General features: G+C 36.7%; 2 protein-coding genes and 1 pseudogene across 5 annotated transcripts; all 3 read right to left on the bottom strand.

Moving 5' to 3' along the window:
- Positions 1-14,263: 14,263 nt before the first annotated feature.
- On the bottom strand, positions 14,264-128,502 carry LOC101404812 (cytochrome P450 2C19-like). 4 transcript variants are annotated; one of them, XM_087432306.1, is made up of 10 exons: positions 128,344-128,502; positions 76,640-76,781; positions 43,488-43,650; positions 43,170-43,319; positions 37,019-37,179; positions 35,649-35,825; positions 25,005-25,146; positions 22,254-22,441; positions 16,464-16,605; positions 14,264-14,764 (listed from the first exon to the last, which is right to left on the bottom strand). In XM_087432306.1, exons 2-10 carry the CDS (start codon positions 76,742-76,744, stop codon positions 14,583-14,585), a joined length of 1,410 nt encoding a protein of 469 aa, XP_087288432.1. In that variant the 5' UTR covers positions 76,745-76,781; positions 128,344-128,502; the 3' UTR covers positions 14,264-14,582. The 4 variants fall into 4 exon arrangements, with proteins under 4 accessions (XP_087288432.1, XP_087288431.1, XP_087288433.1 ...); XM_087432305.1 differs by lacking the exon at positions 128,344-128,502 and adding an exon at positions 82,059-82,186; XM_087432307.1 differs by lacking the exon at positions 128,344-128,502 and adding an exon at positions 49,808-49,864 and having other exon boundaries at positions 76,640-76,700.
- On the bottom strand, positions 101,382-116,134 carry LOC101404450 (cytochrome P450 2C21-like). The gene is given in 7 exon segments (XM_087433006.1): positions 101,382-102,260; positions 102,263-102,364; positions 104,511-104,650; positions 105,673-105,675; positions 112,870-113,056; positions 115,565-115,706; positions 116,114-116,134. Coding segments are annotated over 7 exon segments (723 nt in total). The 3' UTR covers positions 101,382-102,132.
- LOC147916871 (cytochrome P450 2C21-like) lies at positions 118,098-127,005 on the bottom strand (annotated as a pseudogene).
- Positions 128,503-133,461: the final 4,959 nt, after the last annotated feature.

The following is a 133,461-nucleotide window of genomic DNA, read 5'->3' as shown; positions in this document are numbered from 1 at the left end:
AAAATTATAAGGAGTGATATCAGTAAGATGATGGAATAAGAGGTCCCCTGTTTGTATCCACCCTCGGCAACAATAATTTAGCAGCCATCCACAAATAAAAGTGCGTTTCTGTGAAGTTTGGGATCCAGGTAGGAGATTGTGAAACAATGGTGGAAACCAAGATTGAGGAGAACCATTTTGAGAAGGCAATTCCACATTCAGGAGGCCAACTCCCTGACTATGGTCACAGCTCCAGACCCAGAAACAGCTCCATACCTCAAGAACATGGCTCCAGCCCTATTTTGCCTAGATCCTGTCACCAGCACCCTATGCCAAAGGACTTGGCAACAGTCATGCCTACCCATGCCTTAAGTGATAGGCACACATCCCTGGCCCTGGCTGTCAACACTGAAGTGGCCCATGAAGAAACTTTAGCCCACCTTTGCTCCAAAGAGGAAGACCCTGGAGTTAAGCCCATCAAACTCTGTATGACTGTAGATTATGAAAAGGCCTCATAAATGGGCTCTGACCCCTCCCAGACTAGTCCTTCCACCAAAGGGGTCCACCAGAAAAAACTTACCTGTGCCCACAGAGATCTTGAAAGGGCCTTACACTCAGCTCCAGTACCACCAGGTAAGGTAAGAGAGCAGTCCAACCTGCCCAGGGACCCAGCAGGAGATACTCCCATTTGCTACCCCCCCCACCCTGAGTTCCTAAAAGGGCTCTATAGTAGCCTTCAGTGGCTCCAGTCATGGTGAAGGAGTAGTCCAACTTAGCCAGGGAGCTGGAGGGAGACATGCTCCTCTATAACTCCAGAACCACATCTGCACACCTTGTTCTTGTCTGTAGACACTAGAGCAGCCCTGAGACTCAGTTCCAGCCTCTCTCAGCCACATTCCAAGGCTAGTCCTCCCCACCCAGGAACAACCCAGTGACCCTCCCAGGGACTTAGCGGAACCCTTCCCAGTGACTTGGCAGGACCCACACCCAACCATCCACTTGGCAAGAAGCCTGCTGTCATAGGACTTGATTGTGGACCCTGAAACAGACCGTTGTTCCATTACCACAATACTGAACAATGTCCTGGACGTGGTCCCATCCACCTGGGGACCAGACAGATTCCATGCCTGCCTGAGCCCCTGGTAATAGCCCACCAACCACAGAACTCACTACAGACCCAGAAACACCCCAGACAACTGTGATTCCAGAGGTAATCCCATAAGCCCAAGGAACAAATAGCAGAAGGTAATTACCTGCTGACACCAGACTGTAAAGACTGGCATTGAAAAATTCAATACAGAGCTTCAACAGCAGACTCAATCACGCAGAAGAAAGAATCAATGAACATGAAGACAAGTTATTTGAAGTTAGAGAATTAGAGAAGCAGAAAGAAAACTGAATGAAAAAGAGTGTAAAAATCCTAGAGGAATCACAGGACAACATTAAAGGAACTAATATAAGTACAACGGGAGTCTCAGAAAGAGAAGAGAGACAAAGAGGCAGAAAGTTTATTTAAAGAAATAATGCCTGTAAACTTCCCAAATCATGGGAGAAATATGGACATCCAGGGATGGAAGTTCAAAGCACGCCAGGCAAGATCATCCCAAGGAAGATTACCCTGAGATGCATTATAATCAAAATGCTAAAAGTCAGATATGGAGAAAGTATTTTGAAAGAAGCAGGAGAAAAATGACTTACCACATACAAAGTGCTATCAGTGGATTTCTCTGCAGAAACATATGGGCCAGGAGGGAGTAGGATGATATATTCAATGTGCTTAGAGAAAGAAAAACTGCCAACCAAGAATACTATGCTCAGCAAAACTATCCTGCACAATGAAGGAGAGATAAAGATATTCCCACACAAACAAAAGCTAAGGGATTTAATCAGAACTAGACCTGCCTTACAAGAAATGCTAAAGGGAATTCTTCAAGTGGAAGTGAAACCATGCTATGAAACAACATGAAAACATATAAAAGTATGAATCTCACTGGTAAAGGTAAATATATAGTTAAATTCAAAATACCCTAATACTGTTGGTGATGTGTAAATCATTTTTATCTCTAATATAAAATTTTAAAGACATTAATATTAAAAATAACTATAGCTACAATATTTTACAAATGAATGCACAATATAAAAAGATGTACAGTGTGACATCAGTAGCATAAAGTGTGGGGAGAGAAGAAGTAAACATGTAACGCTTTTGTATTCCACTGAAGGTAAGTTCTTATCAGCTTAAAATAGACTATTATAACAAAGAGATGTTTTATGTAAGCCTCATGGTAACCACAAAGAATAAAAAAACTATGGTACATACACAAAAGAGAAAGAGAAAGGAATGACAGCATTGAAAACATATCAAGTATTTCCCATGACCACAATGCTATGAAATTAGAAATCAGTAACCAGAAAGAAGCAGGAAAATTCTCAAACTGTGGAAATTAAACAACACTTTCATGAACAACTAGTAGGTTAAGGAAGAAATCAAAAGAGAAATCATAAAATTTCTCAAGAAATTGAAAACAAAAATACAACATAGCAAAACTTGTGGGATGTAGCAGATGCACTCCTAACAGAGAAGTTTACGACAATAAATGCCTACATTAAGAAAAAAGAGGGGAGAGAAGTCAAGATGGTGGCATAGGTGGACTCTGAACTCACCTTCACCCACAGACATAGCAGACTTACAACTAATCTTGGAACAATTATCCCTGAGAGAGAACTGAAAACTGGATAAGAGGAATCCTTGTAACAAATGACAATCCTGACAGAGGTGGAAGAGGCATAAATTCCCTTCTGGAGAGAAAAAATGCCACCTTCACAACCCATAGCGCTTCACAGCCACCCAGGAGCAATCCAAAGGTACACAGCTTTCCCTGGAGGAGTGGGGGACCTGAGCCAGGGAGCATTGTCGCTATAAGAATTTTTTGCAGCCAGCACAACCGAGATGAGTGTCATAATAGCTGGCTTTGCTGGCTACTAAGAACAATGGGGAATAACCTAGAAAAGCTGGGGCATAAATTAAATCCAGCTTTTTAAAGGGCACACACAAATTTGCCCATTTCAGAAAGCTACTTAAAATCACCAGAAAGAAAGTTGCACAGTCCTTTGGTGAAAAGAGACTCACTTGACAGGCTCTGGGTGCATCTTGGTGAGAGGTGAGACCTCTCCAGGGACTGAGACATTGGCAGCAGCCATTGTTGTGACCTGGTGTGGACGTGCAGACACAGATGCTGGCAGATTCCATTGGAGTTCTCCCCGTGGCCTGCTAGCCCAGGGTCTGCCCCACCCACTAGAGCACTGATTTAATCCAGCTCAGCCAGGGCAGGCAGCCCACCATAGAGACTGGCCACACCCAACAAAAAGGCCTCTGGCAACTTGTGTGCCTGCATAGGTTATGTGCCTTGACTCTCCGCAATGTGGCGAGTGGGTCCAGCTCTGTGTGGCAGGGCATACATGAGAAGCAGGTGGATTGTGTGGGGCATTGGTGTAGTGCATGTGGCCTCTGCCATGGGGTGACTGGGTCCACCTCAGAGGGTCAGGGCATGTGCACTGGGCAGGACTGTGTTGACTGTGTGTGTGGCTTTGTGGGTGGTGGGTCTTGTCAACTGCAGAAGACTTGTGCTTCTCAAACAGCCACAGAGGGGTTAGGCCCCACCTTCCAAAGCCTGAAACAACTGTGTGCTCCTGTGTTTGGGACCAGCCCCACCCAGCTGCAATCCTCAGAGGGAGGAGAAGAGACTTATAGGCCAGCAACTGTAAGCCCCTGAACCTAACAATCAGCCATGCTAGGGGCCTACTCACCTAGTAGAAAAGCTGCAACAGGAAGGTGCTATTAGACCTTGAAGCCAACTGTGCTGGGGCTCCCCACACCTGATAAAGAGACTGAAGGGTCCACAACAATGACACACAGCTTACCATTACAACCAGCGAGCCAGAGGGACAGCTCAGACTCCCTGGGCACCTATGGCAAGAGCAACTCTGCCACAACAGAAGGGCATATGTAGCCCACAAGGGGGTCACTCCTGGAATGTTTGGAGCTGGGGGCGAGAGGGAAGCACACTGCTGGGCCTCATAAGACATCACTTACATAAGGCCACCTCTCCAAGATCAGGGGACATAGCTAACCTACCTAATACATACATACAAGCACAGAGAAAGAGGTAAAATGAGGAGGCAAAGGAATATGTTCCTAGTAAGGGAACAGGACAAAACCTCAGAAAAGGAACTAAATGAAACAGAAATGAGCAATCTACCTGACAGAGAGTTCAAACAATGAGTCATAAAGATGCTTACTGATCTTGGGAGAAGAATAGATGAACTCAGTGAGAATGTCAACAAAGAAATGGAAGATATAAATAAGAACCAATCAGAAATGAAGAATACAATACTAGAAATGAAGAATACAATGTTAGAAATGAAAAATTCACTAGAGGGACTCAAAAGCAGAGTAGAGGAAACAGAATAATGGATCAATGAGCTGGACAAAGGACTAGAGGAAATCATCAAGCTAAACAGATAAAAGAAAAAAGAATTAAAAAGAGTGAGGGCAATCAAAGGGACCTCTGGGAGAACATCAAGCACACCAACATCCATGTTATAGGTGTCCCAGAAGGAGAAGAGAGAGACAAAGGGGCAGAGAATCTATTTGAAGAAATAATTGCTGAAAACTTCTCTAACTTAAGGAAGGAAACAGACATCCAGGTACAGGAAGCACAGAGAGCACCAGAAAATATAAACCCAAAGAGGCACACGCTAAAACACATCATAATCAAAATGTTCAGAATTAAAGATAAAGTGAGAATCCTAAAAGTGGCAAGAGTAAAACAACAAGTTATATACAAAGGCAACCTAATAAGGCTACCAGCTGACTTCTCAGCAGAAACTTTACAGGCTAGAAGAGAGTGGCAAAATATATTTAAAGTGCTAAAAGGAAAACGTACAGCCAAGAATACTCTACCTGACAAGGTTATCATTCAGAATGGAAAGAGAGATAAAGAACTTGCCCAGATAAGCAAAAATTAAAGGAGTTTCTCACCAAGAAGCCACTCCTACAAGAAATGCTAAAGGAACTTATTTAAGGGGGAAAGAGAAGACCTCAAATAGGAAAAAATTAACTATTTCCATGATAAGAGGGTAAAGGATAAAAATGCACAAAAAAGAGGTTAGATATGATATTAAAAACATAAAATGTGGGAGGAGGGGAGTAAAAGAGTAGAGCTTTTAGAAAGAGGTCAAAATAAAGAGACCATCAACTTAATATAGATTGCTATAGACATAGGTTATTATATATGAACCACATGGCAATCACAAACCAGAAACCTATAATAAATGCGCAAAAAAATTAAGAGAAAGAAGCCCAAACATAATACTAAAGAAAGCCATCAAACCACAAAGGAAGAGAGCAAGAGAAGAAGAAAGGAACAGAAAATAACTACTAAAACACCCAGAAAAAAAAGTAAAAACATGGCAGTAAGTAAATAGTTATCAATAGCTACTTTAAATGTCAATGGACTAAATATTCTAATCAAAAACGTAGGGTGGCTGATTGGATAAAACAACAAGACTTATATATATTCTGCATAAAAGAGACACACTTCATACCTAAAGACACTCAAAAACTGAGAGTGAAGGGATGGAAAAAGATGCTCCATGCAAATGGCAATGAAAAGAAAGCTAGGGTAGCAATAGTCATATCAGACAAAATAGACTTTAAAACAAAAACTGTAACAAGAGACAAAGAGGGGCACTACATAATGATCAAAGGGACAATCCAACAAGAGGATATAACACTCTTAAATATATATGCACCCAATGTAGGAGCATCTAAATATATAAAGCAATTGTTAACAGACATAAAAGAGAAATAGACAGTAACACAATAATAGTAGGGGACTTCTTTAACACTCCACTTACACCAGTGGATATATCATCCAAACAGAAGATCAATAAGGAAACAGTGGCCTTAAATGACACAATAGACCAGATGGACTTAGTAGATATATACAGAACATTCCATCCAAAAACCAAAGAACACTCATTTTTTTCAAATGCTCATGGAACATTCTCCAGAATTGATCACATATTAGGCCACAAAATAAGTCTCCATAAATTTAAGAAGATTGAAATAATACCAAGCATCTCTTCTGATCACAATGGCATGAAAATAGAAATCAACTATAGGAAGAAAGTCAGAAAAGCCACAAATATGTGGAGATTAAACAAAATTCTACTGAACAACAATTGGGCAAACGAAGAAATCAAAGGAGAAATCAAAAAATACCTGGAGACAAAGGAAAATGAAAAAACGACATGTCAGAATTTATGGGATACAGCAAAAGCAGTTCTAAGAGGGAAGTTTATAGCAATACAGGCCTATCTCAACAAACAAGAAAAATCTCAAATAAACAATCTAACAGTGCACCTAAAGGAATGGGAAAAAGAAGAACAAACAAAACCCAAAATCAGTAAAAGGAGAGAAATAATAAAAATCAGAGCAGAAATAAATGAAACAGAGACTAAAAAAAATCAATGAAACCAAGAGGTGTTTCCTTGAAAAGATAAACAAAATTGACAAACCTTTAGCTAGACTCACCAAGAAAACTAAAGAGAAGGCTCAAATAAGTAAAATCAGAAAGGAAAGAGGATAAATTACAATGGACACCTCAGAAATAAAAAAGTTTATAGGAGAATATTATGAAAAGCTATATACCAACAAATTGGATAATCTAGAGGAAATGGATAACTTCTTAGAAGCATATGACCTTCTAAAACTGAATCAAGAAGAAATAGAGAGTTTGAACAGGCGAATCACCAGTAAGGAGATTGAAACAGTAATCAAGAACATCCCAAAAAATAAAAGTTGAGGACCAAAAGGCTTACCTGGTGAATTCTACCAAACATTCAAAGAAGACCTAATACCTATACCTCTTCCAAAAAACTGAAGAGGAAGGGAAGCTTCCCAACTCTTTCTACGAAGCCAACATTAGCCTGATACCAAAACCAAAGACAACACAAGAAAAGAAACTTACAGACCAATATCACTGATGCACATCGATGCAAAAATCCTAAACAAAACACTAGCAAATCGAATACAACAATATATTTAAAAGATCATACACCACGATCAAGTGGGATTTATTCCAGGGATGCAGAGTTGGTTCAACATTCGCAAATCAATCAATGTGATATACCACATCAACAAAATGAAGAATAAAAATCACATGATCCTCTCAATAGATGCAGAGAAAGCATTTGACAAGATACAGCATCCATTCATGATAAAAATTCTGAATAAATTGGGTATAGAAGGAAACTACCTCAACATAATAAAGGCCATATATGAAAAACCCACAGCTAATGTCATCCTCAATGGTGAAAAACTGAAAGCTATCCCTTTAAGAACAGGAACCAGATAAGGGTGCCCACTTTCACCACTCCTATTTAACACAGTATTGGAAGACCTAGCCAGAACAAACAGGCAAGAAAAAGAAAAAAAAAAACGGATCCAATTTTAAAGGAAGAAGTGAAATTGTCACTATTTGCAGATTACATGATTTTATTTATAGAAAACCCTAAAGAATCTTCCAAAAAACTTTTAGAACTGATAAATTAGTATGGTAAAGTTGCAGGATACAAAATTAACACACAAAAATCAGTTGCATTTCTATACACTAACAACGAAGTAGCAGAAAGAGAAATTAAGAATACAATCCCATTTACAATTGCAACAAAAGGGACAAAATACCTAGGAATAAACTTAACCAAAGAGGCTAAAAACCTGTACACTAAAAACTATAAAATGTTGAAAGAAATTAAAGAAGACACAAAGAAATGGAAAGTTATTCCGTGCTCTGGGATTGGAAGAACAAACATAGTTAAAATGTCCATACTTCCTAAAGCAATCTATAGATTCAATGCAATCTCTATCAAAGTCCTAATAACGTTTTTCACAGAAATAGAATAAAGAATCCTAAAATTTATATGGAACAACAAAAGACCCTGAATAGCCAAAGGAATCCTGAAAAAAAAGAACAAATCTGGAGGTATCACACTCCCTCATTTCAAAATATACTACAAAGCTGTAGTAACCAAAACAGCATGGTACAGGCACAAAAACAGACACATCAATCAATGGAACAGAATCAAGAGCCCAGAAATAAACCCACACATCTATGGACACCTAATTTTGAACAAGGGAGCCAAGAACATACAATGGAGAAAGGAAATTCTCTTCAATAAACGGTGTTGGAAAACTGGACAGCCACTTGCAAAGAAGTGAAAGTAGACCATTACCTTACACCATACACAAAAATTACCACCAAATGGATTAAAGACTTGAATGTAAGACCTGAAACCATGAAACTTCTAGAAGAATACATAGGCAGTATGCTCTTTGTCATTGGTCTTAGCAACATATTTTCAAGCACCTTGTCCGACCAGGCAAGGGAAACAAGAGAAAAAATAAACAAATGGGACTACATCAAACTAAAAAGCTTCTGCACAGCAAAGGACACCATCAACAAAATGAAAAGACAACTTAACAATTAGCAGAAGATATTTGCAAACCATGTATAGGATAAGGGGTTAATCGCCAAAATATATAAAGAACTCATACATTTCAACAACAACAAAACTAACAAACCAATTAAAAAATGGGCAAAAGATATGAAAAGACATTTCTCCAAACAAGACATACAGATGGCCAACAGGCACATGAAAAGATGTTCAACATCACTAACTATCAGGGAAATGCAAATCAAAACTACAATGAGATATCACCTCAAACCCATCAGAATGGCTATAAGTAACAAGACAGACAACAAAACAAGTTGGAGAGGATGTGGAGAGAAGGGAACTCTCATACAGTGCTGGTGGGAATGCAAACTGGTGCAGCCACAATGAAAAACAACATGGAGATTCCTCAAAAAATTAACAATAGAACTACCATACAATCCAGCTATTCTACTGCTGGGTATTTATCCATAGAACATGAAAACACAAATGCAGGAAGATACCTGCACGCCTGTGTTAACTGTAGCTTTATTCACAATAGCCAAGACTTGGAAGCAACATAAGTGCCCATCAAGGGATGAATGGATAAAGAAGATGTGGTACATATACACAATGGAACACTATTCAGCCATAAGAAACAATGAAATCCAGCTATTTGTGACAACATGGATGAACCTTGATGGTATTATGTTAAGCGAAATAAGTCAGAGGAAGAAAGCCAAACACTGTCTGACCTCACTCACAAGAAGAAGATAAAAACAACAAAAAACAAACACATAGAGACAGAGATTGGATTGGTTGTTACCAGATGGGAAGGGGTGAGGGAGGAGTGTGAAAGGGAAGATTAGGCACATGTGTGTGGTGATGGATTGTAATTAGTCTTTGGGCGGTGAACATGATGTAATGTATGCAGAAATAAAAGTATAATGATGTACACCTGAAATTTATATAACGTTATAAACCAATGTTACTGCAATAAAAAAAGGAAGCAATAAACGTTGACTTTACAATGCCAAAAAAATGAAAAGAAACATCTGAAATAAATACTAAATAATATATGAGGTAATTTTATACCTAAAGGAACTAGAAAAAATAAGAATAAACTGAGCCCAAAGTTGGCAGAAGGATGGTAATAAAACAGTTTGAGCATAAATAAATGGAGACCAGAAAAACAATAGAAAAAAATCAATTAAACTAAAAATTGGTTTTTGGAAAAAATAAGAAAAATTGATAACCTTTTAGATCGACTAACCACGAAAAAAGGAGATAGGACTCAAGCATACCAGACGTAAAGAGAGGCAGTACACTGATACTACAGAAATACAATGGATCGTAAGAGACTAGTCAGAATAACTACGTGCCAACAGAGTGGATAACCTAGGAGAAATGGATAAATTCCTAGTAACACATAACATAGCAAGACTGAATCACGAAGGAATAGAAAATCTGAACAGATCAATAACAACTGAGGAGATTGAAGTAATAAACAAAACTTCCCAACAACAACATAAAAGCCCCAGACCAGATAGTTTCACTTGTGAATTCTAGCAAAACATAAAGAGAGACTTAACACCAATACTTCTCAAAATCTTCCAAATGATTGAAAAGGAAGAAACACTCCCAAACTTGTTTTTCAGTGACAACATTACCCTGGTACCAAAGACAGATAAGGACACCACAAGAAAAGAAAACTACAGGCCATTATCTCTGGTGAATATAGATACAAAAATTCTCAACAAAATATTAGCAAACTGAATTTGACAGCACATTAAAAGGATCATATGCCAACCATGATCAAGTGGGATTTATCCCTGGGCTGCAAGGATAGGCACAAATCAAGAAATGTGATAACACCACATTAACAGAAATAAGGATAAAAATTATATGAGCCTCTTAAAAGATGCAGAAAAAGCATTTGACAAAATTCAACACCCTTTCATGATAAATACTCTCAACAAATCTGATATAGAAGGATTATATCTCAACATAATGAAGACTGTATGTGACAAACACACAGCTAACATCATACTCAATAGTGAAAGATCAGGAACAAGACAAGAGTGCCAACTCTCACCACTCGTCTTCAAAATAATAGTGGAGTCCTAGCCAGAGCAATTTGGCAAGAAAAAGAAATAGAAGGCATCCAAATCAGAAATGAGGAAGTAAAATTTTCTCTGTAGATGACATGATCTTATTTACAGAAAACCCTAAAGACTCCAGAAGGAAACTGTTAGACATAATTGATGAATTCAGTGAAGTTGCAGGATACAAAATCAACATACAGAAATCAATTTCACTTCTAACTACTAACAATGAAACATCTGAAAGAGAAATGAAGAAAACAATCCCATTTACAATAGAATCAAAAACAACGAAATACTTAGGAGTAAATTTAACCAAGGAGGTGAAAGATCTGTATACAGAAAATAATAAGACAGTGATTAAAGAAATTGAAGATGACATGAATAAATGGAAAGATATCCCATGTTCATAGATTGGAAGAATTAATATTGTTAAAATGTCCATACTATCCAAAGTAATCTACAGATTCAATGCAATTCTTATCAACATTCCAATGGCATTTTCACAGAAAAAAAATCATAAATTTGCTGGGAACCACAAAAGACCCTGGATATCAAAGATATCTTGAGAAAGAAGAAGAAAATTGGAGGCCTCACACTTCCTGATTTCAAACTATATTACAAATCTATACTAATCAAAACATTACGGTACTGGCATAAAAACAGATCCAAAGACACATGGAACAGAATTGAAAGCCCAGAAATAAACCCACACATACACAATTATTAGTTGATAAGAGAGTCACGAATACTCAATAGGAAAAGGATAAATCTAAATTTTCAATAAATGATGCTGGAAAAACTAGGTATTCACATACAAAAGAATGAAATTTTATACCACTCACAAAAATTAATTAAAAATGGATTAAAGACTTAAATGTAAGACCTGAAAGCATAAAACTCCTAGAAGAAAACACAGGGGGAAAACTCCTTGACGTTGGTCTTGGCAATGACTTTTGGATATGACACCAAAACGCAAGAAACAAAAGCAAAAATAAACAGGTGAGACTTGTTGGTACACAACCTGCCTAGAAGATTCCTGGATGTATCTGAAAGTGGCCTCTGTACATGGAGGGCAAGGAGAGACCAAAGCAAATAGCAGACCACTCCAGATTGATAGGTGGCAGGTTTAATAAGCAAGGGAATTTACTTATGAGGCTTGTTTTGGGTGGTCACAAGACAAGTAAGTTTCTGCACCCGCCCTCCAAATCTTAAAAGTTTATATAGAGAGGCCTTAACTGAGTTCAGTCATGTACCCAGTCCGGATGGTCTCAACACCACACTACTATCACACTACTCTGTGTCCTTGGGCAGCTGCTAGCGCAGGGAGGGCAAACAAAGGACCCATTCCAAGGACAGGGGAGAGGAGAGGAGCCTCCAATCACCTGGGTCCCACTACTACTCCTGGTAGTCATGTCTGCCTGATGACCTTTCTAACAGTACTAAGTCAAACTAAAAAGATTCTGCACAGCAAAGGAAACTATTCACGAAATGAAAAGGCAACCTATGAAATAGGAGAAAATGTTTGCAAACCATAAATCTGTTAAGAGGTTAATATCCAAAATACATAAAGAAGTCCTACAACTCAATAGCAATGGAACAAATATAGTCCCTCCTCATCCATGGTTTCACTTTTGTGGTTTCAGTTACCTGTGAACAATTGTGCTCCCAAAATATTAAATAGAAAATTCCAGAAATAAATAATGGGTAAATTTTAATTCTGCAGTGTTCTGAATAGCATGATGAAGTCTTGTGCCATCTTGCTCCATCTCGCCTGGCATATAAATCATCACTTTGTCCAGTGTAACCACTCTGTATACACAACCTGTCCATTATTCAATTAATAGCTGTCTTGGTTATCAGATCGATTGCTGTGGTATCGCAGTGCTTGTGATCAAATAAGCCTTATTTTAGTAAATAATGGCCCCAAAGCACAAGATCAGTGATGCTGGCAATTCAAATATGCCAAAGAGAAGTCGTAAAGTGTTTCTTTTAAGTGAAAAGGTAAAAGTTCTTAATTTAAGGAAAGAAAAAAAAATCATACACTGAGGTCGCTAAGACCTATGGTAAGAATGAATCTTCTATCCGTCAAATTTTGAAGCAGGTAAAAGAAATTCATCACAGTTTTGCTGTCACACCTCAAGCTGCAAAAGTTACTGCCACAGTGTGATAAGTGATTAGTTCAGATGAAAAAGGCATTAAATTTGTACAATAAGGTATTTTGAGATGGAGACCATATTCACATAACTTTTATTACAGTATATTGTTATAATTGTTCTATTTTATTATTAGTTACTGTTGTTAACCTCTTACTGTGCCTAATTTATAAATTAAACTTTATCATAGGTATGAATACAAAAAAACGTAGTATATATAGGGTGTGGTACTATATACGGTTTCAAGCACCCACTGAGGGTCTTGGAAAATATCTCTTGTGGATAAGAGGGAACTACTGTAGTCTGATTAAAAATGGGCAAAGGACCTGAATAGACATTTTGCTAATGAGGACATACAAACGGACAACAGGTATATGAAGAGGTGCTCAGTATCACTAATTAACAGGGAAATGCAAGTCAAATTCACAATGAAATATCGCCTCATATCTGTAAGAGTGGCTGTTATCAAAAATTGAAGAGATATCAGGGCCGGCCCCGTGGCTTAGCAGTTAAATGTGCGCCCTCCGCTGCTGGTGGCCTGGGGTTCAGATCCCAGGCGCGCACCGACACACTGCTTCTCCGGCCATGCTGAGGCTGCGTCCCACATACAGCAACTAGAAGGATGTGCAGCTATGACATACAACTATCTACTGGGGCTTTGGGGGAAAAATAAATAAATAAATAAAATATATAAAGAGATATCAAATGTTGGCAAGGTTGTGGAGAAAAAGAACCCTTGTGGACTATTGGTGGGAATGTAAATTGGTACAGCCACCTCAGAAAACAGAATGGAGGGTCCTCAAAAAAATAAAAATAGAACTACTATAAGATCTAGCAATTTCACCTCTGGGAATATATCCAAAGGAAGTTAAATCACTATCTGGAAGAGATATCTGCACTCTAATGTCATTGCTGTATTATTCACAATAGTCAAGATATGGAAGCAACTTAAGAACATCATTCATTGATGTCCATCGATGGATGAATGGATAAAGAAAATGTGGTGTATACATATACATTGGAATACTATTCAGCCATAAAAGAGAAGGAAATCCTGTCATTTGCAACCACATGGATGAACCCTGAGAGCATTATGCTAAGTTAAATAAGTCAGACAGAGAAAGATAAATCCTATATGTTCACACTTAAATGTGGAATCTAAAAAAAGCCAAATTCACAGAAACAGAGAATTGACTGGTGGTTGCCAGGGACTAGAGGTGGCAGAAATGGGGAGATGTTGTTCAAAGAGTGCAAACTTCAAGTTATAAGATGCATAACTTCCAGGGTTCTAATCTATAGCGGAGTAACTATAGTTAACAATATACTTGAAAGTTGTATACTTGTATACTTGTATACTTGAAAGTTGCTGATGGTAGATCTTAAACATTCTCACCACAAAAAAAGTATGTGAGGTGACAGATATGTTAACCAACCTTATTGTGATAAAATATTTGCAATATACACATATATCAAATCATCACATTGTACACCTTAAACTTACACAATGTTATATGTCAAATAAATCTCCACGAAGCTGGCTAAAATTGTTTTGCTGTTTAATATTGATAACATAGTAATAACTCATAAGTATTAATGTATGTGGTGGCCAAGACAAGTATTACACAGTATGAAGAATAGGAGGCATATGTTTATGTTGTGAAAATGAGGAAATTCTCCACAATGGAGGTTGGATGTTCACTGAATGTTGAGGGAATGGAGTAATGGAGAGAGGACAGGATAGAGAAGGCATTCCTGGGAAAGGAATGAAATGGGAAGGAGGTGAACAATATCCCAAAGAAGGGGGAATTGCAGATGACAGCACACCAGCAGCCAGATGGTCTGCGCTTCTTCAGACAGGAATGAAGCAGAGCTGATAAGAAGGTGGCAGAGAAGCAAACCCTCTGACAACTGGAGTGGTGTCGACGTCCTTTGGGTCAACCACAGATTTCAGGGTAAATTTCTGTAAAATGGTGGTCAGGAATAAAAACAGCTCCATGCGGGCCAGGCCTTCTCCCACACAAATCCGTTTTCCTGAAAATAACAAACACATAATGTAGATACTCCTTGCACAGTATGTGTCTGACTGGCACAAAAAGAATAGAGAATACACAGTAACTATTTGAGGAATGATTGATTGGATAGACGGATGGATGGATGGATGGATGCATGGATGGCAGGACGGATACAATGATGGTTAGATAGAGGGAGGGACAAAAGATGGACTGACATATTATCCACCTTAACACCTCTTTTAACAGGCACCCTTCACGCAACAAATTTTTGCTGAGTATCAGCTCTATGCCAAGCATTTCATTAAGTATTCCCACTTTATAACTGTTATTTTGGCATTTCTGGTTTCCACCAATCTTTTCCTAGAAACTCACACATGCTGCTTGTGTTCCCTGTTCCCAGTCTGATGTTCCATGATTCCTTGCATTCTTCTCACTTTTTACTCTCAGTTCTAGCAACGCCTACACTTCATTAATATTCAACATACAATACAGTTTCAAGATGTATCTGATGTTGTTCCTTTTGGCTAAGATGGACTTTACTTATAATTCTCTTAGAAACTAGGTCAAATTTCATTTCCTTCTTACAATCTTTGTGATCTGTTCAGGCAGTAGATTCTCACTCTCTCTGGGTTTCTCAGCATTATATTCCTGCTTCCAAAGAAGCATAGATCACCATGAATCATAATTCGCTATTTTTCTAGCCTGATAAAATATGAGTTCTTGAAAGGAGGTCTCAGTCATTGTCATTTTAGTATTTACAATGCTAGATCCAAAAGCAGGCATAAAAAGCCAAAGAATGAATGAAGATAAGACTACAGCCAGAAACTCAGCACACAGTTCATGTGCAGAGGCCCCAGTATCCAAATGAGAGAGGTTGATTGTAGGAAGATCAAGGTGCTCTGGAATCATTACAGGGTAATCTGTCACACTCTCAAGGTTTCCCTGACCCACAGTTACTGGCAGGAGGCTCTGACATCCTTAAACTAGAACAAATACCCTGTTCTTCTGGTCCACTACCTCTGTCAAAATGTCCTGCCTCTCTTCTCTCCTTTTTACATGCCTTTTATGAGGCAGCTCAAATTTCCTTTCTTCTATTAGAATGTCACTTAATCCATTTTATGCCTCACTTTGTGTGTGGTATGAGAGAGCAGGAAGGAGGCAGCTTCTTCCTCTCCCCACCCTCCCCTGGCAAACAGCTTGTCCTTCCCTCTCTCACAGCACTAGTCATACTGGATTATAATTATCTGTTTATTCATCTGCTTCACAAACTGAGGTGAGAGCCCTTTGGGTGCCCATTCTGTGCTTGCGGATACTTGTATCCCCAGAGCTCAACCTAGGGGTGAGAGGCACCACATAGAAAATACTCAAAGTTGTGGAGTTAGATACCTTCCTTAGGGTGGGTGACAACAGTCTAGATAAGGTTAACATTCTAGAAAGTGTTCTGTGTGGTACAGTGATGTATCATGAGGCAGGACTCAATCAAACCATTCTCTAGCTTTCTTACTTTAGAAGAACTAGGTCATCCCTTCAAATCTCACTAACGTGGGCCAATAATGAGAAGTATCATGAGGTGGGGAAGTGCATGGGCATTGGGAGTGGTGCTCCTGATCGTGTACAAAGAGAAATTCTATGAAGCCATGTGTAGACACTGCAGGTTTAACAGATCCTGTGAAGGTAACCTGTACCCTGAACTACCGAAGGAAATAAATTTTTATTACCTGCTGAGAAAGGCATGAAGTAGTCACTCTTCTTAAAGTTGCCACTCTCGTCCAGGAAGTGGCCAGGGTCAAACACCCCTGGGTTGGGGAATTCTTTATCATCCTGTAGCACAGAACTCAGGGATGTTAATATGGTCGTGCCCTGGAATAAACAGATGAAGATAAACTGAGTTATAAAGAAGTCACGGAGGGGCCGGCCCCGTGGCTTAGTGGTTAAGTGCACGCGCTCCGCTGCTGGCGGCCCGGGTTCGGATCCCGGGCGCACACCGACGCATCGCTTCTCCAGCCATGCTGAGGCCACGTCCCACATACAGCAACTAGAAGGATGTGCAGCTATGACGTACAACTATCGACTGGGGCTTTGGGGGAAAAAAAATGAGGAGGATTGGCAATAGATGTTAGCTCAGAGCCGGTCTTCCTCAGCAAAAAGAGGAGGATTAGCATGGATGTTAGCTCAGGGCTGATCTTCCTCACAAAAAAAAAAAAAAAAAAGACGTCATGGAGCTTGAATAAATGCTGGAAATTACTTAGTCCAATCTTATGATCTATAGATGAGGAGATTCAGGTCCAAAGAAGAGCAATGACATTTCCAGTCAGACATATTATGTAATAAACAGGCATGATTTTAAGGCCAGTGGCAGTGACCTTGCTAAAGTAGACTCCAATTCCATTTGAAGTACTGGGTACTTGGGTACTTGAATGCCAAGCCTTCTGAACCCCACCTCTCTTCCTTACCGTCACATTTGGATATTGGTGTATGTCCCCACCTATTGCTCTATTTCATCATTTCAGTTTTCACACATCTTACATGTGAATTATGGTCTAAAGTGGCTGTTTCTTTAGGCTCTCGAAATGTCCAGAGTATCTCTTCATAGGGAGATTTAAAATAGAGGTCTGATCTAATTAGAAATTCTCTCTTCTGGGATGATAACAACAAGCACAGTAACAACTAGTGAGTGTTTATCATTGATATGATATTTGTTTCTCTTTGTTTAAAATTGTGGAAGAGCTCTTCTTTACAGATGAATCCCAGAAAAAACAAAAAAGAAAGAAAAAAGAAAAGGTAGAAGGGATGATAAATTAGAAAAATTATCATTTTTCAACAATAAAAGTCTTCAATGAATGATAAAACTCTTGGGTGAATGATTTGGGAAGCTGGATATTCACAAGGTCTTAAAATGTTATGCTGTCTAATTTCAATAATTACACATGAAAAACAGAACCTCTGCAATGGAGAGATCTGGCAGATACCATCCTGTTAAGCGAGGAACGTACTGTCAACAATAATGGGGTAAGTGACATTATGCGCCCCTGCCTCCTCAGTGTAATCCAATGGGACATAGACACAAACTATGTAGTTTTCTCGCCAAGATTCTAACTGGAATATAATCTCTAGAAGACAATCACACAGAAGTAGACTGAGGAACATTTTATATGACAACTGGCCTGGACTCTTCAAAAATGTCACTGTATTGAAAGGGAAGCAACAAACAAAGGAAAGAGAACCATTCTTGATCACAGGGAACTATAGAGATAAGAAAATCAAATTATATGCTTCTTTCTTGATTGAAAACTAGATTGCAAAAGAAAAGAAAACTATAAATGGTATTTTTTAAAAACTATGAAAATATAAATATAGGATGTATATTAGATAATACTATTATATCAATGATAATTCCTTGAATGTGAATGCTATTATTGTTATGGGGGAGAAAGTCCTAGTTTTTAGAAGATACATACTGAAGTATTGAGGTGTTAAACTCAATACTTGTTATTGAGATATCAAGTGATATCTCATCTCTGGTCACTCATCAAGTGATAGCTATATATCTAGATATAGAAGTAGATCCATACACACTTACATATATATAATACATCTATATGTATAGATATGTTTTTAAATGTCATTTAGATTTAAAGATTTTTAAATATAAACTTCAGGGAAATTCCATCCTCTGAATTTAGCATATGTAAAGTTTATAATTTTGATTTTAAAAGTTTTCCCTTGTATATGTTTACACAATTAATATGCAAAAATGTTTCTTGAAGATACAAAAGTAGATATATTTTCAACAAATACTGCTGAAACCATTGGACATTTTTTTAAAAAAAGAAATGATTCATGACCATTATCTCACACTATAAATTAACTTGAAATGCATTCATCTAAATGTATAAGCTAAAAGTATAAAATTTCTAGAAAATGATATGAGTAAATTTTGGAGAACTTGTTCTGGTAAATATTTTTTAGATAGGACACAAAAGCAAACCACAGCCCATGCAAATCCAGCCTGCCACTTGTTTTTGTACAGTCCATTAGCTAAGAACTTTTTTTTGCTCTTTCCTACAAATTTATTTGTTTTTTATTGCGGTAACATTGGTTTATAACATTGTATAAATTTCAGATGTACATCATTATACTTCTATTTCTGCATAGATTACGTTATGTTTACCACCCAAATACTAATTACAATCTATCACCACACACATGTGCCTAATCATCCCTTTTGCCCTCATCCCTCCCCACGTCCTCTCTGGTAACCACCAATCTAATCTCTGTCTCTATGTGTTTGTTGTTGTTTTTATCTTCTACTTATGAGTGAGATCATACAGTATTTGAACTTCTCCCTATGACTTTAGCTAAGAATTTTGAAATTGAAAAATATCAAATGAAGAATAATATTTTGTGACAGGTAAAAATTACAAGAAATTTAAGTATCACTGTCCATAAATATTGGAACACACAATCTTATTTCATTTATGTATGGTCTATGACTGATTTTGTCTTGGCAGAGTTACATAGTGGTGACAGAGACCCTACTGCCCCAATATTTACTATCTGGCCCATTACAGAAATGTTTGCCAACTCCTGTCTTAGTCCATTATCTCCACATAGCTTAGACCATTATCTCCACATGGCTCAGTGGCTGCTTCCTGTGGTAGAAGAAATCATTTATCTGATTACTAAAAGGATAGATAGAATCAGCCACTCAGTGTTGCATATTCCTATACTGAGCTGTCCCATGCAAAGGGAATGGGTCACTCCCTTGGCCTCTGGGCTGTCTATACTCAAAAACCACCAGGCACAACGTGATCTGTCATGCAGAGAAATTTATGCGTGTGCCCAACAGATGCAATGCTTCCCTCAAGCATGTCCCTAAATCTGATGTAGTAGATGGGTAGATGGGAAATCCCTATGTGATTCCTCAGTACATGTCCCATTTAGTTAGTAACAGAAAGAGAAACAAGTTTTATTAATACTTCCTTCATGCCCCAATATTAAAAAAGAAAAACCTTTGCCTGGTTGTGTTTTTTGTTGAAAAAACAGTGGACTTGAAGTCTTAACCTTTGCATCAGATCTGTGATCATCAAGGCAAGCCCCATTACTTCTTGGTAAAGTGCTCAATTCCCTCTTCCCCAGAAGACAGCAATAGGAACTGCAACCTTACCAAACTTAAAATTCTTTTTCCTTCATAGAAATAGAATTTTTAGTTATATTGTTTTTTATTGTATTAGTAATAAGTGCTGGCTTCAAATGGAATGGAGTAGCTTGCAGCATAGCAACTATAAAATTCAAAAAAATATAAAAACCATATGTTAGAAGGCATTGGAAAGCTGCTAAGACAAAAACTTTCCTCAAAATTCCAGAGATGAGAGAATCTCAGAGAGGTCAGCTGACACCTACAGTCAATTTTAGACTGTCTTCATTTACAATTCTGAATCAGAGCAGGAAGTGTTACATCATTCTGATTGTCTAGTGAAGGACAGAAGAACTTTCTAGAAGAAGACAAACATCTCTGAAACACTCCATTTTTTCATATATAATATCTTGTATTTACCCAACATTTATTAGGCATTCCAAAGACACAATTAAACGGCCACGAAAAGAAGAGTGGGAGGAGATGGCTATAAAAATAGAGCCATACTGGGTAACATCTCCCACCTCATTTTATGAGGCCAGCATTACCTTGATATCAGAACTCTGAGAGAAAATTTTGAGAAAGAAAAATTGCAGACTAATTTCTCTTATGAATATAAATATAAAAGCCCAGAACAAAATATAGCAAATCAAAATCAGTTGTATGCTTATACTTATAATATGTATATTTAGTGGAGAAAGGGAAGCCAAAACATACGACTGTATCAATAGATAAAGACAATCTATCTGACAGAATTGTTCACACTTTCACTTCAAAATATCATACAAACGGAGCCAGCCCAGTGGCATAGTGGTTAACTGCGCGTGTTCCACCTCGGCGGCCCAGGGTTCGCAGGTTCAGATCCCAGGTGCGGACCTAACGCAAAGCTCATCATGCCATGCTGTGGTGGCATCCCATATACAAAATAGAGGAAGATGGGCACAGATGTTAGCTCAGGGCCAATCTTCCTCAGCAAAAAGAGGAAGATTGGCAACAGATGTTAGCTCATGGCAAATCTTCCTCACCAAACAAAAAATGAATCATACAAAGACAGAGAAGGCAGACTTTCCTAATCTATAATGAATATGTACCAAAACATATATAAAACATCATTTTCAATATTGCAATGTTAAACCTCCACCACCTCCTGGAGATAAAAATTGAAACTAGGAGGACCGCTAGCACCACTTATTTGAACACTATCCTGGAAATCCTAGCCAATGCAATAATGCAATAAAGATAAATTAAAATCACGACCACTAGAAAATAAGAAATAAAACAAATGAAGAAATAAAACTCATACATAGAGAGAACAGATTGGTCCTTGTTAAAGGGGAGGGGTGGGGGTGAAGTGGGTGAAGGGGATCAAGAGGTACAACCTTCCAGTTATAAAATAAATAAGTCATGGGGATATAATGTACAGCATGATACTATAGTCAATAATATTGTATTGCATATTTGAAGGTTGCTAAGAGAGTAAATCTTAAAAGTTCTCATCACAAGAAAAAATATTTCCTTGACTTTGTATGGTGACAGATGGTAACTAGACTTATTGTGGTCATCATTTTACCATGTATACAAATATTGAATCATTATGTTGTATACCTGAAACTAATGTAATATTGTATGTCAATTATAGCTCAATAAAAAAATAAACAAAGCGAAAATTAACCCATTCAGCAGAATTGTGTACACTGAAACTCCAAATGAATCTACACACTAATTATTAGCACTGTTTAGTAAATTGGCAAGGTTGCTACATTAAAGGTCATCAAAATAATAAAATTAATTATATTTCCATATACCATACACAAAGAAATGGAAAAGGCATTTTTTAAATTATACAATTTAGAATAGCATCAAAAATATTAATTCCTAGGAAAAAACTAACCAAAGATGTGCAAGCCATTGTACTGAAAAGAAAACATTATAGAAAAAATAAAGAAAGCTCAAACAAATTGGAAACATATGCCATATTCATGAATTCAAAGATAGACCATGTCGATTCTTTTCAAGATGCCAGTTCTTTTCAAAATGATCTGTAGATTTAATGCTACCCTGATAAAATCCCAGAAGAGTGTTTTGGGAAATTAACAAACCGATACTAAAATTTATTGGGAAATGTAAACAGCTAAGAGTAGCCAAAACAATCTTGAAGAAGCAGAAGAAATTTGGAAGACTTATACTGCCATCAATCAAGGCCTGTTATAAAGCTTTATAGCCCAAATTGGATATAATACAGCATCCATCAAGCTGCCAAACGTATGATTTTTACATTTCTCTCATCTTGTGTTGGGAGAAGAGTGGAACCATATTGTGACCATGGGAATTTCAAGAGTGCTGAGGTCAATATAAGAAAAACAAATCTTACCTTAGGGATGAGGTAGTTTCTGAACTTAGTATCACGTGTCACTGCATGAGGCAGGTTGGTGGGGATGAGGTCAATGTATCTCTGGATCTCATGCACCACGGCATCCATGTAGGGCATGTGGCTCCTGTCCTGCATGCAGGGGCTCCGGTATCTGCCAATCACATGGTCAATCTCTTCCTGAGCTTTAGCTGATAAGATACGAGTAAGACTGATGGAAAAGAAGTAAAATGGCATATTGCCACAGCATTTCAGGGTTACATTAAGAAATATGAAAGTGTCCCAACATCATTATAAACATAAGTTATATGCCCAGAACTTAGAGAATTGCTATAATATAGTTACATGTAACTCTCCTATAAGCTAAGCATTAGATATATCTGTATATACCTATGTATTACCATACCGGATAAATAACACAAAAGAAATGATGAAATTGTTCAAAATATGCACAGTTATCACATAATTAACTCAAGAAATTGTTGTCACTGCAGAAAGTAAAACAGGAATAAAAATTTATATCAAAATAATACATGATATTTTAAAAATTAAATTCTACAAATATACCTACATATATGTAGTCTTTGTGTGTGTTTGTATGTATGTGTGTGCAACTTGCAATGGTACCCCCTTAAACCTCCCACTCCCCAGTTGCAGCCTCTTTAAATCATTCTTGCATTTTCTTCTGAAATGTTTAGTCATATTTCTAAATAATGACTCTATTTCTATTTCTATTTATTCATTTATCCAATTTTAGGCAATATTTAATGAAGTCCTGGTATGAGCAATGAGCATTTACATTGCCATCTCCACTCCATACAAAATACACATGAACAGACCCACAAACACACACACACATGCATTTCCCTTCACTCCACTTTCACCATATATTTTGATCATAATTTTGGTTATATCAATACACATTGTTTACATCTTCATAACCATATAAATATTGTTCACTGCTAAGATAACTATGATTACTTTTCACTTTGCATATTTTAGAACTTATTTTTGAGCAATTGATATCAATTCCTAAATTTCTAGTTGTCTATTTAGAATTATTTCGAAATGTTCCAGCAGATGTTTTAAACTCCTAGTAATAATTTTCCAAATGCCCAAACCTCAGATTTTCAATCATTTTTCTTAACTTTCCTCACATCTGCCTTATCTACTTAGTACAGTCTAAACTGGTTGTTTCCCAGGACTGGGCCCAAGTACCCTCTCTGAAACTTTCATCCTCCTATAGGAAGTCTTCTGATTCCTGGAGCCTATGACCATGTCTGACTTTTTTTCAAATATTTAGATGGACATATCCTCCAGTATCTTTCTGAGAAAATGGAAAGGGGAAGTAAAATTTTTGGTAAACATGCATATCTGAAGATATCCTTTTTCTATTAATACACAAGATGATAATTACTCTTGAGAATTCTGATAACCTTCTGATTCCTAATCTTTTATATACGTGACCTGATTTATCTCTGAAAGTTTTATGATTTTAACTTTACCCTGATGTTCTAAACTTTCATGACCCCGTCTCTTGGGGTGCATGCTTTTATTTCATCTACTCTGCTGGACGCTTGGAGAAAATGTTCCAACCTGATGGTGAAATATGTAGGTCTTTCCTTTGGAAAATCTCTCATTTCTGTGAGAGGAAAAGAGTTACCTGCTCAAGGAAATTGTAGCGAGAACCTGTACAACTGCAGAAACCTGTGCAAATTGTAGAGGAAAGACTCCTGTCTTCTGCCTCATTCTCTCCTAACTTATTAGACACTTAGTACTTCCAAATAATGAAAACTGTGGGGATTTTAGGGACACAAATTCACTTTTCCACGTTGATAAATCTTCTGACATTTAGGTTACAACTTCATGCTCTCTGCTGAGGTAATTATCACCCTCCGTCCTGCTCTCTGTTTTTCAGAAATTTGTTGAAGACTTCTTGGCTGCTTCCTGTACTCTTCTTCAACTTCAAAGGACTAAATAATTCTCATTTGTAATCAGTCTATAATCATTTCCATGAGATCCAGACACAAAAAAAAGATAATGTATGTTTCTAATCTGCTATGCACAACTTGAATTCTTTCAAGGTAAATTTGTAAAATAAAATTGTCCACAAAAGATAAAATTATTTACCCCCTGAAATTCTTATTTTGGCAAACCTAGTTTCCTGGAAACAGACTTCTGGAATAATAAAATTCCGTTAGGCATGTCTTCTGCCTAAATGGCAACACCTTTCTTATGAATCTAACTTTTTAGAATACTTCTCAGACTGTAGGAATTTTTTCAGGGTGCCTCACTAAATTTCTAGAATTTCCACTTAGGCTTCTATAAAGCAAGCTTGCTTCTTCCCTACCTCAGTAGTAGAACACTGTGTTTTCAGAATGAGGAAAGATTTCTGCAAGAATTTACCTATCATTCAAAGTGGTCTCTTCTCAAGAAAATAAATATGCAATCTTAGACCAATTCATCACAGCTGTTGCCTGACAGAAATCACTTCCCAATGGAATCCAGACACTGCACCAGAACTTTCTTTCTTTCCTACTACCCACACTGTCTTTCACATCTCTCAGTCATCAACCCCTGTTGTGCAAAGTTGTCTCATTGTTATCCCTTCACTAAGTTTGGACAAATTACAACTAGTGGCACAAACATTTCAATAATGAAGCTTCTCTAAGAGAATTAAGAAGCAGGACACTAACAGTCTTGCCAGATTTCTATTCTGAAATTCCCTCTTTTCACCATGTGAGGTCATCATACCTGCAACCTCTGGATACTTTATCAGGAGTAAGAGTCCATATCTCAAGGTGGTGCTCGTTGTCGCCGTCCCAGCAGCAAATATATCAAATGCAGCGCTTATCAAATTTTCAATAGTAAATTCAGACTGTTGATTGTGCTTTTCCTAGGAATGATTTAGTGCAATTATTTGACGAATTAGTTTGCCAGCATATTTAAGTATAGTGAACACAAAATGACTTAGATTGTTATAAAGTTAAACCATCACAGAAACTGAATTGTTCAGTATTACAAAAAGCCACTGTATGGTATGGCAGACTGCAGATTAGTTGGTGCAATCTTCGTTTCCTAACCCCTTACTCCTTGCTTGCCTAAAAATTCCATTCACCCTCCTTTTTGCAGTTAGGTGGGTCATGCAACATATTTTTTGTGAATGAGATATAACCAAAAGCCTGTTGGTGCCACTTTGCTTAAATTCTTCTTACTCAAAACACAGATATGAAGGTGGAGGTCAGGCAGACATCATCTTGGGACAGCAGTATTTAAGCATGGAGATGAAGGTCTGTATACTAAGTATGGTGAAGGAAAATGGGAGGTGCTTGGGTCTGTGATGTTTCAGGGCTACTGTACTAATCCTAGACTGGCCCACCAGAAGACTCTTTGTATGTAAGATAAACAAACAAACTATTTATTTAACACATTGTTAATTGTATTTTCTCTTATTTGTAAAGAAACATAATCTTAATTGAGAGAAATGGGTAAATTAGGGTCATATCATGGAAGATGTAATAAGTCTAAATAAAGAGTATGCAATTCTTTTTTCTGTTAAAGAATTTGTTTGGACTCACTCTTACCCACACATTCATTATGAAGTTGAAATTGTGCAACAGCTACTATGGCAGACCATCCTACGATAGACAGTAGAGAAGGACAATGGGTTCACAAAGACAAGATGGGGCTGGCCACTATTGTATTCTAGATGTAAGGCAATAGGAAACGTGGTCTAAGAAACAAGTACAGGAATGAATAGGAATTACAAACACAAGGGACACCACGAACATGAAGACAGAGAGTTTGGGCATTAATTTCTCAGAAGAGATTAAATTGGGGGTAAGGGTAGTGCAGATGTTAAGGATAAGGGACTGATTAACTGGAGCTTTCACAAAGTAATGATTGGGAGAGGAAAGCACTTGATCAGGAAAACTAAGGTTGATTTAGGACTGAGGGGATTATGTGACACAGAATTGACAACAAGGGGTTAATTTTAAATATTGACTAGAGGGACAAAAAAAGTAAGTCTCTCTCTCTATTCTAACCGGTTTCTAGGCCAGCATTAATTTAATGGTGCTCTTATAATCTCCAGGTGACCTACGGCATGTGTAATATTATGTAATCAACAACATTAAGGTAGACTTATCCCTCGGAACCAGTGTACTTCTTAGACACAGACGGTCATCTACCTTATTAACATTGGCTTTCCGCAGTTTTCTAAGCTTGTCAAAGCAAAATTACTTTAAATTCAGTAAGAAGAGCAGTACATTCACAAACCAATATTAATATTTTATCTGTTGATGGGAATTTAGATATTTAGTGGCTACATGCACATATCCAATCAAAATTAAGCTAGACTATGTAAAGCAATGTTGAAAGAATCAAAGAAGACCTAAATAAATAGAAAAAAATTCCATGTCATGAATCAAAACACTTAACATTGTTAAAGTGGCATTACTAGAGTAACACCACAAAGATGGCAGAGTAGGAAGTTCCAGGAATGACCACCTCCACAGAAACAACTATTGACCTAGTATAGACTATCTGAAGCAACTATTTTTGTACTCTGGAGTCTAGTTGCATATGTACAGCATCCAGGGAGTGCTTGATGAGAAAAAAGTTGATAAATTTCAGTGTCTCACATAGCAAATACCATTCTCCACACACCAGCTTCCTACAGGCAGCAATGAGGACAGCGGCGCACATACCTGTGGCAGATTGCTAGTCCTAAGGTGGACAATAGGGACCTTGTCCCACAAAAATGAGGGTTGTGTGATGATTTCTTTCTTTTGATCACTGAAGGTCCAGCACAGAGGCTGGACATTGTATAAATCCCCACAGGTTGAACAAACTTCCTCAATAGCATTGGCTAATGGGATTTAAATTGGCAGAATGATTTTTTTCCTATTCTTATTGGAGACAGGCATTTAAGGAAATCTCTGTTAGGTCACTGATTGACTGTGGGGATCACAGAATAGAGACTTCACTGACCACAGAAGATAAGGAAACTTGTTTGGAAATATCACTAAAGAAATGGATTACTGAAGACTTCATCAAGTAGAAACAGCAATCTCTGGGAACAGACAGAATCTTATTTCCAAAGTTACCACATTGCAACATTTAAAATGCTCAGTTCTCAACTAACATTACAAAGCATTCAAAGAAATAGGAAAGTATGGCCCATTGACTGGAAAAAAATAAACAGAAATCATCCCTAAGGAAGCCTGTACATCAGACTTACTAGACAGAAACTTTAAATTAAATGTCTTAAATATGCTCAAAGAGCTGAAGGAAACTATGGAGAAGGAACTAAAGGAAACTAGGAGAACAATAATGAAAAAGTATAATATATCAGAAGAGAGAAAATATAGAAAATATTATAAATTTTGGAGCTAAAAAATATGACAGCTGAAAAAAATTTTAAAATTTACTAGAATGGTTCAACAGCAGAAGAAACAAAAAACAAATATAAAGACAGTGAAACTGGAATTACCCAGTTGGAATAGCACAAGGAAAAAAGAGTGAAGAAAAATGAACAGAGACTAAGGGACATCATGAGACATACCAGCATACACATTATGGGAGTCACAGAAGGAAGAGAGAGAAATGGGCAGAAAAAATCCTTGAAGAAATAGTGCCTGTAACTTCCCAAACTTGATGACCCACATGAATCTACATATCCAAGAAGCTCAATGAAATCCAAGCAGAATAAACTCAGAGAGACTCATACCATGAGAGAGTTTAATTTAAAAAAAAAAAAAGAGTGTATCTTGAAAGCAGAAAGAGAAATTTACTCATCATGCACAAAGGATCATAAAAAATCTAAGTAAGAACTGATTTCTCATCAGAAACAGTGGAGGCCAGAAGATGGTGGGATAATACATTTAAAATAGCAACAGAAAAATGACTTATCGTGTCAAAAGATCATCAAAAAAATTAATAAGATTGCAGTTTCTGTCCCAGCACATAAGGAGCTTAGATATTGCCACTCCATCCTAACACAAATAAAAAGCTGAACAAACTAAAAACTGAATAACTCTTCTTAGATCTATCAGAGAAGTGAAGTCACAGGGAAAATCACTTCTTTCAAAATTGGAGAGACCAACAAGTAGATACAGAGAATCATGACTTAGCAGAGCAGAAACCTCTGTGGGAACAAGTACCAGGGTAGGAAAACCTAAACTGCAATAAAGAATTGCTGGAGGCTTAGTGTGGACAAGTCTGAGAATTAAAAACTCCAGGGAGACTCAATCATATAGGGGACCCCCGCCTTTGTGAGTTTTACTTTCAGGAGCTCTAACAGGTCCTCATGGTTAATATCAGAGAAAAGTGCCATCTTGCTTCTGGCAAGGAGAAGAGAAAAGGAACTATTTTGAAATATTCCAGAGCATTCAGTTTTTCTTCACAAGGTCGGCCCTCAGCAGAAACTATGTTGCCAGAGCCTAACATACTTGGGGCACGGAGATACTGAACTCCAGCTGGCTCTAGGGTTCCACAAGAGAGAAGAGAAATTTACTACCCCAGTCCCCCTAGCCGTTCTGTTCCACCTAAGGAGAGAAAGGGAAAACTGAGAAGTGCTGATGAAGTTCACAGCCCAGGGGACAGGCTCGAGAAAAAAGAATGAAATGTAAGTATAGGGCATTTAAGTCTTAAATTCATTTTCAGTTTATTTTTGTATATGGTGTAAGGTACTTTTATTCTCTTGCATGTAGCCATCCAGTTTTCCTAACACCATTTATTGGAGATATGTCTTTTCCCCATTGCATATTCTTGCATCCTTTGCAGAAGACTAATTTATCATATATGTGTGGGTTTATTTCTGAGCTCTCTATTCTATGTCATTCATCTCTGTGCCTGTTTTTTTGCCAGTACCAAACTGTTTTGATTACTATAGCTTTGTGGTATAGTTTGAAATCAGGGAGTGTGATATCTCCAGGTTTGTCATTGTTTCTCAAGATTCCTTTTGCTATTCAAGGTCTCCTGTGGTTCTATATAAATTTTAGGATTATTTGTTCTAGTTTTGTGAAAAACGCCACTGGTATTTTGATAGAGATTGCATTGAAACTGTAAATTGCTTTGGGTAGTATGGACATTTTAACAAAATTAATTCTTCCAATCTGTGGACATGGTATATCTTTCTGTTTCTTTGTGTCATCTTTAATTTCTTTCATCAATGTCTTGTAGTTTTCTGAGGATAGTTTTTCAATTCCTTGCTTAAGTTTATTCCTAGGTATTTTATTCTTTTTGTTGCAACTGTAAATGGGATTGTTTCCTTAATTTTTCTTTCTGATAGTTGTTATTAGTGTATAAAAATGCAACAGATTTCTGTATATTAATTTCCTATCCTACAAATTTACTGAATTCATTTATTAGTTCTAATAGTTTTCTTGGTGGACTTTTTAGGGTTTTATATATATATATATATCTATTATATATATAATATATATCTATTACCATGTCATCTGCAAATAGTGACAATATTACTTTTTCCCTTCCAAACTGAATGCCTTTTATTTCTTTTTCTTGCCAAATTGCTCTGGCTAGGACTTCCAATATAATGTTGAATAAAAGTGACATGAGTGGGCATCCTTGTTTTATTCCTAAACTTAGAGGAAAGACTTTCAATTTTTCATACAGTCCCACCTCAACCAACAAGAAAAATCTCAAATAAGTAACCTTAAACTGTGCCTAACAGAACTGGAAAAAGAAAAACGAACAAATACCAAAGTCAGCAGAAGGAGGAAAATAATAAAAATCAGAGTGGAAATAAATGAAATAGACTGAAAAAAACAGTGTAAAGGATTAATGAAACTAAGAGCTGGTTCTTTGAGAAGAAAAACAAAATTGACAAACTCTTAGCCAGACTCACCAAGAAAAAAAGAGAGAAAGCTCAAATAAATAAAATTAGAAAAGAAAGAGGAGAAATTACAACAGATTTGTCAGAAATACAAAGGACTATAAAAGAATACTATGAAAAACTATATGCCAACAAATTGGATAACCTAGAAGAAGTGGATAAATTCTTAGAGTCATACAGCCTTCCAAAACTGAATCAAGGAGAGATAGAGAATATGAATAGACCCATCACAAGTAAAGAGATTGAAACAATAATCAAAAACTTCCCAAAAAACAAGAGTCCAGCATCAGATGGCATGTCTGGAGAATTTTACCAAACGTTCGAAGAAGATTTAATACCTATCCTTCTCAAACTATTCCAAAAAATTGAAGAAGACAGAATGCTCCCTAACTCATTCTATGAGACCAACATTATCCTGATACCAAAACTAGACAAGGACAACACAAAGAAGGAAAATTACAGGCCAATATCACTAATGAACATAGATGCAAAAATCCTCAAAGAAATATTGGCAAACCAAATACAGCAATTCATTAAAAGGACCATACACCATGATCAAATGTGATTTGTACAAGATGTAGAGATGGTTCAACATCTGCAAATCAATGAATGTGATACACAAAATTTAACAAAATGAGGAATAAGAACCACATGATCATCTCAATAGATGCAGAGAAAGCATTTGACAAGATCCAACATCCATTTATGATAAAAACTCTCAATAAAATGGGTATAGAAGGAAGGTACCTCATCATAATAAAGGCCATATATGACAAACTCACAGCCAACATCATACTTAATGGTGAAAAACTGAAAGCCATCCCACTGAGAATAGGAATGAGACAAGGATGCCCACTCTCACCAATCCTATTCAACACAGTAGTGGAGGTTTTGGCCAGAGCAATTAGGCTAGAAAAACAAATAAAAGGAATCCAAACTGGAAAGGAAGAAGTGAAACTCTCACTGCAGATGACATGATCCTATATATAGAAAACCCTAAAGAATCCATCAGAAACCTATTAGAAATAATGAACAACTACAGCAAAGTTGCAGGGTACAATATCAACTGACAAAAATCATGTGCATTTCTATACACTAACAATGAACTAGCAGAAAGAGAAATCAAGAGTACAATCCCATTTACAATCACAACAAAAAGTATAAAGTATCTAGGAATAAACTTAACCAAAGAGGTGAAAGACCTATACACTGAAAACTATATGACATTATTGAAAGAAATTGAAGAAGACACAAAGAAATGGAAAGACATTCCATGCTTATGGGTCAGAAGAATAAACATAGTTAAAATGTCCGTGCTACCTAAAGTAATCTACAGATTCGAAGCAATCCCAATTAGAAACCCAATGACATTTTTCATGAAAATTAAACAAAGAATCCTAAAATGTATATGGAAAAACAAAAGGCCCAGAATAGCCAAAGCAATCATGAGAAAAAAGAATAAAGCTGGAGGCATCACAATCCCTGACTTCAAAATACACTACAAAGCTATATAATCAAAACAGTATGGTACTGGCACAAAAACAGACACACAGATCAACGGAACAGAATTGAAAGCCCAGAAATAAAACCACAAATCTATGGATGGTTAATCTTTGACAAAGAAGCCAAGAACATGCAATGGAGAAAGGAAAATCTCTTCAATAAATGGTGTTGGGAAAACTGGACAGCCACATGCAAAAGAATGAAAGTAGACTATTATCTTGCAGCATGCACAAAAATTAACTCTAAATGGATTAAAGACTTGAATGTAAGACCTGAAACTATATAACTCCCAGAAGAAAATATAGGCAGTACGCTATTTGACATTGACCTTAGCAACATATTTTCAAATACCATGTCTGACCAGGCAAGGGAAACAAAAGAAAAAGTTAACAAATGGAACTACATCAGATTAAAAGGCTTTTGCAAAGAAAGGAAACCATGAACAAAATGAAAAGACAAGCCACCAACTGGGAGAAAATATTTGCAAATCACTTATCTGACAAGGGGTTGATCTCCAAAATATATAAAGAACTCATACAACTCAACAACAAAAAAACAAACAACCCAATCAAAAATGGGCAGAGGATTCAAACAGGCATTTTTCCAAAAAAGATGTACAGATGGCCAACCGACACATGAAACGATGTTCGCCATCACAAATTATTAGGGAAATGCAAATCAAAACAACAATGCGATATCACCTTACACCAATCAGAATGGCTTCAATTACCAAGACAAAAAACAACAAATGTTGGAGAGGACGTAGAGAAAAGGGAACCCTCGTGCACTGCTGATGGGAATGCAAACTGGTGTAGCTACTATGGAAAACACTACGGAGATATCTCAAAACATTAAAAATAGAAATACCATATGATCCAGTTATCCCACTACTGAGCATTTATCCAAACTATCCAAAGAGATGTATGCACCCTTATTTTCACTGCAGCATTATTCACAATAGCCAAGACGTGGAAGCAACCCAAGTGCCCGTCAACTGATGATTGAATAAAAAAGATGTTGTACATATATACAATGGAATACTACTCAACCATATTAAAAGACAAAACCGCCCCATTTTCCACAACATGGAAGGACCTCGAGGGTATGATGTTAAGTGAAATAAGCCAGGAAGAGAAAGACAAATAATGCATGATTTCACTCATATGTGGAATATAACAAATACATGGATAAAGAGAACAGATTAGTGGTTACCAGAGGGTAAGGGGGATAGAGGGTGGGTGAAAGGGGTAAAGGGACACTTATGTACAGTGATGGACAATAAGTAGACTACTTGGGGTGACCACGATGAAGTCTACTCAGAAATTGATAAACAGTAACGTACACTTGAAATTACACAATGTTATAAACCATTATGATCTCAATAAAGTTACTGGAAAAAAATAAAATAAAAAGGGTAAACCCTTAAAAAACAGATTGCTATAATAAAAACTACAGATAATAAGTTTTGATGTGGATATGGAGAAATTGGAACCCTCATACACTGCATATGGGAATATGAAATGGTGCAGCTGCTTTTTGCCTGTGTTTTGTTCTAAGAGTTTTGTAGTTTTAGCTCTTCCATTTAGATTTTTTATGCAGCCACAGTTCCTCAAAAGGTTAAACATAGAGTTACAATATGACCCAGTATTTCCACTCTTAGATATACAGCCAAGAGAAATAAAAACATATGTACACACAAAAACTTGTACACAAATGTTCAAAGAAGCATTATTCATAACAGACAAAAAATGGAAAAACTGAAATGCCCATCAATTGAAGAGTGAATAAATAAAATGTGATATACCCATACAATGGAATATTATTCATCTATAAAAAGGAATGAAGTCCTGATACATGTTAAAATGCTGATAAATCTTGAAAACATACTAAGTGAAAGCTGTGCTTTCAGTTATGCCAAGTGAAAGAAACCAGTCACAAAAGATCACATATTGTAAATTCGATTTATATAAAATATGCAGAATAGGCAGATCTATGGAGACAGAAAGTAGGTTAGTGGTTGCCTAGGGCTGGGATGTTTGGGGAAAAATGGGGAGTGACTGCTAAGGAGTATAGGGTTTCTTTTTAGAGTGATGAAAATGTTTTGAAATTGATTGTGTTGATGGTTTCAGAACTCTGTGAAAATCCTAAACACCATTAAATTGTGCACTTCAAGTGGGCAAGTGGTATGATATGTGAATGATATCGCAACAAAGCTGTTACAAAAAATAAATTAATCTAGACCTTCAATACATTGTGAGGCCAGAGAAACAATATTCTTTTTAAATATGGTATTCAGGAAATAACCACTTGAAATAGAAATACCAGAGATCTTAGAGCTCTCCCTGACCTGAGATTAATGAGGAGGCTTCACAGCATCAAGGAAACCCCAATAATTGTTTACAACATATGGTGCACTCTTGTAGGTGCATTCTTTGGAAAAGAGTCCACACATTGAATCAGATTCTCAAATTAACAGGACCCCAAAAGGAATAAGAGCCATTGCTCTAACGGAAGAGAAGGAAGAAAGTAAAAGTAAGTTGCTTTTTCCCTCTTCCAGTTTCCTCAAATCATTTCATCTTCTCATTTTATTACATCTGGAATACATGATTTAAAGGTCTACTTCAAATTTTATGGGTAATTCTTTGAACATCATCTCCTTCAGAATTTTGACTCACTTCACATCTTGCCCTAATAACTGATTTTTCATATCTTCCCAGTGTTATGAAGTAGTTGAACAAAATAATGATGGCCTCAGGGGAAAGAATTTTCTAAAGTTAGATCTTTTCAAATTATTCTGGAGTCTACCTCACCTCACAGCAATGAGAACCTTGTACCAACACAAGTGTCTTCATGGTATCTATTACCCTTTTTACTCAGTTTTTCAACTTGACCCTACCACTATTTAAATTCACCATTCAAATCTTTCCCACCTTGGTTGAACTTCTCATAGGGGACATTTGGTCTCATCACTGAAATTTCCTATATAAGCCCCTGTAATTTGGCTCCTTCCCTCTCTACTAAAACCACTCTATAGAACTCCTCTGACACAAAGTGGAATCAAATTCAAGGACCTTCTCAGGGACATTATTCTTTATTTCCCAATATTATCTGTTCCATTTCTTCTAAAATGTTGCTTGTGCTTTGACTTCTATAGCATAGCCTAATTCATTCTCTTTTTAGATCTCTAATAATATGATAAGATGGACAACCTTGATTTTATTCTAGATTCCTCTGCACTTCTACGGCCCAGACATCCATCAAGTCTAAGTTTAAAGAAATGAAAAATTTCCATGCTAGTCCTTGAGCTCCATTCTCATCATACAGATCCCACTACAGGACACACAGGATAATTTTTCCTAATAATTATCTGAATTCCATTATGTTTTGGCTCTTATTTTTTCCTGATCAAATCCAAATGTTCCACACCAGCATTCATGCTTATAGATTATTTTACAAACACCAACTTCCAGCTCTTTATCTGTCCAAGTTCATTTTTGGTTACACTCAACTAAGGCTTCTCTTTTCCATCTACCTAATCTTTTTGCCAGCACACACCTCTTAACTACTGCATACATCATCCAACCCATCAGAAATTCCCTACCCTGTCCCTCACTGAAAATATTTCAAGATCTGCTCAAACCTCAGAACATGCAGGAAGCCCACCTTGGACAAGCCTTTCCTTCTCATTCTTCCATATGCTGCTGACTACAAATGATTATTTCCATCTTCATTATATGGCTCAATATTTTCTAACTTTTTTGTAATCGTATCCATTTTACTTCAGTTGTGCATTCTGTCCTTCCTCAAGTATATTATTAGCACCTAAGAACAAGGCCCATGTATTCTAGTCATTTAGTAATTCAATTTTTAAATTTTCCATAATGCTTAGTGCAGATCCATACATATAATAAGTACTTAAAGTGTTTCTCAAGCATTTCTTGCCTGACCATTTAAAAGTGCCTACTAACTATAGAATTAATCAAAGAACCAAGAAATGCACAGGAAATAAAATAATTGAGGTGTTGTTAACATTTTACCTGTTCCATTTTGATCAGGAAACAATCAATGAAGTCCCGAGGATTGTTAATATCTAGAGATTTTTGGTGTTCTTTTATTTTCTCCAAAATATAACTTTTCATATTAGCACCATTTTTAAGTACTTTATTGTGACTCCCTGGGAAATAATCAATGAAAGCAGGGAAATTATTGCAGATCTGAAAGAGAAAAAATTTTATTAAACAAAAAACACGTAATGAAGACATATATATATATCATTCACCAAGTCCTAGCTCGAAATTATTACCATAAAAATGAATAAAATATGGTGTTTACCTTGAGGGGGCAATTTTCACTGCACATATATTGTAATTCTCTATGCTTACAAAGATTTCAGGAAGAGAACTTTGACCAGAAGATAGAGATGATAACCATTTCCTATAGTCATGCATCATTTTTAAAAATAAAAAACATATTTATAATAAATCTTTCATTTTTTATGCCAATTCTTTCCTACAACCTGGAAATATAGGGTAGCCTGAATTGCTATATTCACATTTTGTAGATGAGAATAGAGGTTAAGGGAGTTTGAGTAACCTGATAAAGAATGTAAGCTAGTCTCTGCTGATTCTCATTTGCATCAAGCAGCCTCACAAACAGAATCAGTACTATAGAATGAAGAGGGTCTTGAAAATACCGTGAAATCCAAATGAGATTTTATGGATAAAATAACTGTGTACAAGAGCAGTTAAGTGACTTCTCTGAGATCACACAGTTATCTTTTAGATAGAATACAGGACATGCTAGCTCAGCATAAGGTGAAATTGTGTTTGTTTAGGGTTCATACACCATAAAACTCAATCATTTTGTCATTCCTAACCCAGTTATCTTGTCAGCTAGGATCCAAAATGAAGCATCAGGCATCCTTTCCCTGTTCAGAGTTTCTTGGCAGCATCTGTGCTCCCCAACATTCTCTCTCCTTGATATCCTAAATTAAGATATTTCTTCCAACTAATGTGATGAGGAGGTCTCTAAGTGTTGACTGGAGGGCAACTTTGGAGACAATGGAAGCCTTTCAACAAGGGCTTGGATGTCCATTGAGTGCTGTGGCCATACTTTTCGGATAGTCACCAAAATAATTTATGGAAACTGGGCTTTGAAATTTAGTGGAAAGACCACTGGACAGGAGCAAATGGACTTGAATTCAAGCTCTGTATTTGGGCATTGATTTTCTTGTGTGTAAAGTAAAGAGCTTGGCCGTCTTTCTCAGAAATTTACTCCATGACACTAAGCTCTGGGCAAGACTGTGGTATTCAAACACTCACTTCACAGTTTGGTTTATATAGAATTTCGGACTTGTCAGAGAAAAGAGTATCAAGGGTTACCCAGAAAGAAAGGATCTTGGTCTCACCTGCACCCATTGGGAGCTCAGAATATTGGCATTTTCATTCAATAATTCCAACAAATTAAGAAAATTCTGATCTTTGTAATCAAAACGATTCTGTAAAATAATGGAGCAGATCACATTGCAGGGAGCGCAGCCCAGGATAAAAGTGGGATTGCAAGGCGAGGCTAAAGAATTGGAAACATTTAAAAAATAACATTAAAATATACATATAAAAATGTTTGTCTTTGAGATAACAGAGTAAAGTAATTTTAGAAACTTTAAAGCAATACCTACCTACATATTCCCATAACAGGAAAAATCCATCATGTATAAAATCAACATATCACTTTTACGTTAAATTTGAGTTAACCATTATATCCCAGCTAGTTTAGAGATAATGGTTTTCCCAATACTCTATTCACATCCACCACCTATTTTTACACCATTCTAATCCAAGGTATCTCTTATTTTGAAGGGATATAGGACACATTTAAAGAGGCCATTTTTTAAAATACCCAATAATTCATCAGTTCAGAATCACTTCTATTGTCAAAGCCTGTAAACAATCAAGGACTGATACAGGAAGAAAAAATTGTTAGACTTCAAACTTTTTATATTTAATGAATAGTTGAAATAATTGTTTGTAAAACAGCAGAAGGGAAAACTAAAGAGACAGAGATTATGGGTGAATTTCTGTATTTGAAGGAACAAATGTAATAAAAAGAGAATTCATCAATGATTTCTTGGAAAAAAACTAAGAGGTATGAACAATAATACTCTCAACAAACATGAAAAATCTCAAATAAAGAATCCTACACTATACCTAAGAAAACTAGAAAAAGAAGAGCAAACAAAGCCCGAAGTCAGTAGAAGGAAGGAAATAATAAAAATCAGAGCAGAAATAAATGAGAGAGACTAAAAACAAAAACAAACAATAAAAAAGGATCAATGAAACTAAGAGCTAGTTCTTTGAGAAGAAAAACAAAATTGACAAACCCTCAGGCAGACTCACTAAGAAAAAAACACAGAAGACTCAAATAAAATCAGACACGAAAGCGGACAAATTACAATAGACATCACAGAAATACAAAGGATTATAAGAGAATACTATGAAAAGCTATATGCCAACAAACTGGATAACGTACATGAAGTGGATAAATTCTTAAAATCATACAACCTACCAAAACTGAATCAAGAAGAAACAGGGAATCTGAATAGACTGATCAAAAGCAAAGATTTTAAATAGTAATCAAAAATCTCCCGAAAAACTAAAGTCCAGGGCCAGATGACTTCCCCAGTGAACTCTATCAAACATTCAAAAAAGACTAAATACCTATCTTTCTCAAATGATTCCAAAAAATTTAAGAGTAGGGGAAGCTTCCTAACTCATTCCATAGGGTCAACATTACCCTTATACCAAAACCAGACAAGGACAACACAAAAAAAGAAAATTACAAGCCAATATCACTGATGACCATAGATGCAAAATTCCTCAACAAAATATTAACAAATTAAATACAGCAATACAAGAAAAGGATCATACACCACAATCAAGTGGGATTCATTCCAGGGATGCAGGGATGGCTCAACATCCGACATCAATCAATGTGATATATACCACATTAACAAAATGAAGCATAAAAATCACATGATCATCTCAACAGATGCAGAGAAAACATTTGACAAGACACAACATTCAATTATCATTAAAAAACTCCCAATAAAATGGGTATAGAAGGAACTCACCTCAACATAATAATGGCCATATATGACAAACTCACAGCCAACATCATACTCAACAGTGAAAAACTGAAAGCAATTCCTCTGAGAACAGCAATATGACAAGGATGCCCACTCTATCCACTCATATTCAACATAATACTGGAAGTTTTAGTCAGAGAAATTAGGAAAGAAAAAAACATAAGAGGGATCCAAATTGTAAAAGAAGAAGTAAAACTGTCATTATTTGCAGATGACATGATTCTATATATAGAAAACTCTAAAAAAAATCCACCAAAATACTACTAGAAATAATCAACAACTACAGTAGAGTTGCAGGGTACAAAATCAACATAAAAAAATCAGTTGCACTTCTATATACTAATAACGAACTAGCAGAAAGAGAAATCAAGAATACAGTGCCATTTACAATCACAAAAAGAATGAATAAAATACCTAGGAATAAATTTAACCAAGGACATGAAAGACCGATACACTGAAAACTATAAGATATTATTGAAAGTAATCGAAGACATAAAGAAATGGCAAGATATTCTGTGCTAATGGATTGGAAGAATAAACATAGTTAAAATGTCCATATTACCTAAAGCAATCTACAGATTCAATGCAATCCGAATCAGAATCGCAATGACATTCTTCTTGGAAATAGAACAAAGAATCTTAAAATTTATATAGAACAACAAAAGACCCCAAATAGCCAAAGCAATCCTGGGGAAAAAGAACAAAGTTGGAAGTATCACACTCCCTGAATTAAAACTACACTACAAAGCTGGAGTAATCAAGGCAGCATGGTACTGGCAGAAAAAAAAAGACACACAGATCAATGAAACAGAATTGAAAACCCAGAAATAAACACACACATTTATGCACAGCTAATTTTCAACAAAGTAGCCAAGAACTTACAATGGAGAAAGGAAAGTCTCTTCAATAAATGGCGGTGGGAAAACTGGACAGCCAAGTGCAAAGGAATGAAAGTAGACCATTATCTTACACTATACAAAAAAATTTACTCAAAATGTATTAAAGGCTTGAATGCAAAAGCTGAAACCGCAAAACACCTAGAAGAAAATAGAGGCAGTACACTCTTTGACATCGGTCTTAGCAGTAGCTTTTTGAATGACATATCTATCCAGGCAAGGGAGACAAAATTAAAAATAAACAAATGGAACTATATCAGACTAAAAAGTTTCTGCACAGCAAAGGAATCCATCAACAAAACTGAAAAGACAACCCACCAACTGGGAGAAAATATGTTCAAATCATATATCTGACAAGAGGTTAATTTCCAAAATATATAAAGAACTCATACAATGGAATATTATTCAGCACTAAAAAGAAATGAACTACCAAGTCATGGAAAGACATGGAGGAAATTTAAATGCATATTACAAATTTAAGGAAGCCAATCTGAGAAGGCTACCTACTGTATGATTCCAACAAAACGACATTCTGGAAAAGGCAAAACTATGGATACAAAAAAGATCAGTGTTTGAGGCAGGGGAGAGATGATAGGCAGAGCACAGAGCATTTTTAGGACAGTGAAAATAGTAAAATATTATAATGATAGATACACACCATTATACGTTTGTCCAAACACATTGAATATACAACACCAAGAGTGAATCTTTAGGTAAACTATGGACTTTGGGTGATTACGATGTGTCAATGTAGGTTTGTCCTTGGTAAAAAATGTACCATTCTGGTGAGTGATGTTGATAATGGGGGAGGCTCTGCATGTGTGGGAGCAGAGGGTATATGGGAAATGTCTATACCATCTTCTCAATTTTATTGTAAATAAAATTTCTCTAAAAAATAAAGTCCTTAAAAGAAGAAAAAAAAAAAAAAAAGAACTCATACAACTCAACAACAAAAAAATGAATAACCCAACAAAAAATGGGCAAAGAATATGAACAGACATTTTTCCAAAGAAGATACACAGATGGCCAACAGGCACATGAAAAGAGCTTCAACACCACTAATTATTAGGGAAATGCAAATCAAAACTAAGGTGAGTTATCACCTCACACCCGTCAGAATGGCTATAATTAACAAGACAAGAAATAACAAGTGTTGGAGAAGATGTGGAGAAAAGGGAACCCTCATACACTGCTATTGAGAATGCAAACTGGTGTAGCCACTATGGAAAACAGTATGGAGATTTCTCAAAACATTAAAAATAGAAATACCGTATGATCTAGCTATCACACTACTATTTATCCAAAGAACATGGAATCAAAAATTCAAAGAGATTTATGCATCCATATGTTCATCGCAGCATTATTCACAAGAGCCAAGATTGGGAAGCAACTCAAGTGCCCATCAATGGATGAATGGATAAAGAAAATGTGGTGTACATATATATAAATGGATTACTACCCAGCCATAAATAAGAGACAAAATCTGGCCATTTGCAACAACATGGATGGACCTTGAGGGTGTTATGCTAAACGAAACATGTAGACAGAGAAAGACTCATATGAATAAGAAGTAACATGATTTCACTCATGTGTGGAAGATAAACAAACACATAGATAATGGGAACAGATTAGTGGTTACCAGAGAGGAAGAGAGGGGAGGGAGGGTGAAAGGGGTAAAAGGGTACATATGTGTGGTGACGGATAACAGCTAGACTATTGGTGGTGAATATGTTGCAGTCTATACGGAAACTGAAATATAATAATGTACACCTGAAATTTTCACAATGTTATAAGTCTATAAGACCTCAATAAAATAATTTAAAAAACTCATACTGTACATTTGTTTGTCTAAAATAAAATTAAAATGAGAAATTTTTATTTCAAAGTGAATCCCAGGTAATGCAAACAAAAAAGTTTAAATTGACAAATGTAGTCCTTTATTTCTTCATTTCATATATAGAAAACAAAAATAATTTTCTACATTAGAAAGTAGAGTCCACCATCTCCAATTAGTCCCCAAATTTAATTTATTTGGGCAAAACCTCCCTCTTGTGGCCATCTGGGATATTATTCTGCATAGTCATCAACAGAATAGTATATCTCAATAAATTTTGAAATTAGACGATCATTTTGTCAATTCTATCATTTTATAGGAAAGAAATTAAAGTAGAGGAAAATCTCTACCACTCTTTTTGGTGGTAGAGACTTGTAAAATGAAGTTGTGATCAAACAATCAATAAAATTTTATGTAAAATCTTCCAAATTCACTTCTACAGATTTAAATAAAGGTGACCTGAATCACAAATGATGTGCAGAAACAATAGGGCATTGAATAATAGGAAACTTGTTGAGTTACCCACTTCTATGCCAGGCTCCTTTACACATTCCAGGGTTCTAAACTTTGAAAAAACATTTCATTTTAGCTAAGGAGGTAGAGAGTAATTTGCAACACCTAGAAGATGTGTGTATGTGCGAGAGGGAGAGATTCACAGGTAAAATCTGATTTGTAGTCTTTCCCTTCACTTCATTAGGGAGATAAATTTTAAAATAGGTCAATTTAGAATCCAAGCAGAAAATCAGAGTCATTGTGAAAAGTCATTGTGCAAAGCACTTCATAGGTTACTAGAGCTGGCAGTGGGAGGTAAATAACTACCATTTAATTCTAATCCAAAACCTAATAAAGACTGGGAAAAATAAGCATAACTGAAAATAGATCCGATTATAGTTAGGGAGAGGGATTAATAATAATTGAAGTCTAGTTAAATAAATCACTACACAATTTTGTATTTGTGTACTTTGCAGAATGATGCTCTGGCATATATATTCACGAAATATGTAACTCAGTACAGGAAGTAGCAGGTCATATGAAATAATTCATGCTGATATTTTTAAAATCATGATTTGTTTACATGAAAATTATAATTGGTGAGAATTGCACAAAGATATGTCAAAGTAATTAAAGCCACATTTTAAATTATAAACCATATATAGCATCATTACTGGTGGGAACTGTAGGCAGGGACGTTGGAAAAAGTCCTCAGACTTGTCGGTGAGGATGACAGTACAAATATAGTCCAATTAAGTGAGAGCACATGTCAGCTGGTTCAGCAATATAAGGGCATGAAATATTATTCACACTTGACAAGTGTTCCCTGGTGAGATGTTCTGGAACAGATAACCCATGATTATGCTATGGGAAAAACAATGCTCTTTAACTTTTAAAATGGACTCAAAACCTTCTGCTTTTATAGTGTAATGATTTCAAAATAGACAAATAAAGCTGTATAAATGACCTTGTATACCACACTGTATGCACAATCATAAATATACAGAAACAACAAGCAGACATATACAAAAGCTCCCTTGCCTCTCTGCTTCACACTCTCCCTCTTCCATGTGAGGGCTGGTAGCCACAACCCATATGCAAGATTTGGCCGCCTCTGAAATATTTTCAAGAATGCTATTAGAGAAGACAGCAGTCTGTTAAGGTCAGAGTTACAGAGTACAGAATCACTCACCATTGGTTTTTCTCAACTCCTCCACAAGGCAGCGGGCTTCCTCTTGAACACGATCTTCAATGCTCCTCTTTCCCATCCCGAAATTCCTGAGGGTCATGAGGGAAAAGCGCCGGATCTCCTTCCATCTCTTCCCATTGCTGAACACTATTCCTATCAGAGGGTAAACAGGAACTGGAAGGAAGGTTCTTGGCAAGGGAGAGGAAGATGACACTTGGCAGCCTCATGGATGGGCCAAGCTTTGCTGAGGAGATCCTTGAATTCATTTTTTCCATGCTCTCACTCCCATTACCAATGCTGAACATGCACACCCACACCTACCATGTCCTTTATTAGCTCTTTCAGGCACTGGGAAACTGCCTCTTCCAGAGAACTCCTCTCCCAGATCAATCAGGGCTTCCTTCACTGCTTCATATCCATGCAGCACCACAGTGGGCTTCATGCCGAAATACAGAGTGAACACAGGGCCGTAGACTTTTGACAGCTGGGAAATGGAAAGATAATGCAAATATTAGCAAAATGAGGCACAATTTGGTTTATATTTTGTGCATAATTCAGACTATTATCATCATATATTTTATATTTTTGTTCTGCCATCACAGCTTTAAGTTCTTCTGAATTTTATTCATAAATATGATGATTGGTATAGCTGCCACATCTGGAAGGCCTACGTTGTGCCGTGACCTGGGCAATTGGTACACAGATTACATATAATCCTCACATCAACACATTCAGTGTGTTTATTTGTCCTATTTTCCAACAAAAAAACTGAAGTCAGAGAATTACAAATTCTTTTTCAGTGTACCACGGCTAATAAATAGAAGACTCAAATTTGAACTGATGTGTTGTCAACATCTGATACTTGAGCAATTTATCAGTCCCCCTTGTCTCCCACCTTTGGAACAATACGAGGTTGATTCCTTCATGATCACCTGTGGAACTCTTCCCATGGGAATTCTGATTTAGTAGCCCTGTAACGAATACTAGAAATCTGTTTTTCAAAATGAGCCCAGATGACTCTAAAACCTACTGCAGCGTGAAACCACTAGTATTACTAATATAGGAGACCAAGCATCACAGAGGCAATGCATGAACATGTAGCATCTCATGGAAGAACAATTTCTTCCATCCTGCAGCATTCATAGGGTACAGACAGCAGCTTTGTGCAGAACCTGAAAGGAATCTGTTACCACGCAATGGATTCTGAATGATTATTTCTGTCACTCACTTATGCTGATTATGAGACCATAGCTGTTTCTTGACATTAGACATAATTCGCTTCTTCAGAGAAGTTTAATTTTCATGACTCTTCTGAACAAATGTATAGCTTATAAAGAATGTAACTTCTTGAATGAAATCTCTAATCTTTTTGCCTTAAGGCAAAAAATGACAACAGATGACTATGAAACAAGGGCAGCAGCACTCCAGACTTTTGTCACTTTATTATTTTGATCCTATCTTAGGATAACTGAAATGTTTCTCTTCTCCCAAAATGCATTACTTAATTCCACTATCTGACATTGACAAACTAAAAAAAGCCATGGAAACATTGAAATGCATAGTGAATATTTTCTGTACAATGATCTATTTTAATCATTTTCCACCAGGAATAAATATTATTTAAAAGTAAAGATTAATTTCCTTACCATTTGCAAGCCACTGGAGGAGCATAAAACATACTTACTTTACTCAAGGATTTGCTGATGTCCTTGACACCTAACTGCAGCATATTTCCAATAATAGGGAGAGGAGTGGGGCCAGGCGGGAGCTTCCCTTTCCCGGACCTCTGTTTCCAGAGTGAAAGGAGAAGCAAACAGGAGAGACAGAGCACCAGGACCACAACTGGTTCCATTATCTCTTCTTACTTAGATGGCTGTGAACCTGAAATCCAAGGATTTTATAACACTCCCTGCTGATTCAATATGTGCCTCTTTGATGTATAAAATGACCAATCAATGAGCTAAATCAACTCCAATCCCTTCGTAGTGAACTTTTGGCCCACTGATAAAGATAAAAATAAAGTGTTCTTTAGCCTTACTTTTCTTCTTTCCAATATTTTGTCCTCGAGATTCTGATTTAGTTGGTCTGAGACAGGGCTGGAAGCAGTAATTAAAAAACAAACAAAAATCCTCAGGTGGTTTCAAGAGCAGCCAGGATAAAGAATCCCTGAAGTAAATGATTTCGTCCAAAATATTGCTCAACATTCTGGATTTTCAGACTGATGACCAGTTGGGAATTTACGACTTTAGGGGAAAGCAGTGAATTCTATTTCTTATATATAAAACAATATTTATCTTGTAATGTTTTATCAACCACTAAGATAGTTTCACCTTGAAAATGGAAGCCTTTTAAATATTTTAATGTACTGTACTAACATTATAGCTGCCTAAACATAAAATAGCTAGAATAACTCACATCTTGAATAACCATACATATATCAAGTAAATGGCTGAGTAAACATGCACATCTTTTACATTAAACCCCCTAAAAATCACAGAATAGCCTTTATTATCTTTTATTTCTAAAATAGATAAATGGAGACTCTGGGATCACACAGCTCACAGGTGGCAGGACTGAGATTAGAACTGAGACCTTCTGATGCCCATTGTGGTGCACTATGGCTTATACCACTGCTGCCTCAAGAACCGTTTTAGAAAAGGAGAACAAAACCTCTAAAATATTAATTACTCTGAATTTATACCCCATGGACCCTATTCACAAAATAACAGGCTTCACATTAAATAAGTGGCCCTTATTTGACTCCAAGGGTAAAAGTTCCATAGATTCTCCACTCTATTCCCCTCTCTATCACTGCAGAGGAGAAACTTGCTCAGTGGAACTGAGGGAAGAGTCAATCTCAGAGAATTCAGGGGGGAAATCTTGAAAAACTATGGCTTCCCCTGCCTCCCAGTCACTTCCTGACACAGCCTCTTCTGTGCTTTTTTGGTCTGTCATTGTCAGAAATGTTGAAATGAAGTACAATATGCAGATGGATGTTGTGGACAGAATAACAGGCATGGATTCATTGGAGGATGGGAGGCAGAAACTTCATTAAACACACCCACAGCACAGAATCGCCACCACGTACACACCTGACAGAAGATGACATGTAATGGTCATGAGGATCTAAATATCACTGGAATGACATAAATTAGTAGATAACTAATGGAAATGTTGGTACAAATGCATGTTCTGCAAAGATATCATTGTATTTGTTCCAAATTGATTAGTACAGTTACTTTTAAGCTCTTTTAGGAGGGGAAAAATTAATGTGTTAAGACCACAGTTACAAAATGTTTCAGTTGTCATGTTTACAGGGAGACTGACAATTAGAGAATTTTCACACCCATCATAACCCTTTTGGTTCTCTAAATTATCTTTACCTGAGGTCAAATTATTCCCATCTTAATGATGAGGAAGCTGGCCTTGGGGTTTCAGCACCTTGGCCAAGAACACGCAGACTGCAGGTGGTAGAGCTCAGCCCCCCCCGCCCCCCCCCCCCGAGCCCTGCATGCTGCCTCCAAGCAAAACATTGAGTTCAAGCAAGTTCCCCACATTTACTGAGAGCATACTATGATTCGGTATTCCGTGATTCACTCTAAAAAGTGATGTTAAAAATAAACTTTAATTTAGTTAATAATTACAGGAACTATTGGTTAAAATGAAGTTCAGAAAAGTTTAGTTTTGTAACCTTTAGAGCTTGAGTGAGTCCAGATCTCAGTGAACCTTTAATCTAGGACAAAGAGAAACAGTAATTTACTGTTTGACTCATATAGGTCTAAACTCCAAGAGATATTCACTAGCTTATTTTTGATAAAATAAACCCAGTTGCTCTCTTTAGAGTAATCGATTTATTCCCAGAGAAACAAGTATCTCTGCCCTGCTCATCCTTCCCTCTGCTGAGATAATTCCCTGGCCCTTTCTTTAATAGACTGATAGAGTCATAGAGAATTTAGAGATAGAAGATATCTCTGAGGTCAGCTAGTCTAATCTTTATTTTTAGGAATGAGCAATTTATAACTCAGTGAAGTGAAGTGTCGCCAAAGCATCCGCTCAAGACCTTGTCTTAGAATCCAGGTTTCCCCACTCCCAGTTCAGTGACTTCTCACATTGAAGAGATTTCCCATTACTGACCAAATGGATGGACAGGAGAGCATCAGTGTGAAGCGCTCTACCGTCACAGAGTAATGCAAACTCTGGCTTTGCTTGAGTAGTGGATCAGAGATGTTATTTTTTTTAATCAATCTATTTTATTTTTTAGATCAGTTTTAGTTTCATGGAAAAATTAAGCAGAAAGTACAGAGAGTTCCCATCTACTCTTTCCCACATTCACACTCAAGATCTCCCACCATCAACACCTACACCAAGGTGGAACATTTGTTACAATTGATGAACCATCATCGGCACATCATTATTAACAAAAGATGATAGTTTACATTAGGTTTCATTTTTTGTGTTCTATGTTCTATGGGTTTTGAAAAATGTATACTGATGTGTATCCATACTTATAATACTATATAAAATAATTTCATTGCCTTAAAAATCACATAACCTGTGCTCCACCTAATCATTCCTCCCTCCCTCAAATGCTTGGCAACCACTGATCCTTTTATTATCTCTATAGTTTTGCCTTTTCCTGAATGTCACATAGTTGGAATCCTACAATATATAGTCTTTTCAGATTGGCTTCTTTCACGTAGTAATATGCATTAAATTTTTATGCATGCCTTTTCATGACTAAATAGCTCATTTCTTTTCAGTAGTGTATAAGATTCCATCATATAATTATACCATGGTTTATTTATCCTTTCACCTACTGAGGGATATCTTGGTTGCTTCCAAGCTTTGCCCATTATGGATGAAACCACAATAAAAATGCGTGTGCAGGTTCTTGTGTGACATAAGTTTCCAACTCATTTGGTTAATACCGAGGAGTGTGATTGCTGGACTGTATGGTAAAACTATGTTTAGTTTTTTTTTAAGAAACTGCCAAACTGTTTTTCAAACTGGCTGCACCATTTTCCATTCCCACCACCAATTAATGAGAGTTCTTGTTGTTCCACATCTTGTCAACCTTTAGTGTTGTCAATATTTTAAATTTTAGCCATTCTAGAGTTGTGTATCAATATCTCATTGTTGATTAAATTTGCAATTCCTAATAATATATGACATTGAACATCTTTTCACATGCATATCTTCCATCTGTATGTCTTCTTTGGTAAGGTGTCTGTCAGAAATTTTGCCCACTTTTCAATTAGGTTGTTCATTTTCTTATTGTTGAGTTTTAAGACCGCTTTGTATATTTTGGATAGCAGTTCTTATATAATATGTCTTTTTTAAATATTTTCTCCGTCTGTGGCTTGTCTTCTCATTCTCTTGGCAGTGTCTTTCATAGAGCAGAAATTTTTAATTTTAATGAAGTCCAATTCATCAATCTTTTTTTGTGTGAATTGTGCCTCTTGTGTTGAATTTAAAAAGTTATCACCACGGGCCTGCCCCATGGCTTAGCAGTTAAGTGTGCACGCTCCACTACTGGTGGCCCAGGTTCGGATCCCGGGCACGCACCAATGCAACGCTTGTCCAGCCATGCGGAGGCCACGTCCCACATACAGCAACTAGAAGGATGTGCAACTATAACATACAACTATCTACGGGGGCTTTGGGGAAAAAAAAGGAGGAAGATTGGCAACAGATGTTAGCTCAGAGCTGGTCTTCCTCAGCAAAAAGAGGAGGATTAGCATGGATGTTAGCTCAGGGCTGATCTTCCTCACACAAAAAAAAAGAAGTTATCACCAGACATCAGAAATATGGTAGAATAGAAGACTTTCCTGTCATATTCCCAGACAGAAACAAGAATTTGGCAGCAATTCATGGACAAAACTGCCTTTGTAGGAGCTTTATGATCCAAGGAAGGAGGTTGCAAATCCCCACTGGAACCCAAGACTGAAAAGGGCCATTTTGAGAAGGTAGACCTGCAACCAGGTGGCAGGCTTGCCAACCATTGTCCTAACGACAGATCTGAAAACAACTCCATCCCTCTGTGGACTCAGCTACAGCCCCATTAGCAATGGTCCTGCCTCCAGCACATCCAACAAGCAACCCCAGAGGAACCGCACCCACCTATGCTTTAGGTAACAGGCCATCCAACCCGGGTCCCAGCTGTGGACCCTGAAGTTGGCTATGATGCATCTCCAGCCCTTTTCAGTCATGGTCATGGAGCCATTCTCCCCAACTACAGATCTGGCAAGAGACACACCCATCTGTGCTCCCAGATGTTGGCCCGCCTACCTCAATCCAATGGCAGGTCCTGAAGCGGCCCTGTAACTCATTGCCAGTCCCTCTCAGCTACAGTCTGGGAAATAGTTCTGCCAAGGGATCCACCAGTGACTCAGTAAGAGCCCTCTCATGGACCAACAGGAACCATATCTGTCCTTGCATGCAGCAACAGACATGTCAGCAACAGTGGATCCTGAAGCAGATTTTTGTCCCAACACCAGATCTACTGAGCAAGCTCTTGTAGGTAGTCCCATATGCTTAGGGACCCAACAGGATGCACATCCCCCTAAGTACCTGGTAACAAACCACAGACCCCAGTGCAGACCAAGCAGTAACCACAATAATATAGCTCCAACCCCACTCACCTGAGATCACAGCAGCAATCCCATCAGCCCAGGGACCAAATAGAAGAAGATCTTTACCTGTTGAAACCAATATATAAAGACTAGAATACATGTTTGTCACTCAAATGTTTTACACAAACACAAGACTACACAGATCATGAAGAATCAGGCAAATATAACACCATCAAAGGAAACTAATAAAGCTCCAATAACCAATCAAAACAAATAGAGATCTATGAATTGTCTTAAAATAATTCAAAACAATCCTTTTAAATAATCTCAAAGAAATGAAAGAGAATACACACAGATAACTAAACAAAATCAGGAAAACTGTACACAAACAAAATGGGAATTTAATAAAGAAACAGAAATCATCAAAAAGAACCAAACAGAAATCTTGGAATTGAAGAGTATAATGACTGAACTGAAAACTGCAACAGAGAGTTTCAAGGCAGATTCAATCATTTAGAAAAAAGAATCAGCAAACTGGAAGGTGAGACCCTTGAAATTAGCCAGTTAGAGGAACAAAAAGAAAAAAGAACAATGCAAGCAACATAGGAGCTCCTAAATAAATAAAGCAAATATTAACAGATCTACAGGGAGAAATATACAGCAATACAATCTTAGCAGGGACTTCAATAGCCCACTTTTCTCAATGGATACATCATCTGGACAGAAAATCAATCAAGAAATTTTGGACTTAAATGACACATTAGACCAGAAGGGCTTAACAGACATTTACAGAACATTCCACCAAAAGCAGCAGAATACATATTCTTCTCAAGCACATATGGAACATTCTACAGGCCAGATCATATATTAGGCCACAAAACATATCTCATATAAAGAGGATTGAAATTACATCAACCTAAATGTTATGAAACTAGAAATCAATTACAAGAAGAAAATGGAAAATTCAAAAGTATATGGAGATTAAATAACATGCTACTGAACAACCAATGGGTCAGAGAAGAAGTTAATAAAGAGATTAAAAAATAACTTGAATGCATATCAATTTCATTCTCATTACTGTCTATGTTAGACTATTCTCAATATTGTAGGCCCCAAAGTATATTCATAATCATGGATAAAATTAGAAACATAACATCATTAAAAGGGCCAGGAACAAAAGTCTGATTCTAAAGTATACAGGCTTAAATCAGACACATTAAATAACGAGAATGAGTATAATAAGGGGTAGAAGCCACATACAAGAACACAACTGCTATTTTGCATAAGACGGCTATGTTACTTTGGAGAAAATGAAGTTTGATGAAATCTATTTTCTCATCTTTATAATAATATTCAGACTTGTGTTACTTTATTAATAATGTCTTTTTAATATAGTTCTTTGCTTTCTGTCTGGGGTATAGGTAATTATATATTTCTACTGCACAAAAAACACAACTTTATACACCCTGTAGTATCCAACAACCCTGTGAATACATATGAATCATATCCATTAACACAGAAAATACCCCTCTGTAAAATTTTAATTACTAGCTATCTGCCCTCCCCACATGCAGCCTCTGTTTCATTTTCTATTAACATACATCAGCTTGGGCAATGGCTAAACTACACAAAAATGAAATAAATCACAATTTACATTAGAAAAAAATATCTTGAGACAAATGAAAATGGAAATACAATATACCATCTTTTGTTTTATTTTGCTAATTGTTTATAACCACAACAAATTAGTACAGAGAATGCCCTGTAAAAAACAACACAGTAAAGATTCAAAGATCAAGGTGTTCCCTTAGATAAGGCTGAAGATTTCAGTCTCTGGTATTTTGAATTTAGGCTACAGTTATAGTTATTGGATGTATCATTGGGTATGTGGCATAAAACTTATGAGATGCAGAAAAAGCAATTCTAAAAGGGAAATTCGTAGTAATCAATGCCTAATTTAAGAAATAAGAATATCTGAAATAAACAGTGTAAATTTAAATGTCAAGGAATTAGAAAAAGAAGAAGAAACTAAGCCCAAAGTTAGTAGAAGGAAGGAAATAACAAAGATCAGAGTAGAAATGAATAAAATACAGAATAAATGACAACAGAAAAAATTAATGAATCTAAGAGCTGGCTTTTTGAAAAGATAAACAAAATAGACAAACCCTTTGCTAGACTCCCAGGAAAAAAAAAAGAGGACTCAAATAAACAAAACCAGAAATGAGAGAGGAGATGTTATGACTGATACCACAGAAGAACAAAGGATCATAAGAGACTACTCTGAACAATTATACACCAACAAATTGGACAATCTAGAGGAAATGAATAAATTCCTAGAAACATACAACATACCAGAATGAATCATGAATAAATACAAAATCTGAACAGACCAATTACTAGTAAGGAGATGGAATCAGTAATCAAAAACCTCCCAACAGACAGCATGGTGACTATAGTTAATTATACTATATTGCATATTTGAAATTTGCTAAAAGAGTAGATCTTAAAATTTCTCATCACAAGAAAAAAATTGTAGCTATGTATGGGTGACAATTGTTAACTAGACTTATTGTGGTGATCATTTTGCAATATACATAAACATGGAATCATTATGCTGTAAACCTGAAACTAGTATAACGTTATATGTCAACTATACCTCAATTAAGAAAATAAAAATTTAAAAAGTAAATAAAATAAAGGTGCTTACATAAAATGTTGGTACTGGGTTTTTATAACAATCTTAAAAAAGTAGGAACAACATAACATAAGCATTGAGAAGACTCATTGCATTAATGCAGGTCAGAGTCTAAAGGGGTTTCAGAAAATTAAGCATAAGCAGCCTCCTCCCATCTCCATGGGAAAACATTAAGGATTAAAATCTGCTATAGTGCTGTCCAATAAAATGTCTAAAATCATGTGAGCACCAGGACTTTGCTGCTCCAGTGATCTCTTGAGACAAAAAGACAGCATTTAGGCATGGAAAGCTTTGCCACAGAAAGTAGTTTTTCTAGCAATGGTGGCTTTGCCCTTCCCTAGGCTCTCAAGACAGTGAGTATTCACTAACAGACAATGAGTTTCACTTGCAACTGAGGACTCCAGTAAATTGAAGCAAACATCACTCAATGAATTAATTAGTAAAACCTTTTTCTATGCAACATCCTAAATATATCTTTATGTCAAAATCCTATTCTCATTATCAAGATTATACAGTTTCAGAAGATAAAATGTCAAATAATTCATGCAATGAATCTTGAGTTTTTAATATTTTTCCCTTCTTGTATCTCCTGCTCGGGGATCATTGCTTTCTGTGTATTGTTTCAGCTAAATGGAACTTAAATTCATTTTTTACGACATATTTTCTCATATTTTACCCAAAGATTTAAGATAACATCAACAGATGTATAGATCTGTAAAACAATAACAGACATAATCAACATTGAAAGATTTTTATAGGTGCGTTTCTTAATGACTTAAACCAGATATGTAAATTGTTTATTGATTTTTCTTTAATGTGATGATTCTTTGTTAACAAAGAAGTCTCAGTTATCAGTTACACATGCCAGCCCATACTACTATTTCCATTTTTTTTAATTGAGGTATAGAAAAACATAAAGGACTCAAGTGTATAACTCAATGTGATGTATAATCACTTCCAGATCATTCCCAACATACCAAAAGGATCCATTGTGTCCCTTCACTGTCATAGTGACCAGAGAAAACTGCTGTTTCTGATTTCTATCACTATAGATTAATTTTGCCTCTTCTTTAATTTCTTATAAATGGAATCACACAGATGTAATCTTCCTGTTGGATTTTTTTGTTCATCGTTATGACTGTGAGTTCCATCCACATTTGCATGTGGCAGCAATTGCTCTTTTTGTTGGTGCATAATCAATTATATGAATATACTACAATTTATCTATCCATTTTACTGTAGATGGGAAGTTGGGTTGTTTTCAATCTTTACAATGAGGAATAAAGCTTTTTAAAACATTCTCGCGCATTTCTATCAGCAGACATACACATTGAATTCTCTTGAGTATATAACTAGGAGTGGACTTACTGAGTCATAAAATAAGAACATATTTTTTATAGCCATTGTCAAAAAGTTATCCAAAGTGGTTTTAATTCTTACTATTTTTAAAAATAGGTAGTGGGGCCGGCCCTGTGGCATAACAGTTAAGTGCACATGCTCCGCAGCTGGCGGCCCGGGTTCGGATCCTGGGCACACACTGACCCACCACTTCTCAGGCCATGCTGTGGTAGAGTCCCGCATAAAGTGGAGGAGGATCGGCCGGATGTTAGCTCAAGGCCAGTCTTCCTCAGCAAAAAGAGGAGGATTGGCATGGATGTTAGCTCAGCGCTGATCTTCCTCATGAAAAAATAAAAATGAAAAAATAAAATTAAGTAGTTTTCCAGGATGTTTGCCTCTCAGGCAGAGGAATAAAACTCCAAAAACCTCCCAACAAACAAAAATCCTGGACCACCTGCCTTCACTGGTAAGTTCTACTGAACATTAGTGAAGAACTACCAATCTTTCTAAAACTCTTCCAAAAAATAGAAGAAAACATAATACGTCTAAACTCATTTTGTGAGGCCAGCATTACCCTGATACCAAAACCAAACAAGGACATTATAAGAAAAGAAAAGTACAGACCAGTATCCTCAATGAACCTAAATGCAAAAATCCTCAATAAAATATTATCAAACTGAATTCAGCAACACATTAAAAGAATCATATGCCATGATCAAGTCCAATTTGCTCCAAGGATGTAAGAACGTTTCAACATCTGCAAATCAATTGATGTGATACACCACATTAACAAAATGAAGGAAAAAATCATATGATCATCTCAATAGATGTAGAAAAAGCATTTGACAAAATTCAACATTCATTCATGATAAAAACTCCCAACAAAGTGGGTATAGAGCAAACATATCTCAACGTAATAAAGGGTGTGTATGACAAGCTCACAGCTAACATCATACTTAATGGTAAAAAGCTGAAGGCTTTTCTTCTAAGATCAGAAATAAGGCAAGAATGCACACTCTAGGCACTTTTACCCAACACAGTACTGCAAGTCCTAGTCAGAGCAATTTGGCAAAAAAAAGAAATAAAAGGTATCCAAATAGGGAAGAAGTAAAAGTCTCTATTTGGTGATGACATGACATTACATATAGAACATCCTAAAGGCTCCATCAAAAAACTGTTAGAACAAATAAACAATTCAGTAAAGTTGCAGGATACAAAATCAATGGACAAAAATCAGTTGCATTTCTATAAATTATGAATGAGTTATCGGTAAGAGAAATTAAGAAAACAATCCCACTTACAATTGCATCAAAAAGAATAAAATACCTAGGAATAAATTTAACCAAGGAGATGAAAGATCTGTACACAAAAACTATGAGACATTGATGAAAGAAATTGAAGACACAAATCATTGGAAAGATATTCTGTGCTCATGGACTGGAAGAATTAATATTGTTAAAATGTCCATACCACCCAAAGCAATCTACATTCAATGCAATCGCTATCAAAATTCCAGTGTTATTTTTCACAGAAAAAGCAATACTAAAACATGTATGGAACCACAAAAGACTTCAAATAGCCAAAGCAATCTTGAGAAAGAAGAACAAAGCTGGAGGCATCACACTCCTGATTTTAAGCTATATTACAAAGCCATTTAATCATAACAGTATGGTCTTGGCATAAAATCAAACACACAAATCAATGAAACAGAATAGAGATCCCAGCAATAAACCCACATGTATATGATCAATAATTTATGACAAGGGAGCCAAGAATACACAGTGGTGAAAGTAGAGTCTCTTTAATAAATGGTGCTGGGAAAACTGGATAGCCACATGGAAAAGAATGAAATTGGACCACTATCTTATACCACATCCAAAAAATCAACTCAAAATGAATTAAAATCTTAAACATAAAAGCTAAAAGGGGATAAGCTCCTTGACATTAGTCTTGGCAATAAGTTTTTGGATTTGACATCAAAATAAAAAGCAACAGAAGCCAAAATAAATAAGTGGGACTACATCAAACTAAAAAGCTTCTGTACACCAAAGGAAACCAACAGCCAGTGAAAAGGCAACCTACCAAATGGGAGAAAATATTTGCAATTTTATATCTAAGAGTTTAATATCTGAAATATATAAAGAACTCATATAACTCAATAGAGAACAAGAAAACAATATGATTAAAAAATGGGCAGGGGATCTGAATAGACATTTTTCCAAAGAAGACACCCACATGGCTAACAGGTACATGAAAAGGTGCACAACATCACTAATCACCTGGGAAATGCAAATCAAAACCGCAATTAGATATCACCTCACACCTCTTATGATGGTTGTAACCAAAAAGTCAAAAGGTAAGTGCTGGCAAGAGAGTGGAGAAAAGGGAACTCTGTACATTGTTAGTGGGAATGCAAATTGTTAAGCTATTACAGAATATAGTATTCCTTCCTTAAAAAATTAAAAATAGAACTCCCATGTGATCCAGCAATCCCACTACTGGGTCTATATCTGAAGTAAATGAAGTCAGTTTCTCAAAGAAATATCTGCACTCCCATCTTCCTTGCAGCATTATTCACAATAGCCAAGATATGGAAACAACCTGCCTATCAATGAATAAATGGATAAAGAAAATTTAATATATATTTATATAGGGAATATTATATGAAATATAATGGAATTATATTTTATAATTTATATAATTCATAATCCATATATTAATTTATAATTTTAATTTATATTCCATCATTTAATTTGATTTATAATTTATATTCTGTAAAATGGAATATAATGGAATGTTATTCAGTCACTAAAAAGAAGGAAATCTTGCCATTTGTGACAATGTGGATCAACCTGGAGGGCATTCTACTAAGTGAAATAAGCCAGACAGGAAAGAGAAATACCACGTGGTATCACTTCTATGTGGAATCTAAAAAAAAAAAGATTGAAATCACAGAAACAAAATAGGGTCTGGGGGTGAGGGGAATGAGGAGATATTAGTCAAAGGGCACAAATTTTCAGTTATAAGATGAATAAGTTCTAGAGATCTAGACATACAGCATGGTGGCTATAGTTAATAATACTGTATTGTTACTTGAAATTTCCTAAGAGAGAAGATGTTAAGCGTCACCATGCTAAAAAACAAAAAAAGATAGTTATGAGGTGACAGATGTGTTAATTAACTTGATTGTGGTAATCATTCACAAGGTATACGTATATCAAACCATCACATTGTACCTTAAGTATATATAATTTTTATTTGTCAATTATACCACAATAAAGCTGGAAAAATAAAGTTTCTATTGAATATTTTAAAATATTTTCTTTTTTTATTCTGGCATTCTTCATTTTTACATTTATTTCTATAATGTTTTTATCATATTTGCTATATTGTCACTTTCAGACAATTCTAATACTTCGATTTAACAGGTTTTTCTTTCTATTGTCTACTTTTTATTCTCATACTTGAGTATCTATCATGTTTTTAGGTCAGGTTATTGATTTATCTTTTGCTCTGTTGAAATAGAAAATACATCCAGTAAAGTGCAATAATCTTTAGTATACACTTGGGTGAATTTTTACGTATGTATACACCTTAATAAGCACCATCCACATCAAGAACTAGAACATTTTCCAACACCCCAGGAGGCTCTCTCACAGCCTTTTCCAGTCTATTCACCCCAGAGAATAAACAATTATTTTGACTTCTGTCAACGAAGGTTAGCTTTGCCTACTCTAGAAACGTACAAAAACAAACTCTTACCGAATGTACTTTTTTTTTAATATTTATTTATTTTGTGTGTGTGTGTGTGAGGAAGATCAGCCCTGAGCTAACATCCATGCTAATCCTCCTCTTTTTGCTGAGGAAGACCAGCTCTGAGCTAACATCTATTGCCAATCCTCCTCCTTTTTTTCCCCAAAGCCCCAGTAGATAGTTGTATGTCATAGTTGCACATCCTTCTAGTTGCTGTATGTGGGACGCAGCCTCAGCGTGGCCGGAGAAGTGGTGCATCAGTGCGTGCCTGGGATCCGAACCCAGGCCGCCAGTAGCGGAGCGCGCGCACTTAACCACTAAGCCATGGGGCCAGTACCAGAATGTACTTATTGATGTCTCCTCTTTCATTAAAACTTATATCTATGAGCTTCATCCATGTTTCCACAAGTAGCAGCGGTTTCTTCTTTTTTATTGATATTGTATTCCACTGTATGAATATGACATGATATTTTAATGTAATGTTAATGGACATTGGGTTAGTTCCAATTTGGAGCAACTATGAAGAAAGCGATTGTGAACACTCTTGTTCATGTCTTTTCTTAGGTATATGCACACATTTCTCTAGGGTATACAGCTAAAAGTAGTAGTAAAGTCCCTGGACTCTAGGGGGAGGCACATGCCTAGAATTAGAACGTATGGTCAAACATTTCAATGTTTTACAACAAGTTATCCGTCCACCAGCAATATACGCGAATTCCATTTGTACCACATTCTCATGAATATGGGAGATTTTCAGGCTTTTTTTGTTTGTTTCCATTCTGGTAGGTGTGTATTAGTAATTCATTGCAGCTTTAATTTTTATTTCCCATATAACTAATAAAGTCAAATACATTTTCTCATGTTTATTGACCACGTGGATATCCTCTTCTGTGAAGCGACTGTTCAAACAATTTGTCCATTTAAAAATATTTGGGGCATCTTTGTTTTTTTAGTTCTTTATGTAATCTGGATATAGATCCTTTCATGGATATATTAATTGCAAATATTTCTCTGAGGCTGTAGCTTGCCTTTGACTATCTTAAATACTGTCTTTTGATCAATAGGAGTTTAAATATTAACTTAAATAAAGACCTACTTATTGGTCTCTTATAATTAGTGCTTTTTAGGCCTTATTTTTTAAAATTGTTAAAAAAGTTCAAGGTCGTAAAGGCTTGCTGTTATGTTTTACACTAGAGGCTATATAGTTTTATTTTTCACACTTACGTCTATGATCCATCTCAGATTACTGTTTGCAAACAACTTGTAGGGAATGAGTTGCATTTTCTTCCAACCGAATATCCATTTATCTAACATTAATTATTGAGATTATATTTTTCCTAGTAAATTTGGCACTCTCACGTGATCGTATAGTTGTGATTCTGTATCTAAACTCCATTCTATTCTATTCCCAGTTGCTATCCTTATGCCTACCATAATGTCTTAATCATTATAGCTTTAAAGTAAGTCTTGATATCCAGTAAGTCTTCCATCCTCCTTCTTCTTTTTCTTCAGTATTGTCTTGACTATAATAGTTTCTTCACATTTCTGCACAAGTTGGAATCAATTGGTAAATTCCCACAGAAATTCTGTTAACATTTTGACTGAGAATTCATTGAATCTATAGTGTATGTTGAGAGAACTGACACCTTAACAATACTGCTTTTTTTCTATTTATGAACGTGGTATAACTCTCCATGTATTTGGGTATTCCTTAATTTATCCCAGCAATGTTATGTAGTTCACAATTTTGAGGTGTTGCACATTCTACATTAGTTTATTTCCCTATTTGAGGGGGTTTTCAGGTTAGTTTAAGTGGCTCTTTTAACAATATCATCTAATTATTTGTTGTTAGTGTAAAGGAATAAAATTAATTTTTGTATTAACTTTATATTCAGTTCCAACGGTCATGCTTCTTTACCACCAGCAGTGTACTTCTATTCAGCTACACATTTACACCCTCAAGACTCAAACAGAACTTTATTAGCAGTTTATTTTGTTTATTTTTGTTTAGTGACTGCCCTGAACTAGTTCTGTAAAGTTTCTATCCTTAGTCATGTGCATCCACTAAAGCCTCTGCTCAGTTAGCTTACTTCTCCTCTAATAATTGGACAGATATTTCCTTAGTAGTCTGGAACCAATAAATCTCCTAGTCTTTGCAAGAGGCTCTGTGTGTATGTTGGAGCATGCCTTCAACACTCACCCAGGAAGTTTATAATTCTGCCTTAACCTTCTTCGCTTCCTGCTTACAAAGAGCCTCAAGGTTAGCCAGAAGTTAGAGCTTAGGATCTTCTCAATCTTTCCTAAGCATGTGTGGACTTATAATGTCTCAGGAATATATTAGCATTTTTCAAAGCCTCTTATGAACATCTCATTCTCTAGCTTTTCCCTTTAAGCTTTGCGGTTAGTCTGTTGATTTCCCCAAAGGGGGGTGATCAGGCCTCCACACTCTTCAAAAATGGCCTCTAACTGTTTTCAACAAATGCCCCTGGGAAAAAGGCTGTTCGTACTGGGCAAGCTCATAGTCAGATCAAATAAAGACAACCCCGCATGTGGGGTATTCCAGGGAACCACAAGACAGGTCAGAAAATGACAGTTCTCTGGGAATAGAGCTTTGAAGAAACTTCAGCTCCATTCTGCCACCTCCAGTGGCTGTTAGGCTGCTGCTTTTCACCATGATTATGGGCTGTAGCTTTCTAAGCTTCCTCGGTGTAGGGGAGATAGAGGAATGGAATAAGGTAAATTAAAACACCACAAAGCTTACTGTTCTCACTGAGATTTATCCACTTTTCTTGAATAAACACTCTGCAGATCAATGCAAGCCTTTGGCTAATTTCCAGAGTTCTGAAGAAGTTGATCTGATAATTTTTGTCTATGCTCTCACTGTTTTACATCAGAGAGAATTTTTAGGAGTCATTACTCTACACCACTTTGCTGACATCTTTCAGTCTAATATTGAATAGTAGTAATGAGATTGTGTACCTTTACTTTCTACAAACTTATGGGAAAAAATTCACTATTTCACCATTAATTTAAACATTGTCTAGGATTTTGGAGATGTCCTTTTTCAGAATAACAGAGTCTCATTTTTTTTTCTCAACTGAGTTTTTGCCAAGAGTGTTTATCAAAAACAAGTGTTGAACTTATCAATTTTTGTATATTTATTGAGGTCACCTGTTTTATCAGTTTTTTTTTTTTATTGTGTGCTGCACATTGTACATCAAACAAAGCAATGATAATTTGAGACTCTGGATGACATTACCTTTCTCCAGCCAAAAGTGTGCTTCCAGCAAGCAGAAAATGTTTAGGGGTGGATCAATGTAATGTAATCAGTGATTGAACTTATCTAAAGAAGGACTCTAGTCTCCCAAGGATTCTTCAACTTCAGGCTTATTCTTAATCCTCGGTTGTAGACCTTCATTGTGACCTTGAGGCTTCAACTAAAGTCAGTGTGTTCACTTGCTCTTTCCCATTTGGCAAGCTCTGAATTCCATGTTTTTTCCTTCTAGCCCTGAGAGTCTGCCACAAATTCTTTTCAGGATCTAAAGCTCCTAAATGACAATTTATAATCAGCCTTTCAGCCTTCCAGCTCCTGATTTCAAATCAGTAATCATCTTAAGAGTAAAATCGCAGCAAATATCAGGCTTCCCAATATGGATTTCCCAAACTCTCTGTTATCTTGTCCTCACAAATTGTCACAATTTTTATCACTTTCCCATGCTGATAAACTAATATATGTGTACATATGTGTGTGTATGTGTTTGTGTGACGAGTAAGACAGAGAGATAGTGACACAGACATAAATGTTATTTCTGGAAATTGCTGATCATTGCAGTGAAATATTCTTTGCTGATGATAGAATTTCCTTTTTGAAAAATTTATAGAAGGTAACTAAAAATTACTAACTCTATCAAAAAATTCAATCTTCTCCATATAGAAAGGTTTGATCAAATAGTGTTTCTATTACACTCATGGTGGAAAAGTAAGGAGATACATAATTTTTAGTGGGTTATGCTTAAGTATCTGTGAAAAACAAAAGTGCACATATATGTGCAGCTGCTTCACACCTAGGAAATTAGCCTGAAGGAATAGTACAAAAATAATAGAATATATATGTACTTTGTAGCATTTTTATATTAACAAAATTTTTTAAAAATCCAAATACACTTGAATAGCGAAATAAATTAAAAAATTATTAAAGCCATGCAACAGGGTATTATGAGATGCATTTATTCATACTGCTTGTAAAACTATATATGATACGTTATTATATAAAATGAATGTAACCATCAAGTCATAGCATATTATATATAATATATGTACGTATACATACATACACATAAAACGCACACATATGTTTCTGTATGTGTGTGTTCAACTATAACCATACATACACATTTTCTTCCCCCTCCTTTCCCTTAATATGTCCGTGTGCAGGTACACTTTTGTGTATGTGAGTTTGTGTGTGGGGGGGGGTATGTTTAGCCACTATGAGAAAAGAGGAAGGATATCCTTAGACCAGCAAATTCAAGCTTAATCTCATGTTATTCCCTCTGACTGGAAAATCCTTCCCTGTTTTCTCCCCACATGTATATACATATACATATATACACCTATACAAACATACATATGCAAACAAATACATCACACAATTATATTTTAATAACCATAGGGAAAATACAGAAAGTATACATGTCAAATTGTCAAGAGATGATTTCCTGGAGAGCTAGATAGGAGTAAGAGATGAGTGAATTTCATTTTTTTTTTTTTTGAGGAAGATCAGCCCTGAGCTAACATCTGCCAATCCTCCTCTTTTTGCTGAGGAAGACTGGTCGTGGGTTAACATCCGTGCCCATCTTCCTTCACTTTATATGGGACACCGCCACAGCATGGCTTGCCAAGCGGTGCATTGGTGCAGGCCCGGGATCCGAACCGGTGAACCCCGGGCCACCGCAGCAGAGCGCATGCATTTAACAACTTGTGCCACCAGGCAAGCCCCTGTGTTTTATTTTTTTTAAAAACATTTTGACTCATGGGATAATTTCCAATTTTTAATAAATCAAAATATGACATTTGTAAGGTGCCTTCCATTTTGTATACACTGAAGATGAGAGGTAGCTTAAGATTTAGAAATTGTATTACAGAAGGGAAGTCAAGATGGCGGCATAGGCAGACTCTGAACTCACCTCCTCCCGCGGACACAGCCAATTTACAACTACTCGTGGAAAAATTACTCCTGAGACAGAACTGAAAACTGGATAAGAGGAACTCTTGCAACAACGTACAATCCAAATTGAGGTGGAAGAGGCAGAAACTCCCTTCTGGAGAGGAAAAATGCCGCCTTCACAAGCCACCAGCTTCACGGCCGCCCAGGAGCAGCCCACAGGTATGCAGCCCTTCCTGGAGGCGCGGGGCCCTGAGCCGGAGAGCACCCCCGCTGTGGGCATTTTGTGGACCCAGCACAATCGAGGCGAGTGGCATAATATCTGACTTTGCCTGCTACTAAAACATTGGGGAGTACCCCCAGAAAAGCTGGTTCACAAAGAAATCAAAACCGGCTCTTAAAGGGCCAGCGCGCAAACACACCCATTTCAGAAAGCATCCTAAAATCACCAGAAAGAAAGGTGCACAGTGCTTGGGTGAAAAGAGACTCACCTGATAGGCCCTGAGTGCATCTCCGTGAGAGGTGAGACCTCTCCAGGGACTGGGACATTGGTGGCGGCCATTGTTGTGGCCTGGTGTGGGCATGCTAACACAGACGCCGTTGGAGTTCTCTCTGGGGCCTGCTAGCCCAGGTCTGCCCCACCCACTAGAGCACCGATTTAATCCAGCTCAGCCAGGGCAGGCAGCCCACCCTAGAGACTGGTAATATGCATCAAAAGTTCAAACAATGTTCATTAGCACTCTACTGCAACTTCCAGAAATTTATTCTAAGGAAGAAACGAGAATCATGCAAAAATTTGCAATAAAGACATTTTATATTAATAACAGCAAGAGAAAGAAAAACAACCTATCTGGACAATAACACAATACTGGGTAAAAAACACGACATCAATTTACCATGTAGAATATAATGTTATTAAGTCAATAATGTTCTTGTAAAATACTTAAATTTGAACTTAAAGAACCACATATATCTTATGACCCTGATCTTACTCCTTCCTGCCAAGTCTCTTGCTCACACTTTTCCCCTCTACTCCTTCCCAGCGTGCATGTGCAAACACAAATACACACACTGAGCAGATTTGTGTTACTGTGGCTCTCAAACTATTATAATTAATTACATGAAGAAATACACACCATTGGTTTTTTCAAATGCTGCCAGCAAACACAAGGCTTTCTATTGAATCTGTCTTCAATAGTCTTCTTCCACATCTCCATATTCCAGAAAACCATGAAGGACAAACACTAGATTTGTTTCCATCTTTCTCCTCTCCTCAAAATAATTCCTATCAGTGCAAAAAATTAGAGACGAATAGCTTCCATTGCCATGAATTCTAGCTGAGAGTCTTTACCTTAGAAAATGATAATGACACTAAAGCAGCAATGTAGTTATAGTGGTTCCAGCCTCAGGAATTCCCATTGAGTCCTACTTTACCTGTCTCCATTCTTCACCAAGCCTAGTATCTTATTGTCAAGACTCTTGGTTTTCTCACTAAACTCTTCTTCACCTATTAGCTCCTCTAAACCTCAGAATAACTCTGTAAATGAAATGATTTGTCCCCATTTTACTGATAAGTATGCTGAATATCATGGAGGCAAAATGCTTGCCCTATGATCACACAGCCAGTAAATCATGATGAGTCCAAGTCGTAAGTCAAATTTTCAGGGATGACTTTTGTGCATTGTAAGTGAGTTGTAGGAGAAGCAGCAAAGGGAGTCTATTCTCAAGAGAAGGAGAGACAGCACGAGTGCATTGGAAGGAAGCTCATGAAAATCTATTTCTCAGAGAATGGACACAGCCTTCTCATTTTAACATTTCCCTTCTGTTTGTTAAATCTCTTCCATGAAATGTGGTTTTAACACCAATGAAGTTCAATATCTGACTTCAAGAGCAAGGGCAAGATCAGAGGAAAAAAACAATACTCATAAGAAAATTGTCTAGAAAGATATTAAATAACAATGTAGAGGTGAAAATGACCCCATTCATGCCTTATCTCTTTTTGCAGGAATCCAGTGACCCACTAGAGGATGGGATAGTTTAAGGCTAGCTCCAAAAACAAATGGAAGATAGTTCAGTACTTAATTTAAAAAGCTTTATTCAATATCAATTCCAATCCCATACTCACCATGTGTTTCCACATGATCCTCTTTTCAGAGCATATTTATGCTTTATGTTCTATATTCTATATGATTCAAATATCTTTTATGCTTTTTTAGAAGAATAGAATATTGAAGGCAAGGTTGGAAATATTCTAAACCTATGTTGGTTCCATGCATGCTGTGTATGTAAGCTTCCTAAAATAGTCTCTCGGCCACCATGAGTCAGGCCAGAAAGCAAAATGTTTGGTGAATAGGATAATTTAGTCATTTTTCTCCCTGCTCTTTTCTCTTTGTCCTATTCTCATTATCTTAACTGGACATAATTTAAAATGAATATGTCTTAGTTACAAATTCACAAAACATTAGGGGTTAGGTGGTTTGCTTTCATTGCATTTAATGTTTCATGACGACATTGTATTACCTTTATAATTTTAAATATGGATTAATGATCCTTTATAGAACATGTTGGAATTATGACATTTTCATAAATTTCTCTAAATACTTATAATTTCTCAATTTCTTAGCCTATTTGGAGTCTTTGCAACTTACAAATCCATACCCATTCCCTAAACATAAGCATACCTAATTCCTGGGTGATTTTGTCTAACACTGGGAAACTGCCTCTGCCAGAAAACTCCTCACTCTGATCAATCAGGGCTTCCTGCACTGCTTCATATCCATGCAACACCGTGGTGGGCTTCCTTCCTGTTTCTACTGTATCCCTGTTACATGGTTTATAACCATATACTGATTTGCATGATTGTTTCATAAATATATGTCTTCCTTCTAGAATATAAATTCCATGATGCTAGGGTCTTTTTTTTTCACTCACCATTGAAAATCCCTAGCATTCTAAATAGTGCCTAATACCAAGTAGAGATTCAAGAACTTGTTGAATATATAATAGACTCAAAATAATTATTATTCACATTTTAAAGACATGGAAATTAAAGTTCAGAGAGATTTTAAAACTTGTCCAAGGCTCTGAGTTAACAAGTGGATGAGGTGGTGTGCTGACACAATCTCTTTGAATCCAGAGCCCAAAATGTAACCATCATAGACCAGGTTTGTCTCATATCCCATTGTATCAATAACAAAATATCGGTTATCTCGCAGGGGCAATGAGCAAAAACTGCAAGTCATGTAGCTGGAGCATGCTCAGAAGATGGAAACCTTGTCCTCAGATGACCTCGAGCTGCCTAGGAACAAAAATTTCCCTAACTACGGAACTCAATGTAAAAAGAAAACAGAGTGGGAAACCTAATAAGAAGTAAGTGATCCCTTGATTTGTAGCACACTAGACTTATAAGAGTGTTACACTCTCATCTTCCAATCAGACTCTGCCAAGCTAGTGTTTTGCATGACCACTCCTACTCCCAATGCCTTAAATGTTTGTCCCTGCTTCAGCTCAGGGAGACAGATTTGAACCTTGCCTCCTGTCTCCTTGCTGGTCAACCTTGAAATAAAACTTTCTTCTCTCAAAAATAGGTGCCATAGTATTGGCTTCTATGTGCATTGGACAATGAGCCCTTGCTCAGTAACAAAAACATGGGAAGAAGGAGCTTCCAGAGGTAGTACTTTGGTAACTAGCTGTCTCAGGAAAGACAGATTTCAGATAATTCCTTCAAGATTTAGAAAGCTGTTGAAATATAAATAGCTAGCAGTAAAGCAGTTATTCACTCGTTCATTGACCAAATATAAGGAAACTGAAAATGCCTGAACCTTTAATCATTTCCTCAGCTTCAAATCACTATGTGCTTTTAGAAAATTTTTAGGGTTTTGACTCGTAAATCAGTAGATTTTTTTTTAATTGAAAGCTGTTTCATTTCCATTAGAGTTCAACAAAGAATAACTACTAAACAAGAGACCTAGGTCACAATATGGACAAGGAATTCATACTTTTCACAACTTCAACAATCATATCATGGATCTCATTCCATTCTGGCAACCTCTAGCTGTGTACCATTTAAAATCATATCTGGGTGTCCAGTGGACACTTCTCATTAAAATCACTTCTTTAAAACATGGTGTCTGGGACCATATTATATTTAGATATAATGCTGCCTTGTTTACTTAGTGCAAACAATTGGAATAAAATTTTCTTAGAGATTTACTGATGTTCTTAGTATTTATCCGTAAAATATTTCCAATGATTGAGAAAGAAGTAGGTCCAGGTTGCAGCTTCACTTTTGCATAGCTTCAATTCCATAGAAAAAGGAGAATCACACAAGAAAGACAAATCACCAGGACTACGAAGAGGTCAATTCACGTACTGAGCAAAAATGCAATTGAAAGCTCCGAAACCAAAGTTGTTCTTCTTTTCTTTCTTTCTTTCTTTTTTTTTTTTTTTTTTTTGCCAGGAAGATTAGCCCTGAGCTAACATCTGTGCCAATCTTCCTCTACTTTTTATATGTGGGTCACCACCACAGTGTGGCTAGTGAGTGGTGTAGGTCCACACCCAGGATCAGAACCCAAAAACCCAGGCCTCTGAAGTGGAACATGCCAAACTTAACCACTACACCATGGGGCCAGCCCTTAAGGGTTTTTATAAATACCATGTACAAGCTGATCACCAAACCTTCACTAAGTCTTTGAAATTTTGTATAAATATTGTTTTATCTTCAGTGCACTTTGGCCTACTGGTAAGATTTAAACAAAACAGTCACCTTAGTATTAATAAATATCGAATTTTGCAGTGGAACGCCCAAATGAAAATAACTCTCACTTCAGAGATGGCCATGTTTTAGTAGTGAAATTGAAACCTATCAAATTTTCAAAGGGCTGGAATTCATGATCTTGACAAATGATGAAAGAGAATGTCTATTGTGTAAGAATTCATCATCATATGAGCAGAAGAAAGAAGGATTCTCTTAGTGCCCTTTCCCAGAAGATCCAGGGAAAGGCCAGAATCAGAGACAGAAAGGAGGAGGCAGAGTAAACAGAACGGTGTAGGAAGCTATTCTTATCTTAGAGAAGAGTGGACACATGCCAACTCTCTTGGAAGACCCCTTTTCTGTACTTCAGGAGTCCTGACACCACTTAGTCCCAAAGGGAGCACAGGGTCAACAGACAGTAGATGGAAGACAGGAACTAACCAAGTCAAACACAACAGTGGAAAATCCCTTGGCTGCAGTTACCCATCCCTCTCCTTGAATATCCGTTTCCAATGAGGGTCCTATAACCAGAGCCGACATTATCTGTTCTCACTTGGATGAGGAAAGATGCTCCAGCATTCAATACTCTAAATATTTGACAGTGTCTAGAAACTCACAGACATGAATACAACTTCAAGACTTGAAATATATTTGAGGAAATCCAACAGCATAACTAACACCAAACTTAAAAATCAGAACACTAACCCACCAATCCAATCTCTGTCCCTATGTGTTTGTTTATTGTTGTTATTATCTACTACTTAATGAAGGAAATCATACGGTATTTGACGGGTGAGGATGTGTGCACTGTTGGCAGGAATGTAAATTGGCACAGCCACTATGGAAAGCAGTATGGAGACTCCTCAAAATATTAAAATAGAACTATCATATGATCCAGCAATCCCACTTCTGAGTATATATTGATCCAGCAATCCCACTTCTGCGTACAATGACTACTGTATGGTCCTAATCATTTTGAAATATATACATATATCAAATCATCACGTTGCCCACCACGAACTTTCACAAAGTTATATGTCAATATATCTCAATAAAGCTGGAAAAAAAAAAAAAAGAACACTAACCCATGAAGAAGTTAACTTAGAGAAAACAGAAAAAGTGTTGAAATTAGCATAATACCATCAGATAAATTTAGTAATATAAAAAGAACAAGTTATTGAAAATGAAAAATTCTTTGTAATTAGGGAATGCATTGCAAAATATTTTTAAATAAATAAATATCTGAGTAATATAATAGATTTGGCAGTGGTTTGATTTATTTAGCGACAAGATATTGGGAAAACAAGTTTCCCCAAGAATAGAGTACAAAATACTAATGATAAACACTATAAACAAAGTTAAGTGGTATGGACAATAGTTCTAGAATTTCCAGTGAATTCATAATAGGAGTTTCAAGAAGAGAGAAAAAATAACCAAATGTAAAAATAAGGAAAGGAAATTGAAGAAAATTATCCTAAACTCATACAAAATCTAAAGGACCCACAAAGTTCTAAGCAGGATTAAGGTATGAAGAACCACACTCCCGCAATCTTCTGAAACCTGAGGACATCAAGAAAAGCAAAAACAAGTGTATGGGGATGGATTGTAATTAGTTTTCGGGTGGTGAAAATGATGTAATCTATGCAGAAATAGAAGTATAATTATGTACAACTGAAATTTATATAATGTTATAAACCAACGTTATCACAATAAAAAAATAAATTAAAAGAAACCCTAAGAAGTTCTAGAGAATAAAAGGAATTTATAAAGACTGAGACTCAGTTTAGAATAAAGCTTACCATATGCAATGCTTATAAGTGATAGACGATAGTGGAGTAAAGTCCTCAAACGTTCCACAGGAAATGATTTTTCAAACTATTATTCTATGCCAGATAAACCAGAATTCAAATATAAGGTCAAAATATAGACATTTTTGGACAAGTAAACATTCAGACATTTTATAACTTTGAAACTGTTTCCGAAATAATTATTTGAAAAAAGTCCAACAAAATAAAAATATATCCAAGAAAAGGGAGAATGTGGAATACAAAAATAATAGTGCTCAAAAGACAAGTAAAACTTTTTGAATCTAAATAATGATTGATAATGTGGTAGTAAAGCTTGACAAACTATTGAGTGATTTTTCTTAAGTAAAAAAGTGCTAAAATTTTAGATGTTTTCAACAAAATATGCAAGATGTTATAGAATAAAGGAAGTTGTCAGCATTCTAAGAACTGTGTTTCTTACTCTCATGTTAAGGCTATTGATACTAATTCTCATCTATGATTGCATAGATAGAGACAAACAATTGCAATATAAAATTTGTCAACCAAAAGTTTAAAGCATACCACCTAAGAGGATATACCTTTCTTTTTAGCAGAGAAAAAGCAAAATGAAATGAAGAAACCTTAATCAATCCAGCTAAGGACAACATAAAAGCGTGAGGTCTACTAAACATGAGATAAAAATCATCAGGTGAGGGACTATGACTTCTCATTTCCTGCAAAGGTTGGATGGGTATTTAAAAGAAGCACCTCTTGAATATACTGCCCAATGACCAGTATGGACGAAATAAATATGAAGACTAAAAGCAAATTCTGTGCATCAAAAATTAAGTGCAAAATAACAATCATGAAAACTACAAAGTTGTGTGGTATGGACAATAGTTCTAGATGGTTCTTCATTGTTAGCAAGTATATTAATAACATTTATTTTGGATATATTTGGGTATTTACTTTGGATAACATTTATCCAAAGTAGATGTTTTTTGAATATTTAAGTATCTTAATTTCATAACATAGCTACATCAATATACAATAAGCATATAACCAATACCACAAGATTGAATGAGGAAACATTTTTGAAGCTCTTCTGTACCAGATATTTTCCACCCTGTTAGTTCACTTAATCTTCAAAAAATGCTTTGTAATAGAAATGTTTAGGCTGAGTTACCTTGAAAAGATTCAGATACACCCCTGCTCAGTTAATAAAGGGTAGGGCTGGAATTTGAACCTAGAACACCTGACACATCACATATGCCAATTATCATTTCAGAAAAGAAGGAATGAGTGCCCATACAACAGCAGCCTGGAGGGACAGAAGTCTCCATCTTAGCAGCCATGCACATATAGAGCCCAGTTCAGAACTCCCAATGTTGCTTAGTCTTCTACATTGCTGCTGATGAACTGTGCTCAGTCCTGCAGCAGGAAGAGTCAGTCTAGAGGAAGGCAGCAGGAGGTCCTGAGAGACAAGAGCTTCCCTCCATAGCTTCTGTAGCAGCAGAGAAGCAAGGCTAACAAGCAGTCACCAGGTATGAGAACTCAGGAAGGACCCTGGGGAACTAATGACAGCAAAAATAACTCAGTCTGGAAAGACCACAGTGGCCGGATACCACAGATAAGAACATAACAGATTTAGATCGGCATCTAAATGTAATGATATCAAAATGCCACTTTATACCACACAAAAGAACCTAATTAAAAAATCTTCCGTAAAATCACTATGAGATTTTTAATAAAATGCCTAGAAATTTAAAGTGCTTTCTTAAAAGAAAATAAATTGCTTTCCTTAATTCAAAAAGAAAGATTGTTTATATTTGTAGCATTCTGTGAAGTTTATGAAGCACTTTTATGAATATCATATTATTTGAATCTTATAATGAACCCATGAGACAGGTATTTTTTACATTTTACAGATGAGGAAAATGAGAATCAGAACTGAAGGGATTCGCCCAAATTTCCACTTCTAAGACAGTGTAAAGACTACGCCTCTGATTTCATAACTTGTGAACCCTGCACTGGAAAGTATTTCAGTTCAATTACATTGCAAAAACATATGTTGAGTAATTATTATGTATCTTGTGGTATCACTTTGGCAATAAACAATTGATTAAAAATTAAACAGTTACTGAGTCAATAATTTCACCATGGGTAAATAAAAATGAGTGTTCAGCAAAGTTTGTCCCTTTGTAATCTTTAGAACTCCAGGAAGCCAGGATTCAATGATTCAAAGAACTAGATTTCACAGAAATGCAGTTGCTACCTGTCCAATCTCATATCTGATATACACTGCCTCAGAATATTACTGGTCCTGGAAGAAGAGCAGATTTTAAAACAATTACGTGTGTTTTCTCTCTCTCACACACACATATACACTCTCTGTCTGTCTCTCTCACTGTCTCTCCTCAGAGCAATCCTTTTGTGTGAGGAGCTTGTGTCTTAGTTCTGTCCATAGAGCTGTTCTGGTGGCTCACATGCCTGGCCATTTTACTCTTCATAGAAGAAAGAAAACATGGAAATAATTGAGCTGCAATAGATCTTAGAAATCATCTAACGAAATTCCTTACTTTCTTGCTTTAAGAGCAATGTAGTAATGACTCAGAGAGGCAAAGATCTTTGCATATAATCACACAGTGGGTTAATATCAGAGCTGCTAGTTGAAGAGTCTTTGTTTCCTTAAATAAGAGATTCTTTTAGTCACTTGAATCTGAAGATATTTTAAATATGATATTGAACATAGGAGACACTTGCTTTTAAATTTTAACTCTCTTATACACAAACATGAGATAGCTGAAAGGTTGTGAAAGTTTATTACAACTTGTCTTACCCCAGATGGTAGGGACATCAAAGTTTAGGGAGCAGAATTCTTTTACCTGCAACCCTCAATCAGAGCTCAAAAAGAAACTGAGCTATTAATTCAAGACATATTCTCTTGCCTTTTGCTCTTGGTCATTATCAAAATCCTTAAAAAAATATATATGGGAATATTTGAGTACAGAATCGACTTTCTAGGTACCCTGGCCAGGATTTTAATTTGTGGGTAGGTAAAGGATAGGCATAAGTGCATGTCAAAGACTATCTCATCCCCTAAGCCAGCATTGTTCAGTGCCAAGAGGGAACTTCCCAGCTAGAAAGAGTTCCCCTCACCAGGAAAGGAAGAGTCAGTGAACAACTAGCTTCTCCAACCTTTTGGGTCACAGTGCAAACTTCATGCTTGGGTTTCAACCCACCCTGACTGGTAAAGCTGAGATATATAGAGATGGCTAGGAATAACGAAGAAATGCAAGGGCTGCTAATAGCAGCCATACAGTGGGACTAATTGTGGTTCACAGTGACCTGCTCAGCAGACAATCCTAGCAGATTTCACCATTGACAAAACCAACAGCCAGCGCAGCCACCTTGGAGCCCCTACACATTACACCAGCTTTGGTCTCACAGGTATTTATGTTTGCTGATGCCAGCTGCTGGATTCCCTCCATGATCTCTGCCCCCAACTCCAGATAGAGCCTGAAAACAACACCAGAAGTCAGCTCAGGCCTCTGCTACTGCATGAGTGCAACACACCAGCCTAGACTCCCCCCCTGACATCCACTACTGGGCACACACTTGGACCTAGCCCTTCCAGCTGCACACCCCTGTACTAATCCCCATAATCAACGTTCTCTGCAGTGCACAAGCCTGTGGGGAGAGAGTGTAGCCTGGGAGGTCATGCTAACAGACAGGTACTCTGCAACTGCCAGTGAGCCCTTAGTTTTCCTGATCCTTGCTACCTATACTGGCCCCTATGCAGTACATGTGTGTCTCCAGGTGGCTTCTGCCCTGACATAGGACCTGCAGCACACCACTGCAGCTGAGTGTATGCACACCACCAGCTCTGGCCGCCACTGAGCCTGCCTTGTTCCCTAGCCACCAGTCCTGGAGGCAACAATGAGGACCCCTATAGCCCTTGCAGCCACTGTGGATCCCTGGCAGTGCTCACCAAGGTTCACACAGGTGTCAGTACTGTGGACCCTTGTGGCTTGAGCTGAAGAAACATCACACCCCCCACCCCAGACAATGTGCCACCACACACTCCCACATGTCGCACCCTGCATCACTTGATTTGGGGTGACCGCATATTCCAGCATGCCCCCATCCACAGGGGAAAGTCTTCTCTTACTGAAGTCAGTCCATTAAGACTAGAAAAGGTGACTACTTTTTCAAATGTGCAGACACCTATGAAAGCCTCCAGGAGTCATAAAGAATGAGGGAAAAAGAGGCCAGCCTGGTGGCGCAAGTGGTTAAGTGTGCGCGCTCCACTGCGGCAGCCCGGGGTTCGCTGGTTTGGATCCTGGGCATGCACCAATGCACCGCTTGGCAAGCCATGCCGTGGCAGTGTCCCATATAAAGTAGAGGAAGATGGACATGGATGTTAGCCCAGGGCCAGTCCTCCTCAGCAAAAAAAGAAGAGGATTGGCAGATGTTAGCTCAGGGCCAATCTTCCTCACAAAAAAAAAAAAAAGAATAAGGGAAAAATGACTCCACTAGAAGACTACAGTAAATATCCAGTAACTGCCTACAAAAAATGGAGATTCAGGAATTTCCCAACAAAGAATTATAAATAATTGTTCTAAAGCTGCTCAGAGAGCTACAAGTGAACAAAGATAACCAATTTAATGATATCAAGAAATAATAAAAGAAGAAATTGAGAAGTTCAACAAAGAGATAGAAAACATAAAAAAGAATCAATTAGAAATTTTAGAGCTAAAGAGTAGAATGACTGAGCTGAATAATTCAGTAGAGGATTTCAAGAACAGACCTGAACAGGCAGAGGAAATAATCAGTGAGCTAGAAGACAGATCAATTGAAATTATCATTTCAGAGGGGCAAAAACAATGAAAAGGAATCCTGAAAGCCTATGGGACTTATAGGACACCATCAAGAGGAATAATGTGCACATTATTAGAGTCCCAGAAGGAGAAAAGAGGGGAAAAGAGGTAGAGGGCTTATTTAAAGAAATAATGGTTGAAAACTTCCCAAATCTGGGAAGAGATTTGGGCATCCAAGTTCATAAAGCTAATATATCGCCTCAAAATTTCAATCCAAAACAATCTTCTCTGAAACACATATAATAAAACTGTTCAAAATTAAGACAAAGAGAAATCATTTATCTCATTAGTAAAAGGGTAGATAGAATCAGCCACTCAGTGTTGCATATTCTTTTACTGGGCTGTCCCATGCAGAAGGGAATGGGTCATTCCCTCAGGCTCTGGGCTGTGTAGACTCAAAGCCACCAGGCACAACGTGATCTGCCATGCAGAGAAATTGATGGATGTGCTCAGCAGATGCAATGCTCCCTTTAAGCAGGTCCCCAAATTTGATGTAGTACATGGAGGAGACTGGAAATCATTATCTGATTCCTCAGTCTATTTCCCATTTAGTCAGTAATAGGAGGACAAACAAGTTTTATTAATATTTCCTTGAAGCCCCAATATTAAAAAAGAAAAGCCTTTGCCAGGTTGTGTTTTTTTGGTTTGTTTTTGTTTGTTTGTTTGTTTTTGTCAAAAAAACAGTGGACCTGATGTCCTAACCTTTGCATCAGATTTGTGATCATCAGGGCAAGCCCCATTACTTCTTGGTAATGTCCTTAATTCCTTCTTCCCCAGAAGATGGCGATAGTAATCGCAACCTTACCAAACTTACAATTCTTTTTCCCTCATGGAAATAGAATTTTTAATTATATTATTTTTTTATTTTATTAGTAATATGTGCTGGCTTCAAGTGGAAGGGTGTATCTTGCAGCATGGGAACTATAAAATCTGAATAAATATAAAAACCATGTGTTAGAAGGCATTGGAAAGCTGCTAACACAAAAAATTTTCTCAAAATTCCACAGATGAGAGAATCTCAGAGAGGTCAGCTGAAACCTACAGTCAAGTTTAGACTATCTTAGTTTCCAATACTGAATGAGAGCAGGAAGCATTACATCATTCTGACTGCCTAGCAGAGGACAGAAGAACTCTTTGTAGAAGAAGATAAACTCTCTGAAACACCCCCATTTTTTCATATACTATATTTTGTGTTTAACCAAACTTTAATAGGAATTCCAAAGACAAAACTAAGTGGGCAGAAAAAGAAGAGTGGGAGGAGATGGCAATGAAAATAGACCCAAACTAGGTAACAATTCCCACCTCATTTTATGAGGCCAGCATTACCTCGATATCAGAAATCTCACAAGAAGATTTTGAGAAAGAAAAATCGCAGACCAATCTCTCTTATGAATATAAATATAAAAGCCCAGAACAAAATATAGCAAATCAAATCCAGCTGTGTGCTTACACATAAAATATGTATATTTGGTGGAGAAAGGGAGGCCAAAATATATGACTCTATCAATGGAAGCAGAGAATCCATCTGACAAAATTTTACACACTTTCATGTCAAAATATCATAAAGGTAAGAGAAGGCAAACCTCCCTAATCTGTAAAGAATATCTACCAAAATGTATATAATACATCGTTATCACTTGTGCGATGTTAAACCTCCACCACCTCCTGGGGATCAAAAATGAAACAGAGAGGTCCACTAGCACCACTTTTTTGAACACTGTCCTGGAAATCCCAGCCAATACAATAATGCAATAAAGAGAAAGTAAAATCATGAGTACTAGAAAACAAGAAATAAAACAAATGAACAAACAAAACTCATAGATATAGAGAACAGATTGGTCCTTGCCAAAGGGGAGGGATGTGGGTGAAATGAGTGAAGGGTGACAAGAGGTACAAACTTCCAGTTATAAAATAAATGTCATGGGAATATAATGTACAGCATGGAAATGATAGTGAATAATAATGTATTGCATATTTGAAAGTTGTTTGGAGAGTAAATCTCAAATGTTCTCATCACAAGAAAAAACAAACAGCTTGTCCTTCCCTCTCTCACAGCACTAGTCATACTGGATTATAATTATCTGTTTATTCATCTGCTTCACAAACTGAGGTGAGAGCCCTTTGGGTGCCCATTCTGTGCTTGTGGATACTTGTATCCCCAGAGCTCAACCTAGGGGTGAGAGGCACCACATAGAAGATACTCAAAGTTGTGGAGTTAGATACCTTCCTTAGGGTGGATGACGACAGTCTAGATAAGGTTAACCTTCTAGAAAGTGTTCTGTGTGGTACAGTGATGTATCATGAGGCAGGACTCAATCAAACCATTCTCTAGCTTTCTTACTTTAGAAGAACTAGGTCAGCCCTTCAAATCTCACTAACGTGGGCCAATAATGAGAAGTATCATGAGGTGGGGAAGTGCATGGGCATTGGGAGTGGTGCTCCTGATCGTGTACAAAGAGAAACTCTATGAAGCCAAGTGTAGACACTGCAGGTTTAACAAATCCTGTGAAGGTAACCTGTACCCTGAACTACCGAAGGAAATAAATTTTTATTACCTGTTGAGAAAGGCATGAAGTAGTCACTCTTCTTAAAGTTGCCACTTTCATCCAGGAAGTGGCCAGGGTCAAACACCCCTGGGTTGGGGAATTCTTTATCATCATGCAGCACAGAAGTCAGGGCTGTTAATATGGTCGCGCCCTGGAATGAACAGAGGAAGACAAACTGAGTTATAAAGAAGTCATGGAGCTGGAAGAAATGCTGGAAATTACTTAGTCAAATCTTATGATCTATAGATGAGGAGATTCAGGTCCAAAGAAGAGCAATGACATTTCCGGGCAGACTTATTAAGTAGTAAAGAGGCATGATTTTAATGCCAGTGGCAGTGACCTTGCTAACGTAGACTCCAATTCCACTTGAAGTACTGGATACTTGGGTACTTGAATGCCAAGCCTTCTGAACCCCACCTCTCTTCCTTATCATTGCATTTGGACGTTGGTGTATGTCCCCATCTATTGCTCTATTTCATCATTTCAGTTTTCACACATCTTACATGTGAATTATGGTCTAAAGTGGCTGTTTCTTTAGGCTCTTGAAATGTCCAGAGTATCTCTTCATAGAGATGATAGAGGTCTGATCTAATTAGAAATTCTCTCTTCTGGGATGATAACAACAAGCACAGCAACAACTAGTGAGTGTTTATCATTGACATGATATTTGTTTCTCTTCATTTAAAATTGTGGAAGAGCTCTTCTTTACAGATGAATCCAAGAAAAAAAAAAGGTAGAAGGGATGATAAATTAGAAAAATTATCATTTTTCAACAATAAAGGTCTTCAATTAATGCTAAAACTGTTGGGTGAATGATTTGGAAAGCTGGATGTTCACAAGGTCTTAAAATGCTATGCTGTTAAATTTCATTAATTATACATGAAAAACAGAACCTCTGCAATGGAGAGATCTGGCAGATACCATCCTGTTAGCGAGGAAGGTACTGTCAACAATAACGGGATAAGTGACATTATGTGCCCCTGCCTCCTAAGTGTAATCCAATGGGACATAGACACAAACTATGTAGTTTTCTTGCCAGACTTCTAACTGGAATATAATCTCTAAAAGACAATCACACAGAAGTAGACTGAGGAACATTTTATATGACAACTGGCCTGGACTCTTCAAAAATGTCATTGTATTGAAAGGGAAGTAACAAACAAAGGAAAGAGAACCATTCTTGATCACAGGGAACTACAGGGATAAGGAAATCAAATTATATGCTTCTTTCTTGATTGAAAACTAGATTGCAAAAGAAAAGAAAACTATAAATGGTATTTTTTAAAAACTATGAAAATTTAAATATAGGCTGTATATTAGATAATACTATTATTTCAATGATAATTCCTGGAATGTGAAAGCTATTGTTGTTATGTGGGAGAAAGTCCTAGTTTTTAGAAGATACATACTGAAGTATTGAGGCATTAAACTCAATACTTGATATTGAGATATCAAGTAATATCTCATCACTCATCACCTGTCAAGTGATAGCTAGATATCTAGATATAAAAGTAGATCTATACACACTTACATATATATAATACATCTATACGTATACATATGTTTTTAAATGTCATTTAGATTTAAAGGTTTTTTAAATATAAACTTCAGGGAAATTCCATCCTCAATTTAGCATATATAAAGTCTATAATTTTGATTTTAAAAGGTTCCCCTTGTATATGTTTACACATTAACATGCAAAAATGTTTCTTGAAGATACAAAGTAGATATATTTTCAACAAATACTGCTGGAACCATTGGACATTTATTAAAAAAAGAAATGATTCATGACCATTATCTCACACTATAAATAAAAATTAACTTGAAATGGATCATTCATCTAAATGTATGAGCTAAAAGTATAAAATTTCTAAAAAAAATGATATGAGTAAATTTTGGGGAACTTGTTCTGGCAAATATTTTTTAGATAGCACACAAAAGCAAAAATAATAAAAAAAATATTTGATATATTGCACTCCATTAAAATTAAAAACTTCTATTCTTTGGAAGACGATCTTAAGAAACTAAAAGAAGAAGAAGCCACACACTGGGAGTAAACATTGTAAAACATATATCTGATAAAGGACTCAGAATCAGAATATATAAAGAGCTACAACAATTCAATAATAAAAAATGTCATAGATAATAGGCATATAATTAGAGGAGACACTTTAACAAAGAATATACACGATAGCCAATCAAGACATGAAAAGAAGCCATACATTATTACGCATCCAGGAACTGGATGTTGAAACAAAATGTGATGTCGCTACACAACCACTCTTGTAGTTAAAATTTAAAAAGACTAACCATGGCAAGTGATGGAGGATACATTGAGCAAATGGAACTCTCATGCATTGCTGGTGGGAATGCAAAATGGCACAATCACATTAGAAAACAGTTTGTCAGTTTGGTATAAATTTAGACATTTATGCAACAATCCCACTTTTCAGGAATTTACTGAATAGAAATGAAAATATATGTCCATACTAATATCTGTATGCAAATGTTCATAGCACTTTTATCCAAATACTCAAATACTGGAAACAACCAAAATATCCACCACTGGTGAATGTATTCTCAATTTGTGGTATTCTACATAAAGGAATACTACTCAGCAATAAAAGGGAATGAACTACTGTTACACGCAAAAATAACAATGATTCTGATCATGCATTTTCCTGGCTGGGAAATAAGAACTTAAAAATGTGAAGGGGGCACCATCTGGGTACATGAAGTACAAATGGCTCTTCTACAATTCAGAGGAAGTCATCCTTCCACAAAAGGATGTTTTATCAGCCATCACAAAATTATCTCTAGGCAGACAATTTTATCCGCTTCCTACTTTTCTCCCTCAGCCCATTAAATTTGAGCATTTGTCTTCTTCAAGGTATAAATACACAATCCTGTAAGTGAAACTGCTGGATTCTAGTGTATTTCCATTTTGGGGATTGTTTGACATTTTAGAAAGGATTATGACGTATACACTGTAGAATTTAGGACACTCGCAAAAGATTATAGAGTAATACCATATAATCAAACACACTGATATATTTTTAGCAAAATATATATATTCACACAAAGTGGGATAAGTAAGAACATATATGATTTACTTCAGTTCAAGTCAGATTTTAACCACCTAGTGAAATGGCATCAAACTTACATTTTGTTTGTATTTTCTGGACTTCTGGTACCGCAAAGTTGAGGATGAGAGATTTCTAACTTTGTATTAGGAAAAAATTTTAGATCTGTGATGCCCAATGCAGTAGCTGCATGCCACAAATGGTTCTTTATATTTAAGTTGAATTAATTAAAAGTAAATAAAATTAAAAATATACCTCCTCAGGTGTGTTAATCACATTACAGACACTCAATAGGCATATGTGACACATGGCTACTGTATTGGACAGTACAGATATAGACCATTACCATCACTGCAGAAAGTTCTATTGGACAGAGCTGCCTAAGACGAGTTGTTAGCAAACCACAGCCCATGCAAATCCAGCCAGCCACTTGTTTCTGTACAGCCCATTAGCTACGTATTTTATTTCCTCTTTCCTACAAATTTATTCTTTTTTTTATTGTGGTAACATTGGTTTATAATGTTGTATGAATTTCAGATGTACATCATTATACTTCTATTTCTGCATAGATTACATTATGTTCACCACCCAAATACTAATTACAACCCATCACCACACACATGTGCCTAATCATCCCTTTTGCCCTCCTCCCTCCCCCCTTCCTCTCTGGTAACCACCAATCCAATCTCTGTCTCTATGGGTTTGTTGTTGTTTTTATCTTCTACTTATGAGTGACATCATACAGTATTTGACCTTCTCCATATGACTTTAACTAAGAATTTTAAAATTGAAAAAAATCAAATGAGGAATAATATTTTGTGACAGGTAAAAATTACAAGAAATTTAAGCATCACTGTCCATAAATATTGGAACACACAATCTTATTTCATTTATGTATGGTCTATGACTGATTTTGTCTTACAATGGCAGAGTTACGTAGTGGTGACAGAGACCCTACTGCCCCAATATTTACTATCTGACCCATTACAGAAATGTTTGCCAACTCCTGTCTTAGTTAATTATCTCCACATAGCTTAGACCATTATCTCCACATAGCTCAGTGACTCCTTCCTGTGGTAAAGAAATAATTTATCTAATTAGTAAAAGGGTAGATAGAATCAGCCACTCAGTGTTGCATATTCCTGTGCTGAGCTGTCAAATGCAAAGGGAATGGGTCACTCCCTTGGGCTTTGGGCTGTCTATACTAAAAAACCACCAGACACAATGTGATCTGTCATGCAGAGAAATTTATGGGTGTGCCCAGCAGATGCAATGCTTGCCTCAAGCATGTCCCTAAATCTGATGTAGTAGATGGGTAGATGGGAAATCCCTATGTGATTTCTCAGTATATGTCCCATTTAGTTAGTAATAGAAAGAGAAACAAGTTTTATTAATACTTCCTTGATGCCCCAATATTAAAAAAGGAAAACCTTTGCCTGGTTCTGTATTTTTTGGTTGAAAAAGCAGTGGACTTGAAGTCCTAACCATGCATCAGATCTGTGATCACCAAGGCAAGCCCCATTACTTCTTGGTAAAGTGCTCAGTTCCCTCTTCCCAGAAGATGGTGATAGTAATTGCAACCATACCAAACTTACAACTCTTTTTCCCTCATGTAAATAGAATTTTTAGTTATATTGTTTTTTATTGTATTAGTAATAAGTGCCGGCTTTAAGTGGAACGGTGAAGTTTGCAGCATAGTAACCAAAAATCTGAAAAAATATGAAAACCAAAGGCTAGAAAGCATTGGAAAACTGCTAAGACAAAAACTTTTCTCAAAATTCCAGAGATGAGAGAATCTCAGAGAGGTCAGCTGACACCTACAGTCAATTTTAGAGGAAGAAGTCAAGATGGTGGCATAAGCAGACACTGAACACACCTCCTCCCAGGGCACAGCCAATTTACAACTACTCGTGGAAAAATTGGCCCTGAGACAGAACTGAAAACTGGATAAGAGGAACTCCTGCAACAAAGAACAATCCTAATTGAGGTGGAAGAGGCAGAAACACCCTTCTGAAAAGGAAAAATGCCACCTTCACAAGCCGCAGTGCCTCACAGCCACCCGGGAGCAGCCCACAGGTACGCAGCCCTCCCTGGAGGCGAGGGGCCCTGAGCCGGGGAGCGCCCCCGCTGTGGGCATTTTGTGGACCCAGCACAATCGAGACAAGTGGCATAATATCTGACTTTTCCTGCTATTAAAACCCTGGGGAGTACCCCCAGAAAAGCTGGTTCACAAAGAAATTAAAACCGGCTCTAAAAGGGCCCACGCACAAACTCACCCATTTCAGAAAGCAACCTAAAATCACCAGAAAGAAAGGTGTACAATGCTTTGGTGAAAAGAGACTCACCTGATAGGCCCTGAGTGCATCTCCATGAGAGGTGAGACCTCTCCAGGGACTAGGACATTGGCGGTGGCCATTATTGTGGCGTGGTGTGGGCGTGCTAACACAGATGCCACTGGAGTTCTCCCTGGGGCCTGCTAGCCCAGGTCTGCCCCACCCACTAGAGCACCGATTTAATCCAACTCAGCCAGGTCAGGCAGCCCACCCTAGAGACTGGCTCCACCCAACAACAAGCCCTCAGGCAACATGTGGGCCTGCATAGATTGCTGACTCGATTCTCAGCAGCCTGGAAACTGAGCCCACTTCAGTGGGGCAGGGCGTGCACAAGGAGTGGGTGGAGAGTGTGAGGTGGTGGTGGAGTGAGTGGGGCTCCCACCTTGGAGAGACTGGGTCCACTTCAGGAGGTCGGGGCGCACACACGGGGCAGGACTGTGTTGACTGTGTGTGTGGACGTGTGGGTGGCAGGGCTTGTCAGCTGAAGAAGACTTGTGCTTCTCAAAGACCCACATAGGGGGTTTGCCCCACCTTCCAAAGCCTAAAACAATTGGGTGCTCCCATGCCTGAGGCCAGCCCCACCCAGCTGAAATCCCCAGAGAGCTGACAAGAGACCTAAAGGCTGGAGGCTTACAGCAATTGTAAGGCCCTGAGCCTAACAACCTGCCACGCTGGGGGCCTACTCACTTAAAAGAAATACTGCAACACAAATATGATATTAGAACTTGCAGCCAACTGTACTGGGGTTCCGCACACCGGATAAAGAGACTGAAGGGCCCACAACAACTACAAGCAGCTAAGCATTACAACAGCTGGCCATGAACATAACTCGGCCTCCCTGGGCGCCTACAGGGAGAGCAAACAGGCCACAACAGAAGGACACACATAGCCCACATAGGGGTCACCCCTGGAACATTGAGAACTGAGGGAAGCACACTGCAAGCCTCTTAAGGAATCACTTATATAAGGTCACCTAACCAAGAGCAGGAGACGTAGCTGTCCTACCTAATATGTAGACACAAGCACAGGGAAAGAGGCAAAATGAGGAGGCAAAGGAATACATTCCAAGTAAGGGAACAGGACAAAACCCCAGAAAAGGAACTAAGTGAAACAGAAATGAGCAACCTACCCAACAGAAAGTTCAAACAAAGAGTGTTAAGGATGCTCATTTTTCTGGGGAGAAGAATAGATGAACTCAGTGAGAACATCAACAAAGAAATGGAAGATATAAAAAAGAACCAATCAGAAATGAAGAATACAATACTGGAAATGAAAGATTCATTAGAGGGACTCAAAAGCAGAGTAGAGGATACAGAAGAACGAATCTGCGAGCTGGATGAAAGACTAGAAGAAATTACCCAAGGTGAACACGTAAAAGAGAAAAGAATTAAAAAGAGTGAGGACAGTCTAAGGGACCTCTGGGACAACATCAAGCACACTAACATCCATGTTATAGGTGTCCCGGAAGGAGAAGAGCGAGACAAAGGGGCAGAGAATGTATTTCAAGAAATAATAGATGAAAACTTCCCTCACCTAAGGAAGGAAACAGACATCCAGGTACAGGAATCACAGAGAGCCCCAAACAAGATAAACCCAAAGAGGCCCACACCAAGACACCTCATAATCAAAATGTCCAGAACTAAAGATAAAGAGAGAATCCTAAAAGCCGCAGGAGAAAGACAAGTTATGTGCAAAGGAAACGCCATAAGGCTATCAGCTGACTTCTCAGCAGAAACCTTACAGGCTAGAAGAGAGTGGCACAATATATTTAAAGTGCTAAAAGGAAAAAAACTTACAGCCAAGAATACTTTACCCACCAAGGTTATCATTCAAAACAGAAGGAGAGATCAAAAATTTCCCAGACAAGCAAAAATTAAAGGAGTTTGTCACCAAGAAACCAGTGCTACAAGAAATGTTAAAGGGACTGATTTAAGGGGAAAAGAGAAGACCACAAATAGGAAAAATTATCTATTTCCATGATAAGAGAGTAATGGATACAAATGCACAAAAAAGCGGTTAGATATGATATCAAAAACATAAATGGAGGGAGGAGGGGTGTTAAAGAGTAGAGCTTTCAGACAGAGGTCAAACTAAAGAGACCACCAATTCTGTATAGAAGGAGAAAAGAACAGAGAAGGACTACTAAAACACTGAGAAAAAAAAAGTTAAAAAATGGCAGTAAGTACATACTTATCAATAGCTACTTTAAACGTCAATGGACTAAAACCTCCAATTAAAAGGCATAGGGTGGCTGATTGGATAAAACAACAAGACCCATATGTATGCGGCATACAAGAGACACACTTCAGACCTAAAACACTCACAAACTGAAAGTGAAGGGATGGAAAAAGGTACTCCACACAAATAGCAATGAAAAGGAAGCTGGGGTAGCAGTACTCATATCAGACAAAATAGACTTTAAAACAAAAACTGTAAAAAGAGACAAAGAAGGGCATTACATAATGATCAAGTGAACAATCCACATGTAAATATGATGTAACACATGTAAATATCTACGCACTCAATGTAGGTGCCCCTAAATATATAAAGCAATTATTAAAAGACATAAAAAGAGAAATAGACAGTAACGCAATAATAGTAGGGGACTTTAACACTCCACTTACACAAACAGATAGATCATCCAAACAGAAGATCAATAAGGAAACATTGGCCTTAAATGACACACTAGAACAGATGGACCTAGTAGATACATACAGAGCATTCGATCCAAAAACCGAAGCATACACATTCTTTTCAAATGCACATGGAACATTCTCCAGGATTGACCACATATTAGGCCACAAAACAAGTCTCCATAAATTTAAGAAGATTGAAATAATAGCAAGCATCTTTTCTGACCCCGATGGTATGAAACTAGAAATCAACTATATGAAGAAAATCAAAAAGCCACAAGTACGTGGAGATTAAACAAAATGCTACTGAACAATGACTGGGTCAATGAAGAAATCAAAAAATACCTGAGGACAAATGAAAATGAAAATACAACATGCCAGAATTTATGGGATACAGCAAAAGCAGTTCTAAGAGGGAAGTTTATAGCAATACACGCCTATCTCAACAAGCAAGAAAAATCTCAAATAAACAATCTAACAATGCACCTAAAGGAACTGGAAAAAGAAGAACAAACAAAGCCCAAAATCAGTAGAAGAAGGGAAATAATAAAAATCAGAGCAGAAATAAATGAAATAGAGAATTAAAACCAATAGAAAAAATTAATAAAACCAAGAGCTGGTTCCTTGAAAAGACAGACAAAGTTGACAAACCTTGAGCTAGACTCACCAAGAAAAAAAGAGAGAAGGCACAAATAAGTAAAATCAGAAATGAAAGAGGAGAAATTACAACAGACACCTCAGAAATATGAAAGATTATAAGCGAATACTATGAAAAGCTATATTTCAACCAATTGGACAATTTGGAAGAAATGGATAAATTCTTAGAATCATACAACCTTCCAAAACTGGATCAAGAAGAAGTAGAGAATTTGAATAGACCAATCACCAGTAAGAAACAGTAACCACAAACCTCCCCAAAAATAAAAGTCCAGGACCAGACGGCTTCCCTGGTGAATTCTACCAAACATTCAAAGACTTAATACCCAACCTTCTCAAACTCTTCCAAAAATTGAGGACGGTGGGAAGCTCCCTAACTCATTCTACGAAGCCAACATTACCCTGATACCAAAACCAGACAAGGACAACACAAAAAAAGAAAATTACAAGCCAATATCACTGATGAACATCGATGCAAATATCCTCAATAAAATACTAGCAAATCGCATACAACAATACATTAAAAAGATTATACACCATGATCAAGTGGGATTTATTCCAGGTGTGCAGGGATGGTTCAACATTCACAAATCAATCAACGTAATACACCACATTAATAAAATGAAGAATAAAAATCACATGATCATCTCAATAGATGCAGAGAAAGCATTTGACAAGATACAGCATCCATTTATGATAAAAACTCTGAATAAAAGGGGGATAGAAGAAAAGTACCTCAACATAATAAAGGCCATATATGAGAAACCCACAGCTAATATCATCCTCAATGATGAAAAACTGAAAGCTATCCCTCTAAGAACAGGAACCAGACAAGGATGCCCACTCTCACCACTCCTATTTAACATAGTACTAGAAGTCCTAGCCAGAGCAATCAGGCAAGAGAAAGAAATAAAAGGGATCCAAATTGGAAAGGAAGAAGTGAAACTCTCACTATTTGTAGATGACATGATTTTATATATAGAAAACCCTAAAGAATCCACCAGAAAACTTTTAGAAGTAATAAACAAATACAGTAAAGTTGCAGGATACAAAATCAACATACAAAAATCAGTTGCATTTCTATACACTAACAACGAAGTAGCAGAAAGAGAAATTAAGAATATAATCCCATTTACAATTGCAACAAAAAGAATAAAATACCTAGAAATAAACTTAACCAAAGAGGTGAAAGATCTGTACACTGAAAACTATAAAACATTGCCGAAAGAAATTGAAGAAGACACAAAGAAATGGAAAGATATTCCATGCTCTTGGATTGGAAGAATTAACATAGTTAAGATGTCCGTACTTCCTAAAGCCATCTATAGATTCAATGCAATCCCTATCAAAGTTCCAACAACAATTTTCACAGAAATAGAACAAAGAATCCTAAAATTTATATGGAACAACAAAAGACCCTGAATAGCTAAAGGAATCCTGAGAAAAAAGAACAAAGCTGGAGTTATCACACTCCCTGATTTCAAAATATACTACAAAGCTATAGTAAGCAAAACAGCATGGTACTGGCACAAAAACAGACACACAGATCAATGGAATAGAATCGAAAACCCAGAAATAAACCCACACGTCTATGGACAGCTAATCTTTGACAAAGGAGCGAAGAACCTACAATGCAGAACAGAATGGTGTTGGGAAAACTGGATAGCCACATGCAAAAAATGAATTAGACCCTTACCTTACACCATACACAAATATTAACTCAAAGTGGATTAAAGACTTGAATGTAAGACCTGAAACTGTGAAAGTTCTAGAAGAAAACATAGGCAGTACGCTCTTCAACATCGGTCTTAGCAACATATTTTCAAGCACCATGTCTGACCGGGCAAGAGAAACAATAGAAAAAAATTAACAAATGGGACTACGTCGAACCAAAAAGCTTCTGCTCAGCAAAGCAAACCATCAACAAAACGAAAAGACAACCTAACAATTGGGAGAAGATATTTGCAAACCATACATCTGATAAGGGCTTAATCTCCAAAATAGATAAAGAACTCAGGCATCTCAACAACAAAAAACTACCAACCCAATTAAAAATTGGGCAAAAGATCTGAACAGACATTTCTCCAAAGAAGGTATACAGATGGCCAACAGACACACGAAAAGATGTTCAACATCATTAAGTATCAGGGAAATGCAAATCCAAACTACGAGATATCACCTCCCACCCATCAGAATGGCTATAATTAATAAGACAGGAAAAACATGTGTTGTAGAGGATGTAGAGAGAGGGGAACTCTCATACACTGCTGGTGGGAGTGCAAACTGGTGCAGCCACTATGGAAAACAGTATGGAGATTCCTGAAAAAATTAGGGGGGCTGGCCCCATGGCTTAGAGGTTAAGCGCACGCTCTCCGCTACTGGCGGCCTCGGTTCAGATCCTGGGCGTGCACCGACGCACCACTTGTCTGGCCATGCTGAGGCAGCGTCCCACATACAGCAACTAGAAGGATGTGCAGCTATGACATACAACAATCTACTGGGGCCTTGGGGAGAAAAAGGGAAAAAAAGGAGGAGGATTGGCAATAGATATTAGCTCAGGGCCGGTCTTCCTCAGCAAAAAAAAAATAGGAATAGGACTGCCATACGATCCAGCTATTCCACTCTTGGTGTTATCCAAAGAACATGAAAACACGCGTACATAAAGATACATGCACTTCTGTGTTCATTGCAGCATTGTTCACAATAGCCAAGACTTGGAAGCAACCTAAGTGCCCATCAAGGACCGAATGAATAAAGAAGATGTGGTATATATACACAATGGAACACTAATCAGCCATAATAATGGTGAGATCCAGTCATTTGTGACAACATGGATAGACATTGAGGGTATTATGCTCAGCGAAGTAAGTCCGAGGTAGAAAGTCAAATACCATATGATCTGACTCATAAGTAGAAGATAAAAACAACAACAAACCCATAGAGACAGAGATTGGATTGGTGGTTAACAGAGGGGAAAAAGAGAAGGAGGATGGCGAAAGGGATGATTAGGCACATGTGTGTGGTGATAGATTGTAATTAGTCTTTGGGTGGTGAAGTATGTAGTCTCTGCAGAAATAGAGGTATAATGACGTACACCTAAAATTTATATAATGTTATAAACCAATGTTACCGCAATAAAAATAAATGTAAATGCACATGTCAAAGAATTAGAAAAAGAAGAAACTAAGCCCAAAGTTAATAGAAGGAAGGAAATACCAAAGATCAGGGTGGAAATGAATAAAATAGAGAGAAAAGGAAAACAGAATAGATTAATGAAACTAAGAGCTGGTTTTTTGAAAAGACAAACAAAATAGACAAATCTGTAGCTAGACTCCTAAAAAAAAAAAAAAAGAGGACACAAATAAAATCAGGAATGAAAGAGGACATGTTACAACTGATACCACAGAAATACAAAGGCTCATAAGAGACCACTATGAACAATTATAGACTAATAAACTGCACAATCTAGAGGAAATGAATAAATTCCTAGAAACATACAACCTATCAGACTGAATCCTGAAGAAATACAAAATCTGAAAGATTTATTACTAGTAAGGAGATTGAATCAGTAATCAAATACCTCCCAACATATGGCATGGCGACCATAGTTAATTATACTATTTGCATATTTGAAAGTTGTTAAGAGAGTAGATCTTAAAACTTCTGATCACAAGAAAAAAAATTGTAGCTATGTATGGTGACAATTGTTAACTAGACTTATTGTGGTGATTATCCTGCAATATACACAAACATAGAATCATTATGCTGCATACCCAAAACTAATATAACTTTATATGTCAATTATGCTTCAATAAAAAATAAAAAGTAAATAAAATAAAGGAACTCACATAAAATGTTGGTACTGGATTTTTATAAAAATCTTATAAAAATTGGTACAACATAGCATAAACATTGAGAACACTCTTTACATTAATGCAGGTCAGAGTCTAAAGGGGTTTCGGGAAACTAAGCATAAGTAACCTCCTCCCATCTCCATGGGAAAACATTAGGAATCAAAATCTGCTATAGTGCTGTCCAATAAAATGTCTAGAATCATGTCAGACCAGGACTTTGCTGCTCCAATGATCTCTTGAGACAAAAGGACGGCGTTTGGACCTGGAAAGCTTTGTCACAGAAAGTCGTTTTTCTAGCAAAGGTGGCTTTGCCCTTCCCTAGGATCGCCAAGACAGTGAGTAGTCACTAACAGACAATGAGTTTCACCTGAGACTGAAGACTCCAGTAAATTGAAGCAAACATCACTCAATGAGTTAATTAGTGAATCTTTTTTCTATGCAACAACCTAAACATATCTTTGTGTCCATATCCTATTCTCATTGTGAAGATTATAGTTTCAGAAGATAAAAGGTCAAGTAATTAATGCAATGAATCATCAGTTTTTAATTCTTTTTCCTTTCTTTTATCTCTTGCTCAGGGATCATTGCTTTCTGTGTATTGTTTCAGCTAAATGGAACTTAAATTCATTTTTTACCACAAGTTTTCTCATATTTACCCAAAGATTAAAGCTAATATTAACAGATACATAACATCTGTAAAACAATAACAGATATAATCAATATTGAAAGATTTTTATATGTGCTTTTCTTAAGGACTTAAACCAAATATGTAAATTGTTTATTGATTTTTCTTTAGTGTGATGGTTCTTTGTTAACAAAGAATTTTCAGTTCCACATGCTAGCACATTCTACTATTCCTACTTTTTTAAATTGAGGTATTAAAAAACGTACAGGACACAAGTGTATAACTCGATGTGATGTATAATCACTACCTAGATCATTCCCAACATACTAGAAGGATCCATTGTGTCCCTTTGCTGTCATAGTTCCCAGAGAAAACCACTGCTTCTGACTTGTGTCACTATAGATTAATTTTGTCTCTTCTTTAATTTCTTATAAACGGAATCATACAGATGTAATCTTCATATTGGCTTTTTTTGTTCATTGTTACGACTGTGAGTTCCACCCATATTTGCATGTGGCAGCAATTGCTCTTTTTGTTAGTGCACAATCAATTGTAGGAATATACTACAATTTATGTATCCATTCTACCGTAGATGGGCAATTGGGTTGTTTTCAATCTTTACAACAAAGAGTAAAGCTTTTTTAAACATTCTTGTGCATATCTATTAGCAGACATACACATTCAGTTCTCTTGAGTATATAACTAGGAGTGGAATTACTGAGTTACAAAATAAGAACATATGTTTTCATAGCCATTGTCAAAAAGTTATCCAAACTGGTTGTAATTCTTGCTATTTTTAAAATTAGGTAGTTTCATAGGATGATTGCCTCTAAGACAGAGGAAATAAACCCCCAAAAACCTATCAACAAGCAAAAGTAAATTCTACCAAACATTTAATGAAGAATTAATACCAACCCTTCTCAAACTCTTCCAAAACATAGAAGAAACAGAAAACTTCTACACTCATTTAGCAAGGCCAGCATTACCCTGATACCAAAACCAAACAAGGACATTCTGAGAAAAGAAAATTCCAGGCCAGTGTCTTGCTGAACGTAAATGCAAAAATCCTCAACAAAGTATTATCAAACTAAATTCAACAATACATTAAGAGAATCACATGCCATGATCAAGTCTGATTTACTTCAGGGATGTAAGAATGTTTCAGCATCTGCAAATCATTTGATGTGATATACCACATTAACAAAATGAAGGATAAAAAGCCTATGATCTACTACTTAATGAGTGCTATCATACGGTATTTGGCCTTCTCCGTCTGACTTATTTCACTTTGCATAATACCCTCAATGTCCATCCATGTTGTCACAAATGGCTGGACTTCATTGTTTCTTATGGCTGAGTAGTATTCCATTGTGAGTATATACCACATCTTCTTTATCCATTTGTCCCTTGATGGGCACTTAGGTTGCTTCCAAGTCTTAGCAATTGTGAATAACGCTGAACACAGGGGTGCGTGTTTCTTTATGCAGTGGTGTTTTCACACATAGAGACAGAGATTGGATTGGTGGTTACCAGAGGGGAAGGGGGGAGGGAGGAGGGCTAAACGGATAATTAGGCACATGTGTGTGTTGATGGATTGTAATTAGTATTTGGGTGGTGAACATGAGAACATGATGTAATCCATGCAGAAATAGAAGTATAATGATGTACACCTGAAATTTATACAATGTTATAAACCAATGTTACCACAATAAACAAAAACTTAAAAAAAAAGAACAATGAAAAAACAAAAACTCCTATGATCATCTCAATAGATGTAGAAAAAGCATTTAACAAAATTCAACATTCATTCATGATAAAAACTCTCAACAAAGTGGATTTAGAGGAAACGTGTCTTAACATAATAAGGCCATATATGACGAGCCAACAGCTAACATCATACTCAATGGTGAAAAGCTGAAAGCTTTTCCTCTAAGGTCAGAATAAAACAAGGATGCCCACTCTAGGCACTTTTACTCAACATAGTACTGCAAGTCCCAGTCAGAGCAATTTGGTGAGAAAAAGAAATAAAAGGTATTCCAATAGAAAAGAAGATGTAAAACTGTCTCTCTTGCTGATGACACGACATTATATATAGAACATCCTAAAAGCTCTACCAAAAAATTGTTAGAACAAGTAAACAATTCAGTAAAGTTGCAGGATACAAAATCAGTACACAAAATTTAGTTGCTTTTCTATAAATTATGAATGAATTACCAGTAAGAGAAATTAGGAAAACAATCCCACTTACAATTGCATCAAAAAGAATAAAATACCTAGGAATAAATTTAATCAAGGAGATGAAATATTGGTACATGAAAACTATAAGACAGTGGTGAAGAAATTGAAGAAGACACAAACCAATGGAACGATATTCTGTGCTCATGGACAGGAAGAATTAATATTGTTAAAATGTTCATACTACCCAAAGCAATCTACATTCAATGCAATCCCTATCAAAATTTCAGTGGTGTTTTTCACAGAAATAGAACAAGCAATACTAAAATCTGTATGGAACCACAAAAGACTTCAAACGGCCAAAGTAATCTTGAGACAGAAGAACAAAGCTAGAGGCATTACACTCCTGCTTTCAAGCTATATTACAAAGCCATTTAATCAAAACAGTATGGTATCAGCATAAAATCAGACACAAAAATCAGTGAAACAGAATAGAGAGCCCAGCAATAAACCCACATATATATAGTCAATAATTTATGACAAGGGAGCCAAGAATATACAGTGGTGAAATGAGAGTCTCTTTAATAAATGATGCTGGCAAAACTTGACAGCCACATGGAAAAGAATGAAATTGGACCGCTAACTTACACTACACCCAAAAATCAACTCAAAATGGATTAAAGACTTAAATATCAGAGCTAAAAGTTAGTGGATAAGCTCCTGACATTAGTCTTGGCAACGAGTTTTTGGATTTGACATCAAAGTGAAAAGCAACCAAAGCAAAAATAAACAAATGGGACTACATCAAACTAAAAAGCTTCTGTACACCAAAGGAAACCATCAACAAGTGAAAAGGCAACCTACCAAATGGGACAAAATATTTGCAATCTTCTATATGATAAGAGGTTGATATCTGAAATATATAAAGAACTCATACAACTCAGTGGAAAAAAAGAAAACAATATTATTTAAAAATGGGCAGAGGATCTGAAAAGACGTTTTTCCAAAGACACCCAAGTGGCCATCAGGTACATGAAAAGGTGCTCAACATCACTAATCATCTGGGAAATGCAAATCAAAACCACAATTAGGTATCACTTCACACCTGTTATGATGGCTGTAATCAAAAATCAAAAGATAAGTGCTGGCAAGAGAGTGGAGAAAAGGGAACACTTGTACACTGTTACTGAGAATGCAAATTGTTACCGCTATTATGGAATATAGTATGGAGGTTCCTTAAAAAATTAAAAATAGAACTACCGTGTGATCCAGCAATCCCACTTCTGAGTATATATCCAAAGTACACGAAATCAGTGTCTCAAAGAAATATCTGCACTCCCATGTTCCTTGAAGCATTATTCACAGTAACCAAGATGTGAAAACAATCTAAGTCTGTCAATGAACAAATGGATAAAGAAGATGTTGTATATATTTATATAGAGAATATTATATGAAATATAATGGAATTATATTTTATAATTTATATTCCATATATTTATTTATAATTGTAATTTATATTACATCATTTAATTTAATTTATAATTTATATAATTTATATTCCATAAAATGGAATAGTATAGAATATAATGGAATATTATTCAGCCATTAAAAAGAAGGAAATTCTGCCATTTGTGATAATGTAGATGAAACTGGAGGGCATTCTACTAGTGAAATAAGCCGTACCAGGAAAGAGAAATACTATATGGTATCACTTCCATGTGAAATCTAAAAAAAAAAAAAAAGTTAAAATCAGAGAAACAGAACAAAATGGTGGTTGCCAGGGGCTGGGGGTGAGGGAAATAGTGAGATGTTGGTCAAAGGGTACAAACTTTCAGTTATAAGATGAATAAGTTCTAGAGATCTATATATACAGCATAGTGACTATCGTTAACAATACTGTATTTTACTTGAAATTTCCCAATGGAGTAGATCTTAAGTGTTCTCATCATACTAAAAAAAAAGATAATTATGAGGTAACAGATGTGTTAATTAACTTGATCGTGTTAGTCATTCACAATGTATATGTATATCAAACCATCACATTGTACCTTAAATATATACAATTTTTATTTGTCAAGTGTACATCAATGAAGCTGGAAAAATAAAATAAAATTTCTATTTAATATTTTAAAATATTTTCTGTTTTCTTTTCTTTTCATCTCTTTCCATTTATTTCTATAAATGTTTTCATCATACTTCCTATACTGCCACTTTCAGATAATTCTAATACTTAGATTTAACAGGTTTTTCTTTCTACTGTCTACTTTTTATTTTCATACTTTTGTATCTATCTTGTTTGTAGGTCAGGTTATTGATTTACCTTTACCTCTGTGGAAATATAAAATGCATCCAGTAAAGTGCATTAATCTTTAGTATACACTTGGGTGAATTTTTACGTACATATACACCTTCATAGGCACCATCCACATCAAGAACTAGAACATTTCCCAACACCCAGGAGGCTCTCTCACAGCCTTTTCCAGTCCATTCACCCCAGAGAAGAAACTGTTACTCTGACTTCTGTCAATGAAGGTAAGTTTTGCCTATTTTAGAAACATACAAAAATAGAATCTTACAGAATGTACATTTTGATGCCTGCTCTTTCACTTAACCTTATATCTATGAGATTCATGCATTTTTCTACAAGTAGCACTGGCTTCTTTTTTATTGATAGATGTATTCCATTGTGCAAATATGACATGATATGTTAATATAATAATGGACATTGGGTTGGTTCCACTTTGGAGGAACTATGAAGAAAGCAATTGTGAACACTCTTGTTCATGTCTTTTCTTAGGTATATGCACACATTTCTCTAGGGTATACAGCTAAGAGTAAAGTCCCTGGACTCTAGGGGTAGGCACGTGTCTAGGATTGGAACATATGGTCAAACATTTCAAATTTTTGCATCAAGCTATCCCCCCACTAGCAATATTTGAAAGTTCCAATTGTACCACGTCCTCATGAATATTGGAGATTTTCAGGCTTTTATTTTTTGTTTCCATTCTGGTAGGTATGTATTAGTAATTCATTGTAGCTTTAATTTTTATTTCCCATATAACTAATATAGTCAAGTACATTTTCTCATGTTTATTGACCGCATGGATATCCTCTACTGTGAAATGATTATTCAAACAGTTTTTCCATTTAAAGGTATTTAGAGTGTCTTTATTTTTTTAGTTCTTTATATAATCTGAATATTGGTCCTTTCATGGATATATTAATTGCAAATATTTCTCCCAGTCTGTAGCTCGCCTTTGATTATCTTAAATACTATCTTTTGATCAACAGGAGTTTAAATATTAATGTAAATAAAGACCTATTTATTGATCTCTTATAAGTAGTGCCTTTTACATCCTATTTTTAAAAATTCTTTGCAGAGTTCAAGATCATAAAGATTTGCTCTTATGTTTTACAGTAGAGGCTTCACAGTTTTATTTTTCACACTTCTGTCTATGATCCATCTCAAATTACTGTTTGTAAACAACTTGTAGGGAACCAAGTTATATTTTCTTCTGACTGAGTATCCATTTACCTGGCATCACTTATTGAGATTATCCTTTTCCTACTAACTTAAGTGGCACTCTTACATGATCATATATGTGTGATTCTGTTTCTTTTTTTTTTTATCTATTTTTCAGTTACTTAAGAAAACTTTAATATAAATTTTTAACATCTCAATTCCTTGTCGAAAGCATTCGTATACACACAGACACAGACACATAAAGCTCTGTGCTTTGTGGCTCTGCAGTAGTCACAAGTTAAGAAGACATGGCCCTTACCTTCTAGCAATTTTTTTTTTTTGCAGCCATCCTTATTTTTTTGTTTTTTTAATTTTTTGTTTATTGCAGTAACATTGGTTTATAACATTGTATGATGGGTTGTAATTAGTATTTGGGTGGTGAACATGATGTAATCTATGCAGATAGAAGTATAATGATGTACACCTGAAATTTATACAATGTGATTCTGTTTCTAAACTCTGTTCTATTCCATTCCAAGTTACTATCCTTGTGCCAACACCACATTGTCTTAATTATTGCAGCTTTAAAGTAAGTCTTGATATCTGGTGTGTAAGTCTTCCACCCTCCTCCTTCTTCTTCTTTAGTATTGTCTTGACTATAATAGTTTCTTTGCATTTCCACACAATTTTGGAATCAATTGGTCAATTCCCACAGACATTCTGATAAGATTTTGACTGAGAATTCACTGAATCTATAGTGTATATTGAGAGAATTGACACCTTAACAGTATTGATTTTTTTCTATTTGTGAACATGGTATAACTCTCCATGTATTTGGATATATTTTATTTCTCCCAGGAATGTTAGGTAGTTTGCAATTTTGAGGTGTTGCACATTACACATTAGATTTATTCCTAGGTATTTGAGGGGGGTTTCAGGTTAGTTGAAATGGTTCTTTTAACAATATTATCTAATTATTTGTTGTTAGTGTAAATAAATACATTTCAGTTTTGTATTAACCTTGTATTCAGTTCCAATGGCTGTGCGTCTTTGACACCAGCAGTGTACTTCTATTTGGCTACACATTTACACCCTCAGGATCTAAATAGAACTTTCTTAGCAGTTTACTTTATTTTTGTTTAGTGACTACTCTGAAATAGTTCTGTAAAGTTTCTATCCTTTGCCATGTGCATCCACTAAAGCATCTGCTCAGTTAGCTTAATGCTCACCTAATAATTGGACAGATATTTCCTTAATAGTCTAGAACCAATAAATCTCCTAGTCTTTGCAAGAGGCTCAGTGTGTATGTTGGAGCATGCCTTCAACACTCACCCAGGCAGTTTATAATTCTGCCTTAGCCTTCGCTTCCTGCTTACATAGAGCCTCAAGGTTAGCCAGAGGTGAGAGCTTGGGTCTTCTCAGGTCTTTCCTGAGCATATGTGGACTTCTACTGTCTCAATAATATGTCAGAATTTATCAAAGCGGCTTACAAACGTCTCATTCTCTAGCTTTTCCACTTAGGCTTTTTGGTTAGTCTATTGATTTCCTCAACTGTTATCCACAGCTTCAGGCATCCACACTCTTCAAAAATGGCCTCTAATTGTTTTCAACAAATACCCCTGGGAAAAAGGCTGTTTGTACTGTGCAAGCTCATAGTCAGACCAAATAAAGACAATCCTGCATGTAGGGTCTTCCAGGGAAATGCAAGACAGGTCAGATAATGACAGTTCTCTGGGAATAGGGCTTTGAAAGGTTTCCAACTCCATTCTGCCACCTCCAGTGGCTTTTAGGCGGCAGCTTCTCACCATGATTATGAGCTGTAGATTTCTAAGCTACCTCACGATAGGGGAGATAAAGGAAGGGAATAAGGCAAGTTAAAACACCACAAAGCTCACTGTTCTTACCGCGATTTATCTATTTTTCTTGAATAAACACTCTGTAGATTAATTAGCCTTTGGCTAATTTCCAGAAGTATGAAAAAGTTGATCTGATAATTTTTGTCTATGTGCTCACTGTTTTACAACAGAGAGAATTTTTAGGAGTCATTACTCTACACCACTTTGCTGACACCCTTCAGTCTAATATTGAAAAGAAGTAATGAGAGTGGATATCTTTACTTTCTACAAACTTATGGGGAAAGAATTCAATATTTCACCATTATTTTAAACATTGTCTGGGATTTTGGAGATGTCATTTTTCAGAATAAGAAAGTCCCATTTTTTTTTTTTCTCAAATGGGTTTTTGCCAAGAGTGTTTATGATACACAAGTGTTGAACTATACCAATTTTGTATATTTATTGAGAAGTTCACATGTTTTGTCAGCTGGGTTTTTTTGTATTGTGTGCTCACACTGTCCATCAGATAATGCAATGATAATTTGAGGCTCTGGATGACATCACTTTTCTCCAGCCAAAAGTATGCTTCCAGCAAGCAGAAAATGTTTAGCGGGTGGATCAGTTGTAATGTAACCAGCAATTGAACTTATTTAAAGCAGGATTCTAGTCTCACAAGGATTCTTCAACTTCAGGCTTATTCTTTTTTTTTTTTTCCTGGAACTTTCTGATTGGTTTATTTTTTTGTTGTTGTTTATTGCAGTAACATTCGTTTATAACATTGTAAAAATTTCAGGTGTACATCATTATACTTCTATTTCTGCATAGATTACATCATGTTCACCACCCAAATACTAATTACAACCCATCAACACACACATGTGCTGAATTATCCCTTTCACCCTCCTCCAACCCCCCTTCCCCTCTGGTAACCACCAATCCAATCTCTGTCTCTATGTGTTTGTTTGTTGTTGTTATTATCTACTACTTAATGAGGGAAATCATATGGTAGTTGACCTTCTCCCTCTGACTTATTTCACTTTGCATAATACCCTCAATGTCCATCCATGTTATCACAAATGGTTGGATTTCATCGTTTCTTATGGCTGAGTAGTATTCCATTGTGTATATATACCACATCTTCTTTATCCATTCGTCCCTTGATGGGCACTTAGGTTGCTTCCAAGTCTTGGCTATTGTGAATAACGCTGCAATGAACACAGGGGTGCATGTGTCTCTACACATTGGTGTTTTCAAGTTCTTTGGATAAATACCCAGCAGTGGAATAGCTGGATCATATGGTAGTTCTATCCTTAACTTTTTGAGGAATCTCCATACCGTTTTCCATAGTGGCTGCACCAGGTTGCACTCCCGCCAGCAGTGTATGAGAGTTCCCTTCTCTCCACATCCTCTCCAACACATGTTGTTTCCTGTCTTGTTAATTATAGCCATTCTGATGGTCGTGAGATGATATCTCATTGTAGTTTTGATTTGCGTTTCCCTGATAGTTAATGATGTTGAACATCTTTTCATGTGCCTTAGCAACATATTTTCAAGCATCATGTCTGACCGGGCAAGAGAAACAATAGGAAAAATAAACAAATGGACCTACATCAAACTAAAAAGCTTCTGCACAGCAAAGGAAACCATCAACAAAACGAAAAGACAACCTAACAATTGGGAGAAGATATTTGTAAACCATACATCTGATAAGGGGGTAATCTCCAAAATATATAAAGAACACATGCATCTCAACAACAAAAAGACTAACAACCCAATTAAAAAATGGGCAAAGGACCAGGCTTATTCTTTTTTTTTTTTTTTTTTTATTGCAGTAACATTGGTTTATAACATTGCAAAAATTTCAGGTGTACATCATTGTACTTCTATTTCTGCATGGACTACATCATGTTCACCACCAAAATACTAATTACAACCCATCACCACACACATGTACCGAATTATCCCTTTCACCCTCCACCCTCCCCCCTTCCCCTCTGGTAACCACCAATCCAATCTCTGTCCCTATGTGTTTGTTTATTGTTGTTATTATCTACTACTTAATGAAGGAAATCATATGGTATTTGGCCTTCTCCCTCTGACTTATTTCACTTTGCATTATACCCTCAATGTCCATCCATGTTGTCACAAATGGCTGGATTTCGTCGTTTCTTATGGCTGAGTAGTATTCCATTGTGTATATATACCACAGCTTCTTTATCCATTCGTCCCTTGATGGGCACTTAGGTTGCTTCCAAGTCTTGGCTATTGTGAATAAGGCTGCAATGAACACAGGGGTGCATGTACCTTTGCAAATTGGTGTTTTCAAGTTCTTTGGATAAATACCCAACAGTGGAATAGCTGGATCATATGGTAGTTCTATCCTTGATTTTTTGAGGAATCTCCATACTGTTTTCCATAGTGGCTGCACCAGTTTGCACTCCCACCAGCAGTGTATGAGAGTTCCCTTCTCTCCACAACCTCTCCAACACATGTTGTTTCCTGTCTTGTTAATTATAGCCATTCTGACGGGCGTGAGGTGATATCTCATTGTAGTTTTGATTTGCATTTCCCTGATAGTTAGTGATTTTGAACATCTTTTCATGTGTCTGTTGGCCATCTGTATATCTTCTTTGGAGAAATGTCTGTTCAGGTCTTTTGCCCATTTTTTAATTGGGTTGGTAGTTTTTTTGTTGTTGAGATGCATGAGTTCTTTATATATTTTGGAGATTAAGCCCTTATCAGATGTATGGTTTGCAAATATCTTCTCCCAATTGTTAGGTTGTCTTTTCGTTTTGTTGATGGTTTCCTTTGCTGTGCAGAAGATTTTTAGTTTGATGTAGTCCCATTTGTTTATTTTTTCTATTGTTTCTCTTGCCCGGACCAGGCTTATTCTTAATCCTTAATTGCAGACCTTCACTGTGACCTTTAGGCTTCAACTGAAGTCAATGTGTTTACTTGGTCTTTCCAACTTGGCAAGCTCTGATCTCCATTTGTTTTCCTTCTAGCCCTGAGAGTCTGCCAAAAATTCATTTCAAGATCTAAAGCAACTAAATGACATCTTACAGTAAGCCTTTCAGCCTCTCAGCTTCTGATTTCAAATCAGTAATCACCTCAAGGATAAAATCACATCAACTATCAGACTTATCAATATGGATTTCCCATACCCTGTCTTATCTTATCCCCACAAATCCCCACAACTTTTATCATTTTCCCATGCTGACAAGCAAATATATATGTACATATACGTGTGTATGTGTTTGTGTGATGAGTAAGACAGAGAGAGAGACATACATAGATACAAATGTCATTTCTGTAAATTTCTGATCATTGCAATAAAATATTCTTTGCCGATGATAGGATTTCCTTCTTGAAAAATTCATAAAAGGTAACTAAAAATTACTAAAGCTATCAAAGAATCCAATCCTCTGCATATACAAAGGTTTGATCAAATAGTGTTTCTATTACACTTATGATAGAAAAGTAAACAGATACATAATTTTTAGTGATTTATGCTTAAGTATCTATGAAAAACAAAAGTGCACAAATATGTGCCGCCACTTTACATCTAGGAAACTATGCTGAAGAAATAGTACAGAAATAATGGAAGATACATGTACTTTGTAGCATTTTTATATTAACAAAAGTTTAAAAATAATCTAAATATCCTTGAATAGGGAAATAATTTAAAAAATTATTAAAACCATGCAACAGGGTATTATGAGATACATTTATTCATACTGCTTGTAAAACTATCTATGATATGTTATTATATAAAATAAATGTAACCATCAAATCATAGCATATTATATATACGTATATATGTGTATATTTATATTACATGTAAATATATACATATGTGTATATATTTTATATACACACATACACATAAAACACACACATATGTTTCTGTATGTGTGTGTTCAACTATAACCATACATACACATTTTCTTCCCCTCTCCTTTACCTTAATATGTCTGTGTGCAGGTATGTGTTTCTGTATGTGAGTGTGTGGGGGGGGGGGGTATGTTTAGCCACTATGAGAAAAGAGGAAGGACATGCTTAGACAGACTAGCAAATTCAAGCTTAATCTCATGTTATTCCCTCTGACTGGAAAGATCCTCCCCTGTTTTCTCCCCACATGTATATACATATACACATATACACCTATACAAACATACATATGCAAACAAGTACATCACACACACAATTATATTTTAATAACCATAGGGAAAATACAGAAAGTATACATGTCAAATTGTCAAGAGATGATTTCCTGGAGAGCTAGATAGGAGTAAGAAATGAGTGAATTTCATATTTTTTTTAAATTATTTTAACTCATGGGATAATTTCCAATTTTTAATAAAACAAAATATGACATTTGTAAGATGCCTTCCATTTTGCATACACTGAAGATGAGATGTAGCTTAAGATTTAGAAATTATATTACATAATAATTTTATTGGAGACAAAACAGAGAGCTTTATTTCATGCAGGGAAATTTGAATTGAGTCGTAAAGGGTCGGGAAAATTAGAAGAGACAGGGCTCGGGCCGGTCCCTTGGCTTAGCGGTTAAGTGCGCGCACTCCGCTGCTGGCAGCCAGGGTTCGGATCCCGGGTGCGCACCGACGCACCGCTTCTCCAGCCGTGCTGAGGCCGCATCCCACATACAGCAACTAGAAGGATGTGCAGCTATGACATACAACTATCTACTGGGGCTTTGGGGGAAAAATAAATAAATAAAATTATAAAAAAAAAAGAAGTGACAGGGCTCAGGAATGTCATTTATGCTGTTAAGGGAGAGATGGATAACGGCTAACACACAGGACAGAAAGCATCTGTATTGTTCAGATGAGGCTAGAGAATCTCGCTCTGAGATCTGGCAGCCTGCCCTTTGTTAAGACTGGAATGAAGCAGAGCTCGTAGAAAGGTGGTATAGAACCTATCCCATTGACAGCTGGGGTGGTGTCAATGTCTTTGGATCAACCAGAGGTTTTAAGGTAAAATGCTGTAAGATGTTGGTCAGGACTAAAAACACCTCCATGCAGGCCAGGCCTTCTCCAACACAAGCTCTTTTTCCTAAAAATGACACAGAAAGCAAATATTCATTTAATTCTGTTTATGAGTTAGCACACAGGGAGGCTTAAATAAATGTGGAATGAATAAAGAAATACATTAATAAATGACTAATTAACCTATGATTTCTTCCACCTACATCCAAACCTGGTTTCCTTCATTTCCTCAGCACATATTTCTGTGTGCATGCTACATGGAAAAATCTATTGTGTACACTCACATTGGAATCACTTTGCTGAGGCTAGCCAGTGACGTCTTTCTACACAAACACACAGACACCCACACGCTCTCACCTATCCCAATTGGCATGAGACACACGCTGTACTTTTCCATCTCCCTCCCAAGGCTCAACAACAGATTTATCTCTCTTAATCTGGATTCTAAAGGACAATCTTAATCTTGTCATGTCCCTGCTTTAAAACAATTTCGAGAACTTACCATGGCCAAGTATAAAAAGACATATCACAGAATAGCCACAAGCATTACTAACTATTCACTACTCCCCAAACAGACTGGTAATTTCAAATGTTACCTGAGATTCTATTCATTCCTCAACTGAAATAGTCTTCCTCTCTGCTCTGCCAGCTGATATTCTCCATAGGCTTCTAGAATGATCTCAGATGTCATTTATTCTATGCAAACTTCCTCATGTGCTCAGGGTATACAATTCTCTCCCTTATCTGTTCTCCACAACACTCATTAATGTTTCTAATAGAGCTCATTTCACATGAAATTATAATTATTCATCTGTCTCACAGATTGGAGTATAAAATCTGAAGGTAAGGCCTTAGATCTTATAATGATTCCCACAGCATCAAGACAAAAGCAGGCCTTGCGAGCACTGTGAAATGAATAGAAATCTGGAGCTGGCTTATTCTGCAATAGTGGGCCCAAAATACAGGAAGAAAGACCAAGGGTAGTACAGCAGTGTCTTGCTTTGAGATCATCTCTAGACACTAAACATAATCTTAGGACCATAACACCAAGGGTTGCTCAATACCTATTTTCTTAGATATTCAATCAGGAGCAAATCTCCTATTTTTGTCCCTGTTTCACTTACTTCAGTAGGAAAGGCCCTTCACACTTTACTTTTTCCCCTGTTTCTCCTTTGGAGCTTGCTGAATACTCTCCATCTCTCCCTCCTTCCAGATCCATTCTGTGTTTGTTTGTCTTTTATGTCTATTCAGTGTTCCCTAAGCTGGTTTCTATGGACTTTACAAACCCAGATTAGCTCCATTTTAGGGTCTGAATAAATTCAGAGGATTAGATATTGAAAAGGTCAGAGTATTTATTCCCTCAGTCCCTCTCTGCCAGACCATGTTTAGACCCTGGCTGTGTTCCTCTACCTATGGACGCATCTGCTGTTGAGGCATCCACTCTGTCCTTGCTAAAGGTCTGTTTGGGTTCCAGTAACATCCCCCTTCCCTCGTGCCTTCCGACTGGGATGGTAACATCTTTCTGCTGATGCTAGTCTATGAGTTGTTCACCATACCTTGTTACTTCTCTTAGTCCTACCCAAACCTCTGAAAACAGTCTCTGCATTAAACTCTCTTTCATATACCTTCTTTTGAGTGTGCCAACTATTTTGTTCCATGATCCTGACAAATTGAAGTAAGATACTCAAATGCTACTTCCTGCAGAAAAATTTGCCTTCCCTCCAACTACTCTGCTCTCTGTCCCTACCCCCCAAAAAGGCAAGAGTCCGGAGCTCCTCTCTATGGGCTCCCACAGAGGCCCCTCAAAGAGCATTTGCCACTCAAGAGTCTCATTGCATGTTAAGTTGCCTTACCCTCCCTTAGAGAGATTATCTGTTTCTGATTCACATTTGTATCCCTGGATCTGACCATGGGGCTGCTGCATATGAGGTCCTCAGTGAGGTTTATTGAGAGAACTGGCTTTTCAGGGCAAGTGAAAAAAGTCTTAGCAGAATTGGACTTCCAGAAGGAGCTCTTAAGAATCTCAGTGATGGGTTATGGGGCAAACTTAGTGAGTGCAGCCTCCAATCCAATGAAAAATAACATGGATTTTGGGAGTGGTACCTCTAGCCTCATACAAATGACAATTCATTCAGCCCAGAGTAGCCTCCATGCAAAGCTCTTTCTCATCTCACGTCACCCCTGATGTACAGATAAAAATGAAGCTTGCTTGCCTGCTAAAAAAGCCATGAAGTAGTCCTTCTTCTTAAATTTGCCACTTTCATCCGGGAAGTGGCCAGGATCAAACTGATCTGGGTTGGGAAACTCCTTGTCATCATGCAGGACAGAAGTCAGAGATGTTAATATTGTTGTGCTCTGATACAAAGAGAAACAGATAAACTGGCTTATAAATGTCATGGAGCTTGAAAAAAAAAGTCCTTCGTCTAATCCTTTTGCTTTATAGATGAGGAGATTGAGACACAAAAAGTATAATTTATTTACTCTATGTCACAGAACAAATTAATGACCAAGCCTAATAGGTCTTAAATCATATAATGCCAGTCCAGGGCACTGTTCGTGGACTCCAAAGCCATCTTCTTCAGTTGTAGCCCAACACCAGTGCTTGCTTTTCAAAAAGTTAAGGGAACTGCTTAGAGTGCATTGTTATTGACAAATAAATAGTAGCATTGTCTAAAAGTGCTTATATCACTGAAAATCCAGCTCATTTCTTTGGAACCAAGTTTGAGGTCTTTTTCAAAACTCTAGCTGAGAGGTCACATTCTTGAAAACCCTTCACTTTCCCATCAGGATGAGAAAGTAGTAAGTATCCCCTCCTTATGCTATGTTTTTTCAATCGAATTGTTGCATATTCTTGTGGAAATTAAGGAACATTTCTGGTTTCTAGTAGGATTTTCCTAAACTCAGAGATATAGTGTAACATAATGATTTGGAGTTTAGTTTTCAGAATCAATTGAATCTTTCTCTCTATGACCACAGGAGAGTTTTTAAACATTTCCATGCCTCATTTTCATCCTAGTAAAATGTAAACAATACAGTTGCATTAGTTTATTGTAAACGTTAAACGAGATATATAAAATACTATTTACGAAAAGGTTATCACATGCTAAAATGCTCAATAAAGAGAAATTTTGTTACTGTTATGACAATAACGATTTCATTCACAGTATCTTGGGATATCAATAAAAGTCATACATTTATTACATAGCAGAAACAAGGTTCAATTGCACATCTGTCTGAATGCTTTCTGGTATACTGTATAGCCTTCCCAAATATATGATGTAGTTCTCATTCCAGAAAGGTCATGGATCAAATGCATAGACTGTCATTTCCATGTGGACAAATGAAAGAGAAACTGAAGTTTCAGTCTTTCCTGACCCTCTTCCCTATAACACAACTCTTCCTGTGATTCATTTTCTGCCCTGGGTGGCCTTAAAGACACATCCTGAGCATGAAGTATAGGAAGATAGTATGGTCAGCCTTAGAACAGGCTTCTATATAAAGTTAATTTTTGATAAAACACTTCTCTTGGCTGATGGGACCATCTAGTTTGGCCTATAAGAGAGTAACTGCTTTGAGTTTACACTCACAACTAAAACAAATATAAATCCAGAAAAAATACATGAAGTAACAGTTTCCCAGTGTTGAACAAGAGGTAATCCAGGATTGTGATACTTTACTAAAGAAAATTAGGTAGGCCCTACAGTTACTCTGAATTTCTACCTGAGAACACTTTCCTCCTAGACTGAAGGGAGGTTAGTGCCAAGCAAAGTGGTGCTCTTCTGAGCTAAAGAGACAGGGATCAAAATTTGTTGCCTAGAATTCATGAGGAAGGATACAGAAGTAAGAAATCTACAAATAGGCAGGATCTCAGAAGTATACAAGACTATTCTCTGTAAGTCCATGGTTGTGGATGGGGTGGCCCATATACAGGAGAAAACTCCACAAAGCCTGTGAGAGCACGACTGCTGGAGAGTTCAGAACTGAAGGTGGATACCAGATGTCATGCAGTGATAGAGAAGATGAAGCTCCAACCCAGCTACAGTGGAAAGAACTTTCTCAACACCTCAGACTTTCAGTGGTGACTCCCAGAATTCTAAATTGTTGGACTAAGAAACCCACTTGAACTAAGGGCCACACCCAAAGACTATATTCAAAATTGAAATTAATCCACAATGACAAGGAATTATAGTAAGTCTAACAGACTGGAAAACATCTGTCAGTAACTTAGCTGCCTGAAAAAATAAAAGTCAATGCCCTTGGAAGGAAGACAGCATAATCCAGACTTCTCACAGGTATCACTCAAAAATTTCAGCATATAATAAAAAATTATCAAACGTGAAAAAGAAAGAAATGTAATCTATGACTAAAGAAAAAAGTAGTCAATAGATGCAGACCATATAATATTCTAGATGTTAGAATCACACAAGAAGTTCATAGTATGAGTATATCCAAGTACTTAAAAGAACAATTATGAATAATAAAGGAATAGTTGGGAAATATCAGCAGAGAAATTAAAACTATAAGAATAGAAATTCTAGAAGTGAAAATTTTACCAGATGGCATTAAAAGCATTAGAGACTGCAAAAGAAAAGGTTGGCGAACATATCATTAGAGTAATGGCTAAGAAGCTCCTATTGGCAGAATTTTCCAACAGACAATAACTATAACCTGTGGAATAAACATACACACACACACACAAACACACACACACACACACATTCTGAGGGGTGGCCAGAATCATGAAGGTACTGAAGTATAGAAAACACTTGAAAAAAGCAAAAGGTGCTAGGTGAGTTTTCCATTTTTATGATGTTGTGTTGAGGACAGGTCTCACGCAGCAAAATATTAGGTGACTAAAACTTAGTTTTAAGCCAGAAATCTCACTGATTCTTCAAACCAGTGACAACATTCAGGTCCATCAACTGAACAGAAGCTGAAAAGAAAGGGAATAATTCCCAGAAAAGAAACAGCCAGAGGGGGGAACTCTAAATTCTCTATGAAATCTCCCAAATCTCTGGATAATCCTTGAATTAGGCATGTGTGGACTAAACTCCAAATAACCTAATGTTAAAAGAATGAAACAGAAAATTCAGAGTTTTGAGTGTGTGGCCAGCCCAGTTAACTGCCTGCTAAAACAAGAAAATGAACAAAACTCAGTGTTCTTGAAAGAAACATACAGAATCAAGAGTCCCTACAATATATCATTCAAACTGTCTCAGATACATTCCAAAATTATTAGACAAACATACACACACACACACGCACACGGAAAATATGACCCATATTCAAGAGAAACTGTATATTAACACTAACAGTGATAATAAAATAAACAGACAAGAATTTTGAAAGATGTAATATAACTGTAGTCAAGGAAATAAAGAAAAATAATCTCAACATTAATTAAAATGTTGATGTTATAATCAAAATAGAAGTTATGAAAAGAACCAAATGAAAATTCTAAAACTGAAATTTCCAATTGATGAAATTGTTAGATGGGCTTTACAGCAGTTTGAATATAACAAAAGAAAGACTTGGTGAATTTAAACATAAGTCAATAGAAATTTTCCAGTCTAAATAGAAGAAAAAAATTTTTTTAAATATACAGGATATCAGGAACCCATGTAACAATATCATAAATTGACTGCAGGGCCAAAAAGAGAGAAGCGAGCAGGCAAAAAATATTTGAGGAAATAATGGAAAAAAATTCTTCAAATTTAGGCAAAGATAAGCAGAATAAATAAAAACAAAGCCACACATACATTTTGTAATTAAAAATAAGTCAAAGATAAAGAAAAAATTTGAAAGTAGTCGGAGAAAAATGGCACAATACCTACAGGGGAATAATAGTTTAAATTCATCAGAAACAATGGAAATCAGAAAATAGTAAAATGAAATTTTTTAATGCTAAAAAGAAAAATAAAATTTAAACCGTTCAACTCATTATTCTATATCCAGACTTCCACCAGTTTTCGTAAATAAAGCTTTATTGGAACACATCCATGCCAATCTGTTTATATATTATCTATGGTTGCTTTCATGCTACAATGGCAGAGGTCAGTAACCACAACAGAGAGTATATTGCACACAAAGTCTAAATATTTACTTTTAAGCCCTTTACGGAAAAGTTTGCCAACCCTGGTTTAAAGCAAAAATAATAACAGGGGTGGTAGGATTATAATATACATAAATATTATATATGTGATAACTATAGCATAAAGGTAGAAGAGAGGATTAAATAGCCATAAATGGTTGCAATGTTCTCGTATTTTTTATTGAGGTATAATTGACATATAACATTATATTAGTCTCAGGTGTACAAAATAATGATTCAATATTTGTATACACTGCGAATGTTCTTGTATTTTAAACAAAATTTTATAGTACTAATTTTCAGAAGACTACAAAAATTTAAGGATACATATTGTAATCTCAAGAGGAACAACTAAAAAAATACATAGTTTACAGTAGAAATTTATAATCTTAAAAGATTCTAGTTTTCCAGAAGAAAGCAGGAACAAGGAAACAGAAGAATATAAAACAGAGGGACAAACAGAAAACAATTCTTTAAAAATACAATTAATCCAGAAGAAGGCAGGAAATGGGGAAGAATGGAATGTAAACTGAGTAGATGAACAAGAAACAAATGATAGAATTGTAGACATAGCCACTATATTAAATTATAATGAACTAAACATTCCATTTTAAAAAGCAGAAGGCATTTATCTGACATACACAGAACATTTCATCCAAAAGCAACAAAGTACATATTCTTCTCAAGCACACAGGGAACATTCTCTGGGATAGATAATATGTTAGTGCACAAAAGAAGCATTAGTAAATTTAAGATGGAAATCATATCAAGCATCTTTTCTGATCACAATGGTATGAGCCTAGAAATCAATTACAAGAAGAAAACTGGAAAATTCACAAATATGTGGAGATTAAACAGCAAGCTACTGAACAACTAATGACTCAAAGAAGAAATCAAAAGAGAAATGAAAAATACTTTGAGACATATGAAAATGGAAATACAGCATACCAAAACTTATGGGATGCAGAAAGGCAGTTCTAAGAGTGAAGTTCATAGCAATAAATGCCTATATCAAGAACAAGAAAGATCTCAAATAATGAACCTAACTTTACACTTCGAGGAACTAGAAAAAGTAGAACAAAGGAAGCCCAAAGTTAGTATAAGGTAGGAAATAACAAAAATCAGAGCAGAAATAAATGAAATAGAGACTAAAAGACACTAGAAGACATCAATGAAACGAAGACCTAATTTTTTGAAGAGATAAACAAAATTGACAAACTTTTAGCTAGGCTCATGAAGAAAAAAAGAGAGAGGACTCAAACAGTAAAATTAAAAATGAAAGAGGAGATATTACAACTGATATCACTGAAATAAAAAGGATCATGAGAGACAACTATGAATAATTATACACCAACAAATTGAACAACCTAGAAATAATGGATATATCCCTAGAAACAACATACTAAGACTGATGAAGAAATCGAAAATCTGAACAGACTGATTACTAAGAAGGAGATTGAATCAGTAGTCAAAAACCTCCCAACAAACAAAAGTTCGGGACCAGATGGCTTCACTGGTGGAGTCTACAAAGCATTCAAAGAAAAGTAATACTAATTCTTCTCAAACTCTTCCAAAAAATAGAATAGGAGAGAACACTTCCAAACCCATTTCAGGAGGGCAGCAATACTCTGATACAAAAACTGCAAGAAAAGAAAATGAGAGGCCAATATCCTTGATGAACATAGATGCAAAAATCCTCAACAAAACATTAGCAAACTAAATTGAATAATATATTAACAGAATCATACACCATGATCAAGTGGGATTTATTCCAGGGATGCAAGGATGTTTCAACATCCAGTAATCAATCAATGTGATACACCACATAAACAAAATGAAGGATAAAAATTATATGATCATCTCAATAGATGTAGAAAAAGCATTTGACAAAATTCAACATTCGTTCATGAAAAAACTCTCATCAAAGTGAGTATAGAGGAAATGTACCTTAACCTAATAAAGGCCATGTATGACAAGCCCACAGCTAACATCATACTCAAGGGTGAAAAGCTGAAAGCTTTTCCTCTAAGATCAGGAACAAGACAAGGATGCCCACTCTCATCACTTTTACTCAACAAAGTATTGGAATCCCTAGCCAGAGCAATTTAACAAGAAAAAGAAATGAAAGGCATCCAACTAAGAAAGGAAGAAATAAAGCTGTCACTATCTGCACATAGCATGATATTATAGATAGAAAACCCTAAAGATTCCACCAAAACAGTTAGTACTAATAAACAATTTCAGCAAAGTTGCAGGATCCAAAGTCAATATACCAAAGTCTGTTGCATTTCTACACACTAACAACAAACTATCAGAAAGAGAAACTAAGAAGACAATTCCACTTACAGTGGCATCAAAAAGAACAAAATACTTGGGAATAAATCTAACCAAGGAGGTGAAAAATCTGTACACCAAAAACTATAATACATTGATGAAAGAAATAGAAGACGACACAAATAAATGGAAATATATTCTGTGCTCACGGACTGAAAAAATTAACAGTGATACAATGTCCATACCATTGAAAGCCATCTATCAATTCAATGCAACCCCTATCAAGATTCCAATGGCATTTTTCACAGAAAGAGAACAAACAATGCTAAAATATGTATGGAACCATAAAAGCCTCCGAATTGCCAAAGCAATCTTGATAAAGAAGAACAAACCTGGAGCCATCACCCTTCCTGTATTCAAACTATGTTTCAAAGCTATAGTCATTAAAACAGTATGGTATTGGCATAAAAACAGACATAAATCAATGGAACAGAACAGACAGCCCAGAAATAAACCCACATATGCATGGTCAATTAATTTTTGACAAAGGAGTCGAGGATATACAATTGGAAAAGGACAATCTCTTCAATAAATGGTGTTGGGAAAACTGGACAACCACATGCAAAAGAATGAGACTGGACCACTATCTTACACCACACACAAATATTAACTCAAAATGGATTAAAGACTTGAATGTAAAACCAGAAACAACAAAAGTCCTAGATGAAAACCTAGGTGGTAAGCTCCTTGGCATTGGTTTTTGTGATGATTTTTGGATATGACACCAAAAGCAAAGGCAATAAAAGCAAAAATAAACGTTAGACTATACCAAACTAAAAAGCTTCTTCACAGCAAAGGAAAACATCAACAAATTGAAAAGGCCATCTACCAAATGGGAGAAGATATTTACAAATTATATATCTGGTAAGGGGTTAATATCCAAAATATATAAAGAAATCATACAACTCCATAGGAAAAAAAAAGATTAAAAAATGGACAGAGTATCTGAATAGATATTTTTCTAAACAAGACATACAGATGGTCAACAGGTACATGAAAAGGTGCTCAACATCACTAATCATCAGAGAAAGGCAAATCAAAACCACATTGAGATATCATGTCACACCTCTTAGATTGGCTATTATCAAAGAGACAAGAAATAATGAGTACTGGCAAAGATGTGGAGAAAAGAGAACCCTTGTGCACTATTAGTAAGAATGTAAATTAGCGCAGCCAGTAGGGATAACAGTATGGAGGTTCCTCAAAAAGTTAAAAATAGAAGTACTATATGATCTAGCAATTCTACTTCTGGGCATATATTCAAGGAAACAAGGTCAGTGTCTCAAACTGATACCTGCACTTCCATGTTTGGCAGCATTATTCACAAAAGCCAAAAAATCGAGGCAACTTAAGAGTCCATCAAGAGGTATATAGATAAAGAAAATATAGTGTATGTATACACAACGAAATATCCTACAGCCATAAAAAAGAAGGAAATCTTGCCATTTACAACATCATGGATGAAAATTGAGAGCATTTTGATAAGTGAAATAAGTCATACAGAGAAACACAAATATGTGGAATTTTTAAAAAGCTGAACTCATAGAAGTAAAGAGTAGAATGGTCATTGCTGGGGCCTGTGGTTGGGGGAAATAAGGAGATGTTGGCCGAAGGATGCAAACTTCTTGTTATAAAATGGGTAAGATCTAATATACAGCGTGGTGCCTGTAATTAACAGTACCATACTATATACTTGAAATTTGCTGAGAGTAAATATTAAATATTCTCACCACAAAAAATTTTATGAGGTGATGAATATATTAATTAACCCTTCGTGCTAATCATTTCATAATATATATGTATGTATGAAAACACATGGTGGAGCAAGTTGAGTTAGGTTGTAAAACAGGATTGTTGGGTAGGACTGAGGATACATTTGGGGTTGGTGATAATAATACCAACCTGCTGGGCTGTGTGGTCCTTTCCAGAAGGGACCAGTAGCTCAAGGTCAGATAGGGAGGAAGGAGACTGTAGGATTGGACTTTTGACAAATAAGTGAAACAGATAGCTGGGAAGGTAAGGAGAGTATAGGATACTGGTTAAGGGTAAGAGTAACAAAACATACACTGGAAAGTAGTATTTTTACTACCGTGAGAGTTGATAACCTAAGATTCCTAAGGAGGAGTATAGACAAACTATCTCTCAACTTGGGAATAAGGTATTCTCTGAACCTAATGTCCCGAGTCACTGCATGGGGCAGACTGTTGGGGACGAGGTCAGTATATCTCTGGATCTCCTGCACCACAGCATCCATATAGGGCATATGGCTCCTGTCCTGCATGCATGGGCTCTGGTGTTTGCCAACCACAAGGTCAATCTCTTCCCGGACTTTTGCTGGCAAGGTGGGAATCAGAATTTTTGTGAAATGAAAAAGATTTTTGATTTCATCTTCTGAATCGTGGTTACATGTGGTGGGAGATAGGGAGAAGGAAAACTACATATGGCTACCCTCATAAGGAAAAAAAGACACAGAATTTCAGTTTCCTGGGAAAATTGGAATTTCATTAGCGACTTAAATATATGTACATATAAAACACAATTGTACCATGAAATTCATTTCTCAACTCTGATTCTCTATTTTGTGTACTTTTGTTTGATAGACTCAGAGGTCTGAGATCTTGAAGACTCACAATAGACCATGTAGGTTATCCATTTTGTATCTGCCAGGTTTTGTGTTAAATATGTAAGTTCCAAGAGGGTAAGAACTACCCAGTGCAGTAAATTCTTAATAAGTAGGACAAGTGAATAAGATATTTAGTCGACTCAGCACATAGGAATAAGATATAACTTAACATTTGTTTAGAATACAAAATATGTTAGGCATGCTTCACTATTATATTACTTTATAATTCTCAAAATATTCTACGTGTTTGGTATCATTTTGTGCATCTTAAAAATGAGGAAACAGGTTCTGAAAAGTAAATGTATTCCTTAAGGACACCCAGGTCCTATATCTGCAAAGTATGTCATATTAATAATGTGTAGTTTAAGTAGAACTATTCATTAGTTAAAATAAGCACTAACATTTTCCTGTGAGAGAAAAACTTTATGAATATTAGAAAGTATTATTATCTCTCCTTTAAACAGGTGAGGGACCCAGATATTAAGAGAGGTAGTCATGAGTCTGAGGTCACAAAGCTACTTACTAGTCGAGTCAGAATCTGAAGCCACTGCCATTAGCGTCTATAACCCATTTTCTCCAATACTATGTTGCTACTTTGCTCAAATGGTATTTATCTACTACGTGAAGAATGTAATGGAGCATGTGAAAATTTTTGGTTTGACAGCTATCAAGAAGGAAAGGTTAGGAATTTCAGGGAAGTTTTAAACTTCACCATCTCAGGTTGAGAGGCTAGAGTTTTATCTAGAAGAGAGTGATAATATAAAGTGGTTAGGAACAACTTGAAAAGTCAGAATCCTCAGTAGAATGGCACAGTAAGGGATGAAGATGGGATGACAGAAAATGCAAATATAAATGGATATGATGCAAGAAAAAATCCAAATGGAAAATGAAAATGGAAGCGTAGGGAAATATGACAAAAAAAGGGCTTTTGCAATGTATACAAGATTTGGAGAAAAATTTCAGATACTATTTATAGTCATAATCAACATAGGTCTTATAAGGGTTAGTGAAGTTATTTGGCTGAAAGTGTTTGTGTCATGTGAAAGAAATACAACACCTTCATATTCCATAATGTGCATGAGCAAAGTAATTTTGAGGCTATGCTTCTAAGTCACACCACTTGGAAAGCATCTCTTATTTATAATGGGAGGGAAGAAGCACCTTCAATAAAGTAGAAAAATCTGGTGCTGATGTCATGGAGATGAGCTTTGTGAGGTTTAATTGTACAAAAAGTGTTTTAATGGGACAAAGCACAAAACATGATATGTAGTGAAGGAAATACCCTCTTAGCTGAGGGCTTGATAAAGAAAGGAGGAAAAATGGAAAGATGGCATTTGCAAAATAAATTATGCTTGTGAAAAAAAAATTGTTTGCCCAAAAGGGTATGTTTGAAAAGAATTCTTTATTTGTGTATTCAGGCATACCTCTTTTTATTGTGCATGGCTGTATCACACTTTGCAAATACTGCGTTTTTTACAAGACCTTCCACCAGCAAAAGGATTATGACTCACTGAAGGCTCAGATGATGGTTAGCATTTTTTAGCAATGCAGTATTTTTTAATTAAGGTATGTACATTTTTTTAGTTATAATGCTATTTCACACTTAAGAGACTACAGTATAGTGTAAACATAATTTCTATATGCACTGGGAAACCAAAAAATTCCTGTGACTCACGTTATTGCGATATTTCCTTTATTGCAGTGGTCTGAAACTAAACCCCCAATATCTCTTAGGTATGTCTGTAACTTTTTTTATTTAGAGAGTAAGTCTCTTTGATAGAGAAAGATTGTAATTTTCTTGAGTCAATCCTTACATTGCAAATGCATCTGAGTAGAAATATCTTTTGACAGAAATGTATTTATCTACATATACAAGGTATATCAAGCGATATCTTTTAGAGAAAGAGGAAGGCTAATGCTTTCCAGATCCTAATACAACTCTGCTTTCCAGATCTGTTTCGACCCAAATCAAGGAGACTCCACCATAGCAGGGAGAACAGTGACCTCTGCCATTCAAATCTCTGCTGCTGTTTAAATATTTCATTCTATTTTTGTACTATAATCTAATTTGAATTTAATTCATCCAATGATAGGAAGATGTACTAATGATGAAAAATTGTCTTGTACGTTGTCTAGGCAGGTAAAGAGTGGGATAGTTGTTACTGTTGTCTGCCAGTTTCTACCAGGAATTTCATCCTGCCCATCACCTGTGATCATACCTGTGACCTCAGGATGCTTCAGCAAGAGCAGGAGTACATATCTCAGAGTGGTGCTCGTTGTCTCTGTTCCCACATTGAACACACCCCATATGGTAGTGATCAAGTTGTCCATGGTAAATTCAGACTGTTTATTGTGTTCTTCCTAGCAACGGTGTGTTAGAATTACTTGACAAATAAAAAAGTCTTAGAAGTAACATAAAATAACTTGATATAACATCACTATTTGCTCCGTTTTCTTATTTGGTAAATTAAGCCAGACATTAGAGAGTGGTGTAGCTAAAGGTAAAGTTAGATGAGTTGTTAGTGTTCCTTCAAACAGTAAAAATATGATCAGAGTTACAAACTTCCAACAAGTCCTTTCTGATTCCTCACTTTCTCACCCACTAGAGCCAATCAGTTCCTCTATAATTTCTTTCAAATATAATTTTTATCAAGTTATCACTGCTACTCGCTGTCAATTCTAGCATCTGTTGTCTATTTTATCAGGTCTAAATTTCTCATTCAAGCCACCAGAACCACCCACCCCCAAACTGCATCACTATAACCAACCTCATCAGTCATTACATCCATGACAGTTCCTCAAGTACAATCAAGATAATAAACACCACAACACTATACTCCAAAAAGAAAAATATTAGCAGGGATCAAAAAGTAGACGTGATAACAGAAAAAGGTTCTGCTCAGTGTGTAAAAGAAACTTCCAACACTTAACAGTTATCCAGTGATGAAATGGGCTACCCCAAGAGTATGAGGCCCCCACAGCTAGGTGGAATCAATAAGAATCTGAGTGATCTCACATCAGGAAGCTGAGAGAAGGTCATATTCTCCATGGGAAAGTTGGACCAGTCAATAATAAATACTGTTTGAAATATAAATTAAGTGCACAAAATCATTTCCCGGATAATATGTATCAAAACTCAATATTCATTGACTTACTAATTCATTTCCAAAATTGTATTCTAAGAAAGTAGTCAGAGATAAGCAATTATTAATATGGATTGCATTATTTTTATATTAATAGCAACAAAGAACTGAAAACAGTCTATCTGGCCAAAAACAAAAGACTGGTTAAATAAATTATGATACATCTAAAATAATGGAATACTGTACTATTCTGTTAATAATGTTCTTGATAGGGCCGGCCCCGTGGCTTAGCGGTTGGGTGCGCGCGCTCTGCTGCTGGCGGACCAGGTTCAGATCCCGGGCGCGCACCGACGCACCGCTTCTCCGGCAATGCTGAGGCCGTGTCCCACATACAGCAACTAGAAGGATGTGCAACTGTGATGTACAACTATCTACTGGGGCTTTGGGGGAAAAAATAAATAAATAAAATTATAAAAAAAAATAATGTTCTTAATAAACATTAAGTATTAAACATGTGAAAATATTCATTTAGTATATTAAATTTAAACACAGGTTACAAATCAATATACACAGCATAAGCCTCATGGTCTTATCCCTTCTTCTGCCAGGTCTCCCACCCATTTCTAGGTAATATGCATCAAAAGTCCAAACGATGTTCATTAACACTCTACTCCCATTTCCGGAAACTTATTCTAAGGAAGAAACCAGAATCATGCAAAAATTCATAATAAATGCATTTCATATTAATAGCAGCAAAAAAAAGAGAAAAACAACCTAACTGGACAATAATACACTGTTTGTTTAAAAACACAACGTCAATTCACCGTATAGAATATAGTAGTATTAAGTTAATAATGTTCTTGTAAAATATTTAAATATTGAGGTTAAAAAACCACATACATCTTATTACTCTGATCTTACTCCTTTTGCCAAGTCTCCTGCTCACCCTTTTCTCCTCTACCCACTCCCAGTCCTGCATGTGCATACACACATACCAACATGGCAAATTTGTGTTACTGTGGCTCCCTTCCTCACACCCACTTTCCTCCAGGTGAGCTGTAATGCAGCCCTATGTGTTGAGAATGATTTGTTGTGAATTCTACCACTGAAACACCAATGCTTTTTTTTTTTTCAGTTTGCTTGAGATATAATTGACAGACACCATTGTGTAAGTTTAAGGTGCACAGCATAATAATTAGCATATATGTATTGTGAAACGTTTGCGATGTTTCTCAAGAAGTTACTAGAGAAATTACTTAGTTTTTTAAGTTATTGTGGCCAAAACTACTAGCTGATTACCAAAATCCATGTTCTTGTATTCTTCCTGTGCACACAGATAAGCACATTTCCCAGCTCCTCTTACATTAGATGTGGCCCTGTGACTGAGTTGCAGCCCACAGAATGTGAAAGAAGTTTTGTGTGCTACCACCATACCTGGCCTATTAAAAACAGTATTTGCTCTTTTGCTTGTTCTTTGCTCCTCCACTACCATGCAAAGAGATGAATCCTGGGTGACACTGGAAGACATACGTTGGTATCAAAGCCTTTATCTACCTGGTGCCTGAAAAAGCTGTGTGCTATCCACTATACCTCTTACTACTGCTATATGAGCAAAAGGTAAACTGCTGTTATACTTGAGCCATCATATCTTTCTGTAGTCTATTTGTAATAGTATTTTGTCTACCCAAACTATTACTATTAATTACATGAAGAAATACACACCATTGGTTTTTTCAAATGCTTCCATCAAACATAAGGCTTTCTATTGAATCTGTCTTCAATAGTCTTCTTCCGCATCCCCATGTTACGCAAAATCATGAGGGAGAAACACTAGATTTTCTTCCATCTCTCTCCTCTGCTCAAAATAATCCCTATCAGGACAAAAAAATAGAGAAGAATAGCTTCCATTGCCATGAATTCTAGCTGAGAGTCCTTATCTCAGAAAATGATATTGATGCTTAAGCAGCAATGTAGATATAGTGGTTCCAGCCTCAGGAATTCCCATTGAGCCCTGCTTGACCTGCCTCCATTCTTAACCAAGCCTCATATCTTACTGTCAAGACTCTTGGTTTTACATATTAGTAAACTCTTCTTCATCCATTAGCTCCTCTAAACCTCAGAATAACTCTGTAAATGAAGTGTTTCATCCCCATTTTACTGATGAGTATGCTGAACATCATGAGGCAAAATGCTTGCTCTATGATCACACAGCCAATAAATCGTGATGAGTCCAAGTCATAGGTTAAATTTACAGGGATGACTTTTGTGTGTTGTAAGTGAATTGTAGGAGAAGCAACAAGAGGAGTCAATTCTCAACAGAAGGAGAGACAGAAGTTGTACATTGGAAGGAAGTTCATGAAAATCTTTTCCTCAGAGAAGGCACACACAGCCACAGTCCTTCTCATTTTAACATTTCCCCTCTATTTGATAAATCTCTTCCATGAAATGTAGTCTTAACACTAAGGGAGTTCAATATCACACTTCCAGAGCCAAGACAAGATCAGGGGAAAAAACAATACACATAAGAAATTGTCCAAAAAGATCTTAAACAACAATGTAGAGGAGGAAATGACTCCATTCAGGCCTTATCTCTTTCTGCAGGAACACAGTGACCCACCAGAGGATGGGATAGTTTAAGGTCAGCTCCAAAAACAAATGGAAGATAGTTCAAGTACTTAATTTAAAAGCTTTATCTAACATCAATTCCAATCCATACTCACCATGTGTTTCCCCAGGATCCTCTTTTCAGAGCATATTTGTGCTTTATACTCTTTATTCTATAGGACTCAAATATTTCTTATGCTTTTTTAGAAGAATAGAAGACTGAAGACAAGGTTGGAAATATTCTAAACCTATTTTGGTTCCATGCATACTATGTATGTAAGCTTCCTAAAATAGTCTCTTGGCAACCATGACTCAGGCCCAAAAGCAAAATGTTTGGTGAATAGGATAATTTAGTCATTTTCCTCCCTTCTCTTTTCTCTCTGTCTCTTTCTCGTTATCTTAACTGGACATAATTTAAAATTAACATGGCTTAGTCACAAATTCATAGAACATTAGTAGCTACATGGTTTACTTTCATTGCATTTAACGTTTCGTGGAGACATTGTGTCACCTTTATAATTTTAAATATGGATTAATGATCCTTTATAGAAAATATTGTAAGTATGATGTTTTCATAAATTTCTCTAAATACTTATATTTCTCAATTTCTTAGCCTATTTGGAGTCTTTGAAACTTACAAATCCACACCCATTCCTCAAATAGAAGCATGCCTAATCTCTGGGTGATTTTGTCTAACTCTGGGAAACTGCCTCGGCTTGAAAACTCTTCACTCTGATCAATCAGGGCTTCCTTCACCACTTCATATCAATGCAACACCATGGTGGCCTTCTTTCCTCTTTCTACTGTGTCCCTATTACATGGTTTGTAATCATATACTTCTTTGCATGATTGTTTCATAAATACATTCCTTTCTTCTAGACTGTAAATTCCATAATACTAGGGTCTTTTTTTTCATTCACCATTGAAAATCCCTAGCATCTAAATAGTGCCTAATACAAAGTAGGCAATCAATAACTTGTTGGATATATAATATACTCAAAATAATTATTATTCACACTTTAAAGAAATGGAAATTAATGCTCAGATAGAGTTTAAAACTAGCCAAAGGCTCTGAGCTAACAAGTGGATGAGCTGGGGTTATGACACAATCTCTTAGAATACATACCCCAAAATGTCACCATCATAGACCAGTTTGTATCATATGCTTTTGTATCAATAACAAGCTGCAAGTCATGTAGCTGGAACATACTCAGAAGACAGATACCTTGTCCTCACATGACCTCGAGCCACCTAGGAACCAAAAGATCCCTAACTACAGAACTCAATGTGAAAAGAAAGCTGAGTGGGGAACCTAATAACAAGCAAGAGGTCTCTTGATATGTAGCACACTGGACTTATAAGACTATTACACTCTCATCCTCCAATCAGACTCTGCCAAGCTAGTGCTTTGCATAACCACTCTCACTCCCAACTCCTTAAATTTCTGTCCCCACTTCAGCTCAGGGAGACAGAATTGAACCTGGCCTCCTGTCTCCTTGCTGGTCAACTTTGAAATAAAGCTCCTTATTCTCTCAAAAGTGGGTGCTGTAATATTGGCTTCTATGTGCATCAGACAGCAAGCCCTTGCTCAGTAACAAAAACACAGGAAGAAGGATCTTCCAGAGGTAGTGTTTTGGTAACTAGCTGTCTCAGGAAAGACAGATTTCAGATAATTCCTTCAAGATTTAGAGAGTTGTTGAAATATATATAACTGGAAGTAGAGCAGTTATTTACTCATTCATTGACCAAATATAATAGAAAGTGTGAAAATTCCAAAACCTTTAGACTTCAAATCACTGTCTGCTTTTAGGAAAATTTTAGGGTTGTGACTCTGTAAATCAGTAGATTTTTCAAAATTGGAAGCCATTTCATTGCCATTATAGTTCACCAAAGAACAATTACTAAAAAAGGGACAGGGAATTCCTGCTTTTCACAATTTCAGCAATCTTCTCATGGATCTCATTCCCTCTGGCAGCCTTCTAACTGTATACGATTTAAAATCATTTCTGAGTGTCTACTGGACACTTCCTTTTAAAATCACTTTTTTTAAAACATGATGTCTGTGACCATATTATGTTTAGACAAAAAGCTATCTTATTTACTTATTGAAAACAATTGGAAGAAAATTTGCTTATAGATTTACTGATGTTCTCAGTATTTATCTGTAAAATATTTCCAATGATTGAGAGAGGAGTGGGGCCAGGTGGCAGCTTCCCTTTTGCATAGCTTCAATTCCATAGAAGAAGGAGACTCAAACAAGCAAGACAAATCACCAGGACTATGAAGGAATCAATTGGTATGCTTTGTTTGCATAAATGCAATTGAAAGCTTATAATCCAAAGGTTTTATAAATACCACGTGCAAGCTGATCACCAAACCTGCACCGTCTTTGAACTTTTGAATAAATATTGTTTTATCTTCAGTTCACGTTGGCCTACTGGTAGAGATTAAAACAAAAACAGTCGCCTTAGTATTAGTCAATATCTAATTTTGCAGTGGAAATTCCAACAAAAAATAACTCACTTCTTCAGAGATGGCCATGTTTTAATACTGAAATTGAAAGCTATCAGATTTTCAAAGGGCTGAAATTCATGATCTTGACAAATGATGAAAGAGAATGTCTCTTGTATCAGAATTCATCATCATATGAGCAGAAGAAAGAAATACTCTCTTAGTGCCTTTTCCCAGAAGTTCCAGGGAAAGGCCAGAATCAGAGACAGAAAGGAGGAGGCAGGGTAACTAGTCTTGTCTTAGAGAAAAGTGGATATATCCCAACTCTCTTGGAAGAGAGAGAGTTTCTATAAGTCCTATATGTTCTATATGTCCTTTTCTCTATGTCAGGAGTTACGACACCACTTACACCCAAAGGGGGTGCAGGGCCAACTGACAGTAGACAGAAGACAGGAACCTACCAAGTCAAGGAAAGAAATCATTCAAACACAACAGTGGGAAGTCCCTTGGCTGCAGTTACCCATCCCTCTCCTTGCACATCCATATCCAATAAGGGTCCTATAACCAGAGCCTACATTGCCTGTTCTCACTTGGGTGAGGAAAGATGCTCCAACATTCAATACTATAAATATTTGACTGTGTCTAGAAAGTCACAGATATGACCAAAGCTTCCATATTTGAAATATATTTGAGGAAATCCAACTGCATAACAAACATCAACCTTAAAAATCAGAAGACTATGCCCTGAATAAGTTAACTTAGAGAAAACAGAAAAAGTGTTAAAATAAGCATAATATTATCAGATAACTTTAGCCATATAAAAAGAACAAGTTATGGAAAGAGAAAAATTCTTGGTAATTAGGGAATATGATTGTAAAAATATTTTTTAAACAGATATACTGAGTAATATAAAAGATTTAGCAGTGGTTTGATTTATTTAGCAGGAAGATATTGGGAAACCAAGTTTCCCCAAGTATAGAGTACAAAATACTAATGATGAAAATTATAAACAAAGTTAAGTTGTATAGGCAATAGTTCTAGCAGTTCCAGTGAATTTGTAATAGGAGTTTGGAGAAGAGAGAAAAAATAACCAAATGTAAAAATACGCAAAGGAAATTGAAGAAAATTTTCCTAAACTGATGAAAAATCTAAAGGACCCACCAAGTTCTAAGTAGGATTAAGGTATAAAGAACCACACTCTCACAATCTTCTGAAACCTGAGAATATCAAGAAAAATGAAAACAAAACACTAAGAAGTTCTAGAGAGGAAAAGGAATTTATAAAGAATGAGACTCAGTTTAGAATAAAGCTTCCCATATAAAATGCTTATAAGTGATAGACTCTAGTGGAGTAAAGTCTTCAAAATTTCAATAGGAAATGATATTCAAAATTATTATTCTTTGCCAGATAAACCAGAATTCAAATACAAGGTCAAAATATAGACATTTTTGGACATGTAAACATTCAGATATTTTATAACCTTGAAACTGTTTCTGAAATAATTACAGGAGAAAAATAAAAACATATCCAAGAAAAGGGAGCATGTGAAATACAAAAATAACAGTGTGCAAAAGACAACTAAAGTTTTTTGAGTCTAAATAATGATTGATAAAGTGGTAGTAAAGTCTGAAGAAAATATTATTTTTCACAAGGAAAAAGGGGCAAAAATTCTAGATATTTTCAGCAAAATACGCAAGAGGATATAGAATAAAGGGAGTTGTCAGCATTCTGAGAGTTGTGTGTCTTACTCTCATTTTAAGGCTATTGATACTAATTCTCATTTATGATTGTATAGACAGATACAAAAAATTGCAATATAAAATTTGTTAACCAAAAGTTTAAAGAATTCCACCTAAAAGGAAATGCCTTTCTTTTTAGCAGACAAAAAGCAAAATGAAGTGAAGAAACCTTGATCAATCCAACTAAAAACAATATAAAAGCATGAGGTCTATTAAGCATGAGATAAAAATCATCAGGTGAGAGACTATGACTTCTCATTTCCTGCAAAGACTAGCTGGGTATTTAAAAGAAGGACCTCTTGAATATACTGCCCAATGACCAGTAGCGGCCAAATAAATTTGAATACTAAAAGCAAATTCTGTGTATCAAAAATTAAGTGCAAAATAACAATGATGAAAACTACAAGGTTAAGTGCTATGGACAACAGTTTTGGAAGGTTCTTCATTGTTAGCAAGTATATCAATAACATTTATTTTGGATAAATTTGGGTATTTGCTTTGAATAACATTTATCCAAAAGAAATGTTTTTTGAATATTTAAGTATCCTAATTTCATAATATAGCTACATCAATATACAACAAGCATATAACCAACAGCACAAGATTGAATGAAGAAATATGTTAGAAGCTCTTCTGTACTGGATGTTTTCCATCCTGTTAGTTCACTTTATCTTCAAAAAATGCTTTGTGATAGAAATGTTTAGGCTGAGTTACCTTGAAAAGATTCAGATACACCCCTGCCCAGTTAATAAAGGGTAGGGCTGGAATTTGAACCTAGGACATCTGACACATCTCATATGCCAATTATCATTTCAGAAAAGGAGGAATGAGTGCCCACATAACAGCAGCCTGAAGGGAAAGAAGTCCCCATCTTAGCAGCCATGCACATATAGAGCCCAGTACAGGACCTCCAATGTTGCTTAGTCTTCTACATTGTTTATGATGAACTGTGCTCAGTCCTGCAGCAGGAAGAGTCAATCTAGAGAAGTCAGCTGAGAGGTCCTGAGAGACAAGAGCTTCCCTCCATAGCTTCTGTAGCAGCAGAGAAGCAAGGCTAATAAGCAGTCACCAGTTAGGAGAGCTTAGGAAGAAGCCTGGGGAATTAACGACAACAAAAATATCCCAGTCTGGAAAGACCACCATGTCCAGATTCCACAAACAAGAACATAATAGATTTAGATCAGCATCTAAATGTAATAATGTCAAAATGCCACTTTATATCACACAGAAGAAACTAATTTAAAAAATCTTCTGTAAAATCATTATTAGATTTTTAAATAGAACATCTAGAATTTTAAAGCGCTATTTTAAAAGAAAAAAAATGCTTTCCTTAATTCAAAAAGAATAATTCTTTTCATTTGTATTCTGTGAAATTTATGAAGCACTTTTGCGAATATTGTATTATTTGACTCTTATAATGAACCGATAAGACAGGTATTTTTTTATCCATTTTACAAATGAGGAAAATGAGAATCAGAACTGAAGGGATTCATCCAAATTTCCACTTCTAAGAAAGGGTGAAGAACCCAACTCTGATTTTGTAACTTGTGAACTCTGCACTGGAAAGTATTTCAGTTCAATTACATTGTGCAAACGTGTGTTGAGTAATTATTATGTATCTTGCAGTCTCACTTTGGCAATAAACAATTCATTAAAAATTAAACAGTTACTGAGTCAATAATTTCACCATGCATAAATAAAAATGAGAGTTCAGCAAAGTTGGTCTCTTTGTAATCTTTAGAACGCCAGGTTGCCAGGAGTCAAAAAATCAAAGAACTAGATTTCACAGCAATGCGGTTATTAGTTGTCTAATTTCATGTCTGATGTACACTGCCTCAGGACTTTTCTAGTCCTGGAAGAAGAGCAGATTTTAAAACACTTTTATATTATATGTTTCTTCTCTCTCTCACACACACATACACTCTCTGTCTCTCTCTCTCTCACTGTCTCTCTTCAGAGCAATACCTTTGCCTGGGGAACTTGTATCTTAGCTGTGTCTATGCTACAATTCTGGTGGCTCATATTCCTTGCCATTTTACTCTTCATAGAAGAAAGAAAACATAGAAATAATTGAGCTGGAGTAGATCTTAGAAATCATCTAAAGAAATTCCTTACTTTCTTGTTTTAAGAGTAATGTAGTAATGGCTCAGAGAGGAAAAGACCTTTATATATGGTCACACAGTGGGTTAATAACAGAGCGGCTAGTTGAAGGGTCTTTGTCTCCTTAAATATGAGATTTTTTTAAGCACCTGAATCTTAAGAAATTTTAATCATAATATTGAACACAGGAAACACTTGCTTTTAAATTTTAACTCTCTTATACACAAACATGAGAGAGCTGAAAGGTTGTGAAAGTTTGTGATAAGCTGTCTTACCTAAGACAGTACGAACACTAAAGTTTAGGGAGTGGAATTCTTTTACCTGAAACCTTCAATCAGAGCTCAAAAAGAAACCACTATTAATTTAAGACATATTCTCTTGCCTTTTGCTCTTGGTCATTATCAAAATCCTTAACAAAAAATATATGGGAATATTTGAGTACAGAATCTACTTTCTAGGTACCCTGGCCAGGATTCTTCTTTGTGGGTAGGTAGAGGACAGGCATAAGTGCATGTCAAAGATCATCTCATCCCCTAAGCCAGCATTGTTCAGTGCCAAGAGGGAACTTCCCAGCTAGAAAGAGTTGCCATCACCAGGAAAGGAAGAACAAGTAAGCAACTAGCTTCTTCAGCCTTTTGGGTCACCACACAAAGGTCCTGCTTGGATTTCACCCCACCCAGACTGGCAAAGCTAAAATATACAGAGACGGCCAGGAGCAAGGAAGAAATGCAGGGGCTACTAATAGCAGTCACACAGCGGGAGTGATTGCAGTTCACAATGATTTGTTCAGCAGATAATCCTCACAGATTTCACCATTGACAAAACCAACAGAGAGCACAGCCACCTTGGACCCCCTGCAAACTACACTAGCATTTGTCCCACAAGTATTCATATTTGCTGATGTCAGATGCTGGAGTCCCTCCAAGCTCCCTGCCTCCAACCCCAGCTAGAGTCTGAAAACCACAACTGAAGCCAGCTCAGGCCTCTGCTTCTGTGTGAACACAACACACCAGCATACACTCCCCAGCTGACATCCACTACTGGGCACACACTTGGTCCTAGCCCCTCCAGCTGTGTACCTGCACACCCCTGGATTAATCCCCATCACCAACCTTCACTACAGTGCACAATCCTGAGAGGAGAGTGTGCAGCCATGTGAGGGCACACTAACAGCCAGGGCTCCTGCAACTGCCAGTGAGCCCTTAGGTTTTCTTGATCCTTGCTAGTTACACTGGTCCCTACACACTACATGTGTGTCTCTACCTGACCTGACATAAGACCTGAAGCTCAATCTCTGCAGCTGAGTGTATGCACACCACTGCTCTGGCAACCACTGAGCCTTCCTTGGTCCCTAGCCACCGGTCCTGGAGGCAACACTGAGCACTCCTATAGCCCTTGCAGCCACTGCAGATCCTGGCAGTGCACACCAAGGTTCACACGGTTGTCAATACTGTGGACATCTGTGGCCTGAGCTGAAGGGACATCACACCCTCCACCCCAGACAATGTTCAGCCACACACTCCCACACTTCACACCTTGCATCACTTGCTTTGGGGTGAAAATCTCCCAGCATTCCCCCACCCACAGGTGAAAATCTTCTCTTACCAAAGTTAGTCCGTTAAGTTTGGAAGAGGTGACTGCTTTTCGAACATGAGGAAACCTATGTAAGGCTCGAGGGGTCATGAAGACTCAGGGAAGAATGACTCCACTGAAAGACCACAGTGAGTCTCCAGTAATGGCCCACAAAAAAATGGAAATACAGGAATTTCCCAACAAAGAACTATAAATAATTGTTCTAAAGATGCTCAGAGAGCTACAAGTGAACACAGGTAAACAATTTAGTGATATAAGGAAACAATAAAAGAAGAAAATGAGGAGTTCAACAAGGATATAGAAAACATAACAAAGAACCAAACAGAAATTTGAGAGCTGAAAAATAGAATTACTAAATTGAATAACTCAATAGAGAATTACAAGAACAGATTGGAACAAGCAAAGGAAAGAATCAGTGAGCTAGAAGACAGATCAATTGAAATTAACATTTCAGAGGAGCAAAAAAAAATGAAAAGAAATACAGAAAGTGTATGGGATTTATTGGACACCATCAAGAGGAATAATATACACATTGTTAGAGTGTCTGAAGGAGAAGAGAGGAGAAAAGGGTAGAGGGCTTATTTAAAGAAATAATAGTTGATGGGCGGTGAACATGATGTAATCTATGCAGAAATAGAAGTATAATGATGTACACCTGAAATTTATACAATGTTATAAACCAATGTTACTGTAATAAACAAAAAATTAAAAAAAAATAAATAAATAAATAAAATAAAGTAAAAAATAAAGAAATAATGGTTGTAAACTTCGGAAATCTGGGAAGAGATTTGGGCATCCAAGTTTATGAAACTAATAGGTCACCCCAAAATTTCAATCCAAAACAATCTTCTACAAAATACATGTAATAAAACTGCTTGAAATTAGAGACAAAGAGAGAATTTTAAAAGCTGCAAGAGGAGGGGGAAGTCAAGATGGCGGCACAGGCAGACTCGGAACTCACCTCCTCCCGCGGACACAGCCAATTTACAACTACACATGCAAAAATTACCCCTGAGACAGAACTGAAAACTGGATAAGAGGAATTCCTGCAACAAAGAACAATCATAACTGAGGAAGAAGAGGAAGAGACTCCCTTCTGGAGAGAAAAACCCCGCCTTCACAAGCCGCCAGTTTCACGGCCACCGGGAGCAGCCCACAGGTATGCAGCCCTCCCTGGAGGCACAGGGCCCTGAGCCGGTGAGCGCCCCCGCTGTGGGCATTTTGTGGACCCAGCACAATTGAGACCAGCGGCATAATATCTGACTTTGCCTGCTACTAAAACATTGGAGAGTACCCCCAGAAAACCTGGTTCACAAAAAAACTAAAACCGGCTCTTAAAGGGCCCGCACGCAAACTCACCAGCTTCAGAAAGCATCCTAAAATCACGAGAAAGAAAGTTGCACAGTGCTGGGGTGAAAAGAGACTCACCTAATAGGCCCTGAGTGCATCTCGGTGAGAGGTGAGACCTCTCCAGGGACTGGGACATTGGCGGCGGCCATTGTTGTGGCCTGGTGTGGGCGTGCTGACACAGACACTATTGGAGTTCTCCCTGAGGCCTGCTAGCCCAGGGTCTGCCCCACCAGCTAGAGCACCGATTTAATCCAGCTCAGCCAGGGCAGGCAGCCCACCCTAGAGACTGGCTCCACCCAACAACAAGCCCTCAGGCAACTTGTGGGCCTGCATAGATTGGTGACTGGATTCTCTGCAGCCTGGCAACGGAGCTGACTTTAGCGCGGCAGGGTGTGCACAAGGAGCGGGTGGAGAGTGTGGGGTGGTGGTGGAGTGTGTGGGGCTCCCGCCGTGGAGAGACTGGGTCCGCTTGGGGAGGTCGGGGCGCTCACACGGGGCAGGACTGTGTTGACTGTGTGTGTGGACCTGTGGGCAACAGGGCTTGTCAGCTGCAGAAGACTTGTGTTTCTCAAAGACCCACATAGGGGGTTTGCCCCACCTTCCAAAGCCTGAAACAATTGGGTGCTCCTGTGCCTGAGGCCAACCCACCCAGCTGCAATCCTCAGAGAGCTGACAAGAGACCTAATAGGCTGGAGGCTTACAGCAATTGTAAGGCCCTGAGCCTAACAACCTGCCACTCTGGGGGCCTACTCACTTAAAAGAAATACTGCAACACAAATGTGCTATTAGAACTTGCAGCCAAATGTGCTGGGGCTCCCCACACCCGATAAAGAGACAGAAGGGCCCACAACAACTACAAGCAGCTGAGCATTACAACAGCTGGCCAGGAGCATAACTTGACCTCCCTGGGTGCCTACAGGGAGAGCAAACAGGCCACAACAGAAGGACACACGTAGCCCACATAGGGGTCACCCCTAGAACATTGAGAACCGAGGGAAGCACAAGGGAAGCCTCCTAAGGCATCACTTACATAAGGTCACCCATCCAAGAGCAGGAGACGTAGCTGACCTACCTAATATGTAGACACAAGCACAGGGAAAGAGGCAAAATGAGGAGGCAAAAGAATACATTCCAAGTAAGGGAACAGGACAAAACCCCAGAAAAGGAACTAAGCGAAACAGAAATGAGCAACCTACCTGACAGAGAGTTCAAACTAAGAGTGTTAAGGATGCTTACTGATCTGGGGAGAAGAATAGATGAACTCAGTGAGAATGTCAACAAAGAAATGGAAGATATAAAAAAGAACCAATCAGAAATGAAGAATACAATACTGGAAATGAAAAATTCATGAGAGGGACTCAAAAGCAGAGTAGAGGATACAGAAGAACGGATCAGTGAGCTGGACGAAAGACTAGAAGAAATTACCCAAGGTGAACAGGTAAAAGAGAAAAGAATTAAAAAGAGTGAGGACAGTCTAAGGGACCTCTGGGACAACATCAAGCGCACTAACATCCGTGTTGTATGTGTCCCGGAAGGAGTAGAGCGAGACAAGGGGGCAGAGAATCTATTTCAAGAAATAATAGATGAATACTTCCCTAACCTAAGGAAGGAAACAGACATCCAGGTACAGGAATCACAGAGATCCCCAAACAAGATAAACCCAAAGAGGCCCACACCAAGACACATCATAATCAAAATGTCCAGAATTAAAGATAAAGAGAGAATCCTAAAAGCCACAAGAGAATGTCAAGTTACATACAAAGGAAACCCCATAAGGCTATCAGCTGACTTCTCAGCAAAAACCTGACAGGCTAGAAGAGAACGGCACAATATATTTAAAGTGCTAAAAGGAAAAAACTTACAGCCAAGAATACTCTACCCAGCAAGGTTATCATTCAAAATGGAAGGAGAGATCAAATATTTCCCAGACAAGCAAAAATTAAAGGAGTTTGTCACCAAGAAACCAGTGCTATGAGAAATGTTAAAGGGACTGATTTAAGGGGAAAAGAGAAGACCACAAATAGGAAAAATTATCTATTTCCATGATAAGAACATAATGGATACAAATGCACAAAAAAGCGGTTAGATATGATATCAAAAACATAAAAGGAGGGAGGAGGGGAGTTAAAGAGTACAGCTTTCAGACACAGGTCAAACTAAAGTGACCATCAATTCTGTATAGAAGAAGAAAGGAACAGAGAAGGACTACTAAAACACTGAGAAAAAAAAAAGTTAAAAAATGGCAGTAAGTACATACTTATCAATAGCTACTTTAAACGTCAATGGACTAAATGCTCCCATTAAAAGGCATAGGGTGGCTGACTGGATAAAAAAACAAGACCCATATATATGCTGCATACAAGAGACACACTTCAGACCCAAAGACACTCACAAACTGAAAGTGAAGGGATGGAAAAAGATACTCCACACAAATGGCAATGAAAACAAAGCTGGGGTAGCAATACTCATATCAGACAAAACAGACTTTAAAACAAAAACTGTAAAAAGAGAGAAAGAAGGGCATTACATAATGATTAAGGGAACAATCCAACAAGAGGATATAACACTTGTAAATATCTACACACCCAATGTAGGTGCACCTAAATATATAAAGCAATTATTAACAGACATAAAAACAGAAATAGACAGTAAAACACTAATAGTAGGGGACTTTAACACTCCACTTACACCAACGGAGAGATCATCCAAACAGAAGATCAATAAGGAAACATTGGCCTTAAACGACACACTAGAACAGATGGACCTAGTAGATATATACAGAGCATTCCATCCAAAAACCGAAGAATACACGTTCTTTTCGAATGCACATGGAACATTCTCCAGGATTGATCACATATTAGGCCACAAAACAAGTCTCCATAAATTTAAGAAGATTGAAATAATACCAAGCTTCTTTTCTAACCACAACGGTGTGAAACTGGAAATCAGCTATAGGAAGAAAATCAGAAAAGCCACAAGTATGTGGAGATTAAACAAAATGCTACTGAACAACGACTGGGTTAATGAAGAAATCAAAGAAGAAATCAAAAAATACCTGGAGACAAATGAAAATGAAAATATGACATGCCAGAATATATGGGATACAGGAAAAGCGGTTCTAAGAGGGAAGTTTATAGCGATACAGGCCTATCTCAACAAACAAGAAAAATCTCAAATAAACAATCTAACAATGCACCTAAAGGAACTGGAAAAAGAAGAACAAACAAAGCCCAAAATCAGTAGAAGAAGGAAAATAATAAAAATCAGAGCAGAAATAAATGAAATAGAGACCAAAAAAACAATAGAAAAAATTAATAAAACCAAGAGCTGGTTCTTTGAAAAGATAAACAAAATTGATAAACCTTTAGCTAGACTCACCAAGAAAAAAAGAGAGAAGGCACAAATAAGTAAAATCAGAAATGAAAGAGGAGAGGTTACAACCGACACCTCAGAAATACAAAAGATTATAAGAGAATACTATGAAAAGCTATATGCCAACCAATTTGACAATCTGGGAGAAATGGATAAATTCTTAGAATCACACAACTTTCCAAAACTGGATCAAGAAGAAGTAGAGAATTTGAATAGACCAATCACCAGTAAGGAGATCGAAACAGTAATCAAAAACCTCCTCCAAAATAAAAGTCCAGGACCAGACGGCTTCCCTGGTGAATTACTATAAAACATTGCTGAAAGAAATTGAAGAAGACACAAAGAAATGGAAGATATTCCGTGGTCTTGGATTGGAAGAATTAACATAGTTAAGATGTCCATACTTCCTAAAGCCATCTATAGTTTCAATGCAATCCCTTTCAAAGTTCCAACAACATTTTTCACAGAAATAGAACAAAGAATCCTAAAATTTATGTGGAACAACACAAGACCCCGAATAGCTAAAGGAATCCTGAGAAAAAAGAACAAAGCTGGAGGTATCACACTCCCTGATTTCAAAATATACTACAAAGCTATAGTAACCAATACAGCATGGTACTGGCACAAAAACAGACACACAGATCAATGGAACAGAATCGTAAGCCTAGAAATAAACCCACACATCTATGGACAGTTATTCTTTGACAAAGGAGCCAAGAACATTCAATGGGGAAAAAAAAGTCTCTTCAACAAATGGTGTTGGGAAAACTGGATAGCCATATGCAAAAAAATGAAAGTAGACCCTTACCTTACACCATACACAAAAATTAACTCCAAGTGCATTAAAGACTTGAATGTAAGACCTGAAACTGTGAAACTTCTCGAAGAAAACATAGGCAGTACGCTCTTCGACATCAGTCTTAGCAACATATTTTCAAGCACCATGTCTGACCGGGCAAGAGAAATAATAGAAAAAATAAACAAATGGGACTACATCAAACTAAAATGCTTCTGAACAGCAAAGGAACCCATCAACAAAATGAAAAGACAACCTAACAATTGGGAGAAGATATTTGCAAACCATACATCTGATAAGGGCTTAATCTCCAAAATATATAAAGAACTCATGCATCTCAACAACAGAAAAACTAACAACCCAATTAAAAAATGGGCAAAAGACCTGAACAGACATTTCTCCAAAGAAGATATACAGATGGCCAACAGACACATGAAAAGATGTTCAAAATCATTAACTATGAGGGAAATGCAAATCAAAACTACGATGAGATATCACCTCACGCCCGTCAGAATGGCTATAATTAACAAGACAGGAAACAACATGTGTTGGAGAGGATGTGGAGAGAAGGGAACTCTCATACACTGCTGGCGGGAGTGCAACCTGGTGCAGCCACTATGGAAAACAGTATGGAGATTCCTCAAAAAATCAAGGATATAACTACCATATGATCCAGCTATTCCACTGCTGGGTATTTATCCAAAGAACTTGAAAACACCAATGCGTAAAGATACATGCACCCCTGTGTTCATTGCAGCGTTATTCACAATAGCCAAGACTTGGAAGCAACCTAAGTACCCATCAAGGGACGAATGGATAAGGAAGATGTGGTATATATACACAATGGAATACTACTCAGCCATAAGAAACGATGAAATCTAGCCATTTGTGACAACAAGGATGGACATTGGCGGTATTATGCAAAGTGAAATAAGTCAGAGGGAGAACGTCAAATACCGTATGATTTCCCTCATTAAGTAGTAGATAATAACAACAATAAAGAAATACATAGAGACAGAGATTGGATT

The sequence above is a fragment of the Ceratotherium simum genome, chromosome 6, assembly GCF_057802395.1.
Source record: "Ceratotherium simum simum isolate JZ-2026a chromosome 6, ASM5780239v1, whole genome shotgun sequence".
NCBI lineage: Eukaryota > Metazoa > Chordata > Mammalia > Perissodactyla > Rhinocerotidae > Ceratotherium > Ceratotherium simum.
The sequence above is the reverse complement of the archived record's forward strand: the minus strand, read 5'-3'. Positions and strand labels throughout refer to the sequence as shown.

Excerpts from the sequence above, each read along its gene's own strand:
- LOC101404812 (XM_004427872.3), bottom strand. The coding sequence starts at position 45,018 with ATGGAACCAGTTGTGGTCCTGGTGCTCTGTCTCTCCTGTTTGCTTCTC. Across the intron at positions 43,651-44,850 it reads TCAGCAAATCCTTGAGTAAA|CTGTCAAAAGTCTACGGCCC; the intron begins GTAAGTATGTTT and ends TCCATTTCCCAG. Across the intron at positions 37,180-43,169 it reads GGAGTTGAGAAAAACCAATG|CCTCGCCTTGCAATCCCACT; the intron begins GTGAGTGATTCT and ends CCAATTCTTTAG.